Source organism: Orbicella franksi, chromosome 4, assembly GCF_964199315.1.
Source record: "Orbicella franksi chromosome 4, jaOrbFran1.1, whole genome shotgun sequence".
NCBI classification, from domain to species: domain Eukaryota; kingdom Metazoa; phylum Cnidaria; class Anthozoa; order Scleractinia; family Merulinidae; genus Orbicella; species Orbicella franksi.
This window is the reverse complement of record NC_138148.1, coordinates 9,075,100-9,199,150: the sequence shown is the minus strand read 5'-3', so window position 1 is coordinate 9,199,150 and position 124,051 is coordinate 9,075,100. Positions and strand designations below refer to the sequence as shown.

Here is a 124,051-nt window from a genome sequence, read left to right as displayed (position 1 = left end):
TATAAACGAAATATGATTTCTGTTTTCATAAAATAATATAATACAGAAAGTAGGATCGCTTCAATTCATTATCAAAGAAGTGAAATAAGAGTGATCGAATCAGATCGCCCACGTACGTGCAAAATTACAGATTAAATAACTAAATAAACCTTCATACCGCGTGTTGGTGATCAAAGTTATTGTACTTGTGACTTAAATCTTAGGTCCACAAAAGACCAGTGTATGACATTTGCAGCCTGCAGAGTACAGAACGCAGAATGCAGACTTTTAAACTTACATTGTATTCTCAAGTATTCTCATTTCCATTACCGAGAGCTAACCGTAAACAGGCTAACCTGAGCGTTATTCAGGCATACCTCTGCAGTCTGCAAATGTCATACACCGCCAAAAGACTGAGGTATCGACAGTTGTCAATATATCTATTGAATAGAATTCAACAAAAAAGGTTCCAAATAGTGGAAACTCAAACTCCTGGCGGACAAAATGATCTCACATCAGCACCAGACGTTTTCATATCAGGGGCATCCATTCTGTGGAAGGTTCACTTGCTCTCAGATAAACCAGAATCTGTGATACCTCTTCTACATAAAATGACCTACATGAACCCCGGACTTTTTCATGAGGGTGCTCGGGAGCAAGACAAGAAACAACCACAAACTCAACCGATATATGACATCAGGCCGAAATTCAACCCGGGTTACATTAGTGGGAGGCGAGGGCTCTCATTCCTACACGCCATCCGTGCTTACCTTAGATACAAAATACAAGTTATATGGACACTCTACTCTATCCACTTGGTGTCCATATCAAAGAGGTTCTTTTATAATGCGAAGTAACCCAAGCACTCGATCGACAACTAACAGTCTGTTGCCGAGGTTTCCCTTGCGACCTTTGGGAAAGAAGAACTTTGTTTGGTGTCGGTATGGAGAACTTCCAGAACAGAGTGCTGGTCAGTATGCATATACTATATGTGGACTGAGCATTGCTATCTATATCTCTATTAATTCATGTAAACTATGTACTAGATATATTTTTGTAAATAGTGTAAAACAAAGTTAACTTGACCTGACTTAGCTCAATGATTTTGTACGTGTTACTTATTGACCAGAAAACAGGGAAATACCTAAACACAACTGAAAAAATAAACTCTCCAATACTTGTTTTCTCAGTCATTCTCAAGCCCCCTGCAATATTTGGATGCCAGTATAACAATCGTCTTCGATCTTCGGAATACAAAAAGGTCTTTAAACTTTATGGGCACGGTTACACTGTGGAGGTGCGATCTTCTCCGGAGCGAGCAGTCCGGGTTCGAGCCCTGGCCAGAGACATTGTGTTGTGTTCTTAAGCAAGAACTTTTACCCTCGCAGTGCCTCTCTGCACCCAGACCGGCAAATTTAATGCTGGGGGTAATCCTGCGATGGAATAGCATCCTATCTATGCTCCTAGTCGCTTCACGCTTATTGAAACCGGGATAAGTATCGGCCCGATGGACCACTTGTCTCTTATGCAGACTTGACTTTTTGCTATAAACCCATGAGCGGGTTTTGTTAACGAGAGCACAGTGCCTAATCGTTTTGAACTGTTTCCCCTCTTAATTAACTCACGCAACACTAGATTTGAGTTCCGTGTTTAACAGCAACATCATGTCTGAGCTATATAAGAGTCACCGCAGTCAGAAATTGAATTACGCTTAGACTGACGGTTTATCTGTTTTGCAGGCTAACTGACACTAGCCGATCATAGAACGTCCGAGTTTGGTGGTGGACAGAGGGAAAAGAATAGGTCGCTTACGATGTGAGCCTCCCTGGGGGAACGCCCACATAAAAAGGACGGGGTACTTGTTGTGCCTTTTAGGGGTTAAAAAAAGGCGTTTTTGGTACCTCTTAGGGTATTTAGCCTCACAAGGTCCAAAGCGGGAACTTTTGGGTACTTTTTAGGGTCTTGAGCCGAAAAGTTATGACAGGGGATAATGTAGACATGATTGATTGTCGCAGTTATGAACACAACTTATAAGCAGTCGTAAAATTAAATGAGAAACAAGAAACTGCAAGAGACCGCATACGATAAACACTGCCAACGTAGGATCTACAAGAGATCTGACGAGCCCCAAGAAGGGCGAAACAGCTGTCCACTGTTACGATCCTACTGCATCGGTTCTTGTCATGTTGGTATCTCGAAACGTTTTTCACGTAGTATCAGCCTTGCAGTCTATTGCTTGTAAAATTAAAGCCTGTAAAAAAAAAAAAAAGAAAAAAATTCAGGTCTGAGCGAGATTTGAACTCATTACCTTTGCGATACCGGTGCAGTGCTCTACCAGCAGAGCTATTTAGCCAACTTGGAGCTCAGTTGGTAGAGCACTGCACTGTTATCGCAGAGGTCATGGGCTCGAAACCCAGTCAGGCCTGAACTTTTTTCAGGCTTTAATTTCACAAGTGCTTAAGTTGTGTGCACAACTGCGATGATCAATAATGTCTTCATATCTTTCTCCACAGTTCAAAATGATCTTTCCGTATATCTTGGTACCTCCTAGGGGTTCTTTTCAAAATTTCCGACTAGCACCCCTGTCGTTATTATATGGGAGTTCCCCCCCGGGGCCGCTATACCTTCCATTCCCTCCCGCGCGCCTTGTTCTTGTTCCTCCCGGGCCGGGTTGTTCTGAAGAATTAATTGTTCTTGGTTAAAAAAAACAAAACAAAACAAAACAAAACAAAACAAAAATCACCGCTTATGTTTTATGTAGTTTGAGATTATGACTGGTTTGCCGTGTCACGCCATCAAAAATAAAAATCATAACCATTCAATAAATTAAGTCAAGAAGCTGGGATATGAAAGATTATTGCTACATAAACAACCTCGCCAAGATTTAGGTCTGTGCAGCTTTTCATTATCCCGCTATTCGGAGAAGTGTTTCACACAAATTTATAGAGCTTTGTATGGAGTCGCCATATTTGTGCGCATCGGAGGGACACAAACATGGCGGCCGTAAAGTAACAGAAACATCTGTCATTGAGTTTTGCCATTGAAACGAAACGTTATTACTGTAGAGCTCCGACACATTGAAATTAATACTTTTTCTATAGCAGCAACTGTTTAGTTAGCAAAAACTTGAGCAATAACTCATCTTTTTAACTATCCGAGAGCCTTATCGGGCCGCCATTTTAATGTCACACAACGCAAAAAATTCAAACGTGCCCTACTTCAAAATGAGGAACCTTGTAGAGCTTAAACGCTGCAAAACATCAAGTTATTAAAGGGTCTTACATCTGATGAAACTGAAACTTCAGAAGGATTGGTAATTTCTTATTTTGGAAAATGATGACGTCACATGAAAGGCGGCAATTCAAACTCTTCCTCTAACAGTTCCAGTACTCTCAGACAACGCGGTCGCTCCTAGGCGAGGAACACTGGTCACTAGGTGAAAGTTGTTGGTCGAAGGGAAGGCGGCGAAAACAAATCGGCGCGTGAATAGAGGCCGATTGAAATCCGAAACGTACATGGTAATCGACAATGCTTGTCAATTCTGTGATTGAAAAGATAAATATGTTGCCACGATGATCACTTGTGTCAAAGTCGAGAAGTTTGAGCCATTTGGCAAAGTCTTCTGTTCGCAGCATCCATTCGCGAACGCTCAAAGCCAGCCTGATTCGCCTTCGAACCAGGAGGACAAGAACGAATCGGTAAGTGTTGTAAAAACAAATCAATATCCTCTTTAATGCCTAGTATTAAAGCCTGTGCGACTTAACCAGTTAGATGTCTGGGTGGATTGCAATGCGCGTTGAGTTCAACAGGCAGAAAAATTATTGTACCCTCAAACTTCTGGAGCGCACGGATGTATCAAAAAAAAATCGATTCGGTCCACGACCCAGTTAGTTTGTAGTGCCTGGAGTAGGAGTAGTACAAACCAAATTGTGTGATCTTTTTGTCTGGTTATTTCCTCCAGTCTCAAACTCGAACTTCAGTTATCTTGGTTTACATGCACGTTGCTTCCATGTTTGATAGTGGTCAGTGCTTGAATTAAGCACAGTGTAGCACGGTCAGCAGAGTATGACAAGTGTATTGGTGTGTAAAACCTCATAATATGATTTGCCCAATTTTGCTCGCACTTTGAAGACACTGACATTTAAACACCTAAGCAAGACAACAAGCATCCCTCAGTTCCCCCCCCCCCCCCCCCAACCCATGGGAAATCATTCACCCACTCCAACACGGATGCTGACTACTTTTAAACTTTGTCACAACTGCCTCTTGGCCGCTTCTTGGCGTTTTCAAAGCGTCTGGGAAGAGGATTTAGAACAAGGTTTTGAACGATTAGAAGATTTATACTAAAACAATTAGATTATTCGCTTTTGCTTTCTATGTGTGATAGTTGACTCGGGCTGTGCCCTCGTCAACTATCATGCAGTAGAAATCTCAAGCTCTTAATCTAATTGTTTAATAGAAACACTTACTTAAACCAATCAGCATGTATATTTTCTTTGGACTATTTAGACTTACAAGTGGAAGTTACGGTCACAAGGGGAAAACCCAGACTGCCATGAAGAGGTACATATGTTATAAATTTTTACATGTATTCTATAGTTCTGGTTAAGAGATCCTATAGCCTATTCAAATGAAAACTCAAGGAGCCTTACAGATTTTGATTTTAGAATTTGATAATGTCTTATGTCATGGTATAAATAATATACAAGATTTGTATAATGCAGATTATCAGGGCTGTCACTAAGGGGTGTAACCCATAACACCTGTTACGGCTGAGTATGCTTGATTGGCTCTAGATGTTATGGGTGAACTGCCCTGTTGTTGATACAATTCACCTATAAAGTAGCAAGTTTGTCATGGATGTGATGATCAAGTCTACAGGTGAATTAGAACTTAATGACAGCCTTGAATTATTATCTGATTTTTGCCAACTTGGATTTTTTGCCTCAATGTGTAACTATTCCGCCCAATTTTGCAGTATGACTGATAATTATAGAACCCTACTTTGACCTTTTCAGCTATTCATACAAAACAATACCGTTGTTTGGAGTGTTGGAAAGTCACAGAAGGTCAGAACAGTGAAGAAATGTTACACAGCCAAGTTGTCAGTGTTGGATTGTTTGTGGTGTACATTTCATTATCCCTCTGGGAATTCTAGTGGAGATCAGGACACAATGATTACTGGTAGGTATAATGAAATTAATTTAGAAAACAGTCCTAAGAAAATACGCACGCTGATTGGTTAAGAGTCGTGTTTCTATAACTCGACAGAAACACAGAACTAGCACAAGCTGTTGATGTAGTGATGGCGTGAGCAAAGAGAATTTGCATTTTGACAATCAAAGTTAACAAGTTGTTTTCATTTTTTCGTCGTGTGGTTTTCTAAAAGAAATAGAAAACATGTTCTCCGTGTTTCTATCAAGCTATAGAAACACTCGTGAAAATTTGGGAGAACTCGAAAATGCTGTGGAAACACTTTCCTGCGGCTCATGTTCCCACAGCATTTCTTGTTCTTCCAAACTTCCATTCGTGTTTCTATAACTCGATAGAAATACGGTACATGTTTTCTATTTCTTAAATGTGCACAACAGGGCTGTCATTAAGTTTTGATTCACCTGTAGCCTTGATCGGTCTTCACACCTGTAACAAACTTGTTACATTGTGTATGAATGATATCAATAACAGGCAAGTTGTAATATCAAGAACCATCAAACAAACTTGGCTGTAACAGATATGGGTTGCGGTCCTTATTGGTAGCCCTGTACAGTATGGAGTGTGTATTGTAGTGGGATGGTCAGTTTGACTCTCTTAGAAATATATAAATTATTCACAATAATTACATGATGAATTTATTGTTAAATAGTCATAGATTAAATCTCCTTTGATAATTTTAAAAGCTAATTTCTGGTTTCAATTGAATTGAAATGGACATATGAGACTACATTGGACTGTTGGCTAATGATTTGCAGAAGCAATGTAAAAATTAATTATAAACATTTGATTTTAATTTATAATTTGCCAGTACAGTACTTTTGTTTACTATAGCAAAATGTGAAGAGAATGAGATCCTAACTTTCATTGCCACTGATGTACACGTAAACTGTTGGGGACTCATCAGGCATTAAACATAACTGATGTATAGCCAGAGGAAACCACATCATTTTTTCAGGGCCAATTCTAAATATACATGTTAGCCCATGGGATGGCTCTTATAAATACAGCTGTTTACATAATAACTGAGCTACTTTGGTGGTGCTTATTGGCCGACAGGTGTGTTTAGATGAGACTGTAAACTTGGTTGTGACATTTTAGATTTGGGCAAGATTTTGAGATTGAAATATTTTGTAAAAGTAGCAGAAAATTTGTTCTGTGTTTAGATACATGTAGCCTCATCTAAATATTCAGGGGGCAAGGAGAATTCTCAAAAGTCATGCAAACCCTTGACGGCATCTCGGGTTTGCATAACCAACTTGAATTGTCCCAACCTTCCTCGTGTTTAGACGAGGCTATGTAAACTCAGAAAAAGTACTCTGTTGCTTAAATCTAGGGCACTGGGACTTTGGAGGGTGTGACCCCAGGGGAACTGGGACTTTGTGTCTAACTTTGTCATAAATGTATTGCCATTGTCTTAAGAATCTGCATGCTATAATTACAATAATACTACATATATTTATGTGTGAATAAAACTGTGACATGTCTCCATTTTTAGGTGAACCATTGCATAGCCTTTGTATAGTTCAGAATGACTGCATTGATGTACTGACTAAAGATGGAGCCCTGTTTACCATAACTCTCCCATTTCCAGTTAGTATCAAAAACTGATTGCAGCTTATCTTGCATGTGCAAAGACACATCTCTTTCTTGAGTGTTCAATCCTCTCATGACTTTGGAGGCATACATGTAATGTACGATGCAATGACAGTACCAATCAGTGAAACTATATGTACATGCATGTGTCTTTGTTGAGCTTTATCATCTATTTAGTACTTACTTAAAGGAGCTCAGTCAGGGTATTTCGAGTTATTTTGGCCACATACAAAATTAACTTTAAATGGTACATGTAGGAAACCTGAAAATAACAGTTTAATAAGATAGCAGAGCACAAAGTTGCAACTCACTGGTCGCCAATGCAACCAAAAATCAGGTCTTGGCTACCAGATATTAAGAACTAGTCACCAGTGGGCGACTGACCTTTTCTTCTGTCAACCTTTTACCCTCAAAGGAAAACACGATTACTTGTGGATGAAAGGTACGATTTATTCGAATAGATATAATAAACCAAACCCATGATTCTTTGATTGCCAACTGGGTCGCCATTCTTGATTCAGGGGCTTCTCTATTTTGAGGCACATTAAAATAAATGATCCTCTCACATCAGAAAACTTTGAAAAGGCTACCCCTGTTCAAAATCACCCTATAATGCATTGCAAGCCCTTGAGCGTTGAGTATGTCATGTATGCCTACAGACTGCGTCTCTTCTATCTGCTGACTAAAAATTAACGCTTGGCGACTATGTTTTACCACTTAGTCGCCAAACGGTGACTTTAGGATTTTTTTAATTTTGAGCCCTGGATAGAAAAACACCAAAGACATAATGATAAAGGAACAAGGATGGCTAAGGATGGAGAAGACTAACATGGATTACAAACGGCAAATTTGAAAAATTGAGGCTAAACTTTTCAACATGTGCAAACCGTGACTGAGCTCCTTTAAAATGACTTCTTTTTTTCTCACTGTCTTCAGACATTGCTTGAGCAGTGGAAGAATTGAGTGCACATTTAGAAATATCTGGCTGTTCAGGCTAACACTTATTCACGTATTGCATACTAAACGTAGTGCGCAGCTAAACTCTAAAAAGGTAAACTGTAATTCTCACAGTGGGTTGATTTTTAAAAATTTGAGACTTTGGCATAAGGCTACTTGACGTGAACAGTAATTGCAGTGTGCATGTATTTTGGCACTAGCGGCTTATATCCAGTATGAGCTATAGCTTATAAAAAAATTCCATTATTGTTGGGTATTATGTAAACAGGGTAGCCATTATTTTATTCTTAATTGCACACAAATCTCCTTTCTTTCCTGGCATTATTATATCTTCATTCAGTTGACAGGTTAAGAGGAAAGGATTTGGCTTTGACTAAGCAATAATTGAGCCATTCTTACATGTAGACAAGCTCCACAAAATATGACAATATAAATTATAAAAAATATGAAGTACAGATTTTGAATCCTCTTGAAACATGTACTTCATGAATGTAATGCAAGGGGAACTTCATGAATCTTTTTTTTTTTATTATACTATGCATAACTTCCAATGCAACAAAATGGGAGACAATTTAATACACAAGTTATCTCCTTGCATAATTTAGTGCCTAACGGTCATTTTAATTAACTGTTTTTAGGTAAAACAGGTAGTTTCTTTAAAAGAGGGGTTGTTACTTGAAAGAACAACAGAACCAGGAGAGGTAATGGGCCAGAAAAGGTAAGAACATCTACACTGTATTCAATGCTTTATCATATGATGTAATACATAAAAAATATGTGCAGAGTTAACATGTCCAGCAAGCATGGAAATGTTGCCAAGCTTTGCTATGCTTTAAAGGAGCTCAGTCATGGTTTGTGCAAAAGTTTAGCCTCAATTTTTCAAATTCGTCATTTGTAATCCATGTTAATCTTCTCCATCCTTAACCATCCTTGTTCCTTTATGGTTTATCATTATCTCTTTGGTGTCTTTCTATCTTATTAAACTGTTATTTTCAGGTTTCCTACCATTTAAAGGTAATTTTGTATGTGGTCAAAATAACTCAAAATACCCTGACTGAGCTCCTTTAAGGCTTACGAGAGGTGAGTTTTTCAAGTAATATTAATATCAAACAACTGACCACTTTCCCAAACACTGAGAAGAGAGTTGAAAGTACCATGTGAAGTGGAGAATTTTTAATGAAATTCAAGGTGTAGCAAGTGGTGTCAAACACGGCCTTGAGTGAATGATATAATATCATCTCAATCGAAACTACATGTAAAACTAAGGAGAAAATGGAGAAATAAAATCATAAAAATGTATGCTTATTAAGATCAGATATCCAAACACCATCACAGTCATGATTTCCTTCGTCTAAACTTGATGAATTACAGTAATTGAGCTTAGGAAGTTCTCCTCTCAAGAACTTTCTCTTACACAGATTACTGATGACAAGTAAAGTGACAGTGAGTGTATCGTGGATGTGAAGATTCTAAGTTTCTTTCCATTCTAGGGATGTCCCCACAATTTTTAGTGTTCTGCATCCTTTAGATGAACCAAGGCCAGTCATATCAAAAGTTCAAGGTACCATTCAGAAAATTTGATCTTTCCTTGCAATAGACATCTCTAAGAACACACCTTTACCTAGAACTGCTTTTGGTGGCAAAGTTTTTACTAATTTATTAGATGCAAGACATGTAAAAAGTCCTGATAGTTGAATCTTCACTGTGAATCTCACTGTTACAATCTGGGCAGTAGGTGAAAATCTGCTGCAGAAAATTTCTACATACATGTACAGTGCATAACTGTGAGAAATGTTGGTTGGGAAAAACTCATCAAGAACATAAATCTGCAAAGATTTTAGTGATCTCACCAAATCTGAGTTTCATCAAGTTACTCTCAGCTAGAGCTTAGTAGACTTGATAATTTTAAAAGCATCATACAGTTAGAGAATGAGAAAATCTCACTAAGGTCTTGATGAAAATTTTGCAAGGGAAGTGTGATGGTCAGCAAGTAGTCAAGGGACAAATTTGCCAATATAGAAACCCATAAAAAACAAACTTTTAAAATTATATTTTATAGGAAAAATAACCAAAATCTGTGATCCAACAGTTAGTGTGGTGTTTTCATGTAGCAATCCTCCACTGGTCATGACATATGACTTTGTCATTGGATTACATTCGGTATGGCATGTAACCAAAGCAAGGGCTGAGGTAACTACATTACAGAGGATACTTCTTGGCAATGCAAAGATATCGAGATTGTAATACCTTACAAGTGGTAAAATAATTATAATTGTTTTTAACACAAGAAAATAAAATTCATATCTTCAAGCCACCATGTAATTTCCTTTTTACTATAAAGGCATAACCTGGCTGTTTGCACAAATGACATCATTAATATCCTCACTAGTGGGGATATGATATGGTAAATATGCTACTTAAGTCAAGGATGTAGTTTGTTACAATGTGATGCATTTGCCAGTAAAACACTTGAAATTGTCTAGATATAATAAATCACATTGATCTACATGTACAGAGTCCAAACCATTTTGGAGACACAGTGGCCTAAATGATTAGATCGCTGGACTGTGGATTGATAAGTGGATGAAAGTGCTGGCTGGGGTCATTCTGTTGCATTCTTGGGCTAGAAAAACTCTCATGGCAAAACAGATGTGAAGTATCTAACATGACATGGACCTTTCAATCAATAGTCAGCACTACAAGCATGGACTACTGCCTTTCTCAGGAAGCATTTGTGGTACAAACCATTGTAATCCTTGTATTTGATTGTTTCCACAGGATTGTCCAGAGTCTCCAACACATGTAGACCACCCTGCTGAGTTGCACTTCAGTAACATTCTTCATCATCCTACTCCAGTGCTGACTGCTGGTGCACATTCTCGACTGTCTGTGGCTACTCCAACACCCTTCTCTCCCTTTCGATCCTTTACGCCCACATCAGCCATCAAGGCTCATGTGCAGTCCCCTGCTCCAATTCGTTTATTATCACCAGCACTGAATCAGATCTCTTTGAACAGGACAATGTCGCCTACAACTGGTAGGTGACAAGTGTTCATTATTACATGTCAGATGCATGTACACTTGAAAGGAATGTCTACATTTCATTTATTTTGACTTGATTGTCCTTCAAACAATTTAACCAAAACTTTGCTGTCAATGTCTGCTTGTGAGCAGAACTTAGCTGTTATTTTAATGAAGTTACTGACTAAATACACGGTAGGATTCAAATATTTTCTTAAGTTTTTGCCATAAAAATAATTGGATTGATACTCAGTCGACACTCATTCGACACATGATCAACAGTCAGTTGATAGTTGGTCAAGTGTCAACCGACTCATATGCATTCATCAAAAATTAGTTGACTGTTGACTAAGATGTTGAAGGAGTGGCGATTGAGTGTCAACCAAGGTGTTGCTTGAGTGTTGATTGAGGGTCGATCAAGGGTACATGCATTAATCAAGGGTATCGATCGACACTAGACCGTGGATGCCTTAAGTACACATGATCCAAATAATCTCTCTAGACATACAGTTATGTAATCTAGGTGTATGAGAATGTACTGGTAGTAGTATGTACGGGTATTGTGCTTACTTCACTTGAAATAATTATTGCATTCTATACATGGAATGTACGAAGGGCTGCGTAGGACATAAATAACTTCTGTTAAATACAGAGAAAATGGATTAATTCCCCCACAGATTCTCCCTTAGGGATAGGATTGCGATCTCCTCTCGCTTTCTGTTCTCCATCTACATCCTGCTGTTCAAGCAAAGAGGAGTCATCCTGGGATAGCTTTCAGCCACTGTTGCCAGAAGTTTGTCTCACTCAGGTTTGGCAAGAAACTCAAATTGCTGTCAGGTAATATCTGTTGTTCTTGTTTGTTAGATTGATTATTGTTCAATGGGATTGTAACTGATTTAAATTTAGTGGTCTTAAGATATGTAATTATACAATTCTGTCAGTAATTGCAATTATGACCAAAAGATGAAAGAACATTGCAGTTCCCATTTCACACGAAATAATTTCAACTTATGAAGCAGTTGAAGTTGCCAAGATTTCATACAATGTATCCAGGAGAGTCATTATGTTTTGAGTCACCTGGTGCTGTGATCGTCACACCTTCAACAAACCTTTTGCTTTGTGGGTGAAAAGCATCATTTACAGACAAGTTCACGTTTAACATCCAGGGCCCATTGAGCGTACAGAACTTAACCAAAACACATAGTTTGGGTTGAGTTTGGTGGTAGTCCTGGTATTATAGTCCTGGTATGATTATTATTCCAAATTACAAGCATGTCATTTGAGATCAGACACAATTTATATCTAATATCATCTTTGTGCTAAGGACCCTAGATATGTAGAGACAATAACTTTGTTAAGTACTTGAGGAACTGCCCATGATAGAGTAGATGTAAGGGTTACGTTTGGCTCACATCCATGGCCATTTGCAGTAAGTTGCTTCCATTGAACTCTTTTGCCGTCCAAGTCACTTTCTGTGTATTCTGATCACCCTCTGTCTTATTTTTAACCAGATATGGTACCAAAGGAAAAGCTTCAAAAGCATTCCTTACACAAGACAAGTTTGGTGCTACCTTTCTGTGCTATCTTTTGGGACAATTGGATAAATTAAGGTAATACAGGTAACAACTTTCCCTCAGCATTGTGATGGAATTTTAAGTATTCACTATTGCTACTGTATCAAATTTAATGTACACATGAATCATACACAAGGATTTGTCCATAATCAGTTCTGGAAATAACAGTCGGTCATCAGACATTGCCCAAGCAAATTTTGGAAATTATCTGTGACTTATTTGCTGTATGCATGGTCAGACATCATGTTTGAAAACCTAAAAGAATAAGCTGTTGAATGTGAGGGTCCTGTGAACAGACCATTTATGTATTTACATCTTGAAATGTTTGAATATATAGTAACAATAACTGTTTGTTGTGTGTTTCCTGTGTCACAGAGGAGTGCAGTTTACTCAAGAAGGTGACTGTCTAGAATTTACGAATACATTTGAAATACCCGCCAGAGATGCTGTCCCAATGGAGGTAATGTCCGTGTTAATATTTAGTACATCTGTAAACCCCAGATGTGGCCGGAGATGACATAGATTCATTTTCTCTACAACTTCTTTCACATAATCGTTTGGCTGCACACAACTGCAAACAAGGCTAGTGATTGTTCTTACATGTAGTTGGTGAAATGAAATCAAGATCTTCCTTAGAATGATGTAACTGAAAATTGTAATAGCTAAATGGTTTTGTTTTTTTGACACTGAATTGGAAACCACTCTTGACATAATTACGAGACTGAAGTTTTAAAATCTATGATATCTGGAGAACTCATGTTCTGACTACACAGTTCTTATTTTCTAGAAATTAAACATGATGCTTGTGCTGGAGCCAAACTGTACACTGGTTATTTATAGTGGAATGGTGAAGGTAACGAAAATAATATTTAAAAACAATTGCAATTTATTTTTATGAGAATAGGTCTCTGAATAGGTAACCACCACTATGTAGACTTTAATGCATGTATCCAAGTACAATGCATGTACACATTGAGCAGACATCTACAGGAGAATTGAGATTGCCATGTTATTTTCTATTTAGAATTTTTATTACTTAAAATAAATTATTGATTAAAATCCTTTTGAATTACATGTATAAACATATATATAACAGTAAGCATGCCTGCAGGTAGCACAGGCTACTCTAGCTGGGCACACTTTAGCAATTACAGGTTATCAATATAATATAAAGACCATTTTACACTATGAAAATAAAGAGGGGAAAAAGACGATCTTGTAACCATAAATTGAAAAACTAGAAGAAAAACCATTACATTGGCCTACATTAGAAAAATACTAGCTAAATTAACTTTTGTACTTCAGCAACTCAGTATAGATGGTCAGAATTTCTGAATTTCCCTATGAAACATTTCTAAGTTCTAAGTGACTGGAAGCAGCTCAAAAAATAGTTGTCTGAAAAGCAAGAAGATTGTTTTGTACTCTCCACTTCATGGAAGTGGACTTAAGAAGATAATGTGATTGACTTGCTGATAAATGTAGGGAAATTACATTCAGTGAGTTCTGAAAAAAGTTTGGCAATATACCTGGACAGCATTTTAAAATATTATAAACCAGCAGCATTTGGTTGTCAATGTCAGTGAGTCCATTGTATATATCAAAAGGAGGAGTCCCTGATTACATCAACTGGAAAAATAGCAGAGGGAAAATCAAATTCAAGCATTTTGCTAGCCCATTAATATGTGCATGGGCTTCTAGAAGCTAAAAATAGATGCTGATAGATCTGTTTTCTAGGTTTGGCTAGACTCCTGAAAGTATGATAAGGAAAAGTATGATATATTTCCGTGAGTGTTTGTGCTGGTCAAAATTTGTGGCTACATGCCATTTTGTTCACCCAGTCTGCAAAGTTAGCAAGATGATCTTAACCCAGAAAACTTGCAAGGAATAAATGTGCACATCTTGAGCTGGAAAATAACTTTGCCAACATGTTGTGTGTGAACTGTTTGGTCTTTGTAATGCACCTTCAACGTTTCAACGTTTTATGAAGAGACGTGTAGGTCATGCCATTGGCTGTTTAAATGATCAGAGTGCATTGAAGACACCTGTGGTTCAACTTGACTATGCACTACACTATTCCAATGTTAAGTGGCATTTTTGGAATGAAGTGACATTTTCGGAACTGAGTTTGGAGACAAGATTGACTCGAGAGTCTGCATGGTTGTCATGACCAGTTTTGGTTTAGGGCCAGTCTTAATTTTTCTGAACCCACTGTAAGAACTAAGATTATGCTGCACAGTGCATTGTCCATAAATTATTGTAGTGACCTACTATTGATAAGATTAACAAAAGTACAATGTCATCTCATTGACATATACTGTCAACCTTCAGGGTTGTCAAGTACATTTACCAATGTTTCCTATTATCAAAGTGGATGAATCCTCACAATTCAATGCCCCTGACAAGGTAATCAGATATTTTCATGGTTTTTTTTGTTATTTTTAGTGTCATTAACATTTTATAGTGTGTGTACATGTAGTCCCCTTTCTGCTAGGGGGAATATTTACTACCCCTCCAGAAATCCTTCATCTTGCATGTTACTGTCTTAAGTAATGAATATCTTATCCTATTTCCTGCAGCTTTTATCATTCACATCCATTCAACTGGACAAGAGTGATGTGGACATGGAAGGTACAGTAACAGAAAAAGTTAACATTTCACTCATTTCAGTGCCTATGTATGATACTGTATACAGCAAAATGCATATTTTGTCCCTCAATAGAATCATTTTTAAGAACATTTTTATACATGTATTTGAAATCATATTTAGGACTCATGCCTGACTTATTTTGCAGATTTGGAAGCTGTAAAATCCAAGACAAAGCCATTGCAAGAGATGAAAGTTACATCTCTCAGAGATACAGTATCTACCACCTGTAACCTTGTAAGGAAGCATTGAGAACATGTAGTTAAAGAGTTTAAATGAAATTAAGAAGTGATCATAATGTTCAGTTGTCTTGGTATAGTCAATAAAATGAAATTGAAACAAATTCTAACTAAAGCTAGTTAATCACAAATAAGTTTAAATCCATGGATCAATAATAGTTCAGTCTTATTTATATACATGTCCTTGGTTGGGTTCAACTGCAAATTATTTGATTTATTTGGCATTAGTACAGGGAGTCGGGAAGTAACTGCAGCAGTTGCATTCCAAATTGAGAGGTCAACCAGACATATCAATACAGGATAATGTAAATGCTGAGCAGCAGTGTACATGTAGCGGTAGAATGATGGTAAAATACATGTATTTTGAAACAATTTAGGTAGCCTCTGCTATAAGCCTACTGGCTTTCTGGAGATCTCTTTACCCAAACTAAATCGTTGTACCTGTATTCTTCTTTTTTATTGTTCTAAATAAATGATGATGATGACGATAATGATGAACAAATGATGTACCGTGTGATAGAGCTTTGCTTATTAAATGGAGGGATGTGTGGAGTAAAGCCCTAAGTGACTTTTGGGAAACTTTGAGGTAACCAGCACTGAAATACCTCCAGGCAATCTTGTCTTCATTACTGTCTAAAAAGAACTAGTAATAATTACTAGTCGTTTGAGGCAATAACTAAAGCCAGAGTAAACTGTGAAAATTGTTGGTAGGTATCTCAGTCCCGGCTGCCTTACAATTTTCCAAGAGTCACTTATGGCTTTATTCCATGCACCCCTTCAAATGTTAAAGGGGCAATTCTGTGCTTAATTGGCTAAATATGCCTTACCTGATTCATAGTTTGGTAGAGGAAACATGGAGTGTGATGAAATAAGAAATATCTTGAAAAATGTTCCATTGTACTTCTGACAGATTGCATATAGTTAATATACTAACAGCAATCTTTGTAAATTCGTCTTGATTAGGTATTGACTGATGGGTCAATCTGTAGAATTACTCTGCCCATGTTATCCCAAAATTTGGCAGGTTGGTAATACCCTAAACAAGCTAGTTTAGCACTAACCTTAAAATGTAGAGTATCACATTAATATGTTCATCGGCACTCTTCTCTTCAGCAAAGGATAAGTTTTTCACTATTTCCTGTTAGAAGCTTCAGTAGGGTGAACAATAGCCAAGCCACACTGTCCCTGGTCATTTAAGAGAGTATGAAAGCGGTACAAGGGTGGTTGCAAACTTCTTAACAGAGGTGGTTTCTTTTTAATACTAGCTGCATTGACAGTATCGCATAAACCATAACTTCCAGACTTTGACAACTGATTGTTAAAGAAAGGATGGCTATGAGTAAAGTGACTGACTGACTATCATTCTGGGGCTCTACAACAGGCAGCTATAGAGAGGGTGACCATTTCACTGGAGGCTACTTGAAAGAAATTTGACTCAAGTTCATTTTCTGTCATTATCTGTATGCTAAACTTTGTATTGAGGTTTGATGAGTCCATGAGAACTCTTTCAACCTCTTTTTGTGTATTTATCCTAAAAGCGACAATTAAATTTTTTGCCATTTATCAAAGGCTAATTGTTACAACACTTTTCAAACACTTAGTTACTGCTTGTTTGGAGGCATTGAAGTGTATTCTTCCTGCACCATTGGTGATCCAGGCCCATCTAGCCTGCTATGCTTCAGCACAAGTACCTCATTCCCAAGACAGTGGAGGAGAGTGGAAGTGGTTCACTCGTTGTGTCTTGGATTTAATGGGATATCCTCCTGACAGCAAAGAAAAGGTAAGTGGCTTTCACGGTGTCAATTCAGTGAAGTCCAATACACTGGCACAAGCCTGTTGTCCAGAGTTCAACATATTATTTTCACATTTCAGAACCATTTCCCATAGCTTGTTTTGGAGGTTTGGAATTTGGGTGGGGAGAGGGATTGCCCTCTTTGGGTAGTGATAACTTGTACCAAATGTAAGCAATCCTTCTTATGAAAATAAGTGAGTTTTCATCATGTGAAAAGAGGAAAAGAATGAATCTTGTTGACAAGTATTTATATTACATGAAAGCAGAGTAATGTGCTGTCTTTGGGATAAGCATCATGGAAAATAAAGATCCCATCATTTTGATAAACCTTGTTAGTGTTTTATTACCATAATAATTGTTTCTCACAGTTTGTCAAGTTGTTCTTTACCCTTTCAGTCCCAAGTTCAAAACATTAAAAAAGACTTCTTACTGGCAATCAGTGATTAGTTCATTCAGTGTCAGTTCTGAGAATTGGGTGTTATACCAAGACAATTTCACTAAGTTGATAATCTCCTTTATTTCAGTCACTTGTATGGTTGAAAATGTATGGTATTATAACAAGAAGCTATCTTATGATTACTCCTAGGAATTGAAGGGTTTGTGTTTATCGCTACTTTTTGTGGGGCCGGTACTTTTGGGGGCAGTAACTTAAAGAATTTTGTGGTAATCCTGTAACTCTTTATAATGCACTTTACCTGTACAGTGTGACTCCCCTGATTTACCTGCTGCTAAGAAATCTAAAACCCAGGCTGAAGACAATGACAACAAGGTATATACATGTATGCTGTGTTTACTTGGTGTATCAGGGCTCAAAAAAAGTCCAGGAAAAGTAGATTTTCTTGCAGAGCAATTAGTAACTTTTAATTCTCGTTTGTGTGATGGACAAGACCCCAGGCAAGTTGTCTGCCAACTAAATCAAAACAAAAGTAAACTAAGACTTGCCTAGAGAAAGCAAAATTTGAGAGCTACTTGTCCAAAGGGCAAACTGGAATTCAAGTCTGTTTTTTTCAGTTGTGAAGGCTCTATGGTCAAAGTTTCGTAAGTAATAATGTCCTCATTAGTCCTTCACTCATGTTTGCCTAAAAAGTCTGTTTTGGTTGGCTTACTGTTTTGGGTGATGGTTGTGGATGAGAGGTTTTTTTTTGTGGGAGGTGGGGGGTGGGGGGGGGGGGGTTACTAAATGAGAGAGATGCATTACTTGGAGGAATGCTGTTTTGGTTTAGAATTATAAAATAAAAACAACTAATATTTGAAGACATGATTGATCATGTCTTCATATCTTTCTCCAAAGTTCAAATTTATGAACTTCAATATATTTACTCACATTGTTACTTTTTGTTCTCTCATTACACCTTTTGGTGTTTGACAAGTGACTTCAGTGAGTACACATTGAGTAGTCAGATACATACAAAACAGGGTTAAATTTCAAGCTTTTCATGTTTTGCTTAATGTTGATTCAAGGCTTGGGAAATGTTAATGAACAGTGCATTCCACCAAGATGCAACAAGACAAGAGATGGGACTGCACCAATTGACAAGCAAAGAAATGCCAAATGAGAGAAGTCATTCATTTAAAGCACAGTAAGTGGGGTTCACAGCAACACTCATTAATCATTAGGGATTCAAGTAAATATCAGGAATTAGTTCCTGCAGATTAAAAATGCCTTGCAACACATCTGCATGCATGACAGAGAGTCTTTATAGCTGGTATAGATTTCATTTTGTAATGTGTTCTTCTTTGCCTCATTTGTCAATTTGCTCGCCATGAGAAATTGAGTAGATACTTTGAGCTACACAACAGTTTGTTCATACTTTTTATATAATTTAGGAAACACAAAAGACCATGTTATACCACATTTCCAAACACCGAGAAGAGCGTTGAAAATACGACGCGCGGCGGAGTATTTTTGACGAACTTCAAGGTGTTTAGAAATGTGGTCAAACACTGTCTTGAGTGTTTGATATATCTTCTCACTCGAAACTGAAACTAAGGAGAAAACGGAGAAATAAAATCGTAAAAATCTATGCTAATTGAGATCAGATATCCAAACACCGACACGGTCGTGACCTCCTTTGTTTAAACTTGATTCAAATTATTAATGAGTTTGAGTGGTTACATGACCGCATTCTTGTCTATGCAGGTTCAAAAAAGATGCTCTTTTGTATCAGTACATTCCATCCATTTTGTTTGCTTGGCATTTGATTTATGAGGTATTTAACACAAAAATAGATTGTCAAGTACCATAAGTTAGTTGCAATGGTATATTGTGATGATTTGTATTTACATAATTAATTGGCTACTAATAACTTTCTTTTACTGGGCATTCAGTGTCCTGAGGGGATATTCTACTCCCCAAAATGACATTTCTAAAAAAAAGATACATGCACATGTACTCCATGTGTGCCTTATAGGTATGCATGGAGTATTTCTCTATGTGGTCGTCTTGAGCCTCTCGTGTAATGTTGACAGTTTAGTTTTGGATCGGGCAGCAGCTCTCACATGGATGACTCCATACCCTTTGAGAGAACGTCAGAACAAATAACAGTAAAAATGACTGCAGTATAGCCCCAAAACAATGGCACCTGCGACGCGATGACGCAAATGGAATTAAAGCTTATGAGAGCTGCCACACTTACATCAGTTTTGCACACTCATCTTTACAGCATAACAGTCACTTAATGGTACTTTGACTTGCAAGGTGCTGTGTTTAAGATATATAAGGTTATCAATGCCTCTATACTAGTCCATTTTAAGGTTATTCATATATAATCATTAAAGTCGTCTGTCTTTACTCTCTAGGACCTCAAACTCAACTTACTTGCAAAAGACTCTCTCTACCCACTGGCCCAGTTCCTGTGTCGCCTTGCAGTGTGAGTTGTTGAAATCCTGCCAACTAATCCATTTAATTCTAAGATCTAAACAGCAATTTTCTTTACTTACTTCCAATATTTCTTGTAATAGTAGTCCTGAGAACTTAGCAGCAAATCAAGACAAGATTTTATAACATGACCATGTTTATGTTATACTGTACTTGATATTGCAGAGATCTTGGCAGACATCCTTATGTGGAGTACTACTACAGGGAATTTCCTTCCCTCTTCTCTGGTTCATGGGATATCCCTGCTTGTATTACAAGAGGTAACACAAAGGCAGACAGGTCGCAGATAATGGTGAAATGTATATTTAGTTTCAGGGCCTGGCAGTGTGGTTGTGAAAGCTTAAAGTAGGTCCCTTTTGCAGCGATCTTGATGTTATGAACTAAGCCAAATCACAGCTGCAAGAGAATCTTAGACTATTATGGTTATTATGTACCAAATCCTAAACTGTGATTAGCCAACCGAGTTGAAAAGATGAATCAAATCAAATCAGAGCCAATCCTGCGGTGTGTTTGGTAACCCGAGCGGGAAAAATGAGCCCAATCTTGCACTGTGATTGGCTACTCGAAAGGGCAAGATGCATCAAATCTTGCACTTTGATTGGCTGTCCCAATAGCAACGTGGTGTGTTTGTCTGGTGTCTCCCGCAAGAAAAATGTAGTTCTGCATTTGATATAGTGTAGGGAGCTTTTAATTAGCAAACCGTGACGGCAACACCAACGAGAAAGTCACCAAAAAGGTTTAATGAGCAGAACAATGGTTCTGCACATGCAATTTGAACCTTGAGTACATTTCTTGCCCGTCATCTACAAAACAACAACGTGAAATGACTAAGTTCTACATATTTTGGAGAACGAGAACGGCAATGAGTAATTTTTCGGATCCGCCTAAGCACGCTTTTAGACCGATAGGCGTACTGGACAGATCTACATCTACTCAGTTCCGACATTTGAAGGTGAAAAATAAATCCTATTTTACAAGGCGTCATCCTCGGCGTCACCGTGGTCATTGCTAAAGCTCTCTATTAAGTAATTTGACGTAATAGAGGTGTTAGCGATCTTACCTTGGTCAACCTTGCTCGTTCAACATGACTGGATGTTAGCGCCATTCTTTTCTTGTTTGTTTAAAGGCCTTGACTGTGCCTTGTTCCATTAACAAGCAAAAAACAACTTGGTCAATATCCAGCCATGTTGACTTCACACGTGGTTAATAAGTCATGTTTCATTTCAGACCAACAGACCGAAATGTTTTTTGCTATGTCTGACGAGCCTCCCAGTATTATCCAGTGGCTGTACAAGTATCTGAATGGTCAGCAGGTAAGCTAACTCCTACTCCTCCGCCTCTGCTACGCCACAGAAGGTGTTAAAAATGAATAAGCTCTAAGGGGAAGCGGCTAACAGAACTTTGAAGATAGGTAAATGATAGAATATCCTCAGGAAAAAGACCCTGAAGTTTTACTTCAATGGAAGCTTCATTTGTTTCACTTCATAACAGGTTGCACCCTTCCCTCTACTACCAGGAATGACCAAAAACACATTTAATATTATAATGGTAAGCTTCATGTTTAGCTTTTGTTTTACGCTTGTTTTAAAAGTACTGGGCTTAACAACTGTGTAATTGTCGTTATTGTGCTTGTGTCAAAGCTTTATTCATTGTTCATCCCCGTGGGAGATGGAAGTCACGTGGCCGATGATGCTGACAAATTGTTCACGTGTATTGCTGGCTCAGGTAACCTTTCACAGGCTTTACTATTTTTACATGTAGCTGTTTCAGGATGCTTTGGTATTTTTTTTGTTTTTTGTTTTATTTGGTAATAAAGCTTGTTGTTGTTGTTGTTGTTGTTGTTGTTGTTGTTGTTGTTATTTTAATGTGTTTTACTTTGGTGACATAACTGCATGTCTGACATTAGCGAGCTTTTGGGTGACCAGAAAAGTCTTTTCCGTAAATTAATAGGAGAAAATTTCAAATAAGCGGAAGTAATAAAAATGGACCAACTAGTGAATTCGATGTCAAGAATTTAGCATTTATCTATTCCTCATTGTAAAATTTTGGTCTTAAAATTGTGCACTCTGATTGGCTGTGAAGTCAATTTCAATTGGGATATGTAAACACTTGTCTTTGCAAAGTTTGGCTTAAATGTTTTTATGAAAGGAATGGAAAATGGCCCTCGTCTGTCTCCACAAGTCTCCAGCGTGTAATTTTCTGGATTCAGACTTGATGTTCGCGTGAGGCGAAAGTTGAGTTGACTGTGTCGGTCAATTAAGTGTTTTTTTTGTTTTTTTTTTTCGTATTAGAAGAGACGAATAACGCTTTCAAGGAATCATTGGTCACATTGCAAGGAAAACTTACCGGGTAAGATATCAACGAAGTCAGGGTTATATTACATTTTAGCCAGTTTTGAACACGGAGGAACACTAAAGTGGGATCCTAATGCACGTTTGTGAACTCATTTGTCACTTCCTAATGGGACACAGCTAAGGCCATTGTCGCGTCATTAGGCGTTTTTGTAACATTCCTTCTTTTCTCCCTTTTGTAGCTTTGATTCAGTAGCAAATAAGGTGGTGGCATTTTTGACTGATAGAGGTAGGCAAAGCTCGCTTAACATTCTGTAATCCTTGATTAAACCTGGCACTAGACTACCAGTAGTCCCTCTTTCGCTTAGTCCATCGCGTGTGACCCGAAAAAAAACCTCGAGGACAAAATGGCCGCGCGAAACCCTTGAGGTGAGAAGCGGCTTTCGCGCGGCCATTTTTTCCTTGAGGTGTTCTTTCGCATCACGCACGATGGACTGAGCGAAAGAGGGACTACTCGTAGTCTAACCTGGTATTCAATCGATGTTTCAACTTTTGTGCCGCTTGCCATTTTTGCTGCAAGGGAATGATTATACAGAGGCTGTTTATCATATCCAGTGACAAGTTGTGTGTGGATAAATGAAAGCCTCTGTAGCCTGGCGTTAGTTAGTGAGATAATTATGGTAACAGAATAGAACCACACAAAAACTCTCATCCGACATTGGTAACAAGCCTGCGTAAGGAACAATACGGCGACTGGTACATTTATCCGTGATTTTTAGCGCACGAAAACCTTACAACACTCATAAAAACGTACAGAAAAGTTCTAAAATCTTCAAACTTAGTATACACAGTTTTGGGACAAGGGACAAAATTTTGCAAAAATATGGCTTTCCTTGCCCCTAATAGGCTGTGTTAGGGTCGCAAGGTATTATGGTAAACTGTACAGCCGCCATCCTTTTTTCTGCTGAGGATTGATTCAATGAACTCTGGAAATTATTCTGCCCTTGCAGGGCTCGAAAAAAAACTTGAATTCCAGCTTGCCCTTAGGGCAAGAAACTCTCAAATATTGCTCGCCCTGGGCAAGTCTTAGTATGCTCTTTTAACGATTTAGTTACAGACGAGCTGCCTGCTTATCGGGCAAGTGAGAATGAAAAGGTACTTGCCCAGAAGGAAAATCTACTTGTCCCGGACGACCGGACGGCACTTATTTTGAGCCCTGAACTTGCTCATTAGTGCAAGTTGGAAGTGTCTTCTGTTACGTCCGTGAATCGAACCTTTGTTACTTGTAACTGCTGAATGTTTGTTCTTATTTGTTGTCTACAAGGTTTGACATGTAAAGACCTGGACTGCTTACCGTTTGGTGTTGCTGTGCCTATTAGGGAAGCTCTTCACCAGTCCGCAGCTGATCCACCTCTCACTCTTCCCACTGGTGCATATCAACTCATTGGTGAGTAATTAGTAAATAAATCCCTTCAGGCGGCTGGTATGTCGGCTGATAATGTCCGCGGCTGAGAGATTGTCCTAGAAATAGATATTTGGCCGAGAAGCGAAGCTTCGAGGGCAAATGTGAAATTTTCAGGACATATGATAGGTTTTTTCTAGTTTAGCTTAGTTTGTTATTGATTGTAAAGCCACACGTATGTTGTGACTGATTTCTTAACAAAGACTTCTACTACTATCTCTCAGCCAAGGACATTATCAGCCGACATACCAGCAAGCCAGAAAGGGGTTTATTTATTTATAACCCTCCCATAAATTTTCATATCGCAATTAAACCGCTCGTAAACATAGTAAAAAAGCCAGTGGTGATCTCATGGCGAATCCGCTTGATTGACGTAAGGAAGCAAGTTCTTGGTTAAACTAACGTTATTTCGACTGTGATTGGACCAAAGTTGACAAGCTGTCATGTGAAATTAACTCTCGTAACGCCCCTTAGATCAAAAACTCAAAAACTTGATGTACTTTCCGGAACAGCGTTTACGAAAAGCTATTTAATGTCACTATCGCTACACTCAACAAAGCGAGTTTGGTTTCCTTCCATGTAAAATAAGAGAAAGGAAAATTTGAAACTCTTGTGCTGACTGTGTTTCTCTTCGACGGAAGCAATCGGAGGACAAATATCGACGCAGGCGAGGGTTATTGCGCGATAACTGTCCTGTGCGTTTTCACCACGTGACGTAAAGTACCCAATAAAATCGCGCCAAAATTAATGGGTGGGTTATAACAGAAGTTACCAGGCCTTTTTCCAATCTGCCGTCAGGGACGTGGAAACCTGGGAACAAGGTTGAGGTCGCACTTGGCTGAAGAGTTGATCAAATAACCTTAGACTTTCCTGTCTTTGGAAATTCAAATCTAAATCTCTGTGACGATAACTGCGCAATGTTTTGTTTTAAGCTCAGTGTTGAAATGGTCTGTACTTATTGTATAATAATTCTCTGTTGATTTAAGCTATGAGCACCTGCTATATTTTAAAGTCTATCTTATTTTAGGACGTGAAGATCTTGCCTCCATGTTTTTGACGGACGCCAGGAAACTAAATGATGCTTATGGCCCGCTCAAAGTATGTAATGGCAATGAAATGGGTTTGAAACTACTCTGTTAAGCTAAATGACGAGTTTGTTTTGGTCTGAAGTTACTCTTCCTGAGTTATATTATTAGTTTATGAACCTAGTGAATTAGAGCGATTTTCAATTGAGTGGCGGCTGAAAGTAATCAGACAGTTACTTTGGTTTTGTTTTGGAAAGTAATTGTTTTGGTTTTGGTTTTGGTTTTACGACACTCGTTGAAAACCGCTCTGTAAGAGAGTAAGCTAGCGTTAAACAAAACCAAAACCAATCTGATTGGTTCATGCACATCATCAGTTGCATGTCGTAGGTTCAGAGGTATATTCCTTTATTTTGTAAATATAGTTATCGTTATAATCCATCAAATATTTTCGCTCACACGCAATTGGTCAAAACACATCATGTGACTGAACATGCCCCAGCTATTGAAGGATAATTAACACAATTATATCCTCCATTTGATTTTAAAAATACGCAGGCCTGGATATTTTTCTTTGGACATTATCTGTTCCGCAAACCTCACAGTTTTCCTTAAGCTTTGCTCTCGGAAAACTGTTCGCTTCTCGGCACAGATAATGTCTGCGTACAAATATCCGAGAACATTTTCACGCCAAATGGAAGCTATCCTTTATACCTAAATCCTCTGTTCAAAGAAGAACATCTCTCTAATCGTGGACGACTGAAAATTAGTCATTGCTTCCATCTCTGTTAATTTTTCTCTTTTTTTTGCCTACAAGAAAGCGACATTGAAAGAAGGAGAAGTAGATGATGGCTTCAACTTAGATGATGAGGTTAGTTCAGTTGTCGTCGTCAGCTGAGATTTCATCACTAGTCAAAGTGTTAGCTTTTTCTGCCGTTCATTCTCATACTGAAAAATATCCTTTGTGCAGCGCTATTTAAGCCAAGCTCCTTTTTCTCTTTCAGATATTAAGCTTACGGTTTGGTAAAGACCTGCGAGTTCAAGAAATAAGAAGACTCCTTCAGTCTTCCAAGCCAGTCACAGTTAATGTTGTACAAAAGCCTGAAGTCAGGTAAGTCTTGTCTCTCTTGGCTCTCTGCTTACATGTAATTCTTCCCCTGTTTGAGAGACGATTCGACTGAAACATTCTACAGTGAGGTAGCTCGACATTGATCCGTACAGGGTTCCTCATTGGTTGTTATTTTCTCGCGCAAAATTTTAATCCGAGCAATGACCAATCAGAAACGCTGCAATGTTCTCCGTAGTGTTGCGTCATCATTATGGAATTTTTCGGGTCGAATACGGGGCAGGACCCAGGGGCAAATAAATTTTGCTCTTGGGCAAGTGAAAATAGACGTTTGTTGGCCGAGAAGGCAAGTGAAATTCGTCTCAGTGGACTTGTGAGTCTAAGTGAAAATGTGAGCTTGATAAATGATACTTTTCTGTCGGGAGCAATTTCATGCGCGGAACAATGAGTTGAGAGCATGGACTAATTTAAGATCTAAGCATGCTTTTTTCACGTTTTGTCCACCAATCGCTATATTAGCTGTCGTATTGAATGTTGCGTTCTAAGTCGGACTAGTAATATTCAATTGGGGCAAGTTAAAAGCGAAATGTACTGACCCACTGGGCAAGTGGATTTCAAAGTGTTTGTTCTGTTTTGGAATATCCGGCGTCTTTGAGCGGAGAAAGAATCAAGCGTCTTTGCAACGAAAGAATAGTAGTAATCAGTGTTCTCACAAATTTGCAGTAAATCAAGTGAAGATTGCCTTGATGCATTACTTGATTCTCACAACTAACAACGCAGGAAATGTGTGGAAATCAGTTGGGAGAATTGTTTCAAAGCTTGGTACTAAGTGTTGATTGTCATATTTCAGTGACCATGATTTTATTCAGGAGCAAGAAACACGTTTGCTTATGATGTGCAAGAGAACCATGGCGTTACCTGTGGGAAGGTATGTGACTGTGTTCATATCCAACGTGACACAGGTGTGGGAAGGTAAAAGTACATATTAAAGTATACATGTTAAACATTATTAGTTTAATATTCAGTAATATTCTTAACGATTATTCCACGTGCGCGCGTTGGATATGAGATGGTAGAAAGCCAACGAGGCTCACAGCGCCGAGTTGGCTGTAATCATATCATGGCCAAGAAGCGTGAGTGGAATAATTGTTTCATTAAAAATGCCCTCAAAATATGGGAAACTGAAATAAAATAAAAACACAACGCTCCAAAAAAATTACACGTACGCTTACCACATATTTGTAGAGCATGGTATAATGGTTCACAACCCATGATGGCTGAGCCAATGAGAACTCTCGAACTGCATTATCCAATGATCCAGTTTTTAATATTTTCTGTTCTAGGGGAATGTTTACAATGGCTACTTCCCGTCCTGTGTTAACTGAAACTCTACCGATCCCTCCCTTGGATCTGACAGGAAGGGCTCCCCCCAGGTGAGTATGTCTATTGGAGGACTCAGGGAACCAAGCTGGAACTTTTTTCACGATAACTGCAGAAATTCTCGCGCGCTCATTGGCTAATTTTCATATTCAATAAGCAGACAGACACATGAATTTATCATTTATGCGATGCGGCAACAAACGAGAGCGGACAATTTGACAATTTATGACAGTATCCTACTTTGACAATGTTATGACGAAATTCATAATCAATAACAGGACAGACCCATGAAAAACTGACGTCAATTTGTTAATTGATCGTAAGTTAACCTGTAAGGTGGAAATGAAGATTGCGGAAGTGGAAATGAAGTTCAAAAGCTAGAAGTAAAAATAGCTCCAAAAGCTTGCAAGTACTTGTAGTATTGTAAGGTTTCTTTTTATTAACTTTAGTTTGGCAGTTTGCGTGATAACGAAGAAACTGTCACTCAGAGAATTACATTCACATCATTCAAATCGAGAATTTCTGTGGTTAGCGTTCTTAACCAAGCAGGTTAAATCTTCTGCTGTTAGGAACACTACAGTTGGTTTAGAACATGTGGAAACTCCAGCAGACATGAAAATGTGGCCTCAGTTTCACAACGGAGTGGCTACAGGACTCAGGATTGCGCACGGAATATCACAGGTTTGATCAGTAATTTAATGATAAATTTATAAAAAAAAAACCTGATTTTGTCCAGTTAACAGCAGCGGTGTCCTGTGGTGAAAATGTTTGCAGTAGTAGACCCTTTCAGTCAGTTAATCAATCAATCAGTCAATCAGTCAATCAGTCAATCAGTCAATCAGTCAATCAGTCGATCGATCGATCGATCAATCAACACTTGCTATGCACATACAAATGTGTATGCACCAAAAAAATAAAGTATAAATTACATTGTTACTGTCGTGTAAACATATTCTTTAATGCCATGGGCCTCAAACTTGGCAGTTTTACTATTTTCGACATAAGTTTTCCATTTGTTGCATTCTTTAAGTTATAGTCCACAATAAGTTTTTTTAGCAATATTTTGTCAAGTGACCCCAGATGCAAAAGGCCTATTGACGTTGTTCACGGCACTAGCGCGATGGCTGCTTAAATTCCAGAGACGTTACCTAGCAACAACTTTAGACCGCTGATGTAACCTCTGATTGGAAACTCTCTTGTTCCTCTCAGTTTGCTGAAGTGGTTTGGTTTTTCTTGTTTCAACAGATTGACAGTACCTGGATAGTTTACAACAAACCCAAGAATAACCAGCTAACAGAGGAACATGCTGGGTTCCTCATGGCTCTAGGCCTTAACGGCCATCTTAAAAACTTGTCCTACATGAATCTACACGACTACCTGTGTAAGGTGAGAGGTACTTAATGTCATAACATCACGTACTTTATCACAACGTATACTGCGTGACAAATCATAAGTACTTGTGTAAAGTGAGAACGTCTCCGCAATACAATCACTAGCTGTCGTAGAAGTAAATACATCATGTTTTTAACTGCAGACTATGCCACAAAGATCATAACAAATGTGCAAAATCTTTTGCTCACTAGTTTGTTTATTACGTCTTCCTTCTTTAAATTAGGGTCATGAACTTACTACTGTAGGGCTTCTCCTCGGCACAGCTGCTGCGAAGTAAGTGTCTGTGTTAGGGTTTGTTTAGTGTGAAGGTTCATCTTCTAGTCATAAATCTTTAAGAGAGGTTGCAAAAGCAATTATGTTTGTACAATAGAGAGGTTTTCAGTGATTGACGAAAGTAATCAAGCAATTACTTTGGTTTTGGTTTTGGTTTTGGTTTTACTACGGTTTGAGATTGGCTGAGCAGTGTAATTGGTAAGTAACTGATTTGGTTTGGTTTTACGACACTGGACTGAAAACGGAGCAATATAATTTGAATGAAACTTTTTCGAGCGAGCTAGCGAACGAGCGAACAAGATGTAATTTTACTCACACAATGTGCCCTAAAGAAGTGCATATTCTGGAAACGTTATGCTGAACGATTTAATTGACTCTAACAGAAAGATTTCATTCCAAGTAACTCTAAAGCTAACAGTAAATTTCTTGTTCAGCCCCAATGTAGCAGGGATTTTAGTTGACCAGGGCAACTTGGGTGCGCCTTGACCAACACCCAAGACTAAAACGTTGAGTATGTTAGAGCAGAACGTGGGTTTAGAATTATGTTTACTGGGGTAAAGTAAAATACGACCTGTCAGTAGTTGCATTGATGACTGGAAACATTTATGATAAACTGCACTTGCTCGGTTGAAGATGTGTATCAGACACGCGGGACCGTGTTTAACCACATTTTTTAAACAACCGAAAAGCGCAGCCGAGTATTTTTGACGAAGGTGGATGTGGGTCTATGGTTATTTCAGGCATCCATTACTTTAGAAAAAACCAAATAACTTTTTTTCTGTGTTTAAAATGTACTTTTTTGGTAACTATTAGTGCAAGTAAAGGTGGTTTTTTGTTGTCGTTGGGAAATTTGTTGCAACGTCGTGTCGAGTGTTTGGTGTTTGTTTTCAATCAAAGTTACTGAGGAGAACACTAAGAAATGAAATTATGGTAATTCAGGTCCGACATCCAAGCGGTCAGGGTTAATGAGTTTGAGAATACAATTAGTGGAATGCTCCCTTGCTCACTAAAGTAATCAACAGTAGAAATTGTGGATAGCTATGACACCACTAGTTTTGTTTGACTGTCTATCACCTTCTCAAACTCATTAATAATTCATCAACGCTAACCAAAGGAAATCACGACTGTTACGGTGTTTGTATACCTGATCTCAATTAGCATAGATTTTTACGATTTCATTTCTCCGTTTACTTTTTACTTTTAGTTTCGATCGAGAAGATATATCAAACACTCAAGACCGTTTTTCACCACATTTACAAACACTTCGAATTTCATCAAAAATACTCCGCTACGCGTCGTATTTCAACTCTCTTCTCGGCGTTTGGAAATGTGGTCAAACACGGTCTTTCGTGTTTGATATATCACTTAAACGTTCATTTCAGGCGTGGCACGATGGATGTGACGACCACTAAAATGCTGAGTATTCATATTGACGCTCTTCTGCCGCCAACTTCAGCCGAGCTCGATCTGCCTCACTCTGCTCAGGTGGCCGCCATATTAGGAGTGGGGCTGGTGTACCAAGGAACTGCACAGCGGAGAATGGCGGAAGTACTTCTTTCAGAGATAGGTGATTGTTTATGAATTTAGTGACATGAAGAATCATCGCAGTCATGTACGCAACTCAGGAAGCTGCTGATCGCCTAGCGTATCTTCGCTGATCTTTCACTTCTTTGACGGAGCTTAGTCACGTCATTTTGAATTATTTTGGCCTCCTACAAAATAACCTTTAAATTGTAGGAAACCTGAAAATGAAAGTTTACTGAGATCGAAAAACACCAAAGAGATAATAATTAACCTTAAAGGAACAAGGATGGTTAAGTATGGAGAAGATTAACACGGATTACAAACGACGAACTTGAAAAATTTAGACTAAACTTTTCAAAATGCCCAGACAGTGACGTAGCTCCTTTAAATCTCTCTCTCGCAGTTCAAATATATACCTCATATTCATATTATTATAAACTTGGAAAAGTGAAGATGAGTCAGGATAAGGGTTTTAGAGTTCAGTAGATCATTCAACAGATTCCTTGCCCATCGCTCTGTCAGGAATCTGTCTTTGATTCAGCAGCTACTGATTTCCTAATTTCACTTTTCACCATTTGATTACCCATGTTAATCTTCTGAAATATTAATTATTACTTGTTTTGATTGCACAGGAAGACCACCTGGTCCCGAAATGGAGAACGCTGTTAACAGAGAGTCTTACTCGTTAGCCGCCGGCCTAGCCCTAGGACTTGTCATGTTAGAGGTATTTGCCACACGAAATCATTGCGGTCCAGCCCCTATTAGCGGTTTTCAATTGAGTATCGTAAAACCAAAACCAAACCAATTGGGTACCGATTAGACTACTCAGCCAATCTCAAGCCGTAGTAAAATCAAAACCAAAACCAAAGTAGTTGTCTTATTAGTTTCGACACTCAATTGAAAACCGCTCTAAGCGTCCACCCATATTAGGCGGCCAGTTATCAAAGTCCCGATGAGGGCGTTTCTATGTTTTTTACCTCTGTTAAGCGGCCAACCCCTTTGAAGCGGCCACTGTCCATTTCCCCAAGGGTGGCCTTTTAATAGGGGTTGAGTTGTAACACTGAATTAATCAATATCAATTAAACTTGATTACAGAAAAAAATCACTAAGAAACGTGGCGGACAAGAAACTACAGAGCTTATATGTGATTCAGCTTCCCCAATTGATATAAATTGAGATACATACAAGTTGTTCGAAACGTTACCATAGCCCTGATTGGTTACCTTTCAAGACATCGCGGCTCCTCATGGGTAACTGCGCCTGACTTTTCACGCAAGTTTCGAAATTTTTAGGGAGAAAATGACACTTTCTTCCCTCCCTGATACGACGGAAGGAAATGCATCCAATGGGTGCACACTCGCAGCATTGCACATAAACGAATGCAGTATGTTTGTGAGATCGCTTAAGTGTTTTTGTGCTGTCTCGATTGGTGTTGGTAACATACTCAAAGTCGCCCCAAACTCACCATTGAATCGCGCCCTCGACACGAGGGGCGGTTTATCGACATTTGCGTTTGTCAAGCAGACATGAGGAGAGAAAAAAAATGTACTAAACAGCACTCTACTGATGTACCACCAGACTCTCTCAACTTAAATTAGAAGAAATATATGGCGACTTGTAAGGAGAATTGACATTTTGAGTCTGGGATTTAAAGAATACTTGATATTTTCAGCATGGCAGCGAGGCAGCCAGTGTAGCGGACTTGAAGATCGCAGATCAGTTGTATCACTACATGGTCGGTGGACAAACCAAACCTCAGGTCAGATGATTTTCAAAGAAACTCTACCATATCGTTAAAGTTTGAGAATGGTAATTGAAGTTGCTAGTAAATGACTGTTTCATTTGTGACTGACATTGAAAACAATTCGTGTTCTTTAAGCGTCAAATGTATTTAGCACCGTTGTGCTAATTGGGACATTGTAAATAGAGAAACAGATATTGCAGATAGAACATTTTAAACTATTAAGAATCCCAACCAATGCGGTCGAGGAGTTGAACTCGTGACTTTCGAGGACAAATCCAGATAGCGTTAGGTTGGAGGGTTTGAACCAGGGTATCTTCCGGAATTTAAATCCAGCGCCCAAAACCACGCGGCCACACCGCCTTCACCATCGCAGAAAAGGTAGTGTTGCGATGGACTAGCACGCGATCTATAGGTGGATATCAAATATACCTAGTTGCTTTGTGCTGCAGAAACCATGACGGGTCTCTAAACTCAAAAACAGAATTTACCTTTACTTGATTTGTAGCAACCTTTTTCTCTCTGTCTGTAGACTGGGACTCAAAAAGAGAAGTTCAAATCTCCAAGTTATCAAATTAAGGTAATTACTTTTTCTGTTTATTTCCTCAGTACATTTAAACCTTGATATAACGATAAAACCATCCAGAACCGGTCATTCTTTAATCAGTAACTATATTAGAGAAAATGTCGTGTAACCCTGATATAACGAGTTTCCACTGATGATGGTTCATAACTTTAGATCTAGCTGGTTCACAAAAGTGTTACATCAATCAGCTGTGTATAAACGCAATTACTTGCTCTTTTGGGAATGGCTGTTTTTCGACGTAAACCGTGTCAAAAATATTCCGAATAAAGTTACGCTGTTTAAGTCAATGGAGGAACTCAGCTTGTCTAACTCTAACACTGGTGCTGTTCGTAATCATATCCTTTAAGTACGTTTTACGGCGTTTTCTCTGCTAGGAAGGTGACAGTGTCAACATCAACGTGACTGGACCAGGTGCTACTCTAGCCCTTGGATTAATGTTCTTGAAGACCAATAACAGGTATGTACTCCATGTAACGTTACTGAATGGTGTCTGCCTATATCATTTTGTGAATGTACTATAGAGTTCTTTAATTCACGCGACACGAGCATGAGACATTTGGTTACCCTGCTAATTTTGTAAGGGTGCGGGTTGCCTCATAAATTACATTCAACATTTACAGGTATCTGATTGGATACAATCCATTCCTAAACTACTTAAAGGAGGCAGTGTGGCTGAGTGGTTAGGGCGTTGGACTTGAAAACGGAGATCGCGGGTTTAAGTCCCGTTCTGACCACTAAGTGGAGTTGTTTCTGGGCAGACCCTAGTTCAGTCAACTCTTCGGTCATGCTTGTAAATAGCCAACTGGTCTGCCTCACGCCAGTTGGGATTTTTAAGCCTATTGTGTTTAGCTGATGTATTTGTTTCTTTCAGTTTAAGTGGCGTGCCTGTGAACTAGCTGGGTGTAGCTAAGCGCACTGACCACTATTAACACTGAACATTTGAACATTTGGGACTAGCGACAACTAGAGACGTATTCCTTTTCAAATGTGAAGACGTTGTTCAATTTTTCGAACCCTGCCTCCACCAAGGCAAAGTTGAAATATTTAGCCCTCGTTGGATGGATCATCATCACCATTTTGGGAGGTTTTGGAAGAGGAGGGTGGGGATGGGGGGGGGGGGGTGAGGTTAAGACGAAAAACATTTGTTAGCGAAAAAGGTAAGATGTCCGGCCCAAGGCTTTTGGACAGAGTATGTTAGGAGGAAACCCTTGCCACATAATTGTGCAAACATTACATTTCAAGAAATATGAAAAAGCAAGGAACAACATTTTCAAGGATCAAATATCGATTCGAGTCAACCTCAAATGTCATTATGTCCTAGATCTGTCGCAGCTTGGTTTGATGCTCCCGACACTCAGTTCTTGTTGGACTTTATTCGTCCCGACTTTCTCCTGCTCCGGGTGAGTTGTGTTTCTCTTGTGTACGCGCTAGGACAAGTACAGTGTTTGGCAAAATCGTGTTTTAATTATTTCTGCCAGGCTCAACAATTTTAACTGGGTATGATTTCAATGTAGTCGAACCTTTCCCCACGTAGTTAAGTTGCAATGACGTTTCGTAACGTAAACTGACGTGCCAACAGTGTACTCGCGAATGAAATTTTATAATTCGCCACCAGGAATAGGTAACTCGTCTGTAATTTTTCGTGGGTTTACCAGAGTCACATAAACGGATACAGTTTTAAGAGTGCATATAGTTTGGGTCTTACATGAGCACCACGATTCGTTTTAGTATTGACCATTGAAAGCAGTGTATGTGTTAACTGACATCCCGCAGTGTGTTTAATTATTATGTTTGATTTCTGCAGCTTCTGAGCCGAGGTCTGATCATGTGGGACAGCATATATCCCTCCACAGAGTGGGTAGAGAGTCATATCCCAGCGGTAAGACATTACTGTGACAGTGTAACCTTACTGTCAGTAATTAGGGAGCTTAAGCAATGACGTCGACGACGTCAAGGACAACGCCTAGTAAAAAATGGATTTATGTTTTATCTTCGAATGCCGCAATTGTCAAAACCAGTTCAGTACACCTGTCGGTCTAAAAACTTGCTGGGGCTAAATATAAATGACAGCGTTCAATTCGGAAGTAAAATATAAAAAAAGCAGCCATCACGGTTCACCTAATCCAAAATGTGCAGAACGTGGTTATTTGGCGTTGCTGTTTTGCAGCATATGGCAGAGAAATGTACAAAGATTTACAACGCACGTGCAGAGCAATGGCCAATTCCCTCTGTGAGACGCGCCTGCAGGGAATCATAGTAGTTGCAATTGTACTAATCAAAACAAATATCCAGTACAAATATCTAGCAAATTTCCAGCCATGAAGTCTCTTCTCTTTCACTCCATCACTATCTTAAATAGAGTAAAATTCGCTGTCGATAATGAAGAATACGGATCCATTAAGACGCTTTATTTTCTGTGTCACCTACATTGCAACCATGGAGTGAAAATCGTCTTCGTTTCCTTGTGATAATTGGAGACACTTTTATGTTCAGTGAATGGGTTTTGGGCGACGTGATGTTGGTCTCTCAGTTCATCGACCCAAAATGTTTGATTTCCAATTTGTCTTACTCGCAATAGATTATTCGTCAGTGTGATTCCAGTGCCACAGGGATCGAGGAAGTGAATGCAGACATGGACTTGGAAAGTCTCAGGTATTTATTGGATTGTCAGTCTGGTTCAAATTAGCATTGATGTGTTGCGTTCTGGAGCAGGACAACTATCCCTGTCACTGTTCCCCTCTCTGCTTATTAATCAGCAATAGTTTCTGACATCATTGTTGACGTTTTAGCTCAGTAGCATCTCTGGCGTACTAAGGGAGTAGGAGTGGTGCAGTGGTGAGAGCGCTCGCCTCCCACCAATGTTGCCCTGGTTCGATTCTGGCCCGGTGCCATATGTGGGTTGAGTTTGTTGTTGGTTCTCGCCTTGCTCCGAGGGTCTTTCTCTGGGTTCTCTGGTTTTCCTCACACAAAAACCAACATCTCCAAATTGCAATTCAACCAGGATAGAGGACCTACATGAAAACCACTTAAGGCTGATGTCTTATTGTGGTTTCCTCTCTAAATGTCGTTAGTTAATTTTTACATTATTATCAAGGCAAGCTAGATAAGAATTGGCTCCACACATTTCAAGAGCTCGTGAAATCTAGTAATTGGTGAATTGTCTAGCTCTTTGGATGTAACATCAGTTTATGTAGACATTGGCTTTCAAAAACTATCAAATTTCTCGGTGAAAAAAGCGCCAATAAACCCGTGCATTCTTTGTAAAATTTTGAACTTTTTGACTTGCGTCATCAGTCTTTGGACAGCTTATCGTACCAGACCTTTTCAGTAATCAGAGCTGAAAAGGCTAATAAACCAAAACAAAGATTCCGTTATAAGTGGCGAGAAGAAGAAGCCATCACGTCTTTTATCCACATCCGTTGCACATAAATCACTTTAAAAAAAATAAAATAATATACTAAAAACTGTAAACCGCGGTAAAATGGCGGATGACTGACGAGGCTTGAAGAGCAAAATGTATTTCAAACTGCTGCGATTTACAGTTTTTGTATATTTATTTTTTTATTTTTGAAGTGGTTTTAAGTTCGTCAGATGTGGATAAAAGACGCGATGTCTTGTTCTTCTCGTTCTATAAAATTCCAACACATTCCTGGCCTGGCCAATTGAAATCGCCCCAAAGCGTTGTAAATGAACTTTTACAGATACTCTGGGGGTTACCTGCATCGGACAAGCGTACCATTTAGAGAGAGAATCGAATCTCCTAGTTTCTTCATGCTTTACAAACTGGGCTGAACGCGATTTTGTCGATAGTGCGAACAGTTTAGGATATTACCGTAGCCAATAATTTCTTCTCTATCACTTTGTTCCTTTTAGTCAAGCAAATGTGAACATCATCGCCGGCTGTTGCATGGCCATGGGCTTGAGATTTGCAGGCTCTGCCAATCAAGAAGCTTTCAACTGCTTGGTATGTTATCTGTTCTGCCATCACAATAATCTGCTTGGCGTCGTAAAAGTCGTTTTCTAATCGAGTAGAAGGAACTGAATATAAAACCGTGTAACTAACACATGTGAGAAGCAGCGACATGGTAACGTCGTGGCTTTTAAGTTTTTCTCTTATGTTTTCCTATTGTTCAGAAACGGTTTTTTGTTTTATTTGATTTCAAGAACCTCATCGAATTTACATTTAAAGAGGTATCTATACAATGTTAGCAAGACGTTTTTTAGCTCTTCAGCTTATACTGGGCTGTCACTTTTCACCAAGGATCCCAGAAATGCAACTGAATGGAACAGTAATTTTCCGGGAATTTCTGTTGGCAGTTTTTGAAATTTTAAGTAGCTCCGTTGGTACAAACTGTCAGAAATTTGCACCATTTATTCATTTCTTCCATAACCAGTCTCTTATCAAGTAATGTAATAACCGTAAAACAAAACAAAAAACAGTTGGTTCGCTGGTTTTTGGAAGTCCTTACCGTTATTCAACGCTTATTCCAAGCGGTTGTTTTTGGCAATTTCACGTGACCACAAGGCGGCCATGTTGATTTTCCCCAACAATGAAATTTTTCTTATTATCTCGTGCAAATATTCCCTATAGGTTTGGAACAATAATGTGAAAATGAAAGTGAAGAATGATCATCGCAGTAAATTCCTCGCTCCCAATGTGTGGCTTCATAGCTCAGTTGGTAGAGCATCGCACCGGTATCGCGGAGGTCACGGGTTCGAATCCCGTTGAAGCCCTGATTTTTTTTCAGGCTTCTTCTTTCCAATTGCTTAAATTGGAAAATTTACTGCGATGATCATTCTTCACTTTCATCTACAACCGCAGTTCATATATGAATCATTTCATATAAACTTCACAATGTGAAAATGCGTGATATAAGGACCTCTGGACTCTGCTAAGCAGTTGAAATGTTCGCGGTTCATTTTTCAGATGCATTACACTAAACACTGTAAGGATCTGTTGAACAGCAACGCAGTGGAGCAGGTAACTATCATGCTGGCGACTGATATTAGGTAAAGTCGTTCACCGGCCTTGTAGGGAGGCGTGATGGCCTAATAATTAGTGCGTTGACCCGTCAGATCAAGCGTTCTTGGCTTATTGTGTTGTATCTTTTAGCAAGTCATTTAAATCTCGACGTGCCTCTCCCCACCCAAGAGTATAAAGTGCTACCGGCAAATTTAATGCTTGGGGGTAACCCTGGGATAGACTAGATTCCACAATAAAAATATTCCTAGCCGCTTTTTGTTAATGAAACCGGATATAAGCGACTGTCTAGCGGGCTACTAGATTCGAATGCAGACCTTACCTTTCTTTGTCTGATGGTCCAACATATCTCCTATAGGGTAGTTTGAGATGCTTTGCGGTGTCCCTGATTGGTTGTTACTTACGCGCGAAAATCCAAAATCAAGCAATTAGCCAATCAGGAACTCTAAAACTACGACATCAGTGTGGAATCTCGCGGGTCGAATGACACGTTTCGTAAGCGGTGAAAAATTCCGAGTGAGAATGGAGAGAGGAATTGGTTCCTCGAGCCTCCGAATAGACCACTTCCTAGTTACCTTGTGCCTCTGTGTCAAAACGAGTCTTCGTGCAAAACCTATCATATGAAAAGGAGTTTGATTTGCATGAAAATTAACCCGTAGGTGGAGCAGATATGAATGGTTTCGCACAGGCAAAAAGCAACTCGGAAGTGGCCTATTCGCCCCTCGCATATCGACATATCAAGACAATAAAGAGAAGGAAAAGAGACTGTTGAACTCCCTCCAAGTAACATTGTTAACTAAGTTGTTGTTTTTCAGGTTGGGAAGCCCACAGTTGAGACATGTCTAAACACCATTCTCTTGTCACTGGCTATGGTATGATGGCTATGATGTTTTTTCTTTTTTCAATTGGGGTAATCCCGTGGTGATTCTGTTTGCATAAAGGAACTGAGTCCATTTATTATCTTGCTGTAAATCTGAAACAGTTTGTTCGTATGTTGCTTTTCTGCAAAATGTATTCAGCATATTGAAATCTCTTTGTCATATAACTTGGTGCCAATCTTTGTCCCTGTTTGATTAAAGCTATTCTGGGCTCTTTAAATTAGTAAGTCGGCATTTTGATTGGAATCTGATTATAAGCTTATTTTTAGGTTTAATTTGGTAGGAGAGGGCTTTTTATCATGGTAGGGCCTTAATTTCGAAGAAACTTTGGTTCTGCAAAGTTAAGTTGTTCTCTAATCACTCTGCAGAGAAACGAGCACTAATCTTTTTCATAGTAAATATCATCAGACACAGAAAAGAATCAGGAATAAGCATCTCGTTTAATCCTAGCTAGACCAGGAATACAGGGCAATGCTAAAGTATAGTCATTTACAGGACAACCGTACGACATCTACCAAATTTCCGCGCACATATAGAAGTTTACGTCAAAATGTCTTAAATGAATTTCTTAAGGTTTTCTAGTTTTCCTTCCTCCTCAAAAACCAACATCTCCAAATTCCATTCGACCAGGATAGAGGACCCGCATAGAAACCTGTGGCTTCCTCTCTAAGAACTGCAATTTATTTTCATTCGGGGGAATTAATGGATACTTATCGAAAGTATCTGTACATCCAGTAAGAGCCTGAGGAACGAACTTTTTACTACAGTGAAACCTCTATTAAGCGAACACCCTCGGGACCTTCCGTCCGCTTAAGAGAGGGTTTATAACAATTGCGCAATGTTTGTTAACAATTAACATTCAACGGTTCGTCTGTACTGTAATAAAGTTCCAGGTTGTTAACGAAGCTATTCAGAGTTCAAGTTCATCAGCTTTCATTGGCAACATTAATTTTTTTGTAACCGCTTAATAGAGGTTTCTCTGTATATTCTTTGCGTCCAAAACCATCATAGAAAATATGCTGTAATTTGTCACTGTCTGGGATTTCAATGTTGGCAGGTCATGGCGGGAACTGGTAACCTTGATGTACTCCGGATTGCTCGTCAGCTGCGCAAGAGACATTCCCCGGATGTACCGTATGGAAGTCACATGGCTGTTCACATGGCAATTGGTCTTCTGTTCATTGGAGGGGGAAGGTAAAATTTCTTTTATGAAATACTCTTACACTGACTCTTTTCACCAGAATGTATCAAATTAGGTATTGGCGACATTGGTAAAATGTTGGGGAATATTTGGGGGGAGGGACTTGGGGGAGGTCGACGGGAGGGGTCACTAGATTGCGAATGCTGACAGATTTTTGCGGAACTGCCTGTTGTTGTACGCCGTCGAAAGCAGCCGTTTGCGAAGACGAGCCGAGAGACGATTTACGTGACGTTACAAATGAAAGTGTGAAACAACAGATGAAAATCCATCTGCGATCTGTTTTCTGCGATGGACTATAGCATCCCATCTAGGGAGAAGTAAATCAAGAACAGCTCCTCAGTGTCCCTTTTTAAACATAAACTAAAAACGTTCCTTTTTAAGAAAGCATTTTTATAACTTTTTAGCGATATTTTTTTATTTTTACTTTATTTGTCTTAAGTGTTTTTAATATTTCTAACTGTAAAGCGCTTTTGAACTTTTAGGATATTGGCGCTATATAAATATTTTATTATTTATTATTATTATTTAGAAGTAGAAATACTTCTGGTCACTTCATATAACAGAAACCGGAGATAAATACAGTCTGTGTTCACCACCTGCAGGACTTGTAAGAAAACTCATCTTATCTATTCTTGGGTCTTTTCCGCCCGTGGTGTATACAAGTTTGACCTTTTGGTTATTGCCTTTTTATGACATTACTTTCTACAGGTTCACCCTGAGCACAAGTGGTCCATCAATTGCGGCGTTAATATGCGCTTTTTATCCGAGATTTCCGATCTCTAGCACTGATAACAGGTAATAATTTAACTATGCTACCCTGAGGGTTTGTTGCTCACAAATCGCTCTCTCTTTTGAGATGTTCATTTGATAAATGATTGATGTGGAATTAATACACTGAAATCAATGTGGTGATCAAGAATTCAGTCATTGACAATTCCGTGCGGTTGGTTGGTGTCTCTCTTGTCCTCAGTGATCCTTATAATCACTGAATTTTCGTTGATCGCTTGGAAGCCGGCTTAAATTATCCGTTAAATGTATTTGTGTTTTCAGGTACCATCTGCAGGCGTTCCGACATTTGTACGTCTTGGCGACTGAGCCTCGAGTCCTTGTTCCTCGTGAGGTGGACACTAACAAGGCTTGTCATGTTCCGCTTGAAGTTACACTTAAGGTTTATACTCTTAATGGAAAATTATTTTTTTGTGTGATGTGTACTCTCCGTACACTCGTGAAACGGTACCCAGAAACAGACATAAGTGTATAAAAGTTGTCATAAGCGCTCATGACGCGAAAGAAAATATTTGAAAAGCTCTTTATTTTAGCTTCCCCACTCCACGTTCGCTTCTTTCCCTGGCCACGCACTCCTGTTTCCCCAGTCACGCATTCCTGTTTTCCTAGTCACGCATTCCTGTTTCCCTAGTCACACACTCCAGCTTCCCTGGTCGTGCACTCCTGTTTCTCTACCCACCTTTGCCAAGGTGGCATTTTTTCTTTTCATCACTCATTCCTCTCCAACGTTTATGGGAGAGTAATGCGTGACGAGTCTAAAGAAAAGTCTGCGTAGGAGCGTAAGAAATTACCCGTGGGTCAGAAGCAAGGATGTGTCTCCCGGTGACCCTGCGATAGACATGCATTCCATCCAGGGGGTAGGGATGAGGGTTACGAATACTATTAGTTGCGTTTAATGCTACAGAAACTGGGATAAGCCCCAGCGAAAAGGTCCACTGGCTTGAGGCAGACTATCTTTACCACTTCACTTTGGCAATCTTATTGGGTCAGCAGAGTGAAGTATTTTCCCCAGAGACTTCCAGACGTCACGTTTAGCACTCTGAACCACCTGGCCAAGGAACTATTATCATCATAGTTGAACAATTGTACACGTCGTCGTTCATGCGTCTTGTTTTTTTATCTTGCAGGAAACTCGTTTCTACCCAGAAACAACTTTAAAGCTGACTGCGCCCTGTATCCTACCTGAACTGCAGCTGATCAAAAAGGTATGTCGTTGCCCATTGCTTGCTGCACTCTGCCCGTGTAATTCTCATTACCCTTTTAGAAAGTGCTCTCTGTTTCAAGTGAGAGTTCATAGAAAGCTTGTGTCTCTGAATCAAGGTCAAACCGGGACAAACCCAGAGTAATTTAGTGCGTATTCCCAGCGTACAAAATATCAAATGATAGTTGTAACATCTGTGTTTATAAATTTCTATCTCAGATCCGTGTGGCTGGTTTGCGGTATTGGCCTGTTACAATAGATTTTACAGAAAACAAAGGCAGTGCAAGGTAAGAGAGTTACTCAAGCAGTTGTCTCTTTAGGAAATGGGAGTGGGGGGATGGGGTTGGGGGTTGGAGAAGAGATTTGTTGACTAATTTGGAGTGTTTTCGCTGTTATTATTCACAGTTTGCTGACGGCCAACCAGGGTACGTTATTCGTGAAGAGGAGAACTGGTTTTTTGACTTATGCCGATGATCCTAAGGTGAGTGCTGCAATTCGTGGTGGTTCAATGAATCTTCTGTTGGCCTGAACCCGAAGGTTGGACAGAGACGCTTGCCTCAATGCAACAGCTATTATTCAGGGTTTCAAAATGATTTTTGACGTTTTCTTACAAGGCGTTTCTAGTAGGCCAAAAGTCCATTTTACAGTTGTGTGCTTAGTTACCTGGCCTATGAATGCAAGCGAGGCTGGAGGTGACCTTGTTTTGATACAGACCTCTGCTTTTCTCATTCAAATGCCACTAGTTAGCATAAGAACAACTTGATATACACAACAAAAGTAGTGAGGTCTTTTCAGCTCATTTGAAACTTTTTCACTGCTTGTAAGTTCAGATAAGCCAGGCTTGTAGAAAGCAGTTCATTATGAAAATAAGCGAATCAGCATAGTCAGCAACTTTTCGACATCGTTAACTATTTACTATTTTCAAAAGTTAACCATTTTCGCTTGCAAGTTCCATCGGAAACAAGACTTCCTTCCTCCCCGCCCACCCAATACCCCGTGCGAAGTTATACTCCCATGGCCTATAGCCTGGATTTTACGGTAGTCGTACTATATGTTGGACTAGGTAGCATCGTGTACAGGTTTTTCTTTACCTTGCATCTGACGCTTGTCAAAAAAAGTTGTAGAATTGTTTAGTTACATTAGACACTTTTCACGTTCACTAGGGACATCGTAACATCCTTGCCAAGACTTTTGCTGCGCAAACGGATCAGGTAAGAAGCCACTTTGATTTTGTTGATGTCAGAATGAAAATTCGATAACCTATAAAACTGCACTGAAGTTTGATGTCGATGTGAACAATACTTAATCAGTTGGACAACTCCAGTACGGTACTCGAACTGTTTACACACTAGCTTCTACCACTATGTCAGTCTTTATCTAAACAACCAGAAACCTGCGCGTAACTCCATGAAAATATTTTGTTATTTTTTTTCTTTGTAACAGCTCTCTTTTCTCATTTTGGTATTGTAGTGTTCTGTAGACATTCGGGACTCCCGTAGCGCGGGAAACGGTATTCACGCGAGGAAGCGGGAAGCGTGCTTGTGTGTACAAGCGTGTGTTTTGAGTGCGTCTGTGTGTTGCTCGAGTTTCTGGCCTTATTGGCTTCTAGGAATACTTCAAGAATCTTTTGTCTGTACGGTTAAATTCTAAATACTTAGTGACTGTGTTTCGATAAAACTATGCAACATCACTAGGAACGTTTTCTCTTTCTTTGTTAAATAGACAGAGGTGGTGCGGAGCTTTTCATCAGATCCGAACCTCATAGCGCTGGCAGAGTTGTTCGGTGACAAAGATAATTCAAACGACAGGGTAAGCTGACGGGAAAGAGACTGAGATAATTCAGGAGAAAAACAACTGACAAGAACAGTAGAGGAATTAAGCACGCCAATTTTTCAAACTCCGGCATTTTCTCTTGCACGGGCTAAATCTCTTATTCTTAATTTAAATTCACACTTGTTACAGTAAATATTACATTTACAGGCGGGCCAACATAATGCCAGTCCGTAAAGCGCTTATTTCGCTACCTATGTGGTGTAAAGCAACCTCAAATTAGAGCGGTTTTCAATTGAGTGTAGAAACCAAAACCAAGAAAATCACTCTAGCATGAAAGACTATATAGTGAAGAAATCAAAATTCGAGGTAATTGCATGTAGCTGACGCAAGCGCGTGAAAACGTGTGCGAACGCATCACGATTGGTTTTGGTTTTACCAAAAACTGGCGCGATCAGTTTATAAGCCAATCATGTAGCGTAGGGAGTGCAGAACCAATTACTTTTCCAGGGCCTCATGGTTAGTGCGCTCGCCTCCGGATCGATCGGTCCGGTTTTGAGCCCTGGCCATGGACATTGTGTTGTGTTCTTGAGCAAGACAATTTACTCTCACAGTGCCTCTCTCCATCCTGGTGTACAAATGGGTACTGGCGAATTCAATGCTTGGGGTAACCCTGCGATGAACTAGCATCCCATCCAGGGGGGAGTAGAAATATTTTTAGTCGCTTCATGCTACAAAAACCGGAGATATTATGAGCCATTTAGCTCGTGTGTAGTACATACTGCTCCTACTCAATTAAAAACCGCTCTAAGTAACATTACAGGTACATGATCGAATTGTGGAATATTATAGACAGCTCTATAGAGATTCTACCTCAGTAATCATTTTCTTTCCCAATTTTCCACTTCGTTCCTCGAAGGAGAGAAAGTTGAGCTCGTTCATTGCGTCTGCTTTGGTTGAAACTGTCACAGAGGAGAAACCTGAAGTTCTGATGACATTACTGCGCATGTGGCAGGTATTGTAGACCGGTGCATACTAGCGAACTGTTTCTTGTTTTGTTTTGTTTCTATAACAGCAGTCTCTTTAAATCGTTCCTCGCGTACTTTTGGAGAGATAGCAAATAAGTTGCTGTCCCACGTCACTTTCTTTAAACCTTTTGCCACAGAGTAGCACACTCGATAACAAGGGTTGAATTGGAAATATTCCTTAGAAAGACTTTCCAAGAAAGCCCAATATATCCCAAAAAATTTTCCTTTCGTCTTTGTACCGAAGCAGAGAAAATAAGTCGAGTTACCTGAGAATAATAGCGAGTTACGTAAACTACTGTGACGACAGTGAAGACAAAGTTGACAAACAGAAAAATTTGGTACGAAGAACAATGGCTAAACACGTGCGTTGTAAATCTTGATACGTTTCTATGCCGTTCTCTTCAAAACAACAACGTGAAAGGACCATATTGTTCGTTTTCTATAAAACGATAACCACGAAGGGAAATTATCAATACTTCTATTAAGAAATGAAAGCCTTCATCACATGTTGAGCTGGGGATAGTTCTGACACCAATAAACACAATGAACAGACCTAGAATTAAAAGTGGAATTTTTAAGTTGGCTGCTCTCGGCGTGGTTACGTAAAGTCATTGACAAGGCATTTCGACTTCGACGTTTCACCCAATCTCGTTCCTAAAGTCTGTGCGTTTTCGGTCAGCTGTGACTGTACGCTCGACGAAACCGGAGCCAGAAAATTCCGGTTCCGGTTTGATTGTGCTCATGCGTTCAAGCTTAACAACGGTTTCTGAACATGCGTGGATCAAGTAACCGTAGTGACTATTGCTGGCTCACTTCCAATTTCTCTCAGAGGTCTCGATTCGTTGGATGGCGATCTCTGGGAACGAGTTTGCGTTTCTCCCGCCAGAATGCCGACGGCTTACGGGAGCGCACTAGTGCCCATGCCCTCAGACTACACATCCCCACTCACGTGCTTTGAGTAAAATAAAGTTTGGTGAATTGAAGCAAATTATTATCCTGGCTCTCTTCTTGTAGATTATCCATAACCTGGAATGTCAACCTGATCCGGCCTCTGTGTGGCAGATGAAGTTAGTGCTGACTTTTTACAGGAATGCGTTTCCAAGAATTTCTAGGGGCATGCTCAGGAAGGTATGTTTTGTGCTACTAACACGCAGGTTCTAGATGTTGAAACCTTCGCCATTGTTCTTGAGCAAGACTGGTCCCCCAGTATCTCTTTTGTAACTCTTCAGGCAACTTTGTTAATGGTGTAGGTTTCTCGTGAGAGTGGGGTGACTTGCGATTAACATGCTCCCTCATTTAACACTAAAATGGATTGTCAGTTAGGTTAAGTTTGTTGCACTGGTAAATTGTAATGTGGGAGGCGCGGGCGCCTCATGGTTAGCGCCCTCGACGCCCGATCGAGCGGTCCGGGTTCAAGCCCTGGCCGGGGACCAAGCATTCTTAGGCAAGACACTTAACCACTTTCACAATGCATCTCTCCACCCAGGTGTATAAATAGGTACCGGCGAATTTAATGCTGGAGGGTAACCCCGCTTTGTACTATCATCCCATCCAGGGGGGAGTAGAAATATTCCTAGTCGTTTCGTGCTACTGAAACCGGAGATAAGCATCGGTCTGGCGGACCTCTAGGCTCGTATGCAGACTTTAACCTCACCTCATATTCCTGTAGTGTTGCATGGGTCGTATGCCCTTGGAAGTAACAGTGTACTTTGTCATTAATGCAAACCTCGTTTAACGAAATGGCCCAGCCAACTTCTTCTTGGACGAACTACAAACCAACAAGATTGAAGACCAGATGAGACCTTAAGTAAATTACATTGGTGTTAAATTTGTTTCCACTTCTTGGGTACAAGATAAATAATTAACATCAAGGTAGAGTTCACTAAAATTGTAATTCATTTTCTTCATAGCCTCTCGTTAACGCCGACTTCATCGAAGAATACAAGTTTCTTTTGGAAGAATCCATCGATCGCCTTATGCTGAAAGGTAAGCTTAGTTTCATTGTGACAGTTCTACACATATAAACAGGTATTAGACTTTATAATGCCCCAGCTCTAGTTTTGGAGTCAGAATGTGCTCAGATTGCAAAACTACATAAAAGAAATCACAAAAAAATCTGCATTATTTTTGCGATCAGAATGTATGACTGAGCCTGCGATTTTTAGCGGAGATTTTGTCTACCAGCGTGGCCTTCTTAGTGGTCTTGAAGTCTTATTTATCGGATAACGATATTTTTTTCTTAAGGGCCCATTAACCGATTTATGCGCGCGCCCGCGCGCGTTGTTAAGGAGGTGAAATTTCACTTCCGGTTACTTACGTCAGCCTGAGCGCGGAAAATAAAAACAACTCAATAACTTCCAAATTCGCTAACATTTTAGATGTTTTTCTTCGTGTTTCACAAAATGCAAAGTAAAAAAAGTACAAGCAGAGACAAAATAAGAAGAAGACAGGAAAACAAGAGCAATAGAGGGTCAAAACTAACTCTGTGTGGCTTTGTTTGATCTTACCGAAGTGCGCTGATATTGTAAATTGCGCACGCGCTGATAGGGTAACTTCCAATATATATCGGGCGCACTTCCGGTTTCTTTAAATGCTAAACGAAACGCGGTTTTTCATTAAATCCAGCCTTTTTCGACGGATTTCGATCAAAGCCAACTTTGGAAAGATAACTATGCATTCCTTTTTCAAAATCATGCTTTTTTCAGAAAATTACGCATTTTTTAATATTTTGAAATTCTCTCAAAATCTGACCTTTTAGAAATAAAACAAAATCTATGCATAGCGTAATGAGGATTTAAAGTAAAATATCAAATCAATGAAAAAAATCCCGATAAAGTAATTTGCCTGGGAGCCTTTGCGTTTTTTCACTATTAGTCACATGACCATGGGCGTGGCCTGGTGACGTCATCACTAGTGTTACTAATCATGAAAAAGTTAAAACACATGAAATAACTCTGAACTAGCTAAAAATGATGAGGTTATATGAGAATAAATTTTCCTCAGCAACGGTTCGAAAAGATCGGTTAATGGGCCCTTAGGTCGACACTCTTTCCGTTTCCAAAGGTAGATAGCCCTTGGGCGTTTCATAAATGACATCAACCGATTCTATAGAAACAGTTCGTCAGGCCCTGCACACTAATCTTGTGAAAGAGCTCTTCTATTATTTTAACTAAGTAGGATTTAGCTTACTGTAGCTGTTGTATTTATGAAGATTTTACAGTGTTTTAATAAATTAACAGACTACTACTGTTACGGCTACGTTTGCACAAGGGCTCAAAAGTAATTGAACTAATGCTGTCTTTTCTTGTAGACTCAATATCAGCAAGATCCTGTTACAGTGCCGAGGAACACAAACGCAGTTTCTGTCCTGCCATGTGCTGCTTTGCCGTTTACCATGAAGTTCCATTGCCACACGGTTTGCCGTCTTCTATCCAGCAAGGTGATGTGTTCGTGAGTCGTGTACTGAGGAGTTTCCACCGGTTATTTGGTTAGATAACCGATTGCAATTTTAAAAAACCGTGACACCTTAACTGGATTTGTCAACAAATGTTTAGGAAGTTTCACTGGATGCCAAGATCCTCGCTATCGTTAGCCGTCTCCACCCCCTCAAATGTTCCATTCTTCTACGACTTCCAAGCATTATTGTTGGGCTTCTTAGTCTTACAGAGTAAAGGGTCTCGGTTCAAAAACCCGACCAGGTAACCTGGCCTGGCAAGTAAATGGAAACGTGTGAAGAGTTAGTGAGGTCCCTTATCTATTGACTTACTGCAATTCTTCATTGAGACAGGGCCTTACATGAAACCCTTTCCCACTTTCTCAGTTCTTCATATATTATAATAGCCGTCTCATCTTTTTCCCATAATTCTTTGTCTCCATAGGTAGCGTTCCTAGTCTACCCGTGATGCTTCAGGACGTGGCTGATCTCCCTTTGGCAATGACTGCGTTACTGCGACTGCAGGCTCAGAGCTAGTTCCCAGCTTCATACCTGCGCAGAGAAAGATTGTCACTGGTGCGCAGTGGACTCGAACAAACTGGAACGATTAACGTCGAAAACATCAAGAGTTATAAAGACTGATCGATCCTCTGTCCGCAGACTCGTCTGTAAATCAGACACGGAGTTAAGCCCTGCCTTTCTTCAAACGAGTCTTCGCGCGAATCCATTCATATGAAAATGTGTTTCCTCTACAGTTTCATTTTCATATGAAAGGTTTTGCACGTGGACTCGTTTTGAAACAGAGACAAAGGTAACTCGGAAATGTTCAATTCATTACTTCGTCCGATCTCCGGATCGGACAACGAGGATAAAATAAATCGAGAGGACTTGGGATAGCGAAACAGCGAACACTCACCCCAGTGTCTTCTCCTTTTTTCCTTTCTCGTTTGCCTCCATTTCGCTCTTTGGCGCAAATCGGCGAGCATGGGAATAGTAAAGTTTTGAACAGGCTAAATCGAAGGCAGGCCGTTATCTGTCTGCTACAGAAACAAGTAATTGTAGAAGATGAAATAAATATTTACAGTTGTTTTTCTTATTGATTTTGAACTGTTTTAGTGTCTTTGTCAAACCATTTATTTAAACGTTCTTAAATTGCTGCGCTCGAGTTCTTGAATGATCACGTGTATAAAGAATTAGTTAAAAGAAAACATAAGCGATGACGAGAACGCATTTTTTAAGTTTACCCAAAATATACCCAACGAGCCCCGTCCATTTTTTTATTCCGCAAGCCCCAGAAACGATTCACGCTAGTTTGTGAGGAATTTTATATTGATACGTTTGAAATTAATGCAGCTGTCATATTGAGCGTTAGTCGTCCCTAAGCGAATTGAGCGGTTTTCAATTGAGTGTCGTAAAACCAAAATCAAACCAATTACTTACCAATTGGAATACTCAGCCAATCTAAAACTATCGTAAAACCAAAACCAAAACCAAAGTAATTGTCTGATTACTTTCGACACTCAACTGAAAACCGCTCTATCAGAAAAGCGAGTTCTTGTCGATCCTAAACAACAGTTTAGATCTTGGTTTTTCATTGCCGGATGTGATATACTATTTTTCACTGCACTAGTTTGTTGAATTTGGTTACCTGACAATACATATATGTTATTGGACTGGCGTGTGGTCAGTATTGGAGAAACTTTGGCCGAGCTCTGTTTTGTTTTTGTTTTTTTTGGCAGGTTGTAAACTTCGCAAATACTGATCGAACAATTTAGTTCAATGAAGTATTATAATTGCTCGTTTTAATCTGCTGATAAATTGATGGGTCTTCGTGAGTCACTCTTGGTGAATGCGTGCGCGAAAGGTCTCAATTTATTCAGGTTTCTCACGCCGCTTTTGTCCTCTAAACATGAGGGTAAAACGTTTTCTACTTTACAAAAGAACTTTGTTTAGTTTGTGCAATGAATTGAAACAACAATTCGCCGAAATTAATAGCTGTTATTACAGTTGAGTCTGCAGTCAAATATTCCTTTGTTTAAAAGGCATACAAACGAGGCGAACGGGTTAATACAAAGCAAAATTGACCCTTTCGCCTCGTTTGTATGTCAAACCGCTGATAACTTCAATAACAGCTATTCGTGAGTGGTCCATAATGGCGCTTCATCTTAGAGGTCAATATGGGGGGTTCACCTCAGAGCTTCATCGTAGCGCTCAATCTCAGCGCTCCATCTTAGAGGTCCGTATTGCAGAATTCAGACCGCGGATGAGACGAATCATTGTTGTCCTTTTCAACGCGGACCAGTTCAGCCATATAATATTATTTGTTTTCGGTCATCCTTTACTACAGTCGAACCTCCACTAACGGCAACTTCCCTACAACGGCCACCCTTTTTCTTCTCCCGTGGACAGTCCACACATTCACTCTTATTTTAACCTTTCTACAACGGTAACCTCTCCGCAAGAGCCACTTTTTCTGGTCCTGGTGGACAGTCCATACATTCACTCTTCCTTTCCACCACCTCTCCACAACGCAAACGATTTTCCCTTGTCTCCAAAGTGGCCGTTTTGGAGAGGTTAGACTGAAATTTCCAAAACTTTTCCTTCATTAGTGTCAACGATATTGTGAGAAATTTGACACTGATAACTTGAACCTAAGAAAGTACGGTGCCATTTGCTAAGTATTGCTGTCTCCTTTGCTAGATGCTGTTTTTTCTTTTTTCTTTAAATTCATAAGATTGTATTTGTAAATCGGTTGCCCGACAAAGACAACGATTCCACATTGATTACAAGCTTAGTACGCTTAATGTAGTAAAGGAATGTTTTTAGTGATGGTTTGTCCAGTTTTAATGTACTAGTCTATCTCTTTTGCATGTCAGGTCATGTCTTTCATTATAATCCTTTTTTTATAATAAATAGCTTCCGCGGACGATAACAAATTGTTCAATTCACTCTGTGACATCCCTTACGCTGAAAGGTTTTCAACTGCATTACCTGAAGATACAATTATGCAATGCGTGCCTACTTTTACCCCAGTCTTCAGCGGATTTTCTCAAGTAAACTCCAGTCCCTCTCTTGATGACGCTGCGCGTACAGATTGGCACTACAAACTTTTCGCGCCATTTTCGACGACACGAAAAAAAATGGCTGCCACCGTTCGAGGAAAGATAGTTTCTACGTTCAAATTACACGGCCTCTCGCTCAAGACAGACGCATCAAAATTCCTCACAGAGGTTTTGAGTCCCTTGACTGAAGTTGAGCTGGAAGATTGGCTCGATAAAATAGTAGAAGGCGTCCAAAAGCAGCCATTGACTTCTTCACTCGTCGACCGTGAAATCGCCGAGCAGGCTGTTCAAGACTGCAGCCAGTCTTCTGAAGACGACAACGACAAAGCTTTCACCATCATCGATGCTTTCAGTGTGCCAAGGTTCACGTTTAATCCGGACAGGAAAAAGTTTCTCCCGAGCGGTGGCTCCGTGTCGCTGCACGCCAATAATCCGAATGCCAAATCGGAGGTGTTTAGAGAAAGGTACAACATCCTTCATCAGAGGACCATGAGACACGAGTTGTTTTCGCCCGTGGTAGAAGGAGCTAACCAAAGTCAAGTGGCCGAGAAATTTGCTCTCAAGACAGTGGAGTTCTTGCTGGGGAGCACTGCTAACTTGGGGCAACTTATCGTACTGGGCATGATGACACAGATTAAGGAGGGGAAATACTACCTGGAGGACCCTACTGGTGTTGTAGAACTTGACTTGAGACAGGCTAATTTTCACACAGGCCTCTACACAGAAAACTGCTTTGTGCTTGCAGAAGGGACCTATGAAGAGGGCGTGTTTCGCATCAAGGCTTTGGGTTTTCCCCCGGCAGAACCTGGTCAGGTGACCAGGAATCACTTCGGCAGTGTCAACTTTTTTGGCGGTCCTTCCTCCACCAGCCTGAAGGCTTCAGTAAAGCTTAAAGCCGTGGAGAGAGAAAATCACAATGCCATGTTTGTGATGTTGTCAGATGTTTGGTTAGACCAGCCCAGGGTCATGGAGAAGCTGCGTGCGCTGTTCTCAGGTTACTCTACAATGCCCCCAGCCATGTTCATTCTGTGTGGTAACTTCACCTCTGAACCACATGGCCCCAGTCACTATCACACTCTAAAAAGGTCATTCCAAGGTTTTGCCAAACTGGTGGCAGAGTTTCCACCATTAATAGAAAACAGTCGCTTTGTGTTCGTGCCTGGACCACAAGACCCAGGACCTGGTAACATTCTTCCAAGACCACCAATTCCTTCTATATTCACTTCAGCAGTCACTGAAAAGGTCCCTCTCAGTGTATTTATGACCAACCCATGCAGGATTCAGTACTGCACACAGGAGATCATTGTATTTCGAGAAGACCTTGTGAACAAGATGTGTCGTAACTCAATTAATTTACCCACAGAATTGAAAGACATCCCTGTGCAGTTAGTGAAGACAATCTTAGCACAAGCACACATTTGCCCCATCCCACCCCATGTAAGGCCTATTTACTGGACTCAGGACCACTCCCTCAGGGTGTATCCAGTTCCAGATCTCATGATTTTGGCCGACAAGTATGATCCTTATACCTGCTCTAGTTTAGAATGCACTTGTACAAATCCCAGTTCCTTTGCTAGAAATGAGTTTGCATTCAAAGTGTACTGGCCTTCAACCAGAGAGCTTGAGGACTGCAAAATTACTGACTAGTATTCTGTATAAACGCTTCATTCTGGAAAACTCAGTGGATTTAAGGAAACTTAAACCATGATTGTAAAAATATGTAAATAAGGAACTCAAGGCTTTTGATAAGAGAAGTTTCAATATATTTCCCTTATCGGCACCAAGTTGTAGGTCTTTCCTGTTGAAGTATAGTTAATGTTAAAGAACTGAGATCAGGGAGAAAGTACTCACAAAGAATTGCTGAGAAACCAAAGGATTATTAAGTAATAATAATCAAAGCTGCTGTTGTTGAAACAAGACTCAAAGTTAATCAGCAGAGTTGTTACCAAGCCAACAAGCATCTTGGACAGAATGAAACATTGAGGATTCATAAACAAATGAAAGTTAGACTGGTTATGTGTTCAAGTACAACTAGTCATGATGTTTAGGAACTAAATGAGACAAAATGTATATATGCAACCAGCTAGTTGATAACTGAGTCCTGTTAAGTTGGCAGGCAGCAAGAATTGCATGTAAGAATTGCATGTGTTTGAGTGAATATGAAATTGTAGTGTTTGATTTTTGAAGAAAAGGCATTTGCCAAGGTGTTGTATTAATGAGAAAAATAATGCCCAGCAAAAAAGAAAAACTTATTACTTTACTGTGATATCACCTATTTTTTATGCTACCTATTTTATGATGTCAGTGGATATCTATCGCATGACCTCCCCATCACTAAAATATGGTCATTGAAACTTGATACCAGAAATTTTCAAGACAGGTTGAAGTGTGAGATTTTATGATGATTTGAAGAAGTTAGAGAATTGTATGCTAGATGACAAAGCATCTCTTTTGGCAACTATTTTGATACTGATGGCCATAAAAATTCAACCATGCAACCTTTGTAGGTTTTTTAAAACAGCTCCCTTTATTTTTGCAAGAAATTTATCAGGTAAACACACAAAATCACTTGATCATAAATTCCACAAAATCATAAATGAAGGTATGCAGGAAATTCAAACCCAAAAAGATTGAAGCAGTCATCCTTTTCTTTTCCCTTTTCATGAACATTTTTTGCAATTTGACAAAAAGTGGTTTCAACAGAAAAAATTAAAATTCCAAGAAAGCTGCCTTCTTATTACACATGGTAATATTATTATTACGTTTGATTTTATAAATACCGTTTATCTTTTGGAACATAATATACTGATCATGAAGGAGAAAGCTAAGAAATAAGAATTATTGATGTATGGGAAAAAATAAAATGACGTCATAAGTCGTCATTACCTTGCGTCACGCAAACATGGGATTAGTCACGGATGAGATCTATTTTAGCTCCAGCATAGTTACAAGTCATTCGTCTTCCTTCATCGTAGAGGCAAACGTAGCTGTTGTGAAACATGGGAACCGTAAAAGCGGGATATCTCCACAAACTAAGTAAGTATTTTGCAAACAAGCACAAAAAGTCGTTGTAGGGGAACTACACTAATGCTAAGCTCATTCTAGGTGGATTTTTCAAGAACTCTTGGAAAAGAAGATACTTCGTTTTGTACCAAGATGGCGTGTTCTCGTATTATCAGGATTCGAAAGACAAGGAATGCGATGGAAAAATTCACATGAAAACAGAATGTCGTCGAATAAACGTTGGCCATGCCGTTGGAGAAGGGGTTAAACCACCTAAAGACAGTGATATCAATGCTATGTTCTGTGTTTCGTCGCCTGAGCGGACATGGTACCTCTACGCAGAAACGGAGAGTGACGCAAGGTATAAAACAAACTTTTTGGACAAGCTTAGCTTGTATTTGTCATGTCGACCTGTTTTCCTTGATAATCTTACTTTTCGTGACAATATGCTAAAGAGAGAAAGATTTTTGAAGATACAGAACGAAAGCAAATATCTCTCCAAAGCGCTTTTGTAGGATAAGCTTATAAACTCAAGCTTACCAAATTAAATTGGATATGTTGGTATCACTGAAGGTGCTTGGAAAACCTGAAAAGCGGACGAAAGTGCTCTGGTTTAAGAGGCAGAGAATAGCACGTTGGTTAGGCAGAATTGAGAGGATTTATTTACCATAAAATCCCAGTGAGAAACCGGGTAGAAACCTAATTGCTCCGCAAGCTGATTGACAAATTGGCTTGTAAACAGGTGATATCGGGAGGGGGGGGGGGGGAGCCACTTGAGTAACCAGGATTGTAGTTCTACATTATGTATGAATATCTTCTTCAAAAAAACTTGTTCATGCAGAATGATTGCCATGAACTGGACACCTGCTTTGCCCTGCCCCTAGGCTCGATTACCGGCCACTGTTTTAGGAAATGAGCCCCCACTCACCCCCTTGGAGAGGAACATCAAACCTACCCTGCCCCCCCCCCCCCAATTCCCTAATTAATTTCACATAAATGTCTACATACATAGTAATAGGAGCCCTTTTTTCTTTATATACACAACACTGAAAAGGGAGAGAGAGGAATAACATAATATTCTTTCCTGCTTCTAGCGTAATGAGAAAAGGCCCTTGCAAACATTTTGTCCAGGTTTCCTGTAGCTCAATGAAAGCCATGTTACTGTTGATGAAACTCGTAAGTAAATAGGCTGAATGACTGGCTGACCAAAACATCTTTTCCTTGGAAGACAATTTTATGTCAACAGACTGATCAACTTAACAAAACATGCATGTCTCTGTAGGAGAGAGGGCAGATGACTTTTAGCAAATATTATACATTGCACAAATCTTAACATATGTTATTATTATAATAATAATGTGTTTCACCTAATTTGTCTTCCTCAGAAAACCTGACTAATCTGACTAGTTTCATATAAGTTTCATATAAGTTGCAAAAATGACATTATCTTGATTATTGATAATAATAATAATAATAACGGTATTTATATAGCGCATTTCCATATGCTCAATGCGCTTTACAACACTTTGCGGGGGTCTTAGACAGACTGCAATTGAGCAGTTTACAACGAATGAAGATTTATTTTTTACAGATGCCCCCAATGTAATTTCGGAACAAGACCAGGCCACAACACCGGGAACTCCATGCCCTACTCTTTGTGATAACTATTAATAAGACTTTCCTCTTTTATTAAAAACAGGGAATGGATTTCACTCTTAGAGCAAGCTCGGGTTCCAGTAAGTACTGAATGTTGTGCCTTAATTTACTTAACGTTAGGATTTTGAGGGGTCTTTGTTTTCGACGTCTTTGTTTTTGAGCTCTCCATTTTCTAGGGGGTCTTCATTTTCTTGGGGGTCTTTGTTTTCTAGGGGGTCTTAGGTCTTCACTTTCTAGGCACTCTAACAACTATGTAATGCAGAAGCTAGAAATTGGTTGTTTTCATCTGACTGGATGAGCGTAGGCAAGATTGGTTATCAGTTGTAGTCAGGGTCGTAATCAGAAGTGCAGCGTGACTACTGATATAATCTAGTTAAGATCAAACTAACGAAGTCAGAAGTAGAACTTAAATCGATTCCACTTATGACTCTGTTGGTTATGACCTAGTGAAAACTGCATTGTGGAAGTGGGAAGCAGTGGAAGAATTAACCAATCATGTAGTCCAGTTCTGGCCCTCTCTCTGTCACACATTGCTATGCTCTTGGAGACAGAGTCCCTCTCTCCGAGAGCATAGGGTTGCTTGGCAGAGAAAGGGTCAGAACTGGACTAACCGGTCATGATGCTTGATTCTGGGTTTAGGGATTCTTTATTTATTTCTTCAACCTCTGCTTCCGAATCCAAGAATCAGAATAAAATGGAAATGTTCTGTTTTTTCTGACCCTGATTCTGTTGAGATAATTTTATGGCTTCATTTACATCTCCAATTTTTGATTTTCACTAGACTGTAAGCACTCGTAAAAACAGCCTTTGAACGTCAGATGTGCAAAATTTGTCTGGTTGGACAACACAGCTACAAGATAAAATGCATAAAGCTAATCCTTACCTTGTCGTGCATTTTGAGCTACATGTGTTTAGTATTACGTTATAAACTCACACTCGCTCATCCTCCCAATTCATGGGACACAAGGCCTTATGTTTACTGGTAATTATTCATTTTACACTTTAAAAGGGAAGAAATGTTCGAATGTACATGTAACGAAAAAATCCTGCATGTTTTTTGTAAGTTGCCATGAACCAAAATTTATGTCAGAAACGGAAGCCATTTTCTAAAGATGCTTGAAACTAAAGCAATTTTATCTGTTGATTTGTCTTGTTTATTCCTTTGTTAGCTTACATATGGTGGGCCACAGAATCCACCAGTGCCCAGACCTTCATATCCATCATATGGTGCTCCAAATGCTGCTGCATATGGTGCTGCACCTAACCCTGCTCCTTATGGTGCTGCACCAAGCGTTCCTGGAGGAGGTGCACATCCACCACCCATTGGTTTTAATCCATCTGTTGTTCATGGAGCTTCATCCCGTAAGCTATTGTTATATACTAGAGGATATTACACAGTGGCGGGAAGATATGAACTTTATTTTCGCATGGTATAAACAATATTTTACAAATGAGCACAGTGGGTTTATTAGTAAAAGATTGTTTTAAACACGAGATAATTAAATTCATATCTTCAACCACTGTGTAATTATTTTATTTATATTATACAGTCCAACTGACTGTTTGCAATATCATCACTAGTGAGGATATGAAAAATATGCCTCTTCAGTCCTGGATATAGTTATTCATGAATTTTATGAGCCAAATAGAACACTGTTTCAACAGAAAAGCTCTTTCAGCTGATCGAAAAAGGCAGAAATAGTTCATGAGTAAAGTTTGCAGTCTGACTATTAGGGTAGCTACATATAGTATAGCAATATATACAGCTGTAGCTGTATATACCTTTATATAGTGGGAGGCACGTTGACCTCATGGCTAGTGCGCTCTACTCCGGATTGAGTGGTTCCAGGTTTGAGCCCTGGGTGGGGACATTGTGCTGTGTTCTTGGGCAAGACGCTACTCTCACAGTGCCTCTCTATGTCCCAGATATATAAATGGGTAAGGTCAAATTCAATACTGAGGGTTACCTTGTGATGGACTAGCATCCCATTCAGGGGTAGTAGAAATACTCCTAGTTGTTTCATGCTACAGAAATCGGAGATGAGCACTGACCTGATGGGCAAATTGGCTTGTATGGAGACTTTACCATGTTACTAAATCACTGAAAACTTTAATTCACTTTTTTTTCTTGACAATGTCATTTGTTAAACAATATTTCTGTTTATCTCTATCAATAGCTGGTCCTCCTCCGCCATACTCTCAAGGGCCTCCTCAGCCACAGGGAGCCTATGGGCAGCCACCTCCATATCCATCAGGTCCACCACCACCCAGATATGCACCAACTCCTTACCCTCAGCCAATTGCTCCACAGCAGCCGAGCTACTCATCACAAGCTTACCCTCAACAACCCCCAGGAGGGTACCCACAGCAGGCTCATGGACAATACTATCCCACCCCTCCCCCGGGTCAATATCCACAGCAACAGTACTATGGCAACCCAGCTCATCACACGACATATGTACAAGGTGGTAAGCCACAGACAGTGTATATGCAACAGCCACCACAGCAACATAGTGGCCGCAATAAAATGATGATGGGTGCTGCAGCAGGAGTCGTCGGTGGAGCAGCAATGGGATATATGTTGGGACACACTGTAGGGGGGTTTGGACATCATGGTTTTGGAGGATGGGGTTCAGACCATTCATGGTCTTCAGGAGGCAGTTTTGACTGTGGTTTTGACTAAGAATTAACTAGTCTTATAAATGTTTTACACTGGTCAAAGTGTCAAGTTTACATAGGGTTAAGGTCTTTTGGATTTCTGGTAATTTGTATTTATCATTATTTATAAAATATTATTTTTCACTTTTGAAGTGAACATGACTCATCAGTAATGAAAAAAATTAGCATTTCCCACATCTTAACATGACAAATGTGGAATGTACACTAATTTCCTTAGCGGTAAACTGTATGCAACATGCTGCCTTGTAAATTTCAGTTAATTTTTTTATGTCTTTTTACTTTATTCTAGACACAAAAATTATAGAAACCAGAACTACTTTAAGTTTATGACAGATCCTAGTTTTTAGTGTGGGTTACAAAAGTATTCGACTTGATTCGTAGACTGTAATAGTAGGAAAATGTCCTGACAAAATTATAACAGAATGATTCACTTGAGGAGAATTCTAGAAAATAAATTGATTGTAACAGGAAGAACTGACACTGACTTTGAGGGTAAAAATTTTAAATAATTTATCAATAAATATCAGAGAGATATTATCATATCAGGTAGTGACTACCCTGCAAGCAGTTGCTTTCCCCCATGCCAATGCTACACTACAAACAAGAGAGAAACTCTCTTGTTTGGCGTAGGAGAAACCAACTGCTTGTAGGGTGGTTAGTGACCAAATAGAAAAGGAAAATTGAAAATATCTCACTTTAACAACTTTAAAGGAGCTCAGTCACACTATTTGGAGTTATTTTGGCCACATACAAAATAACCTTTAAATTGAAGGAAACCTGAAAATAGTAGTTTACTGAGATAGGAAAACACCAAAGAGATAATAATAAACCATAAAGGAACAAGGATGGTTGTGGATGGAGAAGATTAACATGGATTACAAACAACAAACTTGAGAAATTTAGGCTACACTTTTGAAGATGCGCAATTTGTGCCATATAGCTTGTTTGATATGTGCTTCTATAGCGCTGTAAAAACGTGGCTTTCTGCTAGGAAGTGCATGCTTAGATGTACGTTTTAATTGTTATCTAAACTAAAGACTTTTCTTATAACTATGTCCATAATAAACAGCAGAAGACAATTACATAATAGTTGTACATAATGAATTTAGTAGGAATCTGTATTCAGCAGAGTACAAAAGTAAAGATTGTAGTGAATTTTTTTGTCGACTTGTTCAGTGGGGTATGCACGCATTGCAGGCCTATGACGCTTGCTGGCAGTGTTATTATGGTCAAGTATTAGTATGCAATATTGCTGTGCAGATTTACCTATTATTTCGCACTTTTACTTGACTATATATTTGCAAAATACACTACAGCTCACGCAGTGACTTGTGACTTAAGGGGAATATCTTTAAAAAATTATGGCATAATCAAAGTGTATTCAAGACATTTGATTTTAAACAGTGATGTCTTCATTTTGTTTTATCCATTATCTAATGCCATTGTGTAAATAAAAATATTGTGCATAAATTATGAGTTAGTCAATCATGTGGCATATTCTAAAAGAGAGTTGAATGCCATTGTTCACATTAAGAGTGTCTGAAAACAGATCCTGTCAGACATACATGTAAAAGTGCAATTTTTAACTAGAACAAAACTGCAAAATTTAGTTGTTCTGCTGAGAAAGTCTAAATGACTTAAAATTAAAGCTACCCTAAGGCAGGCTCATTATTAATTATAGAGAGCTTAAGCAAACCACATAGGCAACGGCTATGAGAACGCCACCAAAAAAGGTTTAATAAGTAAAACAATGGCTGTGCATGTGCGTTTTAAATGTTTACAATACATTTCTTAGCATTCCTCTGCAAAACAACAATGTGAAATGACTAGTAAGTTCTGCATACTTTGGAGAACACAAACAGCAGTGCCTAATTTTTTGCACATTTATTTGGAATTGAACACCGGAGTTACATATTTAGCTTGAGCAAGTTCTGTGACCAACAGGCTCGTACACTGAACAGATCTTGACAATTGAAAAGTTCAAAGGTAACATATAAATTCACTTTTTACTAGGCATTCTCTTCAGGGTCCTGCCGTCATTGCTTAAGCTCACTATTAACATGAATTAATACAACCCTTCAGAAGTAAACAATCTCACTTTTTAGTTCTGGAAAGGACATAAATTCCTGCTTTAAGTCCTCCCAGATTGATCCACAAAGTCACATCCTTTTTCCATTGTGCTGACCTGTTAAGCACCTGCCCCATAACTCTCTTGTCTTGAGTAAGTAACACAGCTCTGCCACTTTCAGTGAGACAGACTCGTGCCATTTCCTCAAGCGCTTTAGGATACAGTTTCCAGTTTTCATGTTTAGATCCACTCTTCTTACCAAATGGCAAGTCAGAAATGAAGACATCAACACTGTTTGATTTGAGAGGAAGATTGCAAACATCCCACTGATAAATGTCAAGGGGGAGGGTTTTCCTGTTGAGAAATTAAAAGTTCTTATGGCAGTTTGGCAGTTGTTAATCCTAAATATCTTTTTTGGGTAAATTTGCTTGACAAGTTTTGACCAAAAAATCCTCTCTCCCCATCCCAAACAATCAGACTAATTGCTAATAGATAACCACTTAAAAAAACTTAATACACTTACCGGTACACTTGCCCTTGAACAAAATAATAAATTTAAAACACAAGTATCTTGTATAAGAACACCATGCTAGGAAGGCTGACTGAACTCACCACTGTGTGTTAGTCTTGGTTTAAATCGGCTAAATGTAAATGCCGCATCTTGTCAGTAACTTGACAAGATCCAAATTTCATATAAAATAGTAGTCCTTTCTGAGATGACCAAAGACTGAATTCTAACTTCTACATTAATCTGTTTCATTGTATTTGTGCCAAATAGGTAAGTAGGTGTTACAAGCCACTGCCCGCTGTTGGGAGTATGTTGAGGATAGCGGTAAATCCTTTATATCTTATACTGTAGTCTATATTAAGATTTTCCTTACTTTCCATCCAGCTGTTGTTTAACCACATTCTGTACATTTGCTAACGTCCTAGGAGGAGCTAAATCATGATGGTCTCCACACAAGTGCAAAGATGCAGGCCAATTCAATGCACCCTCAATAGGGATGGAACCTCCACCGCACATAGGGTCACACACAATTTCACCTGGTGAAGCAATCAATATCAGTGGCAACAACAATTTTTTTTGATCAAAGAGGGTTTGTATCATATACTGTAAAATATGTGTGATATCACATTTCAGGTTTAACAAGGTCCATGCACACCAGGAGCATTTTATTAACCTCCTAAATTGTTACCCATTTAAAACCTTTGCTGCCCCAACCTTGTCCTGGCAACCAAAACTAGCGAACCCTCCTTTCATCAAGTTGCTTTAGAGAATGCAAGAGGGCAAGTCTAAAACTGAGGTGAGGGGTGAGAGGTATGGGGTGTGCCTGGCTCAGGTTAGCCTCAGGGTTGTCAAAATGTTTTGAAGTGCAAGTAGGCGGCATTATTGATGCAGTAGGTGGCTGATTAGGTGCCTGAGTAGGCGATTTCTAACAAATCAGATGAGCAGCCCAGCAAAGTAGCTGACTGAGACCATGAATTAGATGGTGATTTAGGATGGCAGCTGGCTAACTCTGGCAACCTTGTAGTCTGTTTACGGTTAAGAATGGTACTGGCAACAAGGATGTTGTCAAGAATGATTATGGCAACAACCCTTAATCCTGCCACCTGTCTATTGTAGACCTTCTGACACAAGACAGATGTCACGACCTACCTGGCTGAATATTTGCCAATGAGAGCATGCAGTAGGCTATTGATGACTTCAACGTTGTTGGACCAAAGTGAGCTATGTTCCGTTTTCCTCTAGTTTCCTTTGTCAGTGCAATACCAACAACAACACTGTTATCAACAATGTTGAGGAGAACTTCTATATCTGGATTGGTGAGATCCACGCGCCAGCCAAACCAGTCATTTATTCCACCTCCAAACTTGGCTGCAGCTTCAGGGGATGAGAAGCTATGGCTGTTGCCAGTACGTGTGCATGTAACACGGAATTTTGGTAACAAGGCTGGACTCTCTGCAGGAACGTCACTTGACAAAGGTACAGAAAGTGCTTCTGAAGTTGCTACTAATGTAGTGTCATCCTTACTGTTGGTTGTCTCATTATCAAAACCTCCATTCCCGTGTTTCATTCTTTTAGCTGGAGCTTCTCTAACGCTGTCAACCGAAGACTCGCCATCATTATCTCCGTTATCCTCGCCGATAGCTTGAGTTTTGTTGTCTGTAACATGAATATTCAGTGCATTGTTTTCACCTAGGTTCTCACTTTTTAAAAGTATCCCGGAATACTCCGTAAACTGCTTCCACAGAGAAAGAGCCAAGTTCCAGTCAAGATCTTGAGGTAGTTTGTAGAGTTTTTCAAGAATATTCGGGTCATAACAATCGAGTTCCTCGCTGTTGTCTTCTTGGAATTCCTTCACCACTACAAACAAGTTCTCGATAGATCTCAGCGACTTCAACTCTGAAAACGAATTTGCTGGAATATCAAAATAGATTCGGCCTCTTCCTTCCCTTATTGACTTACAGCCGAGCCTCTCTTTGCACTCCTTGGCGGCAACCGATTCTAAACCAGTAGAGACTGTAGCACACACAACGACGCTAAAACCGTCCGCCATCTTTGGACGAAGTGGAACATGTCGAGTACATACTTCGTGTAACAAACATCTCATATACTTTCCAAGTACAACATGGCGAATTTTTGAGTAGAAAGTACGTCTGCCTGTCGCAAACATCATGAAATAGACTGAGCAATCGTTACCTATGCCAGAAGAAAATTAGTTTTCGATGTTTCATCTGAAAAAATGAAAACAAATTCCGAGTCGATAAATGGCTCAGCCTTACTTGACTAGGTAAAACGCCGCTGGCTTTGAATCAGTTTGTTCATCCCCAGCCCCAGTCCCTTTCGCACTTTTATGCATTTATCCAAAATGCGTACATACCATGCTTTCCCGGCCACCACCATAAAGCTGGGGCGGATACAGGATTTTAGAGGATAAGGGGCTTCGAGATGTGGACCACCGAAGGCGATCTCCTTTAGCGGGGTTCAGGGGCAAAATTGAGGTCCTCAGTAATGGGATTTCCGGCATTTTGAGGCCAAGTCAGCATAACAAGGGGGGCTGCTGTTAGCCACCCTCCTGTTGAATTTGGCCTATAAAACTATCTCAAGTGAACGGGAAAGTGTTCAATGGCAATACACACCAGATTAGACTTCCAGGGAGGGAGGACTCCTTCTCCCATGTGATAAGGTCGGGGATGCTCGTCTGAGCATTGGAATTAAGAAAGAATCCTCCAAAGTTCGAGTAACAAGTGGACAAAAACTTGGCACCAAGATTTTTGACAACGTATTGCAAACTTCTGTGCGACTGTTTAAAATATCTTGTCAAAAGATATCATTTCTAGTACATGTAACAACACTATTCAATGTCGAAAGAAAAGTGGAATTGCATATGAAACACTTGAAAGTTACGGTGAAATAAAACTGATGATGAATTTTATTCATGTTTGCACAGTTTCTCTGAACTTTGAAATTTATTTTCTAGTGCTCCCATGGTTTTAGTATTATTTCAGGCAACTGTTGCTATCTTTAGGAATGCAAAAAGTGCTGTAATATACCTAAAATTATTCTGGTACAAGGTTTTTGTCCATTAAAAACTGAAATTGCTCAATTTCCTATTGGATTTAGTCTCAAATCCCAATGACAGCTTTCATTCCCAAATAGAATTCGAAACATTAGTCGTCACCATTTGCGTTCCCCCGACTCCGCAGAACTTGGTTATTTCACGTGCAGGTGCACAGCCATTGTTTAAACCTTTTATTTGGTGACATTCTCGTTGCCGAAGTCGTTGTGGTTTGCTAATAGCGCCTTCTGTTAGGAATTTTCCCAACAAAAGGTGCTAATCAACAACACCTTACCGCATCTGCCTATGTCAGCTTATGCTCAGGAATGCTTGTGCGTTAGTGAAAACCAGGTTTAAAAGATTTAAAAAATAATAATAATAATAATAATAATAATAAAACAGACAAGAAATCACACAGTTAATCCACTGTGGGGCAGTTTATTTTGCAGCAGTTTTGAGTCTATTTAAAGATTTTTCCTTGGTTGAATGTTTTTCCACCAAAGTCTCCTTCCATTAACAGGTACTCATTGATTATCTTCTTATGGTCTGGGTTATCCACGTCTAACTTGGTGAACTTGTACGAAGGCGCATCAATGTTCCAGTCTTCATTCAGCTGCAAGTAAGTGAGAATAACGTGACATGATTAACTTAATGCGTTAAAAGCAACAATGCTGTTTTCTGTTTCTAGGTAACCAGTGGTTCAACCGATAGCCAGTTTGCCCAATGTCAGTTTGTCCGGACTAAAACTCTTTTCCATGGACTGAAAGTTTCTAGAAAGTTATGCTTAAAATTTCTCTTTCTTTAAGCCAAGTGAAAAAGAGAACATTATGGGCATAATGAAACAAAATTACACAACACATGTTAATTTCTCTTTCTTTAATCCATTGACCTTGGAGGTAACAATCCGAGTGAACCGACAATAAGTCTGGGCAAAATGGCATCGAGTGAACTGGCTTTTGGGCAAAACGACCACAATCTGAATTCCTGTTTCAAGCAATGGTTATTGCGATTTAATAAGGGGTGGGGTTAGCGACCCAACTCCGTACAAAAACCCTTGCTATGGAAACCAAAACCAAAGAACAAGATGTCAATATTGCAAGGAATGAAGAGCCACAGACTCTAGGGATGATGACGGATGGCAGCCAAACCCAACCAGGTGCGGGCATCTTAAAAACGGATCTCCTTAACCCTAAATGAAAACTGCAGATAAGATGTTGGAATGTTAGAGCATCATATCAAACAGGAAAACTGAAGTCAGTATTAAAAAAGATGCAGAACTACTGCAATGAAGTTCTTTGTGTCAGTGAGACAAGATGGATAAACTCAGGAAAAAGATGGCTTTCTTCAAGACACACCATACTTTTCTGTGGCCAAAAACGGCCTTATGTGCAGACACGTAAGAAGAGGATTACATGGTAAGTAATCCCCCAAAACTGGAGTAATATTAGGAAACAATGGGACCGGAGAATGAAACCACAGTTTAAAACATCTCAAACAGTAACCACAAACACTTACGAATTCCTTTCTGAAACCTTTTTTAATGATTATCTCACGAGGGTTCTTCATTATAAACAAAAGAATTACAAGTGGAGCTTGGTGTGGCAAAGTGGAAGAAGCATAAAAATGTGGATAAGAAAATCTGGAAACCTATCAGAGCAAAAAAATTGGCCATGACGTCACTGTACGTACAATACTCCAATTTTACCAAAACAAAAAGTTACCTTATTTTAAAACACGCTTAGTGCTTTAAGAAAGAATAAACTTGTACTTGAAGCAGCAAAAATTTTCACTTTAAACACTAAACACTAGTTACAGCTGCCGAATCAAACTGGACCTTTCCAAAATCTCAAAAGAAATGCATGTTACTTCCTTATACAGAGCCCCTCATACAAGTACTGAACAGATTTCCACACATAGATTCAGTCCACTACTCTAAAAAGTAATAATCATCGAGGCTCATTCTTTAAAATGGTTCAACCACTCCTTAGCCTAACTCTTTACCTCACAAACACGGCTCAGTGTGTGTATCAAAAAAGCAACAACAGAAAACAATACAAAAATGTCAAATTTTAGACAATGGATTATTTTAGACCAAAAAAAAAAACAATGTATAACAGGACAAAGAAAAGATTTGTGGTGGAAAAAATGTCGCACCTGGAATGTTTGACACCTACCCTAAAGGCCAGCTCTTGTGTGCGGCAGATCCAAATACCAGAGATGGAGACATCACCATCCTTTCCAAAAACACACACACTGGCAAATGCAGTCTTGTGCAGTTTTTCTAGACGCTGAAACATGCCCCCTACCAAGTTGCAGGCCATAAAGACCCTTTTCAGCTCTTCATTGTACTGATACTCAGCCAGCCACACAGAAAAGTCTTCCTTGTTAAAATGTTCCCAGAAGTGTGGAATAGCCACTGTCTCCGTGTCTTTGTTTGAGTAGGTGCGCTTGAATTCATCCATGTCAAATGAGCTAATAAACAACAACAACAACAACAACAACAAAAAACAATCACAAAATTAAGATCAAAGAGAAACAAGAACTGGAGTTGTGGCCAGCTTCAATACACAGAGTTACATTAAATTTATTAGCAACAGTGATAGACTCCAGTAGTACTTGTAGCGTGTTACTGTAACTCCATAAAAATGCAGCAATACAACAGCAAGCATCAACTTGGTTTTCACCTAATAGAGATTATCTGTGAAACCATCCCTAACCACCCATAGATCAAAACACCACATCCCCCTGAGCAGACATTTCTCCTATGCAAAGAATTTTTCATGGTCCAAGACTTTCCACTTACAGCACTGGAGGAACTGTACTACTGTAGTTTGTTTTGTGTTATGACTTAACTGTTGAATAGTGATTTAAACTGAGTCCTGGACCAGGGCCCAAAAGCTCTAGGCACAATTAAGTGAATCCAAGATTGGCATAAATTTTGTTTCCACTTTTCACTGAGGTTTAAGCTTATAGTTTCTGTCCTATAGTTTTGACAACAACTAACCCGAAACTCCACAAAACATTAGCGATGAAAAACATAATTTTTGTGAAGAAGAGCACAATTCTAATGTAGACATACTACTGCCGAACTATAAGTATGAGTTGTGTGAATTCCTAACCTCTTTGGAAGACCAGCATAGGGATCTTTAGCCTTTGGTTCCTTTGGCAAATCATCATCATCATCGTCGTCCTGTTCTTTCTTTGGTTTTTCTTTCTTCTCTTGTTTTGGTTTTTTTTCTTGCTTAGGTTTCTCCTCTTTGGCTGCTTTTCCTTTCTTCTCCTTCTTCTCATCTGTCTTTGGATGCAATTCAGCAAATTTCTTTGCTAAGGAGATATATGGAACACGTAAAATGAGCTTAGTAAATATACATATTTATTTTAATTTCTTCAGTTGGTGATTTCCCAGGCTAGACTGAATCTCAGTAATCTCTCTGAAATTTGAAAATAGGTGATCTGAGATGGTATTTGAATTTTCAAGAGCTAAGCATATCATCCTAAAGCCCGTATTGGCTTTTGTAAACCTGTTCCTAAGCACTTTCTCACGACCATCAGCAAAACCTCATTCTGTACATGGTCACCAGGTTGCTTTCACTGTATGACCCATAATCAAAATATCACTCACTGCGTAAAGAGGCCACTCATCTGGCCCATACAACCTTTCAGTTTGCCCCTTGACTTTTAAAACTAACACTTTGTGGGTGTGTTGATTGATCTTAATCTGGAATAAAAATGGTTCTTTACCATTTACCCCAAAATTCCAGAAAAGTCGGTCAGAATGTAAAAGAAAAGGCAATTTTGGAAATAAACAGCACTTCTTGAAATCTTGGAATTAAGATCAGGTTGAGCTTGTCCTAGCATAGCACTTACTGAACTTAAAAAAATTCCTCAATCTCTGTTTATATTATTAATGTCCACTATTTAACAAAGTTAATAGAAGGGAATGGTTATGAAGCCCAGTGGCTTCAAAGGAACAAACAAAGATGGCAAGATTTATGTTGGATGGTCTGGTGCACAATATTTTGTTTTGCCTTTTGCCTGTACTGTATTAACTATGTCATAACCAAAACGTTTTCTTTTGATTAGTTCCTCGGTCAGAAGAAAACAACCATCGTGTTTTGTGCATGGTCAAGCACATCTAACAAAGAGTTTTGTCAGACTTCACAACCATTCCCCTCTATTACGATGTTTATACTGTAATATCATCGACTTACCATCAAATTTGGCCATGGTTTCACACAGCTTTACTTCACCCAATACCTTTTTAAACTGCGGCTGGTTCACAGTGGTGAGGAACCACCTGTTTACATTACCAAATTGAGCTCTGAAGCTGGGATCCATCACCTGAAAACATATCACAAATTAAATTTAGATATTTGCAACTTAGACATTCAAACAGAAACATTGAAAACAATAAGGTTTAATTACATTAATGAACTCATAATCTAGACTAGAATAACTGACCTGTTTGTATAGCATGAGAAGATTGCAAGCAACAGAGATGTCAGCAAGTGTCACACGTTCACCTACAAGGAAAGTCTTTGTCAACAGAGCATTGTTCAATACTGTCAAGGATTTCTTTATGTCCTCCATGGCTTTATCAGTGGCCTTTGGAACACAAAGAAGACAATGTCAAATAAGAGCATCAATTGAAGCATCATAAATGTAGTAAACATAGTTCATTAGGATGTTTACAGCATAGTGTGGTAAAGCTATGCTACTTTTTAGTTCATCAATAAACATTTTAGACACAAATCTAGGAAGGAGCATGGCCTAACGATTAGCATGCCGGACTCTGGGTCAAGCAATCTTGCTTTGAGCCCTGGCCTGGATCATTGTGTTACACTTTTAGGCAGGACACTTTGCTCTAATAGTGCCTCTCTCCACCCAGGTGTATAGGTGACATAAAGTGCATTTAACATCGTGGGTAACCCTGCGATACAATAAAATCCATCCAGGGGGAGAAAAAAATCAAATATTTCTCGTGTCATCATGTTAGGAAACCAGAGTTAAGTGCCAATTTGATGGGCCACTAGGCTCAAGTACAATTTTTTCCTTAAAACATATTTGATTAAGATCAAATTTGAATAATTATTCTGACTGGTATTTTTCACCCCAAGTACAATGTCTCGTTCATTATAACCAAGTTTAAGTTTTAAGATCAACATCGCTGACTTGTGAAGTTTATAGCTTGTAGAATGGCTGCATCAAGAAGATGAAATTCAAAACAACTGCACAAAACTTCAGTCACCCCCTCACACACTTATTTAAAATTTCATCTTGTCTGAACAAACTTACACACCTGCTTGTTAAACTGCATCAAACCTAGAGTGGGAAAAACCCAGGTGGCCATTGCAGGCAAGAGTTCTTGGTCAGCAAAGTTCACATACTGCTGAATGAGTGCTCCCTCTAGTGGAGTCTTGCCTCGTAGTTGATCACTGGACACTGAAAATGGGAGAGAGATATAACAAGCTTTAGACACCAGTACAACCACAAAAAATAGGACTTTGAATTCCAGTCCAGTTATGTTCTCAAGGCTCTCACTTCCCCCTGTTGCCAACCAGTTGACTGAATTATCTGAGTGTACAAGACTGGTATGAAACTTGATAATCCAAAGCATGCTAAGTGCTACATGTACATTTGTAAAGTTATACTCGTACTAAATCTCGTATTGGCAGTCTAATCTAAGATTTCTTATTAGAATTTTGTTGTTCGGAGGACCAAGGACCAAGCTTGGATCAGCTTGTATTCACATCTAGAGCTCAGCAAAGAGTGATTATTAAATTTTGCAAGCCAAAGAGGTGTCTAATATCTCTGATAATTTATTAAGCACCCTAATAAACCTTTTTAGCGACACAGCAGCCAATTTGATTTCTATTGTTAAGAGACATTATGGGATGCTCAGGGGGCAAATTGGTGAGTATTTGCCCCTAAGCATCCCATAATAGCTATTTGAACCAATGGAATTCAAAATGGCTGCCACATCATTAAAAAGGTCTATTTTAACTGACATTTCACTAACATCATTTTGAGGCCTAAATGTCTGACCAGTTTTTCTGACTGTTAAAGGCAATAAATTTCATACATCTCTTCTCTCAACAGTAGGGCACTTGTTGGTTCGGGGATGGTAAAAATATGACATATTATGGCCATACAGAAACATACCATAATAAGCAATGGCATTGCTTTCATAAATACACTTCCCATCTTTAGTCTCAAAGGCTGGGACCTGCACATGATAAAATAATGGAAATTACAACACTTGTAAAGCAGAAAATATAAAACTGACAGGGCTTCATTGAAAAATGCTCTCACGGATTTATTATTGTGTTACAATACGGACATTGTCTGGATTTCCACCCTTAACATTATATGCCTTTTAACATGCAGGGTCAGAGAGACTGCCATTAAAAAGGACAGCAGTGCTTGTCAGAAATTTTGAAAAGAACCCCTAAGAGGTTCTGTTTCGTGCGCACAGCTTGAAACTTTTTTCACCCTACGAGGTACCAGTTCTAAAACAACATTTTATCTCCTATCATATTTTTTTTCGGCTACAAACCCCAAAAGTCACTGCAAAGGCTCCTGCTGTGGGCCTTTCAAGGTTGGACTCTCTAAGAGAGAGTCCTCCCAGGCCCCACCCTGTGAGACAGATAGTTCCGTCTCTTTCTGCTTGGTGAGAGACGAGAGGGTTCCTCTGCTTGTAACAGCTCAATCATTTGATCAAGCACCAACTACAATCAGGGAAGAATCAATTTTAAAATGATGGTTTTTGACAAGTTTTAATGGTTTAAAAAAGATTCAAAATGCTGTCCGTTTACGAGATACCAACAATATCTACTAACAAATGATTGCAAAATTGCAAGTGGCATGCAACACTGCACTGACAAGGGTCCACCATCGATAAGTCAAAGCTTTTGTCTGAGGAGTAACTGGAAATCTTTGATCTTTTGCTGTTTGTACAGTTCCAAAACTATTGCTGTACATTAATTCTCTTTTACAAGGTATTCAGTCTCAAAGGATCTTGCTTATCAATTACTAGTTAGTTGTACTGTACAGATTCAATGTTACTTACGATTTTTTTTTTTTTTTCACATTTTTTTTTTTTAGCTCTCAGTTTCTAACAAAAACCTCGTAAAGATACCTTTCCCAGTGGAAATTTTGCCAAAAACTCGGCAGTCTGGTTCGTCTCGCCCAGCTTGAAGGGTGGCAGAGTAATTTTTGCACCGCTATATTCGGCAGCGATGAGAATTTTGTAGGTCCGAAAGTTATCGGGGTACGTGTACAAAGCCTGTGAAAAGAGACAAAAATCGTTTGACCGAAATACTAATTTACTCCTACTATATCCAAAATGATTGTAGGCTCCTTAGGGAATGTCAGGATTACTTAACAACGAAAAGGATTGCCACAGAAAAAACCTACACCAGCCATTGCTTTTTAGGGAAGAAGTAGAGGAAGAATGTAGGGTGCTGGGTCCAACTTTATAGCTTCAGCTTGGTGACCGGGCCGCATTGAACCTTGAGGTGGAAAAGATGGCGGCACATGCAGGTTGCGGATAAAATGTAGTTTTTACATCTATAGGGTGTTCTGGAACTTTAGCAATCATGCCCAACTGGTACTTCAGCAAGGAGGACCTGTTGAGGACGCCCTCCAGGTTAGATGGTATTGATTACATGACTGAAATACGCTACAGGAGAGAAGGAACCCGTTTCATCATGAACTGCGGTAACCGAATGAGACTGTATCCTTTTGTTTTTACGAATGCATCTACTCTGGCTTTCGTAAGGGTTTGCTGTGCACTCCTTCCCGATTTAGATAACGAGAACACATGCTAGACTGTAGTATGCTGTATGCTTCTGGGGATGAGTCCCAGTTCAATGTATTTTCTTAATATTATCGAGATTTTGCCGGTCTCTATGTGAACCTCTTTGTCTGTCGAGTTGGACGGGACGCGTGTACTGTAGTATTTGCGTGTTTGGTGCGTTTAAAATGCGTGGTCAATGCGTGTAATATGTGTTTTTATTATATGGCAAGCTCTGTGAGTGGGCAAGATGAGCCAAATCCTGTGCTGTGATTGGCTACCTGAGTGGGCAAGATGGCGCTATCTTGCCAGCACAGGACTACCTGCTGTGTCCCGCAAAAAAAATTTCCCCAAAAGCCATATAATAAATCCTTTATTGACCATGCTTGTTCAGTCAAGATGACTGGATATTGGCCTCATTTATTTTGCAAGTTTGTAGACCTCGACTCCGTTTCAGTCCATGGACACAAATAAAAAGAACTGCATGGGGAAATGCATAACCCCCTTACACTAGATACAGGGCTTAAGAAATTGGTTTGAAAAATGTGGAGTTTATAAAGTTGAAGGTAAATTTCTGCTAATTCTTTCCAAGGGAACAGCTACATGTAATTGCTTTGTAAATTAGGAAGTCTGGAAATATTCCTAATTTTCTTGACCTCGTTGACTTGCACTGATTAAGTAATTAGCTACTTAACACACTGAATATCAGACGCTATGACACAATGGCCACAGGAGCAGTGTACTTCCACAGGTTCTACATGGTGCAATCATTCAAAAACTTCCCACGCTGGGTATGTCTTTGCTAGTCACATTGTAACGAAATTCTGGTCCCAGTTCAAAGGAAGGGTAACACCATCCGCTAGATAGATCACTTTCGAGTGAATAGCATAAATATTTTTTGTAAAATTAATACAGTAACTTACATGTATCCAAGGAGTAAGGCAGTCGTTCATGTGAAGTAAATGTTGAGAAGAAACAGGTGGATAGTTCCTTCTTGAAAAGGACTGATGGGTAACTGAGCTTATGCCGTCATACATGTATTAGTTTTAGTCTCCATTTGTATTTCCATATTTTAGAATTCCGGTCACGTACCTGTTTTGTAGTGACTCATGTACATAAAATAAATAAATCAATCAATAAATTACAATGTTTAGAGAGAAAGCCGCATCATCCTTAGCTGGTTTTCATGCAGGTCCTCTATCCTGGTCGAATTCAAATTTGGAGATGTTAGTTTTTGTGGAGGGAGGAAAACCAGAGAACCCAGAGAAAGACCCTCGACACATGGGGAGAATCAACAACAATTAACTTAATCCACATATGGCACCAGGCCAGAATCGAACCCAGGCCACATTGCTGGGAGGTGAGGGCTCTCACTACTACACCATCCCTGCTCCCAAAGACTTTCATTAGTCTAATAAACTACATGTATCATCTCCTATAAGCAACCAGCTACTGTTGATCCTGGAGGTGATTGCCTACATGTGAAGGGAACATCAAAATCTTGTGTTTCATTTGAATTATTTCTGTTTTCTTTTTCACTCTCTTTTCACTATGTCAGGTCACAGGCGCAGCATGCCTATTTCTTGCTGGAAAAGTGGAAGAAACCCCCAAGAAATGCCGAGATATCATCAAGACAGCAAAGAGCATTTTGTCTGATAATCAATTTGAAGTGTTTGGTGAGGATCCTAAGGTATCTGTGACTTCCATTGCTTCCATTGTTTGAGAAGCTACTTCTAAAGCATCATAACCTTTATAAACTTAAGATGTCACTTGCAAGATTTTTTACAAACAACTGTGAAATTTCACCACTACTTTTGGCAGTTATTTTTCTTTCAAAGCTTTACCTTGTGTTAAATTTAACATGTAATTTACCTTTTAATTTTCATTTAATTTTAGGAAGAGGTAATGATGTATGAAAGAGTTCTATTACAAACAATCAAGTTTGATCTCCAAGTTGAGCATCCGTACCCAAGCCTACTAAAGTTTGGCAAAGCACTCAAAGGTATATGATTATATTAGTGCGCTGGCTAGAATTTCTCACAATAATAACACGTCAAATGATATAATAGTTACATGTAAGCTACATGTACATGATTACAAGTATGGAGGTGTGGTGGCCTCATGGTTATTGTGCTCAACTCTGAATTGAGCGATCCAAGTGCAAGCCCTGGCCAAGACTTTACTCTCACAGTGCATGACACTTGCTCTCACAGTGCCTCTCTCCACCCAGGTGTACAAATGGTTACTGGCAAATTTAATACAGGGGTAACCCTGCGATTGACTAGCATTCCATCCAGGGGGGATCAGTAGAAATATTCCTAGTGGCTTCATGTTACAGAAACCGAGATAAGTTCTGGCCTGATGGTGCCATCTGGCTCACATGCAGATTTACATGTGACCTTTTTACATGATTACGAGTACATATTTTTGGTGGGCTTATAGAAGAAATGAATTATAATTATAATTCCAGGTGACCGTGCAAAGATGAACAAGTTGGTTCAAATGGCATGGACTTTCTCAAATGATAGGTTTGTTTGTTTGTTGTTGTTGGTGTTGTTTTTGTTGTTCAGGGTTGTCATTAAGCATAACCTGTAACACTTGTCACAGGTGAGTATCCTTGATGAGCTCTTGACGTTACAAGTGAACTTTCATGTTGCTAAGGCAACAAGTTTGTTACAAATTTGAAGACCAAGGCCACAGGTGACTTACAACTTAATGACAGCCCTGTAGTGGTATTTGTGACGACTGTTTTTGCTGCTGTGAAATAAAATAATTGTGCAACTCATTGTCTGTTGGAGTGCATGTGGTAAACAATGCTTGCAGCCTCTGATATTCTCATGATAAACTCTGGAATTCTTTTTGTTTTTGTTCTTGAAGAGAGCTATAAATTTATTGTGGTAGGTTTGTGATGGGTTAATAGTGTTTTGACTGTGGTGCATGCGAAAAAAGGGTGAAAAGGGACATCTGTCAGTTAACACAGCCTGGTACATCCCTATTCAATTTTGTTAGTTTGGAAGTGTCTTTAACAGAGTTCTGCATTTGTTGAACCTTCCAGCTTGTCCACCACGCTGAGTTTGAGATATAAACCAGAAGTAATATCAGTAGCCATGATAGCATTGGCTGCAAAATTTAACAACCATGACCTACAGGCATCCTCAGCTGCCCCTGGAAAAACATGGTTTCACTCCTTCACCAAGGGTCTCACAGAATCTGTGATTGAAGGTAATTTTCTTGAAAGTACTATTAAGAAATCAAATATGGTGAATGTATTTACATTCAGCCAGATGGAAAAGAATAAAACAAGGGAAAGTTTGGGGGAATTTAATGTTTAATGTATGCAGGAGCTGCAGTTGAGGGTTTACAATATATTCTTAATCAGGTAAATTATATTAACATGTCACAGCAGAAAGCTGTTTTCTATTGTCTATTTAAGCTAACGACGTGTGAATCATAGCCTTTGTTTTGAAAACACTAGCCTTTGAACAGACTCCTGATTGGGGTATTAGTGTAAAAAAGGAGAGAGCTAGCAGAGAGCAGTCTGGGGTGGAAAAAATGGCTACCATGTTTGGCTCACTTTGCTAAACCTAATTTTCTTTTTTGGCCGTTGCCAGGCACTTGTTCACAGGCTATGGAAATTACTCTACCACCTTTTAAAGACTGCACCACTAATCATGGCAACTGTACTCTTTTAATGAAATCTTATAAACCCATCAACTTCAACTTTTTTTCCTATACCGGTTTTCAATTGATTGTTGTACATAAAACCCAAAACCAAAACAATTACTTATCCAATTAAGTTGGTACTCTTTGTTTTGTTGTGCATTCTCGGGGTCTTTTATAACTGGATTTAATTTTTTATTATTTTCTACGTCCTGGAACAGGTGGTTTTACAATATTAATAAGGGATTGGGCTACATGTATATATGTTTTACGTGGTGTTATGGTTACCAGATTGGCACTCCTAACAATGAAATATCTGTCCTTTTGGACATCAGTATGACTGCTGTGGAAATACTCTGACTGTTATGAATGAGAGCTTGGATAAATACGTATTAACGGATAATTTAAAATTAACATAAAAAGTAACCTTTTAAAGGAAAAAATGTTTGTACAATCATATGTTCAACTTCATGTACATACAGTGTTAGTATTACTATGAATTTCCAAAAGTAGGCAGCTGCTGGCAAAGATCATCACCTACTTCATGATCTCAGTCAGCTACACTACAGGGCTGAAAATTCTTCCACTTATTAGATCTTGAAAACATCACGGCAAAATCTTGGGCGGGGGACTCCCATATAAAAAGGAAAGGGGTGTTCGTCAGAAATTTTGAAAAGAACCCCTAAGAGGTGCCTAGATGCTGTTTTGTGGGCATGGCGTGAAATTTTTTTTCACCCCCAAGAAGTACCAATTCTAAAGCAACACATTGTCTCCTGTCATGTTTTTTTGGCTCAATACTCTAAAAGGTACTGCTCTCACTCTGGACCTTTTGAGGCTGAGCATCCAAAAGCTACCAAAACTGCTAAAAGATACGACAAGCACCTGCATTCATTTTATTTGGCAGTCCCCCCCCCAAGGGGGGGGGGGAGGATAAAATCAGGCACTCCAGCAATCAAGCTGACAACTTTAAAACCATTTCTTTCTAAAATAAAACCTTGTGTTATATACATTTGTCATGTTGAAATTATAATACATACTTTAGCAAATTGCTGCAGGTGTGCATGATACTTGCACCACATCTTTTCTGGAATAGTTCATATTTAATTAATAAATTTGTAACTCCCCAAAAATAAATGCAGACATTTGTGATGAAATGCTGGAACTGTATGGTGGTGGAAAGAAGAAGGAGAAGACTGAAGCCAGTGATGAGGGAAGCTCATCAAATCAATCCAGTCCAATGACAAGTTCCAGCCCTCCAGCCAAGAAAAGGGTGAGTCACTTTTAAAGAGATCTTGCTGTTTTCGTATGATGTGCAAAAAAATTATATACAGTACTAGTTTATAGCGGAGCTCCTATGGGCTGAAGGTGCGTGAGCGGAGCCCCATACCTTAAAAAATTTTGTAACCCATCGATCTGAAAAATTTTGGTTGTCACATGACTGTGCATACATAAGTGTACATCTGTACGCCAAACCTTGAAAACTAAGAGAGTAGCACCATTACCATAGCTACATTTTTTTATTTTGGGCATCCACACTATTGTTAATTGACAGCTGTCACAACAAGCTATCTGCTGACCAGTATCACATGGCCATATTGTGGGCTCAGGTTTAGAGCTCATCAGGGTTGCATGTTTTTTTGAAGTTGACTGCTGACCAATTACAAATTTTCTAATTGGATCGTGGGCTCAAGTCAGGTTATTTCTCTGGGGAAGAAGCAGGGAGTACTCGCAAAGGCGAAATTTCGGAGCAAATTAACCCCTGGCTTGTTGGTGACTTTTCTTCTGACATATTCCTGGCACAATTGTCTCTTGGAAAGTCCCTGATACATTGCATACATAATTTCTACAATCTTGGTTAGGCTTATGGGTATAGTTTGTTAAAATTTAACTGGGAAAAAGCAAAACCACATGCTGAACAATTACATGCTCACAACTGATCATTTTTTGAATTTCTGATCCAAGAAAAAATAATTCTCTTTTTCCTTTATGGTCAGTTAGTGCAATCAGAAGCTCTGCTTCTAGGCTTGGCTAAATTTATATATTAAATCAAAATAATGGCCTTTTCTTTTTTTTTTCCTTTGTTTGTTTGTTTTCCTCAGAAACATACAAGCACAACATCAGACATCAAATCCCAGACATTGACTTCAGGTAACAAAATGCTTGAATGATAATCATTTGTTGGAAATAATAATCTATTAGTTGACATTCGTGTTATTGATAATAGTTGTTCAGAAATTTTGATTGACATGACATTCTTAAAATTAGAAGTCCTAAAATACACAATGTGTTTGCCGAAAAATGTGTTGTAGTTAATTTTTTGATTTAATTTCAACTATATGCACTCCATTTTCTTCAAGCTAGTTTATAACATATATACTTCTTGTTTTCAATAGATACTCCCCCTGTGACAAGTCAGATATCTGCTGAACCACTGAAGCCACTTCCGCCTGCACTGACATCATCTCAGATACAAGTGGAAAATGTCAGCCCTGCACCCTTGCCTACGCAGCAGCAACAAAAGCCTGTCACTGTGGTGACAGACCCACCAAAGGTCACGCAAACTGTGGACACTTCATTTGTTACTGCTCAAGCAGGAAAACAGACAAGTGACAAGCCTACAGTGGCATCTGCAAATGTTTTACAACCTTCCTTGACATCGTATTCTGTGGTTACATCATCATACAGTGCTGATAAGAACTATGCAATGAACGTTTATCAGCAGACAGTCCAACCCACTGGAGTTACAACTCTTACCACAAATGCTTCATTTCAACCTTCCTTAGGTAGCACCACGTTAGGTTCTGTTCCTCCTTTCCACTTACCATCGCAGTTCCAAAATCAGTCTTATCTGCCTCCAACTCAGGGATATGGCCACTTCACTGGTCTTGGAGGTTTCCCTAATGCTCCTCCACCTCCCCTACCTCCCATGCCTACTAGCACTTTATATCCTCCCCCACCAAGTGGAGTCAACACGCTGCAGAACCCTACAGGGTATGGGGTGCCGCCTCATCAAGGCAGACCACCCCACCCACCCATGTCACTCCCTCCTCCACCCCTTCCTCCACTTCACAGTGGACAGCTGCCACCACTCCCTCAAGTTGGTTCCACAGACTTTCAATGGCCAAGGCAGTTTGGGGTTCCTCCAGCGCAGACCCAACAGATGGGAGGCTGGATGAGATGATCAGGTGTATATTTATATGTACTGTAAGCCAATGAAGAACAAGTGCCTACCCCTATGATCTACTGTGTGGAAGACAAGATATTCTGCAAAATCCTTCCTCTGACAACTTGCTACTTTTAAAGGGCCCAGCCACTCCTTTGTTTTTGTTTACATGCAAGAGTTTGGCTATTATATTTTTTTGAAGCCTGTCAAAACAAAGGAAATCACTGTGAAGCTACTAGTAAATAAAGATAATAATTTAAATTTTACTTACCTTCAGGGACAAATTACAGAAAAGTAATAAGATTTTGCGTCACCATGCAATATCAGGGACTCAAAGAAATAAAGCTCTTCGCACACACTGCGCAAGGCTATGATGTCATGCAACAACCATATTAGTTTCCATGTTGCCAACATCTGTGAGACCTGTGAGATTCCTTTGTCAGTTTTTGGTTCAAATCCAAAATCATTCTCCAATCTCAGTGCTCAGTTAATCAATAAACATTGAGGATTCAAAAACAGAAAATGCATGAAGGTCACACATAATACAGTTAATCATATACCAGCTTTTATGCAACATTCCCTAGCTATTGTGCTCCTATACAAGTTCTAACATTACAAATTAAACCTTTTCTGTCTACTACTGTTTAGTAAAGCTAGGTATAATGTGAATCAAATCATTCCTGTCATCACAGGAAATGATTGGTAGCAAGTGAGGTTGAAATCCCAAATGCCCCGGGGGGAATCCTAAATAAAAAGGTCAGAGATGCTCGTTGTTTTGCTTTGGGTAACAAATCAAGGATTGTGGTCTCACTCAGGGTGTTCATGACAAAATGCCACTATTTTTAGCCGTCAAAGTATCTTTTAGGGTGCACTTGAAGAAATAAGAAGAAGAAAGCTTACTTATTTTTGTGTTTAGCCTTCATTTCTGCCATTGTCTGAAGTCTTGTCTACTGAACAGTGGCCGGTAATCAAGGCTATTCCGTTTTAAGTGGTACCTTTTAGGGGTCAAATGAAGCACAAGCCACACCCAGATTGGTCTCCTTTAGGGGTTCAATTCAAATTTTCTGACAAGCATCCCTGACCATTTCATATGGGAGTCCCCCCCTCAGCCCTAATGTCTCCCTCAGAGGGAAATAGAACAACACCTTCTGGCTCAGTACAAACATTTCAAATCTGAATAGCCAAAGGCGTATTTCTCACAGTTTGGACATTAAAATGTCTCCCCATTTTTAACAAACTTTTGGTAGCAAAAACTAAGGTAACTAATAAAAATAGTTAACATAATTTGTGGGCTGTCTATACATTGGTTCTCTATCAGTGTAAGGGAAGGGTGTATAATTCTTCACTTACTTCACCTTGGATTGCACTGCACATGAAGTGATTTGCTCTCCTTCACAAACCATGTAAGAGAGAAGCGTGCAAAGTACACAGCCAGATGTTGTGTGGTTCCAGAAAATATTTGCACCTCCACTGAGGATGGTTATTTGGTTTTTAACCCCATGCCCACTCCCCTGGAATTTCCAGTTTAACCTCCTACTTTCCCTTAAATATTTTGGCTATTGAAACCCCCCACCCCCTTAAAATTTCCAATGACCAGCCTTGTTGTGGTTATGGATATTTTTTGAACCCACACATTCCAGTGTGACAACTCAAGCCACTGGCCACTTGGAAAAAAAGAAAATGACAATTGAAATCAAAATAGTGAAATATAGAGTGAATGGTAATCTTTTGCGAAAATTTATCAGAATGACAACAGTGAGGCATCCAGGAAACAGTTCCACAACAAAGTTTTAAACCAAGCAAATGAAAATAATGCATCACTCTAGAGATCCTATCCTTGAGCACATTATCTTATTATTAATTCCAATCAAAAAGCAACCAGAGAAAACTTGTGAGGTCAAACTGAAACCATGCATTGAAAGCTGCTCAAGGATTGAACCTAACTAATAAATTACACCAAGAGGTAAGTAAAAATGCAAAAAACCACAACTTTTTCTCTTAAGGCTTGCCAATAGGATACCTTGTGAACAGTAGGCTGTGAGCAAGGTCTTGTGTTTGGGCTGTTTGCTCACGTGCCTAAGTGAAAAGCCAGTTAGCAGCGCTTGAGTGCGAAACCAATACAGAGCTATGTGAACAGAGTCGCCGTTGATTTTCATTTGTAGAAAGACAAATTAGTAAGAGGAAAGATTGAAGGCAAATCTGCTCGCAGGGTATTGCTATGCAGATTACTGTGGTTTGCAAGATTTTTGTTGAGTTTCAGACTGTTGGAGAACTACTGTCTGTATTATTATATATGTCAGTGGTATACCGAGTGGTAAATTGATAAAAACGATATGATATCCTCACGTGAAGATATCGTGTGATAACATTTCTCTTTTGTCCCTTTAACTACACTTAACTTTGTTGGTGTATGATCAAAACATCTTCGCATCTTCTTCGTTGGTCTTCGGCAATCTTCACTAATCTTCGGAAAATATTCAGAAATGTTCGACAAATGCTCAGAAAGGTTCGTTTGGCCTTCGGAACAATTTTGGAAAATCTTCGGAAATCTTTGGTAAGTGGTCGGAAATCTTCGGGAAAACGTCAAAAACGGCGTCAGCAGCATGTCTATATAATAAAAAGAGCATAATTTACACATTAGCTTGAAGATATGAATTTTATGTTCTCGTGGCAAAAACAATATCTCACTCGTTTGCGGCACGCACTCGTTAGATATACTGTAATTCTTGCCACTCAAACATAAAATTCATATCCTCTCGCCACCGTGTAATATCTTCTATGTATTCAATTCTTCTGCCATTTTGAATGTAACTGATTCAGATCTGATTTTGTCTCAGTACAAGTCACTGGTATTGAAAGACAATGCCACTTCATAAAATAACTCCATTTCCAATCAAATATTTTTTTATTTATTTACAATGACAATGAAATTATCAAATAGATTTCAATTACGCTATTTACAGAATGTACTTCCAGAGAATTCCCTGTCACAGGGGTTAATTTCTTTTCTTTCATCGTAAAAAAACTTAGTGAAAACATGTTAAATATTAATTAAATAGTTAGGAATATTTTATACTATTGGCCTATATAATAAGTCAAATGTATAGTTGCACTCTAATCTCTATACATCTTTTTGTAGTTGCAGCTCATTTTCTTAATATAATGTATCTGTCAATAGCACTTTGTATATTTTTCTAAAGCCAAGTTTGCATTTATCAACAAATGAATGCATTCCAGCCTATAATTGAGCAACGCAAACTTGCTCAAAACTCACAGCTTCGACTTGTAACTCTGAACAGTGATATTATCCAGTTTCTCCTTACAATTCCAAAACACTGAAAAAACAGGCATGCAATGAGACTAGCAAATGCCCTTGGGGGTTTGTCTTAGTGTATATTAAGGTCCTCCTCTTACATTTTAAAGGAGCTATTTCCACAATATGTGGCTCCAGAAAATATATGTTGTGGCTCAATATTTTATCTCTCAGGTGATACCATATTTTGGCATTTTCCTTTGTCGGGGGTTTCATCTACACTTTCAGCAGGAAGGTAATTGGTTTTCACAGACAAGTAAATCTTTCTGAACTTCTTTGTAAGAAAAACAGTCCTCCAGATGGCCAAACCAGGCAGACAAAATGGCCTCACTGCTGGTCAGTTTGCCCAGGACCCAACCCCTCTCATATATAGCAATAATTATTATATGATATAATTTGAATATAAAACAAAGAAAAATACCAGATTGAACCAAGAGTAAGATTGTCCCACAACATTTCCATACTCACCCCAAGAAGGCATTGCGGCGGATCTAGGATTTTTAAAAAGGGAGGGGGGGGGGCTGGTACCTTGGGGTTGCAGAATCAATGAGACATGCCTCCAAAATGTTGCAGAAATACTAGCAGTGTTACAAACTAGAAATTAGAATGAGGTACCAATGTCCTGTCAATGTCTGCCTATATTTCTGCCATAATATTCACAATCTTCTCCAAAAGGGGGGGTAGCTAGCCACCTAATGTACCCCCCTCCTAAATCCGCCCTGGAAAGTTATTAGGGAGTTTTTGCAAATCATGACGGCAACAAGAACGCCACCAAACAAAAGGTTTAATGAAGAAAACAATAGCTGTACACATGCATTTAGAATCTTGGTACATTTCTAAGCCGTCTTCTACAAAACAACTACGTGAAATGACCAAGTTCTACATATTTTGGAGAACACGAACCACAATGGCTAATTTTTCGTATCTTTCTTCGGAATTGCATATTTCGCCTGAGCAAGTTTTTAGACCAATAGGTGTACTGCAAAGATCTACACAGTTGAGACATGCAAGGTAAAATATAAATCATTTTTTAGAAGGCCTCTCCCTCGCCCTCACCATCATCATTGCTAAAACTCCCTATTGGAAATTTCAGAGGGGCAACTCAAAAACCAAGCTTTTTAAAGGAAGGGAGGAACCAAAAGGTAGTCCTTCTTTTGCGTAGTCTGTTGAGCGTGACGCAAAAAATATAGCTTGAGAAAGGGCGGGGGGGGGGGCTGCTCTTAAAATCTGGGGGAGAGAAGTGCACTAATACCCCCAGATTTCACACTGCTATTTTTTTTCTTGCGCTTTTCTTTGTGCATCACGATCAATGGACTAAGCAAAAGAGGACCTACTCATAATCTACCTTTAAAAATGAAAAGGTAACAATCAGTTCTGCAATTCTATACAATTGCATGAAGGTGGGGCTAAATTGCTATTACAACCGATCCAAGCTAAATCGAGCAAGTTTTTACAAACAGGTAGCTATCTCGAGTTTCATCAGAAAAAAAATATTAGTTCTCATTGTTGATTGTGCTGCAATCAAGTTTGGTGCTAGATTAATTTTTCATTATTGTTTGCACAAGTGTTACTTTTACTAAGTATACTCTAATTAATTAAGCAATGGACTGTATAGTACTTTTCCAGAAGTTATCGGTTACAACAAATCTTCAAGAATTTCTGGTTCTTCATGTCCATGGGTGCCATTTTGTCTTTGTTCTGGCTCATCAGACAACTTTCTCCACACAACCTGAAAGAGATTGAAAAACAACTTCTGTTAATAAATATTAAATTTTAGATCTTGACTTATAATGATACGTACCATGTAACAAAATAAATAAATCTCACAATGGAGCACATTTTCAGCATGACCACCATCTTGCAAGCCTCAACCCAGTCCTTCTTCACAGGTACTTCAAAAGTGCCAAGAAGTGGCCACCATTTTGTTAACACTCACACACTGCTAGGCTACTCACTATTCACAAAAGAATAGATAGTGAGTAGCATCAGCAATAACAGAACAGCATTCATGATGGAGTGCCAGTAGATTTATACTAAAAGCTGACAGATAAAATTGTACAATATAAGCTCTGCCAATCAGATTGCAGTATTCACATTAATAAGCATACTACTAATAATAATTGCTATTACGTGGTTTACCAGCAATCCTGTTACAATCATGTACTTACATTGCACATTTCTTTAAGGACTTCCACTTCATTATTACCTAATCTATCTGCTGGCACATCAGTGTCAGCAGAATGATCAGGGTGTTCTAGCCTCTCGTGTATTTCTAGCACTTTCATGGCTTGAGCCACAGCCTCTGGTGTCATGTGCTGAGGGGATGGGAAAGGAAGTTCCCCCTGGAAGTACATGTATTAAGAAAGATTTATTCACTGAAAAGCAAGGTGGCACCAGCTTGAAGAAAGCACTGACAAAAGTATGGCCTAATGTCAACATTCCCAGCTGTACTATCTGTCATCACATACATGCACATCTGTCAAGCAAACATATCATGGAGAAATCTCTTAACTGCATGTAGCAGATTTTTGAACATAGTCACTGGCAGTTACAAATTATCCAAGTTAAGAAATAATTTCATAAAAAGCAATTCTTCAATGCAGATCAGCAAGTAGATTAACAATATAATAAGAAATTCAGGTTTGACTCTAGAAGAGTAAAAAATGCTTTTTAATTTTATTAAAATTTTTTCTTAAAAGACCATATAATACAACTGGTATACATGTATAATGTAAGTTGGATACCTGTTTGGGAAGTGGTTTCATTCCATTTCTCAGGATTCCAGGTTGACTCCCATCTAGAACACATAATTAAATAACTAAAAGTAAACTTCAATACAACATTGGCACATGAACAAACAAAATATTAATGAGTTCTATAATGTTAAATATAGACCCTTTTCATAAATGGCTGCCAATTTAAAATTCTTTTGTATGCATATAAATTAGTCTCACTAACCTCCTTTCAGAGTAAAAATTCTTTTGAATTACCAACTTCAAAATGAGGTTAGTAAGGCTAATTTTACTACTTGCAAAAGAATTTATAATTGGCCGCCATTTATGAAAGTGGTCTATATCTGTTGCTGTTTATAACCTGAAGATATTTTGTACAGTGTACCCTGAGAAAAACTAGTCCAACTTACAATATTTACTCTTGAATATTACACAACCACAATATCACCACATTGCAATCATATACCTACCAACTCTTACGCCTTTAGTTGCGAGTCTCACACCTGCAGATTGAAAACTTCAATCTCACGCCAGCTCATGCTTATGAGCCAAATTCTCATGCCTGATTGAAAAATGTGAGTGGCTGCAGCTTTGCTTGACACAATTTCCAAAAATATGTAAACTCAAACCAATAATTTCTAAGAAACGAAAACAACGTGTAAATGACGATACATGTACTTCCTTCTTCAAATAGAAAGCACTGGGAGCGAGGTTGCATTTAGCAATATCAGAGCTGTTTCCGCTTCCGCTATTGTATGCAAATTTTGGAAGACTTTGGATGTCTTTGGAAGTTTTTGGACATCTTTGGGAATCTTCGGATATGTTTTGTTGTCTTAGAAAAACGCGGCAATCCAAGGATAAATATCTAACGCCTATAATTCAGAAAAAGTTGCAGGTATACATACATGTACAATCATCATCAGTTCTCGTTAGAAATTACCATTTCTTGTCTGGCCATTCAAAAAGTTTACTCATCACAGAAAATACCATAAAAAGGATTTAAAATTTTATAGTTGTGTAATCTATATTTTCCACAAAGGACAAAAAGGTTATCAATCAATTTGCCACATTAAGAACAAATAACTAAGAGTAAATATGTGACGACTCTTATCTCACAGTCACCGTTTGTTTCTCCCCTGCAGCAGTCCCACAAGCAATCAACTGCAAGATGAGACTCGCCCCAAATAAGTACACTTACTTTTTACTCCATTGGTTCTGGAAATTCTTGGTGGGGTGTCACTTCTCGTGCTATCTGTATCCTATAGAAGATTATAATACTAATTTTAGCTACTGCTAAATTTAGCAGTTTGGTTTTCCCAAGATTTAGCAGGTATTTAAGAGCCTGTTCACATAGAAGCAGGGGACCCCGGGAGGTGAGGCACCTCACTTACCTGTGGTCAAGAAATACCTGTCTTCACATGCAACCTCCGGGACGCAGTGTGAGGTCCAAAATGCAAATTGCACGGTCGCATGTAACTTTGTATTCTTTATTGTTCAGGAGTCCCTGCCCTGACTTTCGGCGGTTTTCGGTTTGACCTCTTTGCAGATTTTGTTCTGAGGTATGTTCGTTTGTAGTTTGTTGCGATGAAGCTGCTTTTCGCTTCAATGTCGTTGTTACAGGCAAAACTTCAGTTTGATTCCGCTGATTGGCCTGACTATCCAATTCCACACTTAAATTTCCACCAGCGCCGTCAATTCCATCAACGTTTTGGTGGTGGAATCGTAAAAATAACTCGCCACACTTGTAGCAGTTGGCAGCCATGTTGATCTGCCATGTGTTTTGGTGGGCTTTGGCGCAGTGATTTGATTACCCCGGTTAGGCAGGTTACCCTACTCTGCAGCTTTCACATGGAGAAAACTCACCCACCAAAGCTGGTTACCTGAACCAGCTGACCACGTATCCCGCCTTGGTGGGGTACCCCACTTAACATGTGAATGCGATCAAGAAAAAAAGAGAGAATGTATCAATAGATTAGTTACCCCGCCAAGGCGGGTGACGTCACCTTCCTGAGGTCCCCCACTTCCATGTGAACAGGCCCTAAAGTAGAGGTATGTGTGAATGGTAAGTGCTAGCTGTAGTCAACTTTTGCCCACAAGTGCAATTTGATTCACACGCACAAAATGTTTGTAAATCTTGCTAGTCTCAATGTGTGAAAAAAAAAGAGACCGGGAGATTAATTTCATCAACATGTTTGTCAGGCATGGTATATATACTGGCTGATATACATGTACAATGGCTGCCAAGCCATTCAAACCTCTGAAAATAAATTTATCCAATGCTCCAGTTTCTAGATATAAATCTTATTTTATGGTATATTATAAGCTAATTTTCATATTGCCGAATTTAAACAAACTCACTTTGTTCCAAAAGTTATAAATGTACTGACAAACATGTTCAGTAAATTTCTATATTCAATTTGGCAAAAGAGACAGTTTCCCAGAGGAATGTTTTTCTGGGATTGCAGTGCAATATACCCACAACAATTTCTTTCCAAAAATTGTTATTCTGCAAATAAAGAAACACAGCTTGAAGGCCATCTGAATAGAGACATCTATTGATTATAAGTCTTTTTTAAACCTGTACTTCTGGTTTTTAACTTGATACTTGGGACAAATTGACTGATTTAAATGATCAGTTTACTGCCCCACAACTCAAGAATAACCACTCTTAACTTTGTAATATTGTAGCACCTTTTATGGATATGATAATAAGTGTAATTTACATACCAGGGCAACATGACCAGCTCTCCCGCTGGCATTCACACAATAGCCTATAAAACTAATCTGAAATCTTCAGAGATGACATTTTATTAGCAAAAATCCATCTCCTACCGTATCTATATCCCCAGGAAAGGTAAACGAAACCCTCTTCTTCGCGACGTCAGCCTTTTGAGAGGATATAGGGCTGTCCTTTGGATTGAGTCAAGAGACCACAGTTAGTCTAGACCGCAATATGTCACGACGCCCAGCTAGTCCCCCTAAGCAAGCCATGAATAATTTGAAATAATACAAATCTAGCGGAAAACCGCCAAAAATTGAAACAGCAGAATAGCGCACGCAGTTGTAAGAGGTCATTTGTCAAAATAATGAACTTTTAATAGCCATGTGATGTCTTAGAAATCTTGGACGATTTTCACACTCGATCTTTCATCGCTAACGTTGGTCTTTGACCCATTTTGTCAACATGCAATGAACATCTTCGATATTGTAACACCGGAATCCTGTTGTCCGTGAATGTTTGTGTGTTTTTGCAAAACACCTTCGAGTGTCTGCGCTGTTTTCAACTCGGAAAGTCGTGTTTCGGTTGATTAGAATATAATTTTCATTACTTAATACGCACATTGTTTGTGAAGTGTTACCGAACAGAAGATAATTAAATGTTCGACACACGCCCCGCTCGCGATTCATGAACATGTACACGTTTCAACTCAGAATATCGAGGTGTAACTCTGTCGGCCTACTATACGTAGCACAAAACATAATAAATACTGTAAATTTTATGTAAGTTACCTTTACCAAAGTCTCGCTGTTGGTTCCCACTTGTTGTATGTCCGTCAATTTCGCTTCGAGCCTCTCAGAAAAAGAATTTCTGCGGTCGTCAACAAAATCTGCTAAAATTAGAAAGTTCTAAGTGAGTTCCACCGGTATGTAGAGTGTCTAAATGGAACCCACTTAAATTAAATCGGAAACCATTTTATATCTCAATTTCGTAAATCGCTACTTTGGTGTGATCAGATAATCCCCGAACCGATTGAATTGCATTCACCGAAAATAGCCGGGCAATAGCCACATGTACATGTACAGACAACTACATGAAACTGTTCACGATATTAAGATGCATCCATAAAATTTGAAAACCACAAATCAACGAGATACCTGTACTGTTCTGTTTCGCGGAATATAAACTCTGGTTACTCGAGACCCGCTGCGAACATTTACTGCAGACGGTGCGATTTTCGAGCGCGACTGATTCGCGCTTTCGATCAAGATAGAGACACAACTCCTTCAACTCAGCATTGTCCTTTGAAAGCTCGCTTTGCTTCTCTTCTAAAAGCTTCAACTTTTCTTGGTAATTTGCGACTTCATTGCGCATTACAGATGCCGTGTACCGTCCAAACCTCTGCCACTCGCGAGCGAGTTTTCGGCATTTTTGGCGATCGTCATCCAAATAACATGTCAAATCCCTAAGTTCTTGCAGATCCGCCTGTAGCTTTTGATTCACGTCTTTCAGTAAACGAATTTCTTCCAAATGAACCTGCATTCTCTTGTTAAACTCCTTCATTAAATTTCCTTGGTCCGTCATTACTTTGAGTTTCTCTGCTTCGCATTGTTTTACTTTGTCCACCATCTTCTCGTATTCTTCCCGAGACACATAGTTCATCTGATAGTTTTCTCTTCCCTGCCTGTCTAACGCACTCATAGCGGAAACCTTTCAGGAAAACGCCGGATGGTTTCCTCTCCTCGAAGGAAAGAAAGCAAAAACCCAAGGACTCGTCCTTCTCATCTGGAAAGCTTCCACGAATAAAAACTCCCGCTATTCTCCAAGCAAACTTCGACGGTTCGAGAGATGATGAGTGAAGTCATTTGCTACCAGCCAATCAGGACACAGCGTGAAGACCACCGTGACCACAAGTTGACAATTCAAGATGACCAAGAACCAATTATTCGCACCATTACCTTTTGTAGAATAACAATGGTTCACGAAATATTTTCGAATGTTTTTCAATTCAAAGTACAGACCGGCGAAAGTGTGGTTTTTCTGTAATTGTTCAGCGAATTGTTTCTTCCAAACCGCACGATTTGTATTTTTGCTTCCTAGCCGTCGGACATGCGTTAGAATAAATACATCTTTATACCATGAAAATTGCATAAAGGAAGTTGAATAAATTTTTGAGAAACATTTTTCTCTTATTTCTGCCCTGTTTCCTTCGGTTTGTTGTTGGGGACGCTCTAGGGATGCTAACATAACGTATTTTATAGTTACTGTTACTGCTGACCACGAAAAACGCGGGAGATAAGAAAAGCAATGTGGCCGTTCGTCTGCATCACAGTTCGCGCATTCTGAAGCTGTTTGTAGTTTCCAAGTTTGGGGTTGTTGAGCCGTTTCTTGTCGAAGCAGTTAATCAACGATTCCTTCAAGAAACCAAGCATGTTGAAAGAAAACCACTTTCGGGTGTGCAAAAGGTTGGCTTGTGTTTCAAGCCTGGTCTCTGGAAAGCAACGTGCAACGAGCGCGCCACTACAGACATCGATAAATTCAAGAACTTTTTCAGCAGGAGTCAATGTTCTGTTCAAGGAAACCTGTTGTCAACATCTGAAAGTTTTCGATCGAAACTGCGTTCTACCTTGTGATGCAGAAAGAGTAAAGCTGTGTTCAAGAGGATCACAATCGCGTACATGCATTGCAAATAACTGCCTTAATTTACTCTCAGCGCGTTCATTGTTTACATCTGCTTCGACTCGAGCAAACACGCACACGACCACTGGACGAAATTTAACAGACAGCAGGAAAACAAATCTAGATTTAAAAACTAAAACAGCGAGGAAACCTCCAGCTAAGAATCCTACCATCGGGTCACGTCGAACCAGCAATCAAAAGGTAAAGAAAGGATCAATCAGCTGTTATGTAATCACCAAGAAGATACTGTAGACACAAAGGGGCGGGCGGGGGGGGGGGGGGGGGGGCGATAAATAAACTTCCTATTAATACGCTAATGGGGATGTGCCACAGGATGGCATTGCATTTTCATGAGTGAATTGACTTTGATGGGGTTGGATTTTCAATAGATGTACTAATAGTGTACGGGTACAGATTGAATTGCATGATTTGCATTAGTATACTAGTAGAATTCTGCTAAAATGGGATAGGGGTTCTGAGATGCTGGTGGCACATACCCAGCAAAAATTGACCTAAGTACCTTCCTTTGGTGAAATGGAAAGCACCTCTGTAGCCTTGTGTTTTTTGTCTTTGCTGAGGAACAGTCAAACCTGGACAAGTTTTCAGTGGCAGATCTAGGGGAGGGGCCCCCATATTTTGGGTAAAAGAAAGAAGAAATTGGAAAAGGAAGAAAATCTGGCAGGGTAAGTAAAACAACAACCCCCCTTAGCTCAAGGTTTGGATCTGCCATTGGTTTTGTTAGGTGACAGGGAACTGGAAACATTGATGATTGTCAATTTGTAACTTTGGTCCAATGTATCCCTGCAGTTGAGTGGAAGATCAAGAGAACAAGCAGTCCCTGCCTCCAGAGTAGGACGACTGTGGAACTATGGTGGTATGTCCCTTAGAAAAAAGCAAGAGTTGTAATAAATTTCTTGATTAAAGAGCGTGAAGGAACATTCTGGCAAACTGTCAGTAAGGAGACAACCTGCATAGCAAATATTCTGTAGGAGCAAAGCCTAGTTACATGAAAATTGAGGGGAGAGCAATTGATAGAGTCTGGGGTGGCTGGGTGAGTCAGGCCCCTTCACCACCCCAACCTGCCCTCCTCGTATTGATTTTTTATCCTCTCACCCCTAGTACAGCCAACTTTCACCTTGCAGACACCTCACTACTACGGACGCTCACTATTACGGAATTACGGACACTTTCATGGTACCAAAGTGACAACTTTATTGTTTTGATTCTCAATAAAACAGACACCACGTACTTCTCATATATAACATAATTATGTAAAATTACAGTCTGCTGTTCATCATTTGTCAAAATACACTTCAAAAGACGTCTGGAATGTTTATATTCACATCAATTCTTTTTTTTGACATTGTTTATGTTATTTATTGCATGTTAAGAGCACTCTTTATCTCACACCCGCTATTACAGACTTTCACTATTACGGAAACTAAATGACATCCCTGAACTTGTCCGCCATAATGAGAGTTGACTGTATCACGTAAGACTTACAAGTATATAAACATTCTTGGTTGAAGAGCTTAGTAAAAGGACACTTTGAAAAGCTGTTAGTAGGAACATAGTCTACATAGCAAATGCTCTGTAGAAACAAAGTCTGTTTATGCAGAAATTGAGGAGGGGGGGGAGTGTAAAAAATTGACAGAGTCAGGGGTGGTTGGATGAGTGGTCCCACCACTCCATCTTCATTGATTTGTTGCTCTTGCCCCAATTTTCATGCTAAATCTAGCTCCACAAATTTATTTGTGAAGTAATTAAAGACAGTTATTATTTTGTTTTACTTTTTGTCTTTTTGTAGTTGTGTCCATGTCTTGTATGTTTCATAATAGTGTGGGGTTACCAACAGTGATATGTTATTTGTAGTTCCGTTTCACGGAACTTAAATAATAACATTCTTTTATTTTTTTTGTTTGCAGGCCTGGTTGCTGGGTTGGGTCTTGGTGCTCTGGCTGAGGTCACTAAGAGACAGCTTGGTCTTGGCAAGGAAGGTAAGTAAGAGAGCTTCAATCATTCACTTATTTGTTTTTTTAGTCAGCTGAAAAAAGCAACCTACGGAAGTTGTGACACTTTAAAGTAGTGGTAAGTTAAACTGTCTTATTATGTAGTCAAACCTGCAGTTGCAACCACCTCTTGCAAGTGACACCTTTCCTCAGTGACCAGTTGACTTTTCACCAATTGACTTTTTATATGAATAAAACATGAATAAATGAATAAAATCTCTGCAGTTACCATATGTTAATGAGGCAAAATTTTAACTGTAATATGGTCTAGTAAGCTCTCATAAGCATTCACCTACATGTAGGCTTGACATTTTGGGTGGTCACCTATGGGAGGTTCAACTGTAAATTCGTTTGATATTGTCCATATACTTCGTTGCAGGACCTAGTGTGGCAGAGCTTGCTGGAAGTCCATTTCTGTCAGAAGCAAATGCTGAAAGAATTGTGAGCACTCTGTGTAAAATGAGAGGAGCAGCATTAAAATTAGGTCAAATGTTGAGCATTCAAGGTATTTATTATGATGATTGCATCATTTTTTGACTAAATTATTATTAATAATAATTTATTATTAATCGTAATAAAATTACTGTTTCTTCTTCTTTTTTCAGACAACCAGTTTATTTCACCGGAGTTGCAGGCAATATTTGAGCGAGTTCGCGACAGTGCAGATTTCATGCCACGCTGGCAGTTGGAGGTAGGTCAATGTGGGCATGCCATAATTCAGACTAATGAAATATATAATAAACAATTTTTCATTGATTGCTTTGTTCAAATAGTATTGTCAATTATTAACATATTATTTATAAGATAAGTCTTTAGAATAGCCTTGAGTAATGCTATATAGTTAATGATCAATGTTTTGACAACTTGATGATATATAATGTGAAAGCTCACAGTTTGTTGCCATCTTTTGGGCAAGGTTGGTTACAAGAGCTTAGAAACAAAGAAAAGCCTGTTGTGTGGTAGAGGTTTTACAATGTGGTGTTTACTCTTTTTTTACGGAGAATTTTTGTAACAGGATTTTGTGAAGGTGGTGTTAGAGGGGTGAGGGAAGCTGCTTGCTTTTGAGAGAAAAGTTCCCAGAAATGTTCCGGATTGAACACTAATGAGATTCAAATTCCTCATGATAAGCATCACAGTGTCCTCATTGGTAAAAAGTCACCAAAACACCCACAATTCTGTCAAATATGAAGTAATTTATAAAAATGTCAAATAACCCTGCCAAATATGAACTATTAATGAAATAATACTTGCATTCAATCCTGGACATAAGTGAAAGTTCCGGGTGCCTTTAATTAGTCTCTGTCTCAAATGAATTGTGATTGGTTGGCTGTTTCTAAGCGTGATCCAGTTCCTAGGTAGGAAAGATGTTTGTTCATTTCATTGTTTACAAGTTTAATACTTTGTTCACACTTGGACTATGGGTCAGCTATTATCAGATACACTACTGAAAAACAGTGCTCATTCAGAGTTCAATAGCATTCTGTCAGACTTCATATTTCCATGTGTTTTCTGTATAGTTCAAGTTAAAAATTCATTTTTAATAAATTTTTAGTTTTTTGTTATTTTGTTGTTGTGGTTGGTTTTCCTGTATGGTCAAATCAGGTAGAGATAGATGTTGACTAAATTGAAAGAGGAATTTAACATCTTTTTTTCTATTATCACAGAAAGTTCTAGTCAAGGAGTTAGGAGCGGATTGGCATGACAAGCTTTTAGAATTTGATATGAAGCCCTTTGCTGCAGCATCCATTGGCCAGGTCCATAGAGGAGTGCTCAAAGATGGCCGTCCTGTGGCCATAAAGATTCAGGTACATATGTATAACCTGGACAGGCGAGGATGCATTTTCTTTTTTTTAAAAAAAAAAGCAATTGCCTAACATAAAATTGTGATTCTTGAGGGCCTAATGTAATGCCAAAAAGGTGTGGGTATGAGTCCAGACCAAGGCTGTTGCCTAAGGAAATTTCTAAGGAGCCCTTCGGGGTCCTCACTTCAAAACTTAGGAGCCCAAGCCACTTTTTTGGGAGCCCAGAGTAAATTTGCTGTGGTCAATCTGGGGGATTGGGGAGACTGGGGAAGACAGGGAGCAGGGTGGAGTGAATTTGGAAATTTAGGGGAGGGGTCCGGAGGCAGAGATTTTCCATGAGACACTAATACGGTCTAATGTCAATCAAATTTTTGAAATAAAGGGTTCAGCAAAGTGATCAGGTCATGACTGAGAAAGAATACTATTTGTGGTCAAACAAATTCAATAATTGGTGTATCCATGCAAGTGCTGCAGCTTTTTTTACAAGAATTTATAGTCTCTTTTGTTTGTGAGTTTAGCAATTCTATTTTAACAAAACAAAATACGTTGTACAAATCATGAAATGCAAGCTGCAAATGAAAACAAATAAAAATGAAAGAGGCATTTGGGGCGTTTGAATTTGGCGTCACTGAAATGTGCTTTCCTTCCCCGGGCTTCAGGGGCATAAGTATAAACAAGAGGTGTTTTCTTAGGCAGCATTACCGCATTATATTGGCTGCTTCTTTGGAGAAAAGAAATTCTCATATATTGGGCGGAGTCGCAACAATTCGTTTGATAATTTAAAATATAAAACCCTGGTATGCAAAAAGAATTGCAATGATGTTTTCTTTTTGTTGGCTAACTACTTGAATATTTCGACATTTAAGTCATAAATACCGGTATCCTTTCAGAAACTACAGAAATTTATTCAGCTAAGTGAAGTTTTCCAAAGTATCGGACAAAAAAAAAAGCCTAAGAATTTAGAGACATTTACCTTTATTCAATTGTTAATATAATGTCAGCAGCATCATAACTCCAATTCCAAAAGTAATTGTTATCAAAGTAGTTATTTTGCAACTGGAATCAGTAGGGCATCAACAGAGACACAATCCATTGGCATACATGACGTGCATTTATTCAATACTGAGCTTGCAATGCATTATAGGGCGATTTTCAAATATGGCTGTTTTCGGTTGTTTTGTGAGCGGAGAGAGACTTTGTTGCCGTGTTTTGGCCCATATTTCTCGTGTTAAAAGCAAAACAGGACCAGAGTAGCTGTTGTTTTCCGTTTAATTTATTGTGTGAATGATTTTTTGACCGATTTCATGAGAAGATTGAAGTCGTCAGACAGATTGGATGGAGATGAAAACTCCATGTTTAGGCGCCCACTCGGGCTCCTTGAACAAAACTTTAGTCGCCCGCACTCGTAACTTAGGCGCCTCAGGCGCCCGTTAGGCAGCAGCCTTGCAGACCCTCATCTTTTTGGGATTAGGGCAGGGAATCTATAGGGCATGAAAATGGTGCACAGTCACGCATCACATGAAGTCAGTCCAGTGTAGCCTAAGACCAGTTAGAGAAGATTGCAAGGAACTAGGAGAGGCCATGAAGATTGGTTAACAATATTTCATTCCCTGGGAGTTGAAGGGGTTATTTTTTGCTTCTTAATGAAGCTTCTTTACTCAAGCATAACAAAGATCACTTTCTGACAGGGATGAACTACACTATCATCTTACCTGGCCATTCATCACAATCATTTGCAAATTATGCTAGCCTTGTAAGTATCATACTCCTCGTTATCACCCTTAAAAATTATTAATATTGCCAAATCATGGTGGACTGCAGCTTATATCATAATTGTATGTACAGGGAAAATGGCTATACAGTTGAACCCTTTTGATAGGAATGCAAAGGACTATTGTAACTGCCCTTTAGGTCAGGTTGTCCTTTAAAAAGGGTTATTTTCAGAACAAATTAATGAACTACCACCAGCAACAAGTCTTAGTCTGTATGAATGATATGTTTGTATTTACTAGCAGATGCCCTCAATGAGGAAGGGGCTCAAATATAATTGTCTAGTTTGTAAACAAGCTTGTTATTGACAAGCTCATTGTTCATGTCTGATTAGTATCCTGGAGTTGGCAAGAGTATCGACAGTGACATCAACAACTTGATGACTGTGTTGAAAGTCAGTAATCTTTTACCAGAAGGTATGTCTTTTGTTGTGACCCATTAATACAACATGCAAATATATTCAATTTGGGGCATTTTGTTGCAGGTATGGCTTTAAAGTCCATGTACTTAGCTATAACATGTCCCACTTCCCTACAAACACCACCTCCTACCTAGCTAGAATGGTAGACATATAGGTAGATAGCTGTGACAATTCTAATAAGTTTCCTTTTTTGGGAGGGGGGAGGGGTGGGGGAGAAGTCTATTCTAGTAGTGAAGATCTTGTGTTCAATATGAATATATTTAATAGAGTGGAATTGTTATGAAACTCAACAAAGTTCTTTGTTGTTTGTTTTTGTTCTCTTTTTTGGCATTGACCCTGCACAAAACACAATAGTTGTTTACTCCGTATTGAGGAACTAACCAATAGAAACGTGTTTGGTTACGTAATTCATGCATAGTATATGATCGCAAAACAAAAGATTGTGCAGGGTCGTGGACCCTCTAACATAAATCTTGGCAAATTTGTTTGCTCCTTTGATGTTTGCCAGGCTTCATAACCAGTCCCCCCTGTTAACTATGATATGAAATATTGAGCTTTTATTAGCCAGTTACAGCACTGCTAGTTAAATGTTGCATAACTCAAAACAGATACACTTTTTAAAATCTAAATGTATTTATATATACAAGTGTGCCATGAACTATTGGATAGGTACTGATTATAATCCGTCTGGCTGACAGTCTTGTCTCTGGTCTTCATCAGGGCTTTATGCAGAGAACGCCATTGATGTGGCTCGACGAGAGATGGCTTGGGAAGTTGATTATCTCAGAGAAGCAAAGAATGGACAGCATTTTAGGTGAGTCTGAATCCCTTACTAAATTTAACCTTTTCTGTGTAAATCCATCGATATGTTCAGCAAAATTTGGGCATCAGTTTTTCCGCTAAGCTAAGTTATATAGTCTGCTCTATTGCTGAACTCATGTGGTTTAGTAAGAAAACAAATATGCAGATATTCCTTACAGGTATATCTGTATGCTCATGACAAAGCTTGGACATGCACCAAACCCTTAAATGTGCAGCCTGTTGTTTCGCTGTCAGTAGGAACACTTATTTAGGTCAAAGTTCTATTAAAACTTCAGGGAACTGTTACAAGACATGCCAGACTTTTATGTTCCCGAGGTCATTGAAGATCTCACGTCTAAACAAGTGCTGACAACAGAGCTGATACAGGGTACGTCACTTGACAAGATTGAAAATCCAGACCAGGACACTATCAACAAGGTAATGTGAAGAAAGCTAACAAACCATCCATGTTGCTTCAGAAGAGCTTTGAACTTACATGTAGCTTGTTTAAGTTTTAAGTGTAGAAACAGTTGGACCTTGAACATCTGCTCACCTTGTTATAGGTGTTGTTAAAGTTTAAATATAATTATGTTGTGGTTCAATTCATATTATACCCTGGGTAAAATTTGGTATTTCCCTTGTTCTGTTTTATGGTAATATATAATAATTGCTCATATAATTAAAATACCAAGTTGTACCTAGGGTAAATCACGTCATTCATTTTGTGTCAGCCATTTTGAATTTAAATTAATGTATGCAACTAGACATTCTAAAATTCTTGGGGTGAGGAATTTTTGAAAATTGCTTAAAACTCTGAGAAAATAAACAGTTATCAGCTTGGATGTCAAAAGATGTCTGAAGGTCTCTGACCAGCTGACTACATTTTCAAAATTTAAAATGGCCTCCATGAAGCAAACAATGCTTAGACATGTATCAGTCCCCATATTTGATGTTGAGGCTTCCTGTGTTGTCTCCTGAACCTCTGAGGGAATAAAACTTCAGTAAAATAATATTTGTGCATATTATGCCATGGTTACTATAAGCTGCTCCTTCAATTGAAGGAATGCCAATAAAAATGCTTCTCGTGTGATACCATCCTCTTTTTATTGAGGAAACAAAAACATGATTTGTAGGGAGAATATATAACATAATTTATCAGGCACACCTTGGGATTTTTCCAGGAGCCCCTTCAATTGTCCCACAGCATAGGGAACCACATTCTGTTTAAAAAGCTTAAGAGAACTGCACCTAATCAACCTCTTTTGTTGACTGTCTTGTTTTCATCTCAGTTGTGCTTGAACATCCTCAGACTTTGCTTGAAGGAAGTCTTTGAGTTCAGATTTATGCAGACAGATCCCAATTGGTCCAATTTTTTCTTTGATCCGGTCACTAAAAAGGTTTGTCCTACATTTACAACTCTTGCTGCAAAAAAATAATAAAAAACTTGAACCCAAACAGCTAAATTGATGGTACCCAATTGTTTGTATATTCCCAGTGGAGTTTCACATTGTTAGAGTTAAGTGCCTTGTCCAAGAACCAGAATAGCTCAGTAAATACATGAAAAATGCTTAACTTTTCATACAATCAAGTTGAAGGCTTTATTTTTTGTTGTGGCCGATCTGATGCTAAATTGATTTAACACATTGATTTAACATTTGTATAACTTTTTCTACACTCTTCTCGCAGATTTGTCTTCTTGATTTTGGAGCTTCTCGTTCTTATGACAAGAAATTTGTAGACAAATATATCAAGGTAAGATTTTTTTCCTTCCTCCTGGTATCCGTGTTTACCGGTTGCTTAGCCCGCAAGTCAAATAGCCCCTAGTTGGAACAGAACTCATTTCCCTAGTCGAATAAGACGAAACAAAGAGAAATAATACTCAATAATTTCGCTTTAGTGTATCTGTAGTCTCTCGTCGTAACTGTTGTTAATTATTATTTGTAATATCATTAGTTTATTAGTTGTCTTTAGTCATTGTTGTCAATTCTAGTCTCTTTAGTTCTCTTGTTACCTTCAGTTGTATTTAGTTGTACCTAGTTGTATACTAATAACTCGTCTAAACATGACCCGCCTAGATTAGCTCAGCTATCCGCGGGCATGTTACAATTGTAATTTTAATTTGATAACAAATAAAATGTATGTATGTAAAAAAATATGTATGTAAGAAATATCATTGCTTGGGAATACCAATATGGCCACTGTGGAATAATGCAAAAGGGTTCCAGAACTTTTCAAGCTAGAACCACACATATGCCAGGCAATGCTTGCATAATAAACTTACATCACCACAAAATATGGAGGCTCAGATGGGACCAAGGTAATTATGTTTTCATCTTGACTGCTGCATGGTTTTGATGTACCTGAATGGTGCTGGTCAGGAATTGGCTATTTCCTTGTTCCATCGAGCCTCTGTTTCAACACGAGTCATTCAAAACCTCTCTTATGAAAATAAGTTTTATTTACATGAAAATGAACCAGTTGGCGGAATTCATTTTCGTTTGAATGGTTTTGCACTTACACTTGTTTTGACACAGAGGCAGCAGGCAACTCGGAAATGGCCTATTTGGTTTCGTACTCAAATTCAAAAAAAAAAAAACTGGGAACTGGTTTGAATGTTCTTCGAGCGCTCTGTACGCTACACGTGCCTATATTTTGACATTACTTTTTTTGACGTAGATAATCCGTGGCGCGGCCATTGGAGATCGAGGCATGGTGATTGACAACTCCATCGGCCTGGGGTTCCTTACGGGTTATGAGTCCAAGGTAAGGGTGCTTGAAAGGTAAAAAATACGTGTTAAGAAATATATCTTCTTGGACGTCTCTTCTTGCGCGCTAAATTCCTCTCCCGAAATTCAACCAGGCTTGCGCTGACTGGATTCGAATAAGATGCCATTTGTGTTTTTATATTATGGGAAAAGTTGGGTTCAGCAAGTCTGTATCCTCTTTAGCGTTCCCGTACAAAGAGTTTTTCGGCGTTCTGACCGCGCTTAAATTGGAGCGAGAGCAAAATTTCGACGAAGCAGAAGGTGGTGAGGCGAGAGAGGTAACTGCTTCTCGCTCCAATTTACGCGCGGCCAGAATGCGGAAAAGCTCTTTTTACGGGAACGCTTGCTAAGCAGGCTATATCCTCTTAATTTTGACGTACCCATAAAATGGTAGAAATGAACAATCGATTTTTTTTTTTTTAAAGAATTGCTTACGCCCCCGAGATTTAGCCTTAAGGAAACGCTTCTTCGCTAATTATTTTCGTGTAAACTCTACTTGTTTCTCTTTCCTCTCCTATTTTCTTATCTGGAACGGATCTACGGATGGGGGGGTGGGGTTCGTGGAGTTCGATCTAACCCTAGGAAATGAGACATTCCACAAATGAGACATTACAACTCGCTGACTTGGTCTCAAGATGCCCGAAATCCCATTTCCGAGGGCCTTTAGACGCCCCGACCCCCTTTCAGGGGACCACCTTCGGCGGTCCCTAAAACGAATCCCTTTCTTTAAAACCCTGTATCCGCCCCAGTTCTATATACCGAACAAGATCTTGTCAATTTATTTGATCCTTTGCTTGCTGTCCTTGTGGTAGGTGATGATCAACGCACACGCAGACGCAGTAATGATCCTGGGAGAGCCCTTCGCTAGCAACGAGCCGTTCAATTTTCAGGCCCAGGACACCACCAGACGCATCAAAGAACTCCTGCCGATCATGTTACGTCATCGCCTGTCCCCACCCCCCGAGGAAACGTACTCGCTCCATCGGAAAATGTCTGGATCGTTTTTGCTGTGTGCAAAGCTGGGCGCGTCTATTGGCTGCAAGCCGTTGTTTGACGAAGTGTGGAAAAAGTACAAATTCGATTGAATGGGACCGTGCGAGAATAACAGAACACTGTCAAGGTGCGGAACTTGGAAAAGATGCTCTGTTATTAGCAGCAAGCTGCGCGGTTCGAATCTAACGGTGCAAGAAGGCGACAAATTGGATAAGAAACATAATTATGATGATCACAGTGAGGCATTGTTTTGATAAAATACCGTAACATCCCCCCCGCCCCCAACCTTCGCTCCCTCCCCCTTCTAGGGCTCAAGGTACAGGAGACAAGGCAAGAGGGTAGTACGCGTGGAATATCAGAGAGAAGAATAGGAACTATGGCTCCGAGTTGTTTTGCCTTCCCTTCAAAATAGGGGGACCTACCCCCTCTTCCCGCAAAACAGAAAGAAAGCAAGGAACAAACAAACAACAGCATTCTAAAATCATAACAAATGAAACGTTATTTAATATAGAAGGTAAATGGAAATTTCTGATGTTTCAAATCCTGATGTTTCAAATCCTGATGTTTCGGTTAAAAGTTCAGCCTAAATCAGGTAGAAGTGATAAAAAAATTACGAAGAGCACGTTATATACTAGGGAAAATACAAATTTCAAGGCTAGTGCAATTTGATTGTCAAAAATTGTGGGTTTTCTTAGTAAACAATGTTGTCTTTGTAGTTTTCTAATCACTTACTTCTGATTAAGGCTGAGATTTTAGCTGAAACATCAGGTCTTTACAATTCAATTGTTATATACTTTTTAAACAGAACGCGGTAACGTTGTATTTGTTATTATGAATCCAGCTGGTTACAGGTCCATTTTAAAAATCATTCAGTTGCAGACTTGTGGTGGGAAATTGTAAATATATTGAGCCATCTCTGAAATTTGTATTGTGTCTTTATTTCTGCATATGTTCTAAACGTTTTGGAGAATACGGTATGTAAGGTTGAAATTTGCCACAAGGGTATCTTCCAGATTGTGGTAAATGACAATCGCTCAGCTCTTTAGCCCAGTATCAAGATAGCAATTCTCGTAATGGTTCCCATGCATTACTTACTGCAAAAGTTGGGAGAATATCTTAGAAATCTACACATTGGCTCTTTGTTGATGTTTCCGTATTTGTCCCGACCTGTAGAATTGAAAATGTTAGGCATCTTGTTTTTGGGGTAGCGGAGGAAAGGGTAAAAGGGTTCCTTCTTTTTCTGGTGAATATTACAAGAAAAAGTTAGCAATTAATCTCGCTAGTGGACTCAGTAGGTTTCAGAAAGGAGTCATCTTCGGTTGGAACACTCTCCCCTCCCACGCCCTCACCAGGCCCTCACCCCACCCCCCTCACCACTTTCCACTTTTTGAATGGCTGTACTGTAAGCAGTGACGTCATATGTCACCTGACGTCATGCAGGCGGGTCCCACTGAAACCAGAAACGAGAAGCGAAGTCTCCCTCTACTTACACGCAGTACAATTTGTTGTCTGGTGAAAAAAATGTCCTTCTGTACTGTTGGGGGCAAAGAACAGCTGATTCTTGCGTTCTCGTCAAGGTTTCGTGTAAGATTGTGTACATCGATTACATGTTGTAATTACCATGAACACAATCACCACCGAATGTACGCAATCACACCAAATTTAATTTTCTTGCAAAAAATTTGCTGCCAACAATATGAATGTACACTACTATCTTCTGCAATCACAGTTCATTCAACTTTAACACCAGTGTGTACAGATGCGTCTACACTACGCCGAGGAATTTGAAAACCCAGCTTTATTTCTACGGCTAGGCTTACCGTTCACACTAATCCGTCACGAAAACGGAGCTTTCTTAAAACGCTCTTCAGACTGCAGGAATGTGAAAACGCCGACTTTTCGTTTCCGTGTGGAAGAAAACAAACTTGGCAACGGAGCTTTTTGAAGACGATGACCTCACAATAATCATGACCGTGATTTCCTTGCCCGAGTGTTGTTGTTGTTTTTTCAAACACAAATCCAAAATGACGGGTGATTTGCTGCGTTTTGAAGTTTCTCCGGCGTAATGTGGGCGGAAAAGATTTGATACGTTTTCAGAGTGAAGCCTCCGTTTTCAAATTCCTCTGGCTTAAAGCAGATAGGGTTTTATTCATCCTTAATTTTGTAACTTCCAGCAGGCACGAACAGCATCCTCATATGTAACATATTTGGGCTTGACCCAAGTTCCATAAAGAGGGAGTTTAAGCGACCGCGACGTTGACGCCGAGTTCAACATCAACTATTTTACCTTGAAGTCGAAACTCGCGGCGGGAAACTAGATTGTCTAGATTCATTCAGCTAGTTTACGACGGTCAGATCTATCTTAACGGAATATGTAAGCGTTCAATTCAGAAAATCGAACTTAAAAAAATCGCCATTGTGGTTCACGTTCTTCAGGCTACACTGCCTTTATTTCGGTCATTTCTTGTTGTTTTGCAGAGGACGGCTAAGAAATCTACTAAGATTTATGACACATGCGTGCTCTTTTGTTTAGCAACGTCGTTGTGGGTTGCTTGAACTCCCTGTTGATCAAAACGATTTGCGACAAAGGAATGACCAATATTGAAGACGATTAAGAGGTTTATGGATCATTTCTGGTCTGGAGTTAATAAGGGGTCCACGCAGCGAGTGTGTGATTTGTGTTAAACGTGTTTTCAGCTATTTTTCAGAATTGCCTGGGTCGCTTAGACGTGGCAGCTAAAACATCCTGAAGAAGGCAGTAATGCCGAAACATTTGTTGATTTATACCGCCAATAAGCGTCTTTTTAACAATATTTTTAACGTTTACTTGTGGGTCGCTTAGACACCAACTCTCAAAACACGAGGTAATATTTTTTTCTAATTTTTCTTAAGGAAACATGGCACCACTTGTTCATAACATATGGACAACTGAAAAAAAGAAATACGATCAAAATACTGTGTGATCTTCGGACATCTTCAGAGATTGTCGGAATATTTTCGTGTCATCTTTGTTAAATCTTTAGGTCAACGTTCGAATTTACGTACATTGTAAATCCTCGCCTGATCTTCGGGAATCTTTGCAGTTTGTCGCATTCGACGAAACCAAATAAATGTGGAACGCGTCCACCATCCAGGGCAATTAGAATTCCGCGCATTTTTTGCCCTGTATGTTATGAGATGCTAGTATATATATCTAAACCAAAGCTAAGATATATGCTAAATTAAATGTAAACTGGTTACGTGCGATAACAAGAGAAGACCAATGTAAATACCTTGATATTCCCTTGGAGATAACTGTTTGCATTTGCATTTGCATGGACAGTGATCGGGCTTTGCCGGAGAAAAAACTGTGGGTATTTACTTTATGATGACTTCTCCTAACAAAGCCGTGAAAATACGACCAAGTTCGTCTCATATATACATACATATACTAAAGACGACTTTCATTGATGTTGACGTTCAATTCAGTTCTAAGGTCTTAAGATCACAGTTCTTGGTTCTACCCGTTCTGTACAAGAGATGTTTGTACACATGGATCATTCGTAAGAGTTCCAACGGGTCTTGACTCTGGGAGTGACTTCATCTAACCAGTGCTTGGTCAACTGTATGGGATTGCTGGTGAAGATTGCATTGAATGTCTTTTCGTGTCACTGCTATGAGATCAGGTTGATGGAATACCGGTTTCCTTGGGCTCTCGCCAGTTGATAGTTAGAAACAGCTGGAATCACCATATGAGCTGGCACGGTGATGACTATAAACGGCTTTTGCCTGTTCTACTACTACTACTATTACTACTACTACTACTACTACTACGACTACGACTACGACTACGACTACGACTACGACTACGACTACGACTACGACTACGACTACGACTACGACTACGACTACTACTACGACTACTACTACGACTACTACTACGACTACTACTACGACTACTACTACGACTACTACTACGACTATTACTACGACTACTACTACGACTACTACTACGACTACTACTACGACTACTACTACGACTACTACTACGACTACTACTACGACTACTACTACGACTACTACTACTACTACTCAATACCTGAGGGATTACCAACTTTCAAATATACTTCGTAAATATTTCACTTGTAGGGAATTTGTAGTTCACTCGTATTTCACTTTTAGGGAAACTGTGCACTTCTTGCCTACAAAGGTAAACAACCTTTTCAACTCCTAATCGGCAGGCACCAAATATCTGGACTAAGTTACTGGAATTTCGCGTAGTGCAGTTTTCAATTGAATGTCGTAAAACCAAAACCGAAGTAAGCACTATTTCCAATCACAAGGGAAACGGATCATCTAGTGAACCAATCAAAACTCAAAGTAGATAGATGAGGCCGACGCAAAGCGCAGGAAAACGTGTGCGAGGGAGTCGCGATTGGTTATGGTTTTACTTCCGATTGGCTGAAAAAGTGGCGCGAGTTTTTTTGCCAATTGTGTAGCGAAGTATTGCCAAACCAATTACTTTTCGACACTCAAGTGAAAACCGCTCTTTTTCTCTATCACACAAGAAATAACTTGAACTGGTTATACATAGCACTAAAAACACACCACTATAGAAATAATACTGGTAATATTAAAGACTGTTCTTTTCACTCTTGCCGTGGTTTCTTCATTTCTTCCACTTGTCATTAAAAGGAACCAAATCACAGACAGATCCATCTTCTGCAATTTAAAATTATATTTCATAATATATACCTGTGAGTATGAATTCCATCTTACCTATCAGTACACTTTCCTTCGTCTTCTCCGGAAATTGCCGTTGGGGTTTTATCGTGGAAATTTACACCGGAGATTCTGCATTCAGTGTAGTATATGGGATGAAGAGCAAAAACTTCAGACAAACTTGAAACGCTAGATCAACTGGTAATATCGTCGGAAGACGAGTACCAAAGGAATTTAAAAGGGGTCCTAAGCATTCTTTTTATTGCTGCGCACTCATAACAAGTTATCGGACTTTTCCACGGTACAAAACGACAACCAAGAACTGAGCAAACAGACACTGAAATTAGCTTTGAATGAAAAAGGTTTAAATTTCAATCCAGGTTTTCGTTGTTTGTCAATGAAGAATTTAACTGAACTTTTAATGCACGTGAATATATCGAAAGATCTTAAATTTGAACCGCGGAGAAAGATGTTAAGAGATGAATGATCATCCCGGTGATGTAAGCAACTCAAGCAGCTTTGAAAATATAGCCTAAAATCCTAAAACGCACGCCTGGGTGGTACTCTAGAGCACTGCATCGGTATCGCAGAGGTCATGGGTTCGAATCCCATTCATATGATCTCTCATATATTCATTTCTAATCTTCACCATCTACGGGTATATTACGAATTCACAACGTGACCAGCTCCCAGTTGGCTTGATAGCTCAATTGGTAGAGCACTACACCGGTATCGCGAAGGTTGTGGGTTCGAGTCCCGTTGGAGCCTGAGATTGTTTTTTCGGGCTTTGGTTTCACAGCTGCTTAAGTTGTGTATATAGAGTTATGCGATGGTCAGTCACGTCTTCTTGTCTTTCTTCGCAGTTCAGATATATGATTTTTCACATACTCATTTGTACAACTTGTACTCACTTCGTTGTTACTTGCTTTCGCCAAACTTAAGGGTGACATCATCACCAATCAGAACAAATGGAGCCCAGTACTTTTCGGCATGGCCCTTTTTTTTTGGATCTTGATTCAATGAATCTCTAAGATCTTTCATGGCGAGCTGAAGAGCAACACTGGCGCTTTTTCCATTAACGAGGTGGTGGTAGAAATGTGTCATGAACTTCATAGTGGAATCGTCATCAATTTTCCACAGCGAAGCGAGAACAGAACGTGCACCAGCACTCAGAAACGCCCTTGCAATGCCAACCACACCTTCAGCTGAAACATTTCCTCGACCAGTATCACAGCAGCTTAGCACAACAAGCCTGGCTGTTAGCTTAACATTTTGCACATCTTGCATCGTTAGAACGTTGTCATCGTCGCTTTGGTTCTGTTGAGCCAATTCAATCTCGCCAGTGTTTGTTTGCCCGTGCGCTGCTATGTGAACTAAAGCAGCCGAATTGATGCTCTTTAAAACCTCCTCCTTGGTGGCTTCCTGATTTTTTAAGACCTTAGCATTGATTGAGCCACGGATAATGGTGAAGATCTGGTCTACTTCTTTTTCAGCGCATGGCAGCGACTTTGGATTCGAATCCGTTGGATTGGTTGGATTTCCGACAAGAAGCGCCTCAGGCTGGCTGTGGTGATCCTCATGACCTACGATGATCTTTAGACTCGTCAGCGAGGGAAAAATGCGGATTCTGACATATTCACCAAGGTACCTCGCAGCTGGTTCCTCGTGATTTAGCAAAGCAGCATAAGGAACGAAGTACAACGGACCATCCGGGATGATGATCAATTCGTCACCTTTAAGCAAGTCTTCAATGGGTCCTATAATAGTATCATACAGGACGCTTAAAGATGTAACTTTGCTCTGAACATCAGTGTCATGAGCTTCGATTGCAGTACAAACATTCTTATTAAGATGTTGTAAGGCGGCGGCAACATCTATTTCCATTTGCCTAAAACGAATTTCGTCTCCTTTGCGGAATACCCAGAAATTGATGTTGTTGCTTCCCAGGGCCATAAAAACTGTTTGAGTAGATATATTTCTTACAATGTGAGAAATCTCTTCATGCCTTCTACGTACTGTATAGCCAAAGTGCAATTTGAGGAGATCATTTAAATCCTGTGCTCGTCCTTTCTCAGCCTCACATAGAGCTTTATCAGTCCTTTGAAGCTTTAACAGTGTCTCCCACAGAGCAGTGTACGCATTTTTGTGTAGATCACGAAAGCATATTTTCCACTGATCTTCAGACTGCAGGTTAGTTCTCACATCATTGTAGAGTTTCACACAGGATTGGTGATGCTCAAGAGCCTCCAGCAAAGAACCTTCAGATTCAGAATCGCGACCTAACGAGTAAAGGGCTTGTCCTTGTCCGACCGTGTCGTTAACGTCTTCGGCAATTTCAAGACCTCTCTTGTGGAGCAATTTGGCTTGGTTAAAATCTTTGAGGCTACGATAAACATTGCCGAGATTTGTGTAAGCACGTCCTTCTTCTTTTCTGTCCCCGAGTTCTTGGGCAATCATTACGTGTTTGTTATGGCACTTTTTGGCTTCTTCAAAATCAGCAAGGCTATGATAAGCAGTCCCAAGATTTCCATTGGCAAACATTTCTCCACGCCTGTCTTTTTCTTCTATGGCAATCTTAAGACCTTTTCTGTCACACTCAATGCCTTTCACAAAACAACCCGGAATATTTCGGTAGTCGTTTCCAAGGTTGCAGTAAGCTTGCACTTGTGTATATTTGTCCTCAATCCCATGGTCAGTGGATAAGCGAAGCTGTTCTCGGTGGTGCATTTTTGCCTTTTCAAAATCACCAAGATTGGCAAAAGCATTGCCTAGATTGCCATTTGCCAGTGCTTTTCCAGCGGTGTCATTGTTTTTTTCGGCAATTTCAAGCGCTTCCCTGCAGTGTTTAATGGCATTTTGATAATCACCGCGGCTGTCATAGACACTTCCAAGATGGCAAAGTAAACTACATATGCTGACCTTGTTCCCTACTCCTTTGGCAATTTTGAGACTCTCGTCGTAGCTGTTTATAGCGGCATCATAGTTTCCGTCGTTATGATGCGCGATGCCAAGGTTTCCATTGGCACTCCCTTCTGCGACCTTGTCGCGAACTTCTTTGGCGATGTCAAGCTCCTCCTCGTGGTTTTTTATGGCTTCATGAAGATCTCCAAAGCAACGATAAGCAATGCCGAGATTACCATAGGCACGCCCTTCTCCAGCCTTGTCCTTAGCATTTTTGGCAGCTTCAAGCTCCAGCCTGTGAAACTTTATGGCGTTCGTGAAATCTCCGCGACTACGATAAGCAACTCCAAGATTTCCAAAAGCGCGTACTTCGCCCGCCCTGTCCTCGACTTCTTGGGCAATTCCGAGCTCCAGCTCGTGGTACTCGATAGCTTTCTCGAAATCTCGCCGATCGAGATAGCTTATGCCTAGATTTCCATTTGCACGTCCCTCTCCAGCCCTGTTCCTTACTTCTTTAGCAATTTCGAGCATCTTTTCATGGCAATGTATGGCGTTATTGAGATCCCTGAGATTACGATAAGTAATGCCAAGATTTTCAGTGGCACGCCCTTCTCCAGCTCGATCTCCATCTTCTTTAGAGAGATTAAGCTCGCGTTCGTGGTAGTTAATACTTTCATTAAGATCCCCGCGACAACGATAAGCAATGCCAAGACATGCGCAAGCATGTTTTTCTATAGCCCGGTTGCTAACTTCTTTGGCAATGCTAAGTTCCTGCTCGAGGTATTTAATGGCTTCACTGAAATCTCGCCGATTGAGATAAGCAAGACCAAGATTTCCATTTGCATGTCCTTCACCAGCCCGGTCACGAACTTTTGTGGCAATTCTGAGCTCCTGCTGATGGTATCGTATGGCTTCATCGAGATTTCCGAGATTACGACAAGCAATACCTAGCCTTCTATAGGCACGTCCTTGACCAGCTAAATCTCCAGCTTCTTTGACAACGATGAGTACCTGTTTGTCGCACTGAATGGCATCATTGAAATTTCGCAGGTCAATATGGGTAATTGCGAGATTTTCATTGGCGCGTCCTTCTTCAGTGCTGTCCTTAAAGTCTTTGGCAATGCTAAGCTCCTGCTGGTGGCACTCCACGGCTTTAGTAAAATCTCCAAGACTGCGATGGACAATGCCAAGATTTCTGTAGGCAAACATCTCTCCAACGCGGTCCTCGACTTCTTTGGCAATTTCAAGCTCGTGCTCGTGGTAGTTAACGGCTTCTCTGAGGTTTCCAAGACTACGATAAGCAGTGCCAAGATTTCGACAGGCACGTCCTTCTTCACCTCTGTCTCCAGCTTCTTTGGCAATGCAAAGCTCTTGCTCATAATACGTAATGGCTTCACATAACTCTCCGCGGCTACTAAACGCGATACCAAGATGGCCAAAGGCGCGTGCTTCACCAACTTTGTCGCCAGTATCTTTGGCAATGCTAAGCTCCTGCTCGTGGCACTTTATGGCCTGTTTAATATCACCGAGGCAACGATACGCAACACCGAGATTTTTGAACGCACGTCCTTCTTCAGTCTTGTCTCCAACTTCTTTCGCAATGTTAAGCTCCCGCTCATGGTACTCAATGGCCTGATTAATATCACCGAGACAACGATAAGCAATACCGAGATTTTCGTACGCACGTCCTTCTTCAGTCTTGTCCCCAACTTCTTTCGCAATGTTAAGCTCCAGCTCATAGTACTTTGCGGCTTTTTGGAGATCCCCGTGTTTACGGTAAGCAGTGCCGAGAGTTCCATACGCGCGTATTTCTCCAACCCTGTCTCCTCTTCCAGTGGCAATGCTAAGGTCCTGCTTGAGTTTTTTTATGGCATCTTCTTCTTTAGCCCTGTCCCGATCAATGCGCCCAGCTCTAACCTCTTGATGCTCATTTTTAGCAAAAATAAGCAATTTGGCATTGTCAAGTTGTTGCTGTACGATGGTATAAACAAAACTGCTTGCAAAACCGAAAAAAGGAAGAGCAATTTCAAGATTGCCGTATAGTTGTTTGCGTCCAGTCCTGGGTCCAGATCTTTGGTTTTTCTGGTCGTCTGATTGGTACATTGTTGTCTCTTGTCCCGTATGTACCTAGTATAAAGTACATCTTCTGTCACTTTTCTACAGCCATCGTCTAAAAATGAGTTAATCGTTCTTGACTCAGTCACTACTTATAGATAACTTGCACGCTTAAAAATATGAGTTACTCAGTTCACTACTAGGTTTTCATTTGCTCAGGGCGTTAATGGCATTTACAGTCAACACTTATACAGGGAAATTTCTTTCGTATTTACCATCTTGTCGAGCAAATATCTGAGTATAAACCAATATAGCCACTTCAGCTTAATTCCAGAAACTCAAATCAGGCCATCAACAAAAGTAAATTACGGCATTCTGAATGGATTTACACTCAGTGATTTTTTTCGTTCTTTCTAGTAAACTAGTACTAGAGAGTTGTTGTCTCGTGTTTTGAAGTTCACCTGAGATACAGTGACGTTCAAATTTCAGTTGTGTGCCGTTTGAAACCGAATCGTGACGGAGAAAAAACATTTAAAAGAAGCTATCGAGTTCTTTGGAAGATAGAGTGACAACCGAATCGTGACGGAGAAAAAACATTTAAAAGAAGCTATCGAGTTCTTTGGAAGATAGAGTGACAAGTCAAGGCAAAATAAGTGATTCGATGGAAAAGCTGGATAAAAGTTGGTATTTTAGGCCTAATTACGTTCAAAATCCTGGAGGTGCAAATACCCCTCATAACGAAGCACTTGTCATCAGTACTTCTTTCTAATGGATACCCTTCCTCGTTTGTACATAAGCTCACGAAAACAACAAGAACAACAGCTAACCAAGAACCCACGCAAGAATTTAAATCAACTGCAGTTTTACCCTATATCAAAGGTGTATCAGAGGTTCTTCGCTACTGCATACAACAACAAGGCGTACGCACTGTCTTTAAATTTGACACAACTCTTAGGTCCTACTTAATGCGACCTAAAGACACCCTTGAACCAACAAAACAGGACGGTATTGTTTATAAGATTCCTTGTGTACGGCAAAGTGTATATCGGAGAAACAGGGAGAGCTATGCCAGAGAGGATAAAAGAACATGACAGAGACATACGGCTTGCTGGTACGCAAACCTCCGCAATTTCAGAGCACGCCAACGAGATGGAGCTACCACTGGGGACAAAGAAAAGTCAAGTTTATTGATCGTAACCCTCCCTGGTACGCACGAAGGGTCAAGGAAGCTATCCATACTAGACTTTATCCAGATAACATCGATAGAGATAGTGGAATCGAAATTCCTGAAGCATGGATACAAACAATCAAAAACCTCAACAGCCGGTCAGTTACAATGCGGACCTATGAGGGAAGAGCGTCACAAAGTCGGAATGATAATGAGGATCGAAATGCACCAATAGCAGCGAACCAACGTGCTACAAATAGCGACACCTAAACAATCAACCTCATCACCTGATGAAGACTAGCAGTGCAGCAGTCGACACGTCACCATCAACATCTCAAAGTGACTCCATCGTGAGACAAACGAGTAAAATTCATTTGTCGTTTCTTACACCGCGATGAATAATAGACACATCTTTAATGACAGGTATATTGTACATTGCATTTGAAGCAGCCGAAGCAGTTATCGATGGCTGTCAAAACATGCACAAACATGTACAATTACTACAACTGAAGAGTTAAAAGAGATTTCGGATGTGCGACTCCCTCGCAGTTTCCAGTTGAGCCGTGAAGTCGAAGCTATGTCTCGGCACACCTTGAAATGTGCGACTTTAGATCCCTATAGTGTGGCGACATGGGCTGGATATCGGTAAAACTCTAACAGTTTGGTAGCCTCCAAGATACGAGTGGTACTATCCGGAGCTTAAGCTTTAAGCCTTCCTTTGTAATACATTTACTGGGAGAGGTATAAAATTAAAATTGGCCCTCTTTATAGTCGCTAGTTGAGATTGAAATAATGGCTAAACGCTGTTGGCGCTAATGCCACAGGTGCGCAAGTGCCCTGTCATTTACAGTCCAGCAATTAGCCAAATTTATACTCAAGAGAGAGGGTGTCAGTGACTATTTGACAGCATTGGGGTGAACACCAGAAGGTCGAAGGGTGAGAGGGAGACCGAAGATCACTTTAGAAGGACTGTTTAGAAAGAGAGAAACAAGGCAGACTGAAAGACTTGGAATGTAGCCGAGGCGACGGCGCAGAGCAGAAAGTGTTGGTTAGAGAACGTGACGGCGTCATGCGCCTACTGGCGCGACGAGGGGAGATGATGGTGAATTAACCAAATTTCAGTGAGCAGGTCATGGATCACATGAGAAATCTAGCTTGGATACACAAATTGGCCTCATTTGAAGAAGACTGTCTGGAAGTTAGATACCAAGAGATTGCAGACAGAAACTGGCAGTAATTATCAAAGACCAACAACAACGGGCTCAGTTTGAAGACACAGTTACGAAAAACCGTGCAACAAGCTACTTAGTTCAAATTCCGTTGAACAAGAAGAGAGCCTACAGCGACCCGAGAAAAAAGCGTTATGCAGACATTTTCCTTTCGATGGGAGAGTGTCTGTCATGTTGCCGAGGAGGGGGTGAGATTATGTTTCATAGGGAAATATCTTCATAGGACAGGTCAATAGTAAAGGTGCGGGGGCTATTTGAGCTTCTAGATAGAAGCAAAATTGCAAGATTCACGTCAAGTAAAGGAGTCATGGCCCGTGGATTTCAAGAGCAAAGAGTGAAACATGCAATATCAGGAAATGCAAACGTAACCGGTAAATAACTAGCGACTACTTTAACGAATGTGAAGCGCTTGTGGATTCCAAGCATTTCACTTACTAATCTGCCAACGTATCCGACGACATTTCTATCACCTCAAATTATTTCTCACGTTTGATCAAAAAGGGGGCTAATACGCTCCTGAATCGGTTGATAATGGCTAATTTTGTCGCCTTAGGATTTAAAAAACAAACTTGCCATCTCTGGTCATAATAAATGTGACCATATTCTGAACCTCTCGCCAGTAATATTGTATGGTGCATAATGCTGGAGGGTTATCCAAAGAGACAGCCAGAGACTGTCAGGCTTCCACTTTTCACACCTGAGCCGAATGATATTCAGAATATAATGGTCTCAGAAGATCACAAACAAGTAACTCTATCTGAAGATAAGCCAGCAACACGTCACCACAGTAATAAAGCAAGGAGATGGAGATGGCTTAGGCACGTTATCAGGAAAGACCAAGATAGCGTCACAAAAACTGAACTGAAGTGGACACTGGATAATGGGAAAAGGAAGCGAGGCCGGCCACGAGAAACATGGAGGACAACGATTGAGGCAGACATGAAAACAACAGGAAAAACACGGACAGAACTCGAGACGACAGTCACGGATAGAGAGCAGTGGAAGTCTCTGGTCGCAGCCTTACGTGCCACTTAGGCACGAAGAGGATCATGTCATCTCCACACATACCTGGTGCGCAGTGGTAGCTCTTCAGAGTCACAGCTGTCTGTCCACACAGGGCTATAGGAACCGAAAACATTTTCGAGCCACGGGGATGAAAGGTGGCTGCAATAGAAGACTTGTTTATGCTAGTCTCCCGAATTTCTTCATTGGAGTGGAAGGAGAGCAGTAGTCTCGCTAAGGGTGTAAATCATGGATTTTGATCTCACTCAAGGTTTTCAAGACGAAACGCCACTATTTTATACCGTAGAAGTATCTTTTTCGTGCACTCGAAGAAATAATAAGAAAAACGCTGTCATCCGTTTTAAGTGGTACCTTCTAGGGGTCAAACTACGCTCGAGCCACGCCCCGATTGGTCTCCTTTAGGAGTTTAAATCACATCTTCTACGAGCATCCCCGACCTTTGCATATGGGAGTCTCCCCCCCCTCCCCGCACCTCCTTGGAAAGGACATTTATCCACGTGAAAACAGTTACGCTACTTACGTGGAAAGTGATTTCCAGCTTTACCTCGCTTCGTTATCCAGATTACCGTGCTTAGAGTTCTACTGACAGCTTATGATAACAAAATTAAACATCTCAGTGCTGTGACTGTGAAAATTACTTCTTTGTGGTTGGCTGAGAGCAGTCAAATTTATCGTTAATTTTTAGTTTGCGCCCAGTTTAAATTAATCTGCACGCGTTCGTCATTTTCTAACTTCAGTTATATGACCGCGGAAATTAGTCCATTGTGATTGGTTGAGCAGGCTAATTTATCGTTAATTCTTAATTTGCACTCCAAATTAACGCGCGCGCTTTCGCAATTTTCCCAGTCATATTTAAGCAATAGACAACTCTTCCTATGGGTTTACTGGCGCGATAAACCACGCGGGATGTAGGGAGAACACGAGAACACGTGTTCTCCATACATCCCAAGTGGTTTATTGCGCCGGTAGACCCATAGAAAGAGTGGTCTATCACTTTTATGAAATAACCTGGAAAAAAGTCTGTCAATGTGGAAAATGTATTGTACTTTCGTGATCAAGTTGCTTATTCTCGTCAAATTCATGCCATGACGCGACAAACCAATCACAGCGACTGAAAGAATGAAAGCACACACTCCGCCGGACACGAAATTCGCAGAGCAAAGCGACGAAAACATTTCACGCTAAGAAAGGGTTAAGAAAGGAAAGGAAAAGGTTATCGGTGAAAGGCAAAAAGTATATTAATTAACTCAAAAGTATTCTGACGGGGAAATGCAGGGTTTCGTAAATGGAATTGGTCATCACGAAAGTAAAAGGCTGTACGAAAAGTGCGCAAGTAGTCCAAACTTCATGTGCTTGGCGAAGTGATTCAACGTAGTGTTTAACGACAACTTTCCAAAGTTTTGCGAATAGAATAAAGCTTAGTTACAGAAACACTGTTTCCGAAACGTATTCAGAATTTATTTACTTATGCTGAAGGTTATGAAGTCCGTGTTTCTCTGTATTTTGCTAAATGAAAAGTATTGCTTGAAAGCTTAGCTTATAGAGACCAAATTCATTTATCGTCTTATGCGTGCATGCATTGAGTTTAAACTCAGAATTTCTGATAGAAAGAAATCTTTTCCCTGGCCATGGAAAGCGCAGAGAAAAAGGGTTTAAAACGTCCTTAATTTTAATCTTAAGTGTAACCGGAGTCGGCGTAAAATTTTTGCCGTGGAAGAAAAGATAAACTTAAAGCTTTATATGACGACCAACTTCTGGTCCTTTTTTTCCTTTCAAATTTCCATCTATATGTTGAATGAAAAGATATTCGTGTTATTGATATCTCAGCCAGCGAAAGACAAAACTGTTTATTGCATTTGTTATCGCTAGAGTTCCGAGTTCTCTAGTTCCCGAGTATAGCTGCCATAGATCAAGAACCGTGGTTTACCGGTTCAATAGAACATAGGTTTAGCAACTCTATTGACCAATCGGAGCGTACGTATATCTCAGTTATTTTATAAATTCTATTATAACATGGCGCGCGCGCTAGTCCTACCTAATTCCTTTTGAGCCATCATGGACAAAATCTTTATGTACGCACGGCCGCGCTCAATAAAATGACGTGTGCAGTTTCATTTCACCTGCAAAATTTTCGTCGAGTTTAGTGCGAGTTCCTTTTGTTTAAGTTTCGGCAATGTGAAGATTATTCTGAACAATCCAAACGCTACTTCGAGCCCTTGACTTTTGCTGAGCTAAGACGTTTACTTAAACTTGAGTATTTTGACTTTGTTTGTCTACATTTTCATTGAGTATTTTTGACTTTATTTGCCTACATTTTCATTATAATTAAATCGAGGAAGCGAATTTTTCGTGGGCAATTTTAGAAACTAGGTTGTTACATAAACACCAGTGAATATCAGGATTTTTCCTTTTACTAAAAAATCATATCTTCATCCCGCGCAGTGAAGGTACTATTTTATCTTTTACACTATGAAGATATCATTCCTTTTTGATAACGTTTTTCTTTTGTCCCTTTAACTACACTTAAATTTGTTGATGTATGATCGAAACATCTTCGGATCTTCTTCGGTCGTCTTCGGCAATCTTCGGTAATCTTCGTAAATTGTTCGTAAATGTTCGGAAAATGTTCGGAAGCGTTCGTCTGGCCTTCAGAACAATTTTGGAAAATCTTCGGAAATCTTCGGAAAATCGTCAAAAACGTAGTCATTAGTATGTTTATATAATAAACAGAATATTACATGCCCGCTTGTGGATACGAGTTTTATCTTCTCTCTAAGATAAAATTCGTATCCACGCGCGGGCATGTAATATCCTCTATTTAAGCGTTTTTGTTCAACTGATTGCGGCGTGTTGGGATCCTAATGACCTTTGTTTTCCTTCACCATGCATTGTGAGAACTTTGTAGTTAATCACAAATAAAACATGTTTTAGCGTCAAATATGTTGTCGCCATGTTATAAAAGAATTGGTTCATGGTTTTAGCGGAGCTCCGGCAGCCCGAAGGGCCGCCAAGCGGAGCCCCATACTCATATAGGAAAGAAAAGGAAACCCATGAGTTGACTTTCTCATGGTCATCATGGCTAGCGGTATTGTTCGTGGGCGCATACGCACGACGGCGACGGCGACGACGACGACGACGGAGTCGCGCAAAATGGCGGCCAAACTCTAAATAATAGGCTGGCAGAGACTTACAGCCTTGGTTTACCGTGTACTTCTTTGATATTGGACATCCATGTTATCATCAATTGACACCAGTCAAAACAAGGTATTCGCTGACTAGTATCTCGTGACCATATCGCGGGCTCAAGTTTACAGCTCATCGACGGCACGTGTTTTTTGAAGTTGACCAAGTTCTGGTTTTCGATTGGATTGGGGGCTCATGCCAGGTTAACTTGTTGAAAACAGGGCAGGATTGTTTGGAAGCCGGTTAACACTAACCAAGGATTAAAAGTTAACCGAATTATAACTTTTTCTTCCACAAAAATGTTTTTTGCCGCTTTGTCTTGTGTATATGGCGATTATTAAAACTCAAAACAGAAGGCCAAACAAGACACGGAAAACCTCACCGCAAAGTTAGAAAACCCCAATTAAAATTCTATATTTTTCTCTCAAGCATCTGAGCGGGCCGGAATCCTAAATCCTCGAATTTAATTGGCTTATCATACGCACGTGACCGGTCCAGCTTTTTACGATGCGGCTCACGGGCCGGATTTTTTCCCCGCTGCCTAAATTTCGCTCCTAAAAGTTAGCGGTAACGTTCAATCTTTTGCCTTTTTTACACATCCATCGACGATTAGTCAACGCAAGTTTATCCTGTTCACTTTAAAATGGCAAGGAAAGTCACTGTAAGTAAATTCAATTGAGCTTTTTGAAGTTGTGAGAGTTTGCTTGGTTGTTTGTAGCTTGGCACTCTAATGGCGCGTAATCCTGTGTTTCTCTCGCCGTAAAATTTGAGTCAATTTCAGTCGAGTTTACCTCTATGATCGTTGCTGTATTGAGGAGAATTTCTGTGGAATACACTTAAGAATTACCCCGCTTTCTGCTATTCAATTTACGATTGAAAAGTCTGATTTCAAGTGATTTTAAAAGCAACGACTAACAGAAATTGTCAGAAATTTGTAGTAAAACTTCAAACTTCGCACGAAATTTCACACGGCAAAAACAATTTTGGAGAACTTAACTGGTGAAATAAATGCAACTAACATAAAGTATTTCGAAAAAAAATCTGTTCTTTAATACATCTTTCTTTGTCTACTATCTGAGTTACTCGCTCGTTGCGAAGAGTTTTTTACACATCGTTAGTAGACGGCGGAAGCCGATTCAATGACAAGAGTTGGGTTAACAAACCCATCTGTAATCTGTAAAAGCAATTTACTGTAGGAAAAAAGAAATAAACATGTTATTTGCCGGCTTAGGGTCGGTCCGTATAGTGAAAAACTGTGACCTCGGGCTTGAAAATGCTGCCGGAGGCCGGAGGCCTCGGGCAGCATTTCAAGACCTCGGTCACAGTTTTTCACTATACGGACCGACCCTAAGCCGGCAAATAACATACATATCTTTTCCTGGGTTATCTTAATCGGGCTCTGAACAACCTGGCCCAGGAGCTACGCTTTTAGGCTGGCCTAAATCTATATATTAGCTGTACGTACATCGAGTTATGGATGCACTTGGAAAGTTTGGAGAGCACTAAAGAAGCTAGAGTTGCTCTCGGCTATCGCCTCGAGCAACTCTTACACTTCTCTGGTGCTCTCCAAACTTCCCGCGTGCATCCATGACTCGATATACGCACGCCAAGCATGAACCAATTCTTTAATAAATGACTAATCATATGAAAGCTCGCCTTAAGGCTCGTGCAATTTTGAGAGAATTTTCAAATATCATGAGTAGTGTAAGTCTTTAATTGCACTCGCATTCATACGATTACCTGCACATGACAAATGAGCAAACGTGTGAAAGCTAAAGCAAGTAAGACCACCCAATTAAGGATTTACTCTACTCTTGACATTTGAAAATTCTTTAATGCTGCACCTGCCTAAAAAGTTCGTGCAATTTTAAGAGAATTTGCAAATATCACCCGCAGTACAATTCAGCCTTAATTGCATTCTCTTCATATAATTACATATGTTTTACTGATCATGGGAAAAAAGAGCAGTACCTGCTGTTGTGTTTGTTGTGGAGGCTGAGTTTTGCTCGCTTTTCTGGTCAGTATTTCAGTATATGTAGTAACTCGATCTAAAAGCAATTCATAAAACATTTAGCTTAACTAAAAAATATTGCAGCGAAAACAAATAAAATAAAATAAAATAAAAGAAATAAAATAGTGAAAGATATGTGAAAGGTGAATTGATCAACATGACACGAGCGTGGGACAGAAAAAAAATTAACTTAAAGGGACACTGTCACCATTTCTAGCATGATTTTGGAAATCTCAAAAACATATATCGATCATTAGAAGCTAAACAACAATGGTTTTATTTCGTAGAGCATTACTCGAAAAATGATTAAAACCCAATAGGAAGTAGGGATGGTTAACGATGGCGAGGATGGAAACGAATTGTGATATGGATTTTTGAAAAAGCGTCAGGATGTCAGTTTTTCAAACGTTCAAGTTTGGCTCGAAAATCGTTGAAATTTTGCAAAAATGTTGCTGCAGTGTGGACTTTCTTCAAGAAATTGCTGTTAATCATTTAGGTAGAGCTAATTAAGTACTTATTCCATAAATTTAGGGACCATTTCGTGAATTTATAACAGTTTTAAGCAAATATATCGTGACAGCGTACCTTTAATCAAAACAATGTTAAAACCTATTCTACCTAGTGGTCAGAACCCGACTTCGACGAGCGACAACCAGATCTCCAGTGCCTTAACCGCTCGGCTACGCTGCCTCCCGTAGGGTTTATAATGGACGTAAAAGAATGCTTCTACAGCTAAGCTGGTCTTTGTGTTATTACTCCCTTTATTTGAAAGACGTACAAGTATACTTGTGCTTTCCTTTCTAAAAAGCATTCCGAGAGAGTTGTACTCTTGAAGGAACCTTGAAAAACTTTCATTCTTCGTTCAGACACATCCTTCAAGGTTTCTCTAAACGGTTTCAGCAGTTTCCAGTCCTTCTTCTTTGATAAATAAATGCTCCCACTCGTTTTTAGTTGATGCTACAGTAATGACATCAAACAAATGCCCGATCATTGGTTAACAAGTTGTGGCCTTTCACGTAGGGCGATCAACAGACTTAAATTTAGCTTTATGGGCTAAGCCTAAAAGAAAACGAGTCTGGTGACCCCCATTTTGTATAATGGAATTATGATTAGTATGTTAAACTCTTAATCTTTTTTTAAGATTAAGTTGTAGGAGGGGGTTCAGAACCACTTCAATTTTCGAAAAAAATTTAAGGCTGCTCTGTGTACGCTCCGACAATTTTATTACTGACATTGTGAAGGCCGAAACTTGACATTCTGATTACAATTCGATGATAAAAATGGCGTTCACTCGCTTTTGAGTGATAGGACTCAGAGCTAAAATTAATGGTATTTAATCAGCTTAAACTGTTGCTATAGGCCCTTTTCATAAATGGCTGCCAATTATAAATTCTTTTGTAAGTATTAAAATTAGCCTGACTAACCTCATTTTTGAGTTGATAATTCAAAAGAATTTTCACTCCCCAACGAGTTTAGTGAGGCTAATTTAAATGCATACAAAAGAATTTTAAATTGGCAGCCATTTATGAAAAGGGTCTATAGTAACCTGAAATAACAAGTAAATGACTATATTTTGTTCACCAATGACTGGGCATTTGTTTGATGGCATTACGGTAGTGTGAGTGGCAGTATTAGCCATCAAAAGTAGAAACTGTGCCAGCCACCATATTCGAAAAGAGGGTCTTAAATTTTCGGTTACCTAAGTGAATGCTTACTTGTTTGATTTCCGTGAATTACACAGTCTCGTCGATGTTAAGGCACTTGATATTTGTATCTGAAGATTACAGCAGTTGATTTCAACTTATTTTCTTATTCTGGCGTCAAAATCTAAGGCGACACGATATGGAATGATAACAGCACTGTGTAGAGTCCAATTTTGTCTGTAATCATACGAGTGATAAACAAAATCGAAAGATGGCGTAGCAAGGGTCCGATTTATATTACGGGTATATTACGAACTCACAATGTGACCAGCTCCCAGTTGGCTTGATAACTCAGTTGGTAGAGCACTGTACCGGTATCGCAGTGGTCATGGATTCGAATCCCGTTCAGGCCTGAATTTTTTTCAGGCTTTCATTTCACAACTGCCTAAGTTGTGTATAACTGCAACGATGATCAATCACGTCTTCATATCTTTCTCCGGAGTTCAAGCATATATGATCTTTCATATATTCAGTTGCATTCTTCACCATCTACGAGTATATTACGAACTCACAAGGGTCCGATTTGTTTAACCATGCGTATGATTACAGACAGATGTGGATATTACTAATTAATCACAACTGAAAAATTCGAGGGAAAAAATAGACAAAGCAAAGCTTGTTAAGGATTTACCGTCTCGGTGAAACTAGACTGGGAAAAACGCACTGGCAAAAAGCTATTACTGAAAGGTTTCTGAATTTTGAGGAGCATTCAGTCACAAGATCAGAAGGAACCAAATCATGCGGAGCGGCGCAAGAATTTTAACCGTGCTTCAGTTTGGTGAAGAAAGGTGTACTTGGGATAAATTATTTTTGAATATTTTGTTACAGCTCTGATTAATATTATTAGACCACAAAAGAGGAGAAAGAAAGTAATAACGAAAGAGAAACCGGCACGAAAGAGTTTTAGCTTGACTAAACATTTACACGAAATCTTTGCATAATGAAAACCGGCAAAAAGCTGCTACCGCAAAGAGTGAAACAACAAAATGGATCTCATTTTGCATAGCACAAATTGACAGAACACATAACGTTATGTAAACCAGTCTTTTTAGTACATGTTTAGATGTAATTTTAGCGAAATGAGTGAAAGTAGGACTTTTTGTTGCCAGTTGAAATCAAACACTGAGGTTATATCTAAAAATTCGGTATGGCGGCCTCTTCAAGAGAAATAGTTCTTTAATGTTTTTTAATGTTTTCATAGGGTTACTCATGATAGCATGATAACTGTTAACAATTCCATGTATGTATCTTTTTTATTACTTTTGTTATTACTTATTTAATTTGATCTCTTTTATTTTAGTCATGCGTTTTATACAGAGCCTCTGGCTCGGATACTGAGGGCAACCTAAATCCCACGCAATGACTTTAATAAATTGATTGATTGACTGATTGATTGATAGAGACCATCAACGTCAAACGCCAAGCACCTAGCCTGAAGCTGCAGTTTATGGAAAAATCGCGATGAATGAAACACGACAAAATGGAACTTATTTTGTATTGAGCCGGAAATTTTTCGGAACGACTGCCGTTACAAAAACTTGAATGCTTCGAGAAATTTGTATCCCTGTTGACATTTTCGACACATCGCAATGACGTAAATGGACGTTGATATATTGATGTCTCTTTGGAGACAGGGGGATGAACAAAAAGTCAATATTCGAAACCAGTTATGATTATTTAAATCCTCAAAGGCAGAGGTTTACTTACAGGCTTAACTTTGTCTATGGATCTTCCCAATTACATCTGATCGTCACCAGCCATTGATAATCCACTGATCATAAACTAAAAGAAGGAAAAGAGAAACAGAGGATTCAACCGACAATCCTTACGTTCTTACACGTACAGTACACAGCGTTATCCACCTTTCGAACAACCCGGGCCTGGTCGAGTAATACGAATATTTATATATTTTTTTTATTTTCAGGCATTTTAGAGCTACTGTTCGTCTGACACAAATACGGAAGTATCTGAAGTGTGCAACAGATATTAGATTACAGTTATTAGTTAAGGGGACTCTCACAGCTGAGTTTAGCCTATTTTACTTAGTTTTACCACATACTTGTTCTGAAACCTTAAAACGTTTCAAACGTAATTGAAGAAATCATGGACTTCTCAGTGGATATAATTAGCAAATCCATAGCTTGATCAAAAACAAATATTTCTCCTGAGCGTTATCGTAGAGAGGTGAGTAAGTCAGTAAGCAAGCAAGTAAACAAGCAAGCAAGGAAGCAAGCAAGCAAGTAAGCAAGCAAGCAAGCCAGCCAGCCAGCCAGCCAGCCAGCCAGCAAGCAAGCAAGCAAGTAAGTAAGAACTTTATTTTCGAGGGTAGCACATGACACTACAAACTGATAAACCAGTGGCCCTCAAGGTGGCAAACAAAGAAGGTTATCTTTAAAAACTTTTTATCCTAACAGTTTTACGAAACCTCATATCGCAATCCGTACCTTCTTGTGTATTTGTTGTGTTTTTGAAATGTTCCTTCACTGTTAAGAGCATGGCCTTATCTCTATGTTACACTCAATTTGGTGGTCATTTTCTATTGTCTAAATATGGCTAAAATCCATGACGCAGTTTCTTTTTCTTTCGACATCACCAAACTTAAAAACTCGAAACACTAATTGTATATGTAATTAGACATCATAACATATCATAACATTCAAGGTTTTTCCCAGATCGCTAGTTAATAACAATTATTCACCGAATTGGAGGTAAATAGTACTTGTTATTCACCAACGAGCTAGCCAGTCAGAATGTGCGGAAAGCACTATTCGCTTGTGTGCTATACACTAATTTAAAGTATGGCAGCATCTCAGTACTGTGTATTGCCTTTGAAACAGAAGGTCTATAAATTGCGCGTAATTACTCGGGCTTCCGTAGGAAAGTCCGAGTCATAAAATGGAAGCGTTTTGGTCGCCAAAATGGGGGTCATGATCCCAGGCGTTCCATGCGTAGACCATGGAAACTGGGGACGAGAAACGCGACATTGCTCGCTCTTCGTGACCGAATGCGGTGTTTTGCGAAGAGAGTTTTGGCAAGAGTCGCGCCTTGTACGTTCATCTCACATAGAAAGATGTCGATCGTCTTCAGAAAGGGTCGGTCCACGAATTATATTGTTTGAAAGCCAGTCAGGTAAGCAAAGTTCACGCTCGAAACGTTCTCGTGAGATAACAACTGAGCCGATTGCGGTATGAGTTCAATCTACGAAAACACTGGCAAAAAATAGGCAGTCAATGACGGTATGTGGCTACTGCTGTTATTATTAGAACATTGCAGTAAAAAAAATCATATTGCAATAAAACGAGCTAAATACGAAAACGTTTTTAGACTCGTAGCTCATTAAAAACATGCGACTTGTTTCTTGCACCGCGCAAAATATGTCGATCTCCAAAGTTGTAAAGATAAGACTTTCGGTAACTTGAATTAAATATCTTGCCTCCAAGCTAGTTGGCTTTCTAGTAGGGTGCAGGAAAAAAAACTAACTTGTGAATTTGGAGTCACATTGTGCGGGAGAATTAAACCTT

At 39.5% G+C, this 124,051-nt stretch overlaps 9 protein-coding genes and 1 long non-coding RNA gene across 13 annotated transcripts in view; 5 read left to right on the top strand and 5 right to left on the bottom strand.

The window, feature by feature from the left end:
* Positions 1-2,959: 2,959 nt before the first annotated feature.
* LOC145483295 (anaphase-promoting complex subunit 1-like) lies at positions 2,960-49,009 on the top strand. 2 transcript variants are annotated; one of them, XM_081461778.1, is made up of 60 exons: positions 2,960-3,677; positions 4,489-4,542; positions 4,998-5,163; positions 6,689-6,783; positions 8,382-8,461; positions 9,234-9,304; positions 9,803-9,933; positions 10,522-10,780; positions 11,442-11,601; positions 12,276-12,374; positions 12,714-12,798; positions 13,126-13,191; positions 14,667-14,741; positions 14,915-14,966; positions 15,131-15,219; positions 16,185-16,245; positions 16,823-17,001; positions 17,717-17,782; positions 18,475-18,593; positions 19,154-19,223; positions 19,813-19,883; positions 20,057-20,151; positions 21,119-21,204; positions 21,383-21,439; positions 21,532-21,616; positions 22,183-22,240; positions 22,425-22,471; positions 23,507-23,629; positions 24,672-24,742; positions 25,484-25,537; positions 25,671-25,777; positions 26,583-26,660; positions 27,076-27,165; positions 27,682-27,793; positions 28,358-28,498; positions 28,728-28,777; positions 30,160-30,344; positions 30,934-31,025; positions 31,974-32,060; positions 32,575-32,622; positions 33,003-33,085; positions 33,950-34,028; positions 34,433-34,507; positions 35,207-35,280; positions 36,502-36,592; positions 37,556-37,609; positions 38,425-38,481; positions 39,545-39,681; positions 40,397-40,483; positions 40,739-40,856; positions 41,602-41,679; positions 41,895-41,962; positions 42,081-42,156; positions 42,839-42,886; positions 43,398-43,484; positions 44,365-44,460; positions 45,488-45,601; positions 46,384-46,459; positions 47,784-47,912; positions 48,352-49,009. In XM_081461778.1, the coding sequence occupies exons 1-60, from the start codon at positions 3,552-3,554 to the stop codon at positions 48,441-48,443; spliced, it is 5,559 nt and encodes a 1,852-aa protein (XP_081317904.1). In that variant the 5' UTR covers positions 2,960-3,551; the 3' UTR covers positions 48,444-49,009. The 2 variants fall into 2 exon arrangements, with proteins under 2 accessions (XP_081317904.1, XP_081317905.1); XM_081461779.1 differs by lacking the exon at positions 14,667-14,741.
* A 1,902-nt stretch (positions 49,010-50,911) lies between these two features.
* LOC145485286 (DNA polymerase epsilon subunit 2-like) lies at positions 50,912-53,306 on the top strand. The gene has a single exon (XM_081463974.1). It carries the CDS (start codon positions 50,912-50,914, stop codon positions 52,613-52,615), a length of 1,704 nt encoding a protein of 567 aa, XP_081320100.1. The 3' UTR covers positions 52,616-53,306.
* Positions 53,307-53,912: 606 nt separating this feature from the next.
* LOC145484433 (uncharacterized) lies at positions 53,913-58,585 on the top strand. Its single transcript, XM_081463055.1, has 5 exons — positions 53,913-54,004; positions 54,074-54,332; positions 55,671-55,707; positions 56,797-56,989; positions 57,805-58,585. The coding sequence occupies exons 1-5, from the start codon at positions 53,968-53,970 to the stop codon at positions 58,308-58,310; spliced, it is 1,032 nt and encodes a 343-aa protein (XP_081319181.1). The 5' UTR covers positions 53,913-53,967; the 3' UTR covers positions 58,311-58,585.
* LOC145484418 (tRNA (guanine(6)-N(2))-methyltransferase THUMP3-like) lies at positions 58,567-64,337 on the bottom strand. Its single transcript, XM_081463037.1, has 3 exons — positions 62,032-64,337; positions 61,256-61,418; positions 58,567-60,728 (listed from the first exon to the last, which is right to left on the bottom strand). The coding sequence occupies exons 1-3, from the start codon at positions 63,050-63,052 to the stop codon at positions 60,401-60,403; spliced, it is 1,512 nt and encodes a 503-aa protein (XP_081319163.1). The 5' UTR covers positions 63,053-64,337; the 3' UTR covers positions 58,567-60,400.
* Positions 64,338-64,340: 3 nt separating this feature from the next.
* LOC145484424 (elongation factor 1-gamma-like) lies at positions 64,341-71,376 on the bottom strand. Its single transcript, XM_081463043.1, has 9 exons — positions 71,351-71,376; positions 71,073-71,219; positions 70,097-70,160; positions 69,234-69,376; positions 68,396-68,539; positions 68,146-68,275; positions 67,054-67,258; positions 66,109-66,406; positions 64,341-64,547 (listed from the first exon to the last, which is right to left on the bottom strand). The coding sequence occupies exons 1-9, from the start codon at positions 71,357-71,359 to the stop codon at positions 64,395-64,397; spliced, it is 1,293 nt and encodes a 430-aa protein (XP_081319169.1). The 5' UTR covers positions 71,360-71,376; the 3' UTR covers positions 64,341-64,394.
* Positions 71,377-71,384: 8 nt separating this feature from the next.
* Positions 71,385-78,828, top strand: LOC145484415 (uncharacterized). The gene is made up of 9 exons (XM_081463032.1): positions 71,385-71,669; positions 72,439-72,520; positions 73,288-73,419; positions 73,626-73,731; positions 74,200-74,257; positions 74,785-74,951; positions 76,529-76,659; positions 77,489-77,537; positions 77,783-78,828. Exons 1-9 carry the CDS (start codon positions 71,533-71,535, stop codon positions 78,568-78,570), a joined length of 1,650 nt encoding a protein of 549 aa, XP_081319158.1. The 5' UTR covers positions 71,385-71,532; the 3' UTR covers positions 78,571-78,828.
* A 4,324-nt stretch (positions 78,829-83,152) lies between these two features.
* LOC145484430 (coiled-coil domain-containing protein 85C-A-like) lies at positions 83,153-89,180 on the bottom strand. 3 transcript variants are annotated; one of them, XM_081463054.1, is made up of 7 exons: positions 88,474-89,180; positions 88,114-88,208; positions 87,430-87,507; positions 85,796-85,856; positions 84,610-84,662; positions 84,034-84,207; positions 83,153-83,594 (listed from the first exon to the last, which is right to left on the bottom strand). In XM_081463054.1, exons 1-7 carry the CDS (start codon positions 89,015-89,017, stop codon positions 83,502-83,504), a joined length of 1,098 nt encoding a protein of 365 aa, XP_081319180.1. In that variant the 5' UTR covers positions 89,018-89,180; the 3' UTR covers positions 83,153-83,501. The 3 variants fall into 3 exon arrangements, with proteins under 3 accessions (XP_081319180.1, XP_081319179.1, XP_081319178.1); XM_081463053.1 differs by having other exon boundaries at positions 88,108-88,205; positions 88,474-89,178; XM_081463052.1 differs by having other exon boundaries at positions 88,108-88,208; positions 88,474-89,175.
* Positions 89,181-89,612: 432 nt separating this feature from the next.
* On the top strand, positions 89,613-101,462 carry LOC145484410 (atypical kinase COQ8B, mitochondrial-like). The gene is made up of 13 exons (XM_081463028.1): positions 89,613-90,196; positions 90,803-90,869; positions 91,921-91,992; positions 92,384-92,509; positions 92,610-92,695; positions 93,669-93,809; positions 95,911-95,992; positions 96,718-96,811; positions 97,095-97,236; positions 98,088-98,195; positions 98,485-98,550; positions 99,475-99,561; positions 100,376-101,462. Exons 1-13 carry the CDS (start codon positions 89,747-89,749, stop codon positions 100,646-100,648), a joined length of 1,794 nt encoding a protein of 597 aa, XP_081319154.1. The 5' UTR covers positions 89,613-89,746; the 3' UTR covers positions 100,649-101,462.
* A 3,730-nt stretch (positions 101,463-105,192) lies between these two features.
* Positions 105,193-110,261, bottom strand: LOC145485493 (uncharacterized). Its single transcript, XM_081464156.1, has 2 exons — positions 106,169-110,261; positions 105,193-105,257 (listed from the first exon to the last, which is right to left on the bottom strand). Exon 1 carries the CDS (start codon positions 110,259-110,261, stop codon positions 106,176-106,178), a length of 4,086 nt encoding a protein of 1,361 aa, XP_081320282.1. The 3' UTR covers positions 105,193-105,257; positions 106,169-106,175.
* Positions 110,262-118,709: 8,448 nt separating this feature from the next.
* The window catches only part of LOC145486076 (uncharacterized), a 6,999-nt gene continuing 1,657 nt past the window's right edge, over positions 118,710-124,051 (bottom strand). The window contains exons 2-3 of the long non-coding RNA XR_014049245.1: positions 122,238-122,312; positions 118,710-118,864 (exon numbers count right to left, since the gene is read on the bottom strand). This is a non-coding gene — a long non-coding RNA (uncharacterized LOC145486076). The remainder of the gene's footprint in view (positions 118,865-122,237; positions 122,313-124,051) is intronic.

Bases quoted from the DNA above. Each gene is read 5' to 3' on its own strand.
- LOC145483295 (XM_081461778.1), top strand. From the start codon at position 3,552: ATGATCACTTGTGTCAAAGTCGAGAAGTTTGAGCCATTTGGCAAAGTC. The intron at 17,783-18,474 runs GTATATACATGT...TGTTGATTCAAG, and splicing joins CTGAAGACAATGACAACAAG to GCTTGGGAAATGTTAATGAA. The intron at 36,593-37,555 runs GTATGTTATCTG...TTCATTTTTCAG, and splicing joins AAGAAGCTTTCAACTGCTTG to ATGCATTACACTAAACACTG.
- LOC145485286 (XM_081463974.1), top strand. From the start codon at position 50,912: ATGCAATGCGTGCCTACTTTTACCCCAGTCTTCAGCGGATTTTCTCAA.
- LOC145484433 (XM_081463055.1), top strand. From the start codon at position 53,968: ATGGGAACCGTAAAAGCGGGATATCTCCACAAACTAA. The intron at 54,333-55,670 runs GTATAAAACAAA...TATTAAAAACAG, and splicing joins GAAACGGAGAGTGACGCAAG to GGAATGGATTTCACTCTTAG. The intron at 56,990-57,804 runs GTAAGCTATTGT...CTCTATCAATAG, and splicing joins TGTTCATGGAGCTTCATCCC to CTGGTCCTCCTCCGCCATAC.
- LOC145484418 (XM_081463037.1), bottom strand. From the start codon at position 63,052: ATGATGTTTGCGACAGGCAGACGTACTTTCTACTCAAAAATTCGCCAT. The intron at 61,419-62,031 runs GTAGGTCGTGAC...TTGCTTCACCAG, and splicing joins ATTGGCAAATATTCAGCCAG to GTGAAATTGTGTGTGACCCT. The intron at 60,729-61,255 runs GTAAGGAAAATC...ATTTCTCAACAG, and splicing joins AAACAACAGCTGGATGGAAA to GAAAACCCTCCCCCTTGACA.
- LOC145484424 (XM_081463043.1), bottom strand. The intron at 68,540-69,233 runs GTGTGTAAGTTT...TGTGTTCCAAAG, and splicing joins TGATGCAGTTTAACAAGCAG to GCCACTGATAAAGCCATGGA. The intron at 67,259-68,145 runs GTAAGTCGATGA...ATATCTCCTTAG, and splicing joins AACCATGGCCAAATTTGATG to CAAAGAAATTTGCTGAATTG.
- LOC145484415 (XM_081463032.1), top strand. From the start codon at position 71,533: ATGCCCAACTGGTACTTCAGCAAGGAGGACCTGTTGAGGACGCCCTCC. The intron at 73,732-74,199 runs GTATATGATTAT...TTATAATTCCAG, and splicing joins GTTTGGCAAAGCACTCAAAG to GTGACCGTGCAAAGATGAAC. The intron at 74,258-74,784 runs GTTTGTTTGTTT...TGAACCTTCCAG, and splicing joins TGGACTTTCTCAAATGATAG to CTTGTCCACCACGCTGAGTT.
- LOC145484430 (XM_081463052.1), bottom strand. From the start codon at position 89,017: ATGAGTGCGTTAGACAGGCAGGGAAGAGAAAACTATCAGATGAACTAT. The intron at 87,508-88,107 runs GTAACTTACATA...CTCAATCCAAAG, and splicing joins ACAGCGAGACTTTGGTAAAG to GACAGCCCTATATCCTCTCA. The intron at 84,208-84,609 runs GTATCCAACTTA...ATGTACTTCCAG, and splicing joins TGAAACCACTTCCCAAACAG to GGGGAACTTCCTTTCCCATC.
- LOC145484410 (XM_081463028.1), top strand. From the start codon at position 89,747: ATGTTGAAAGAAAACCACTTTCGGGTGTGCAAAAGGTTGGCTTGTGTT. The intron at 97,237-98,087 runs GTAATGTGAAGA...TTTTCATCTCAG, and splicing joins ACCAGGACACTATCAACAAG to TTGTGCTTGAACATCCTCAG. The intron at 98,551-99,474 runs GTAAGATTTTTT...TTTTTGACGTAG, and splicing joins TTGTAGACAAATATATCAAG to ATAATCCGTGGCGCGGCCAT.
- LOC145485493 (XM_081464156.1), bottom strand. From the start codon at position 110,261: ATGTACCAATCAGACGACCAGAAAAACCAAAGATCTGGACCCAGGACT.